General features: G+C 44.2%; 10 protein-coding genes, 1 long non-coding RNA gene and 1 other non-coding gene across 54 annotated transcripts; 9 read left to right on the top strand and 3 right to left on the bottom strand.

Moving 5' to 3' along the window:
- The first annotated feature begins 2,270 nt into the window (after positions 1–2,270).
- On the top strand, positions 2,271–4,337 carry LOC144389379 (uncharacterized). 3 transcript variants are annotated; one of them, XR_013453378.1, is made up of 6 exons: positions 2,271–2,340; positions 2,785–2,855; positions 3,048–3,134; positions 3,236–3,291; positions 3,588–3,635; positions 3,743–4,337. It is a non-coding gene; the product is annotated as an uncharacterized LOC144389379 (long non-coding RNA). The 3 variants fall into 3 exon arrangements; XR_013453380.1 differs by lacking the exon at positions 3,588–3,635; XR_013453379.1 differs by lacking the exon at positions 2,271–2,340 and having other exon boundaries at positions 2,438–2,855; positions 3,588–3,649.
- Positions 4,338–4,891: 554 nt separating this feature from the next.
- mtfr2 (mitochondrial fission regulator 2) lies at positions 4,892–8,667 on the bottom strand. 2 transcript variants are annotated; one of them, XM_040160624.2, is made up of 9 exons: positions 8,515–8,667; positions 7,758–7,891; positions 7,454–7,619; positions 7,213–7,317; positions 6,898–7,022; positions 6,348–6,544; positions 5,957–6,251; positions 5,505–5,688; positions 4,892–5,402 (listed from the first exon to the last, which is right to left on the bottom strand). In XM_040160624.2, the coding sequence occupies exons 3-9, from the start codon at positions 7,523–7,525 to the stop codon at positions 5,358–5,360; spliced, it is 1,023 nt and encodes a 340-aa protein (XP_040016558.2). In that variant the 5' UTR covers positions 7,526–7,619; positions 7,758–7,891; positions 8,515–8,667; the 3' UTR covers positions 4,892–5,357. The 2 variants fall into 2 exon arrangements, with proteins under 2 accessions (XP_040016558.2, XP_040016557.2); XM_040160623.2 differs by lacking the exon at positions 7,758–7,891 and having other exon boundaries at positions 8,515–8,653.
- On the top strand, positions 8,630–11,283 carry armc1l (armadillo repeat containing 1, like). The gene is made up of 7 exons (XM_040160625.2): positions 8,630–8,846; positions 9,159–9,337; positions 9,499–9,590; positions 9,976–10,150; positions 10,261–10,377; positions 10,564–10,638; positions 10,729–11,283. Exons 1-7 carry the CDS (start codon positions 8,750–8,752, stop codon positions 10,921–10,923), a joined length of 930 nt encoding a protein of 309 aa, XP_040016559.2. The 5' UTR covers positions 8,630–8,749; the 3' UTR covers positions 10,924–11,283.
- Positions 11,284–11,321: 38 nt separating this feature from the next.
- map7b (microtubule-associated protein 7b) lies at positions 11,322–30,453 on the bottom strand. Of its 36 annotated transcripts, none has more exons than XM_078093276.1 (20): positions 30,244–30,453; positions 20,652–20,810; positions 20,461–20,538; positions 19,701–19,864; positions 18,950–19,067; positions 18,480–18,581; positions 17,970–18,080; positions 17,466–17,561; positions 16,312–16,431; positions 15,223–15,395; positions 14,582–14,721; positions 14,197–14,426; positions 13,960–14,110; positions 13,698–13,878; positions 13,505–13,609; positions 13,376–13,426; positions 13,258–13,291; positions 13,066–13,180; positions 12,786–12,955; positions 11,322–12,653 (listed from the first exon to the last, which is right to left on the bottom strand). In XM_078093276.1, exons 1-20 carry the CDS (start codon positions 30,287–30,289, stop codon positions 12,643–12,645), a joined length of 2,355 nt encoding a protein of 784 aa, XP_077949402.1. In that variant the 5' UTR covers positions 30,290–30,453; the 3' UTR covers positions 11,322–12,642. The 36 variants fall into 36 exon arrangements, with proteins under 36 accessions (XP_077949402.1, XP_040016554.2, XP_040016548.2 ...); XM_040160620.2 differs by having other exon boundaries at positions 14,582–14,724; XM_040160614.2 differs by lacking the exon at positions 30,244–30,453 and adding an exon at positions 25,623–25,812 and having other exon boundaries at positions 15,223–15,371.
- A 5,854-nt stretch (positions 30,454–36,307) lies between these two features.
- On the bottom strand, positions 36,308–52,090 carry ppp1r14c (protein phosphatase 1, regulatory (inhibitor) subunit 14C). Its single transcript, XM_040160240.2, has 4 exons — positions 51,693–52,090; positions 39,570–39,653; positions 39,242–39,274; positions 36,308–38,465 (listed from the first exon to the last, which is right to left on the bottom strand). The coding sequence occupies exons 1-4, from the start codon at positions 51,927–51,929 to the stop codon at positions 38,391–38,393; spliced, it is 429 nt and encodes a 142-aa protein (XP_040016174.1). The 5' UTR covers positions 51,930–52,090; the 3' UTR covers positions 36,308–38,390.
- Positions 52,091–52,740: 650 nt separating this feature from the next.
- Positions 52,741–56,420, top strand: iyd (iodotyrosine deiodinase). Its single transcript, XM_040160239.2, has 5 exons — positions 52,741–53,549; positions 54,563–54,760; positions 54,899–55,058; positions 55,429–55,585; positions 55,720–56,420. The coding sequence occupies exons 1-5, from the start codon at positions 53,357–53,359 to the stop codon at positions 55,900–55,902; spliced, it is 891 nt and encodes a 296-aa protein (XP_040016173.1). The 5' UTR covers positions 52,741–53,356; the 3' UTR covers positions 55,903–56,420.
- Positions 56,421–56,567: 147 nt separating this feature from the next.
- sec63 (SEC63 homolog, protein translocation regulator) lies at positions 56,568–67,894 on the top strand. The gene is made up of 20 exons (XM_040160238.2): positions 56,568–56,885; positions 57,849–57,948; positions 59,131–59,245; positions 59,482–59,594; positions 59,876–59,937; positions 60,540–60,598; positions 60,700–60,750; positions 60,863–60,971; positions 61,295–61,389; positions 61,515–61,647; positions 62,180–62,272; positions 62,384–62,529; positions 62,602–62,749; positions 63,034–63,116; positions 63,317–63,385; positions 63,524–63,676; positions 63,775–63,966; positions 64,069–64,269; positions 65,170–65,274; positions 65,614–67,894. The coding sequence occupies exons 1-20, from the start codon at positions 56,762–56,764 to the stop codon at positions 65,749–65,751; spliced, it is 2,289 nt and encodes a 762-aa protein (XP_040016172.2). The 5' UTR covers positions 56,568–56,761; the 3' UTR covers positions 65,752–67,894.
- A 406-nt stretch (positions 67,895–68,300) lies between these two features.
- Positions 68,301–80,210, top strand: scml4 (Scm polycomb group protein like 4). Its single transcript, XM_078093302.1, has 7 exons — positions 68,301–68,602; positions 71,406–71,676; positions 75,284–75,477; positions 76,035–76,164; positions 77,946–78,158; positions 78,452–78,597; positions 78,704–80,210. The coding sequence occupies exons 2-7, from the start codon at positions 71,445–71,447 to the stop codon at positions 78,827–78,829; spliced, it is 1,041 nt and encodes a 346-aa protein (XP_077949428.1). The 5' UTR covers positions 68,301–68,602; positions 71,406–71,444; the 3' UTR covers positions 78,830–80,210.
- Positions 80,211–80,397: 187 nt separating this feature from the next.
- LOC120808054 (uncharacterized) lies at positions 80,398–81,276 on the top strand. The gene is made up of 2 exons (XR_013453381.1): positions 80,398–80,647; positions 80,989–81,276. It is a non-coding gene; the product is annotated as an uncharacterized LOC120808054 (transcript).
- A 4,123-nt stretch (positions 81,277–85,399) lies between these two features.
- LOC120808053 (NACHT, LRR and PYD domains-containing protein 3-like) lies at positions 85,400–87,295 on the top strand. Its single transcript, XM_040160633.2, has 3 exons — positions 85,400–85,704; positions 86,537–86,826; positions 87,149–87,295. The coding sequence occupies exons 2-3, from the start codon at positions 86,556–86,558 to the stop codon at positions 87,175–87,177; spliced, it is 300 nt and encodes a 99-aa protein (XP_040016567.2). The 5' UTR covers positions 85,400–85,704; positions 86,537–86,555; the 3' UTR covers positions 87,178–87,295.
- A 3,038-nt stretch (positions 87,296–90,333) lies between these two features.
- Positions 90,334–95,483, top strand: LOC120833978 (uncharacterized). 3 transcript variants are annotated; one of them, XM_078093305.1, is made up of 2 exons: positions 90,334–91,243; positions 94,666–95,483. In XM_078093305.1, exons 1-2 carry the CDS (start codon positions 90,407–90,409, stop codon positions 94,765–94,767), a joined length of 939 nt encoding a protein of 312 aa, XP_077949431.1. In that variant the 5' UTR covers positions 90,334–90,406; the 3' UTR covers positions 94,768–95,483. The 3 variants fall into 3 exon arrangements, 2 of the variants coding, with proteins under 2 accessions (XP_077949431.1, XP_077949430.1); XR_013453382.1 differs by lacking the exon at positions 90,334–91,243 and adding an exon at positions 91,264–94,508; XM_078093304.1 differs by lacking the exon at positions 90,334–91,243 and adding an exon at positions 91,965–94,508 and having other exon boundaries at positions 94,634–95,483.
- Positions 95,484–111,925: 16,442 nt separating this feature from the next.
- LOC144389380 (NACHT, LRR and PYD domains-containing protein 3-like) lies at positions 111,926–113,908 on the top strand. Of its 3 annotated transcripts, XM_078093306.1 has the most exons (4): positions 111,926–112,161; positions 112,728–112,817; positions 112,918–113,198; positions 113,512–113,908. In XM_078093306.1, exons 3-4 carry the CDS (start codon positions 112,937–112,939, stop codon positions 113,544–113,546), a joined length of 297 nt encoding a protein of 98 aa, XP_077949432.1. In that variant the 5' UTR covers positions 111,926–112,161; positions 112,728–112,817; positions 112,918–112,936; the 3' UTR covers positions 113,547–113,908. The 3 variants fall into 3 exon arrangements, with proteins under 3 accessions (XP_077949432.1, XP_077949433.1, XP_077949434.1); XM_078093307.1 differs by lacking the exon at positions 112,728–112,817 and having other exon boundaries at positions 111,991–112,161; XM_078093308.1 differs by having other exon boundaries at positions 112,006–112,161; positions 112,728–113,198.
- The last annotated feature ends 26,795 nt before the right edge of the window (positions 113,909–140,703 follow it).

Here is a 140,703-nt window from a genome sequence, read left to right on the forward strand (position 1 = left end):
ACATAATATTATGTGATATGAGAAATATGATGTTATGTTAGTGATAATGTGGATAATAGTGGAGATGGTTGCGGATTTCCGGCGGAACAGAGCCCCACCCTCCCCCATCACCCTGTGTGACTCCCCCGTCACTATTGTGGATTCCTTCCGTTTCCTGGGCTCCATCATCACCCAGGACCTCAAGTGGGAGCTGAACATCAGCTCCATCACCAAGAAGGCTCAGCAGAGGTTGTTCTTCCTGAGGCAGCTGAAGAAACTCAACCTGCCAAAGACGATGATGGTGCACTTCTACACGGCCATCATCGAGTCCATCCTCTGCTCCTCCATCACCGTCTGGTACGCTGCAGCCACAGCCAAGGACAAGGGCAGGCTGCAGCGTGTCATCCGCTCTGCAGAGAGGGTGATCGGCTGCAATCTGCCGTCCCTGCAGGACTTGTTCGCTTCCAGGTCTCTGAAGCGAGCTAAAAAGATCGTGGCCGACCCCTCTCACCCCGGACATAAACTGTTTGTGCCCCTTCCATCGGGGAGGAGGCTGAGGTCCATCAGGACTAAGACCTCCCGCCACACCAACAGTTTCTTCCCGTCGGCAGTCGGGCTCATCAACAGAGCCCGGTCTCCCACTGACTGACTATAACATTCCACCGGTCACTCCCCTTCACACTGCACATGCCACTTTAACTGTAATTTATCACTTTGTAGTCACTCGTCACTTTGTTACTTGTTCGCTATAGTGCACTTTATGCTTAATATTTTTTTTTAACTTTTTAAATATTTTAAATTTGAACTTAACTTGTTTAACTTTAACTTTATTCCCTTGTTTTACACTAACCCATAGCCTTATTCTACTAACCCATTGCATTAGCATTTCATTTTACTTTATTTTATTACCCGTGCACTGCTGTCTTGTTGTCTATTGCAGTGTTTTTCAACCAGTGTGCCGCGAGAGGCTGTCAGGTGTGCCGTGAAAAAAATCATTTTTTACATACTGTCACTTCATTGGTGACAAAAAAAGAGCCAACTTGTGTGTGTGTGTGTGTGTGTGTGTGTGTGTGTGTGTGTGTGTGTGTGTCGTCGCGCTGTTGGTGGTATGAAGGCTCAATACTCCCCTCTGCCTGCGGGTGGCGGTACGCAGCGTAATTAATGGGCAGATTTGCTGAGGCGACCATTTAAAAAAGTGAGATTTAAGGCTGGCGCATGCTTCTGCGTCTGCGTCTCTGTCGTTGCGTCGACGCACTCATTTCAATTCGTGGTTCTGCGTGTGTTGCAGAGTAATTCACCCCCAGAACAACGGGCGGAGTGACGTGTTTTTGTTGAAGACGACCTAGAGAGTCACGTCTATTTATTTATTTGTTTGTTTATTTATCATATATTTTATTGCCCCGTGCATCGCCACTGCTGCTTTTCATCGCGGACACATTTGTCCCGTATTTTCCTCCACAACTTGGCGCACCTCTCGACCGGCAAACCGGCGTTTGCGGCGATCTCGCTCCGTGAACCAAACCCGCTTCTACAAGCCGCCAATGACGGCTTGTAGAAGCGCTCATATTTACGCATTTCTTCCGACAAAAGTTCTTAAATCTGATCCGTTTCTCTCGTAAACATTCTTCGTTTTAATAATGGCGCTATCGGGCTGTGAAAGCGGAAACGCGAGACTCCGTAAAGGACGCAGTTAGCGGAACGATCGCAGCCCGGTGCGCTGCGGGAGGCTTGCGTCGCAGAAAAATGTCTCGACACACGCAAGGACGCAAGGAGGTGTGAAAAGCGGCGCAAGGGACAACGCAGAAGCATAAACTAGGCTTAAGAGATACGTGGGCATAAAGCCTGTGCCATCTTGGCATTAGGATGATGTTACGTTTAATAAAACACAACAAATAGAACACGCGTTTCCCTGATTTCTTAGAGTACATTATGCTCATGCTGAAACTATGTTTGGGATTGATTTTCATATCATTTCCGGTTGTTGGTGTGCCGTGAGATTTTTTCTGTGTCTTAAGTGTGCCTTGACGCAAAAAAGGTTGAAAAACACCTGGTGATAACAGTAATGTGTTGTTATGACACATGATGGTGGATGACACGTTATGATGGTTTTATATGATAAATGTTGATTGAAGAAGCTTTGAGCCGAAGGTATAATCACTGAACGTGTTATTGATGAGGTTAAGAACTCGATGGGACAGCGATGGGTTCCGGATTGGTTCACGGGGTGGGGCCAGGGGGCAACAGGTGCTGATGCAATGATGGACAAGGTGGACGTCCAATCTGCGCCGAGCTACGTCACATCCCCCATAACAAATCCATCCCGACAAGCGGCAGATTCAACCGGAGTTCCTGACCGGGGCGGTAGGCATGTTTTGTAATTCTACTCGCGTCTATTAGTTACTAAATCCTTTGACTTCAACTTTAGACGGTAGTTTTTTTGTTGTTGTTCCTGCTTCGCCGCAGAGTTACGCACAAAGTGAATGCGGGGTCTACTTTTGACGCATCAAATCCGCGAGGCGTTCGAGACGCTTCGCCACCGTCCCGAATGATGACAGCAGCGCGCGGGCGAACCCAGCTGTGTCCGATACACTGTTGCATGCGGTATCGGTATCGGTATCGGTCGAACTTTATTATAAACCACGTTAGTACAAAGTTCCATAAAGTTGGACCGTACTAAGCCACGCCCCCCTGTGTTACCCGGATGGGTAAGGTGGTTCCCGTTGTGTGAGAGCGGCGTGAGACGTCCCGAAATCCCCACGACTCAAGCCATTTGATTGCGTGACCACGCGTGTGTCTTTTTTTCAGGAATATAAGGAAGGACCGAAATGGCGTCGGGCGAAGAAACAAACACCTCTGCGAGTTCGGCCGAAATACAAGTATGTGGTAAACTCTGTCAAAGTGCTGCAGTTTCGGAGCTTATTATTGTATCAAAATCAAATGTCCGCGTATTTACGGTGTGAACAGCTTCTCCGTGCTAGTTATACATGTTTCATTGATGCTTTAAAAGCTTTTCATGGCATTCTGTGCACGACTCCACCCTGCGTGATACCTTTTTGGTGACATTGCAGACGTCCGTCCAGTGTGTGGACAACGCGGACGGAGTTAACGGTGTAGTCGTCTATGGTGGTGAAACATTTGCTATGACCTCGGAGCCGGTAAGGGATGCCGTTCGGTTTGAGGTGCACAGGCCTAAACTATTCAAATAGTTGGTGTTAAATCAAAAGAAAAAACGATCCTGTGTGTGTTCCTCTCTCAGCATGGCCTGGATTCCTTTATAGAATGGAGCTGTGCGGATGGACAAGGCCCCTACAGGTTAGTTCAGCTAAGTGCTATACATTAAGAGAATATACAAGGAAACACGAGGCACAATAGGACATAAAAGACATATACATATAAAAGGGTTCAAATGAGCCCAAACCGATTAAATCCAATGCTGTAGTTTGCCATTTTCTAGTTGATTGAAGGTTTGAACTCCCCCCGTAACACCTGGAATATGTCTCCCTTGGGTTTCTAATAAAGACATCTTTAACAACTGGTTCATGTGAACCAACTCGCTTGGTGGACTCTGGCCTAATCCACTAACCTCTGTGTGCACCTGTTGACTGTAGTTCTGTGAGACCGTTCCAATTCCCGAGGATCACGAGGATGAGGCAACTGTACGGATGAGCATGTAAATTAGAGGCGCCGAGCTACAAGAAGAGTGATTTCTTTATGGCATTAATATAAACACCGTGATCTTGTATTTTCTTTTGTGTTTCCACAGAAAGAAGAATGAAGGACGCAAACACCTTTAATGTACATATGAAGCTATTACGTTTACCTAATGCCTTTTCTTTGTAACAAACACCGCTTGTTCCTCCCTCACTGAGAGAAAAACACTCGACTAGATCACGACTCTTTGCCGTACGGCTCCGAAATGGTGGCCCGAGCTCTCCGGTGACACCAGGACCGCAGAGAGCCTTCACATCTTCCGCCGCAAACCAAAGACACACCTCTTCAGACTTATTAAGTCGCTTTGGATAAAAGCGTCAGCTGAATGTAATGTAATATTTAAGGAATCACAGACATTGAATCAGCTCTGGGAAAACTGGCCTTGGATACTTTTAAAGAAACATATGAAATGATCATTACACACAATGAGGTGACTGATGTGGGAATGTGAATATTGAGCTAGTTATTCTTTAGATAACCAAAATGTTGAATATAAATAATATAAGAGATGTTCTTAGTAGTCTAACTACTTATTTATTACAGATGTAGTTACAAACATCAAACTGACATCATTTATTTATCAGTATAAAATGATATTGTATTTATAGAACTGTTTAAATAACTGAAAAATAAAAGACAAAACATATATGGGATGTAGTATCAGTTATTTGGCGCTCACATTTTCCTTCAATGTTCAGCAGCAGCTCAGCTGTTTGAGCGGACAAATAGAAGTAATGGTTTGTAAGACAGGATACGGCTTTTTTAAAGATATGATACAAGTTCTGCTTTACGTTGTAAATTATTGTGCTCACTACGTCATCCACTGCAGCAGCAAAGGTAAGACAAGTGGTACGAGAAGTGGATAATAAATAACTTCATAAATATTAAATATTAAGTAAAATATGTATATAATATTAAAAGGTACTTCTTTCTCCAAGTCAAAAGCCATTTACTCAGCGGTTGGTACAAAATGGACGCCGCTCATGTGACTCAACTAATCGCCGCGTCAGCTGTTTTGCAGTTTCAGCCTTCGACAGTCAAGTTGCAGTTTGCATCCACGTCCGTCCAAAATGCCGTCATTCAATTCGTCTTGGTGGCAACGGTCAAATCAAACTCAAACCAGACTTTGAAATATGCCTAAATTTCCAATTTGGTAGAGGGGAAAAAAAACCAACAAGACAACGGCAAGAAAATTGATCAGTGCGCTTTAACACTTTAATATACAATTAAAACAGTCTGAAAAAAGCTGTTGCATAGAATAGAGCCGCGTGAATCTCAGCACCCACTGTTCATTTCACTTGGTTGAGGTAAGAATTAAGCCCTCAGCAAAGTTACTTTAAGCAGGATGACAAAGCTCCAGTGCATACCTGCTTTTAATACATTAAAAAAAGATATTAACATCGGAATAACACTGAAAACACAAGACTCCATTCAACAAAAACAACCGAACCAAAATGCCTTTTCCAGCAACCGCTGTAACACAAACACACGTTCGAGCCTCCCAACAATAAGATACGTAACAGACACAAAAACACTTCGCTCATCGCGAGACACACACGCTTTCAACAACAAAGGAAAATAAAAATGAAGTGGAAGTTAGCTGCAGTAGTAGTTGGTCTGAGAGGCACATCCATGGGAAGCTGTGATTGGCTGTCTGACCGTTGTGGTCAGAGGTGGCGGCGCCCCTGACTGCGTCTGATTTTGGGAGGAGCCTGAAACACAGGAACCAGATTAGCTCGCCGGGCGACAAGAGGTGTGTAGTTAAAAGTTGTGCGTCTCCACGGGGGGAGTAGAGGGGGGGGGGGGGCACAAACCTTGGGCGTTTCCGGACTGCCGAACGGCGAGACCTCGAGTGAGTTTTCTTTATCGGAGGAGTTGTTGTGGCGATGCTGCGCAAACTTCCTCTTTAGCGCCTCGGCGATGAGCGCCGCCGGGTCACTCAGCAACGCTGGACCCCCCTTGCTGCGTCTCCGCCCGACTGGCGTGCCCCCCGGGGATCTACAGGGACGAGAAGGGAAAGCGTTGAAGCGGGCCGGATTCTGGGGACGTCCCTCCGCTCAATCCTGCGCCTCCTACTGCAGGCGTCAGCGGGATGATGCACAATATTTAACAATTATATTTGACTCCTGCTAATACGCATTAACTCGCTTTCACTGAAAACGAGAGCATTGTGCACTAAAAAGGACACAACGCGGTATATTTTAGGATATTCCTGTTGGCAAAGCCGAAATAAACACAGCCATGTCCTTCCGTCCCCAATGCCCACCTCTCCACTGAACGCAGCTTCACTTGGTTCAAGTCCTTGAGCACATCCAGCATGGACGGGAACCCTTTTGCCTTCAGGTCCTGGGGCGGAGCCTTGACCAGGTTGCGTTCGTTCCTCCTGCGCAGGCGGATCAGCTCTATTATAGACGGAGCCTCGGTGGAGGAGTCAGAGCAGGGAGGAGGAGGTGGTGGTGGTGGTGGTGGGGGAGCAGCACAGCGAGGCGTGGAGGTGCGAGCCGCCGGAAGCGTGGAAGACGTCGTGGGCGAGCCCGGGGTGCTGCGGGTCTCCGTCAGACCTAACGAGACGATGAAAGAGAACACAGAGCGGTCGACTCGCCGTGCTTGTGTATTTTGTGCAAAGAGGCCGAGTCGGCATAAAATAGGCGTGCAACCTGCGGCGGGGGCGGCAGTGACGATCATGGCTATCTGAGCTCGCAGTTTGAGCAGCTCGCTCTCCAGCGCTGTGATCTTCTTCAGAGCGTCCGAATCAGCCGATCCGCCTCCCCTCTGGGCTTTACCCTGGGCCCGTCCGGGGCATCTCAGCACATCCCCATTCGCAGCGTCTCGCTTCACTGGAGGTAAATGGTTCCTACGGAGACAATACATTAACATTTCCCCATCTAAAACAAATATTATGTCTCTGTTAACTGCAGAAAGATGATCCGATTCAGTGCTTTCTTCCCTCTACAGAGATCAGAGTACTCCTGCTTCAACATACCCATGTATCTACATGACCGCTGAATGAACTACTTATTAAGATAAGATAAGCTACTGTGGACTAAGACTTAATCATGCAGTCTCAGACACATTGCATTTGGTCAAATCCAGCGTTTTGCGGATTGAAGAACTAAATATTTAGTCACAAACTAACTATTTAGTCTCAAACTGCAGTGGCCAACATTGACCTGGCCGTGTTTGCATCGTGCCCGCTTGAGTCATCACCTGGTCTTGGCGAAGCTTTCCCCCTCATCCTCAAACACCCAGAGGACGTCAGCAAACGAGGGGATGGCCGGCGTCTCCGCGGTGGTGTCCACGTAACCGTTGGGCCTGTAGCCCAGCAGAGGGACCTAAGGACAACGCATAGACACGGTTTGCACGACCATCAAATACGTGGATGTCTTTGACGCGAGCCAGTTGTCCTGGTTATAAGCGGTCCTAACAAAAAGCACATACTTCCAGCCAGCGGCCGTGTCGACTTTGGAGCGGTAAAAACAAAATGTATGGTTTCACGTACTCTGTCAGAAAGTGGGACAGTACCTGAAAGTGCACGCGTGGTGTCGGCGTCAGTGGGAGGTTGGTCCCGATCATGCGCACAATGCTGCGATACTGGCCGCACAGCTGACTGTCCCACACCGGAACCAGCTACGAGCGAGACAGCACCCGCACAAACACAGCCTTGGTTAAAAATTGCACTCAACGGGTTCACTATTAGGGAGAAAAGGCGACACTGCCGGTGATACTTGGCACCGATAACAACAAAGAGCGTCTTTGAACTCACCATGTCAGGAGGCACTCCAAAGTACTCCAGGACGATGTGCAGCACGTCCAGAAAGTCCTCCACTAAAGACATCGGAGGGACTTTTGTTTGCTCGCACCAGCTGATGACGGCAAAGATCCTCTTTCTACTGACTGACTTGAAAGGCACCAAGTCACATGCTTTACACCTGGAAACAAACAACACAACAAAGTCACAACTTGAATCCCCGAAGACGACAAACCAAGCCACAAAGCTCAGTGTGGTTACGCACATCCATTCATACACGAAGAAGACAACTACAACAAACTAATGTAAGTTCTTATACCTCTGGGAGACTTGAAAAGAACTGGCTTCTATGTTTCACCGGCTCCGCTGCTGTAATGTTGTCTCAACGGGCCGCTCTTAAAATCGGATGAGACCTCAGCAGCTCACGTGGGACTCTGCAGTTAAAAGTCTTCTCTAAGAAAGAGAAAGTAGATCAACATGACCATAATATGTAATATAACCGAATGGTTTATGGGGGGGGGGGGGGGGGGGGGGACGCCAATCGTGAACCATGCACACCTGCCAACTGCCGTGGGACATTTATTCATTTAAAGTGTTTATTATAATAATACTTTCTGATTCTTAACAATCTTAATGTCTCTCGTTCGAACCCATTCAAGTAGCCTCCTGTATACTGAATTAGCTCAAATAAATCTCCATAGGCATTCAACTTAAATTATAATCCCCACCAAAAAAAACGAACGACAGTCTCTAAAACAAGTTGAATGCCAGAGAAAATGCAATCGAAACCTTTTCGGACGTCCTTCATCCAACTTTAATTGCACGAGCCTCTGCAGAGCATCGCTGAAGTCAATTTGTCACCTGGTTACAAAGCAGCGCTGCGGGAGGCGGTTGTCTCCCGCTGGATGCTGACTTGGCTGTTAAATGGTATTAACCTTTAAACCTTAAAGGAGTTCGCGGTTACGCGCTCGGGGCCACGCAGCGTTTCCTCCCGCAGAGCTGCACGGCTCATCACGAGTAAACCGCCGCAGCGACGCGCAAACGTGCGCGATGAAATAAAACATGTGCGTACTTACTGTGGACTTTTTCTTGTCAAACTGAGCATCGGTAGCTACGTTAGTTCCGATATCTTCATATTAACTATTAGCGTGAGCTGTAACTGCAGATAAACACCAAGAACTCGCAGCTTTGCTCTCAGCTCACGCGAACGGGAAGGAAGTCCATGTGAAGTCAAATAAAGCCGCAGTAGCGTCAAGCCCTCTGATTGGCTGTAGATGCGGAACTAGTGTGAGGAGCCAATAGGAGTCGGCGATGGTTCAGCGGAGGCAACGGCCGCTCGACCAATCCCTCGCCACTAAAACCGAGCACCAAATTTGTATTTTTGTACACGAGCTGCCGCTTGTCCCGGGTAGGAATACATCTTATAAACTTGATTTCACCACATCCATCGATCTTTACGGGTGTTCTAATAATACTTGGTGTTTGAATCATAATTATGTGTTCAAACAGTGCAACGGAACAAAAGTGTTTCGCTTTTAGCCGGATAGCTTCTTCACGGTTCGAGAGTAGTAAGCTAACGTTAGCATGTTTAGCTAGCCACGACGTTAACGCTCGCGCTGCGACTTGTAGAGAGAACGCAATTTAGAGAGAACGTTCATCACCGCACTGATTTGTCTGTTGTTGTTTTCTTTTTTTAAACTAACGACGTTGCCGTTGTCAGTTTCAGACCCGGTGGAGGAAACGAAGATGATGGATGCACTGTCAGTAGTGAGTCAGCTGCGGGACCTGGCCTCCGAGCCGCAGAACCGAGAGGTGATCGTCCAGGATCAGGGCTGTCTCCCCGGCCTGGTTCTCTTCCTGGACCACCAGAACCCGGACGTGCTACTTGCAACTCTTCAGGTGGGGGATGGAGGCCGGCCGGGCATGTTCTGTTTGTTTTTGTTTATTTGTTAATCCACTGTCCTCTCCTGCTGAATAGACGTTGAATGACCAGGACGTGTCCAACGCTTTCATGTATGTGCTGCATGTTTGAATACGTTTTTGTCACAATCTGTCCTCAGACGCTGCGCTACTTGGCTGAGTTGACCCCCAACATCTCCACCATGGCTAATGAACTGGGTATGATGGTGAGCTTGGAAAATCTAATTGGGAGGTGAGGTGATCATTTTTGTCTCCCCACTCGCCATTTATAATAACACTGTATAACTTCAGCAGTGGATCCAAATGATGTGAGCTTTTAGATAGAGATAGATAGATACTTTATTGATCCCTCGAGAGGGAAATTTTGGTGTCACGGCAGCATGTACAGGGATGAAATAGAATTAAGATACACATTATATACAATATAATAAGATAAAACATTTTAGATTATTAAATAAAATAAAATAAAAGAATAACCTTCATGAGCAATAATAATAATAATTTGTAAAAGGGGAAGAGGTAGAGCAGCAACATCACAAATGTATACTATCTGTTTAGTCACCCTAGAATTAGACCCCAAACCAGGCTGTCTTAAATATATTTTTTTCTCCATATAGGGACAGCTTGTCTGTTGACATCACTTCCTTGGCCAAAGAGCTGTTTGACATTCTGAGCGCGCCCGTGCCGCGCGTACCTGAGCGGCAGAGTAGGAAGAAGACTCAGTTCTTCATCAACTCTGCCCAGAAGAAGGCCAAGTCTGTCACGCTTCACATCCATGGGCTGGACAGCACTGTGAGTACGCAGCCAGAATCACACTCACACACACATCAAAACATCTGTAGTCATTATTATAAAACTCCGCCAGTTGCTGCTAACTAATGAGTTCTCCATCTCGTGTCAAGGACCAGCGAGGTTTGTGTGAGGAGGCTCTTCTAAAGGTCAAAGGAGTGATCAGCTTTACCTTCCAGATGGCCTCCAAGAGATGCACGGTCCGCATCCGATCCGACCTGCCCACCGAGGTAAAACACAAACCTCTCCAATCAGTGTCTGCTTAGGAAGCAACTGACCTGGTAAAATACGAATGTGTAGCCCTGTGGTTATATTCAACATTAGTATTATGGCGTTATCAAATCTGCACAAATGTGATGTACAAAAACAGTTAATCTGAGTCTTTTAATACTCGTCATCTCGTTTTTCATTTCCAGAGTCTGGCATCCGCCATTGCTGCCACTAAGGTATTGTCCGCTCAGCAGGTGGTAAAGAATGAGGCAGGAGTAGAGGTGAGCGCTGGTCATAGAGCACACGTTTTGGGGCTAGGGAGTGTTTTCACACCTAACTCCTAATGACTTCTCTCCATTCGTTTTCCTCAGGTTTTTATCCCTCTAAACCCGTCCGAAGTGGAGGTGCAGCAGAACTTGGCTCTTCCGGACTACCTCCCCGAGGAAGAGGAGAGCCCAAAGAGGGAGGTCGACCGAGCAATTTCCCGCACCACAGCGAAGGAGGATTCCAGCGGAAGCTGGCTCGGCTCCGCCGCCAGTTTCCTCACCAAAACATTCTACTGGTGAAGCTGGAGCGGTTTGGTTCTCTGCGACGCAAAGTCGTGCTCAAAGACTCCAACTGCTGTTTGTTACAGAAGAGGACATAAATGGGTGTTAGCACTGGCTTTGTGCGCACGGCCAACTTCAACAACTTCTTGTAATTACTAAAGTTATCAACTTTATTTGAATGGAGACACTTGATATTTTGTCTCTGGACTTTTTTTCTATCCATTTGATTTTCATTACATGTACATATTTTCTTATCCGTCGAACTGTCCATTTTCTCTCGCATGTAAAGTAGCACGTATGACTGTTGCCGTCTATACAGTTGGAAAACTGCTTTGTAGTTTTGGTTTATGCTAAAATAAATTCTTATTCAATTCTGTATTTCGGACCACGGGGGAGAAAATGATTGAAACACCAAATTGGTTAATCAATTCAAAGTTTTATTCACTTGCCAAACAGTACAGCTCAAAGATCTCGTCCCACAGCCTCTCGTGAAGTAAAGGGCTTGTTTGTTTTTCGAGCCTTCGTGGTCAGTCTTAGTAAAATATATCTGCTCTCAAACAATTTATAGGATATGTATAATATTATTTACAAGCAATTTATTTTAATAAGTCAAGAATAGAATTGTATGTACTTCTGGAAGAAACCAGCACCACATAACCAAGTTTCTTTCTCTTTTTGGTGGTACAAACCGGTGATTTTGGTTTCAGTGTTTTATGCTATTCCCCTTGTCTTTCATTCACAAAAAGTTGCTTTGACAGTTTTCATAAACTTCAAGCTGCTGACCAGAGTGTGCTGGGAATGCATGGCTTCATTTCAGCAAGGAAGACAAGTCACCTCTTTCTCCCTGTGATGCGGTAAGGCAAAGGAGCGTCAAAACAAACACATCAGATTATTTAAGATTAAACATCACCAACAAATGATTTTGTTTTGAGAAAATAAATAGTCCACCTCCAACACCGGCCGAGTTAGACGTGGCCGCCCACGTCTAATTCGATGGAGTAAATCTAAACGGTAAACAAATTAAAGGAAAGGGCAGGACTTAACGTCAAAGCAGATTCTTTTTTTTCCTAAATTCCTAACAGACATTACCGAGGACGACAAAGAATTACATTTCATCTGTACAGAATTGAAATAAAACTAAACAAAAACAATCAGTAGTTTACACCATAATTCTCAGTTGACAGTATTTTCATTTAACTTAAAGCACATTACTCCAGTGCCCCTGCCTCACCCCAATAATAACCTCTAGTCTTAAACAATGGACACAGCAAAAGTACATTACACTTCATGCACCGACATTATTCCTTTATCCCATTCCTTCTGTAACATTTCAATGGAAACATTGAAGATGTTTAGTTATGAGGCTCCAGTTAAAGAGTGCAAACGCGTTGATGAAACCTGGTTATTCGGAGCCTGTTGCGCAAGTTCCAGTTCAAACGACGATTACAATGTGTTGTACAGCAACAACAAAAAAAAAATCTCTTCAAGTATTGTGGCTGATCTCATTTTAGCGCACGCGCACACACACGGCTAGTTGTGACGGAGTTATTTTGGGAGATCTTTAGGAAATGGCCGCGGTGCTCTTCTGTCGGGGGAGGAAGTGAACCTCTGCAAGGCTCCGACTGCTGCTGCGAGTCCTTCCTTTGATTCAGTGCAACAGCGTCGGGGGAAACCTCTCTGAGGCCGTCTCACTTCACGTCTCTGTGGGTGTGGAATCATCTCGATCCAACGGGCGCATCAGGCAACATCTAAACAAAACAAGGGCAACAAAGACAACGGCTATGACGTAAAGAAAACACCAACACAGTTGTGATAAATATTACAGGTTGTCCACTAAGGAGAGTTGGTGGAGAAGAAGTGGTTTACTAGATATTATTGACCTGGTCCCTGATGCAATGAGATATCCTCTATTCCACTCAGAGGCTTTGTGAGACCGTTCTCCCTGAAGGCTAAAACAGGAACTCGCTCCTCCTGCTCCTCCTCTCCCTCAGGAGGAGACCACCTGGAATCGGAAGGCAGTACAATCACCTCTTCAAACTCCCCGTTCTCCCTGGAAAAACAGGATTGAAGGAAAGTGTCAACGGAATCACAGCCACCAGGGGCACAACGTATAGAAGAACAGAAGGCTTCTCTTGTATATTGGGTCTGCTGCAGCACCACCTCTGGTCGGGGCGGCTCAGCGCTGTGGCGTTGGACTCAGGTCGGTGGCCGCTGCCGTTGCTGTTGAGTGTCGGTGACGCCGCCGCCGCAGACGGACTTGGAGCGGCGGGAGTCACTGATGGCGAGAGAAAGATCAAAGTCAAACACGACGTCATGGGAACGGATGAAGTTGTAAACCTCCAGAGACATTACCTGCGTCGTCCCCGTTCCTGTTGGGAACAGCTTTCTACGGATGGAAAAGGACAAAAGCAGAATGAACCCGCATGTTCTCCGTGGTTAGTTAGACAACACATGTCCGTTTGGCCTTTACCTTCTCTGCCGTGTCTGAACGTCTCGTTCTCTTCATGATCTCCTCCAGACGCTGAAAGAAATAAGCTTTTACGCGCACTGCACATGAGGAAGATTCCTTCACAGTTGTTACAGTTGTTTGTGTGTGAACCTTTTTACGCTCCAAGCGCTCGGCCTCCGCCTTCTGGAAGTGTTTCTCTCTCTCCAGTCTCACCCGCTCCGCCTCTTCTTTCTGCCGAGACTCTTCCTCCTCTTTCTAACAAACACAAACAGCCACAGAGTTTTATTTTATTGTTGCATCCACAGACGTGCACTCAAGAGTCCGCTCGGAGACGTTCTCTCACCTGCTTCTGGAGTCTCTCTGCCTCCTCTCTCTCTCGCTGAAGCCTCTCCTCCTCCACCTTTTTTTCCACCTTCCTCTCCTCCTCCTCTTTCCTTCTGGTCTCCTCCGCCTGAAGCTGAGCCTCCTCCTCTCGCTTCGCCCGCTCCTCGGCCTTACGGCGAGCCATCTCCTCTTGCGCCAACCTGCACAAACACCCGAGGGGGTCACATTCGAGGACGCGCGTGCACCTTCGGAGGTCGTAGCGAGATCAGCGGCCAGCTTACCTCCTCTGCTCCTCCTGTTGCTTTCGCTCCTCTTCCTCCCTCTCTCTCTGCTCGCGGGCCAGGCGCCGATTCTCGGCCAGGATCCGGCTCGCCTCCTCTGGGTCTGTGGTGCCTGCTGAGGGCTTGTGGGCTGGTGGACTGCAAGCGCTCTCTGGAAGGCATCGTAGATGAGAATTTGAACCTGGGAATCTGGTTAAAAAAAATGGTGAAGTGGATTTGAAAAGGGGGGCAACTGACCGCTGGCTGCTGTAGCGGCCTGTTCACTACTGGTCCTGTTCTGACCCAGCGGCTGAAGCCGAGGCTGAAGAGGACTGAGAACCTGCTCGGCTTCCTCCTCTTTAGGGGCTTTGGTGGGTTGGGGGCTCTCTGGCGTGGCCCTGAAAGGACGGAGATTTCCAGGGTCATCTGCCCCCGGAGACTTAAGCAGCTTGGGAGTTGGGGGTCGCCCAGGTGACTTTTGTGGAGGCCTGTGTGCAGGAACAAAAGCTCTTACATTTTTTTTTTTTGATGTTTACTTACAAAACCTTATTGTACACTCACCAGGCGGCTGCTAGTCGTCCACGAGTCCAATTTGTTCCGATTCAAACTCATTTTGTCATGCATCAATGTTGGGTTCTCCTACCTGCCAGGTGAGGGCGCTGTCCCTTTTCTGCTCTTCTTGCCTGGAGAAGAGGAGCGCTTTCTGGGGGGCAGAGTGAAAATAGGAGCCAAGGGTAGTGACAGGTTGCTCCATGACTTCCTGACGTGGTCACTGTCCTTCTGCTGCTGTTCCAGGAGATGGAGGGGAAAAAATGAGTTAAATAAATCCTTATTTAGTACGGCCAGGATATTAGAACCCAGGTGAGAGAGTGGATGAGTGGTATCACTCATACGTTGGATTGTGTCTGGATTATGAACATGTTTGGTGTACATGTATGAGGTTGTCTACAGGTCCCTGTGTGGAATAAATAGTACATAAGATGTCCTAAGACTGTAATGGTATAAGCTGCGACACAGCAGGAGACAGATGGACAGCGTGTACCGCATTATGTGTGTCTGTGTGTGTTTGTGTGTGTGTGTGAGGACCACAAACACACAGTGAGCGACTGAGCTGTGCATTCGTCGGAGTCAACATCACATTAACATTATCAGAGCAAACAGACTCTAATGAGAGCGTCACATTAGGAAAAATCGACCTTCACCCTAGGTTTGGTCAAAATTGCCACCCCTCACGACTCGTAGATGTTCAGTCCAAGACACGTGCAGGCCGATGACGCGACCCACCTGTGTGGTGCCGGCGGTCCTCCTGCGAGCGGTCGTGGTGGACGACGAGACGGCCCCCTTGCCGAGGCTCCTCTCCTGGCTGCGGCAGTGAGGAAGCGGCTGGGCCTGCAGGGCTTTGAAGGACATGGAGCCCATGGGGTGGCAGGACACTGAGCGAGGACAAACAGGCATGGCTACGGTGATGCACCGGTGGGGGGGCGTGAGTTTCGGAGCGTTACGGGGGAAGGCGCGGACGAAGCGGGGGCGGTGCCAGGGGTTTGATGGGCAAGAGTTTGATAAACGGGAGCAAGGCGATAGGAAGGAGAGGAAGGAACGAGAAGGATGTCACATAGAGACAAGGCAAGGGAGGACCAGGGGAGGAATGAAAAGAAGAGGTTTGGTTGAAACGGAGAAGAAGAGAAAGAAGGCATTAGCGCTGCTGGTAGGAAGCACAACTATGCTGTTAGGCTTTTAAAAGAAGCATTTAGTAAGACCAGGTTAGAGAGTGAGAAGAAGAGAGAATATGACAACTTGTAAAACCACAGCGCTGTAGGGAAAACGTTCCATTGACTCAGTCTACGGGTTAAGGTTAGGAGGAGTGTAAAATCTAGTTACTACAAAGTACCAGCAGCAAGTATGAATGCAGAGAAATGCACCTTCACACAGTGTAGGTAATGTCTATTGTATAAAAGTGTGCAGAGTAAAAGAAGATGCGTTGTGTGCGGGTCAATTCGAGGAGTTGTTGTGTGCGAGTGTTACCCACACAAACTGTCTAAAGCCACTGTCGCTATGGTAACAGTGGGAGAGAATGAATGGCATCAAGAGGAGAATACTTCTGAAACAGCTAACAGCTAATGTGTGTGTGTGTGTGTGTGTGTGTGTGTGAGAGCTCTGAGTGCCTTATACAGGCTGGTGTAGGACGTTTCAGACGGTATAATGCTTTAAGTCTCGCCAAATCTGATTAACATTCAAAACCGTTCGGTTCAAGATGCCAAAACAGAACGAGCGTAAATACTTCCAACACTAACAAATGCTTTCCCTCACTACGGACCATGAGGTCTGGGAGGGGGTCTCACATGCCGGATCCGTGTGTGTGTGTGTGTGTATTACCGGTTTGCTCTCCAGACAGACTCGTGGCACTGCGGCTCCGAGCCAAGTAGGAGTGCGTCGGCTGCTGCAGGCGGTTCACCACGTTGCTCTCCCATGGCGTCAACGGAAGACGGCGCAGGCCTGAGCGCACATAGAGATAAAACATGAGGCTTGATAACGACTTAAAGTATCAACCGCCCACTGATTAGCCTCAGCTATCAGTCAAAGCATATTATAAACTATGCATTTGCTGCTCATTTCTTCCTTCGCACTGCAGTGTAGGCGGGGGGCTTAAGTGAAGTTATATGCATGCACAGGCTGATACGTCACTCCTACACCTGCATGCACCAGTTTGTTAGTTGAGACGAGGCGGTAAACAACCTGGAGTGAAGCGCAGACCAAGAGCATTCATTTAAACAGCGGGGAACAAAGGACATCTGCATTTGAAGAAATGTTTTTAAATGTTTCAGGAAATAACTAATAACACAATTCAAGTTTATTTTTGTGCCATGCAGTCACTGATACTTCGGTAGGAGTGTTGGCATATTGTGCCTAATGTACAGCCTATTAAGCCAAAGTGGACAATTAAACGATTAATAGACCTCCACGATAATCTGATTTGCTACTTAAAGACAAAGGACAGTTCATCAGACAAAACATGCAGCACCGCTCGTCTTGGTAACGAAGCAGAGCACAAGGTAGCCGGTGTCAAGGTGAGGGGCAACGATACAGCTGGGCTGGAAACGGCGTAGAGGAACCAAAGTCTCTAATCTACACGTCATTGTAATCAAAACACGCGATGGTTTCAGAGTTCATAACATTTTTTGTTAATAATGTTTTCTCTAATTTTTGGTTGTTCATTTCTTCAGGGAAAAAACCCAGAAACCTTCCAACAAAAACAAAAGGATTATCCGACGGAGGATTAGAGAAAGGGGTCACGCTAAAACGAGAAGGGGGGGGAACTTGATCACAGAAGCGTTAACGCATGCACATGTATAATACATGCCATGTGATAATCGCATTGGAAATATTGCACATCGTACTATATCCAGGTTTAATTTTGCAGGGCATTCCTCAACAGTTTCCAGCCCATGATCTTTTTGCTTTGCAACATACAAGTAGTTTGTAACATATAGTAGGGAGGCACCAGGCTGCAAAAGGTTCCCAGAAAACACCTGTGTTTTTGTGTTGGGTGGTCTTTCCCTGGTGGAGTCGGGGTTTGGACTGAGATTTACTAATGACAGGAGACGAGGTGGTTCTCATCTGTAAACCTGTCAGCGACAGAGAATACAGGGTCCAAGGTTTGAATAAAAATAACTACATTGGATCAATACGTTCCCTTATCTGTCCGTTGACTATGAACACACAGCGAGCAGCGTGTTAGATTAACCCGGCATGAAGGAAACAAGCAAAAACCGCTACCGAAAGACAAGGAAAACAAATATAATCCACCAGACTGATTACATTATAGGTTTCTTTAAAGCCTTGTGTGTAAAGAACGTCAAACCAAAAGGATAACTTAAGAGTACAAATATGGGAGTGCTGCTACTCTTTTCATCCAATTCTCCATTCAAAAAAGTGCACCGGTCACCACAACACACGGCATAATTCACAGACAAAGGCAGAAGATACTGTGATAAATCATCTTGGTTTTGTGTGTTCATGATCGTTTGCGTTACCTCGGTCCGGTGAGTGTAGGAGTGTAGCAGAGGAGTAGGACAGGCGCTTGGTAAAAACGGGGTCTGGGTGTTTGGATAAATTCATTGTGGAAACTGACCGCCTGTCGGCATCTGGAAACAAAGAAAAACACGATAAAAGCAAATTCATTAGAGTTTGAAAAGGTGGGAAGAAAGGGAGAGCTGAAGCTACCAATCTCTCTATGAGGGGTCATTCTAGTCTATTCTAGTTAACCAGGTTAGACATGAAAACAAAAACTAAAAATGTCGCTAAAAGGGAATAAATGTTAGAAAATGAATTAATGCTATATGGGTCATATGTCATCTAAATATGGAGCTATAATGGTTTGAATGCACAACACAGTGTCCTGTTTAAAAACAAGATATCTACATGCAAATAAACCAACAAGCTACTCAATGCTATTCCCAACGGCCTACTTTCACACTAACGCCAGTGCTGGAGCCAGCGGTCCAACACTGGCTGCCTAACTGACGCGGTGCTTTAATATTCACATTGGGAGGTCATTCCGTATCTGCGGTAGGGACTGAAAGCACCCTGCATGTGCTCCAGTCCAGCAAGGTCGAGTGGACAGAGGAAAGCCGACTCGACAAAACCTGGACCAGGAGGGGAGAGGACAATGGCAGAGACACAAAAGAGCAGAGGAGGTAAATCAGAGAGCGAGGGTAAGAGAGAGAGAGAGTGAGAGAGGAAGTGAGAGAGCGTTTCAGAATGAGAGAATGAGAGAGTGAGAGGGGGAGAGGGAGGGGCAGAGCAGCGTGTGAGTCAGCGGTAACAACAGAGGCCAGCGGATCTGCAGAGTTCAAATATACACATGGCAGAACAATACTGACACGCAGAGCCAGGCAGACATATGCACGCAAGAGACATCGGACATCATGGAGACGAGATTACAAGAGTGTCCAATGAACCGGGGAACACGGAGCACCCTTCGTGTTGCGGGTAGTGTGTGGTGGGAAAGTACCGGCCGGCGCGCTGGGAGTGTTTGTCTGCAGCGCCCCTCCCCAGGACCAGCGGACGGGCTTCGGTCTGGTTCTCTGGCTCCTCTCCAGCGTGCGACGGATCACCGCCTCATGACGAGTCTTTGGTCACGAAAACAACAACAACAGCTTTTGATTAATACAAACAAACAAGAAACACACACCAACACCCTGACATGAAACCTGCTGCTGCACGAAGGAAGCAATGCTGCTGTGAATGGACACATGTGGCGTGTTATGTCTGAACTACAATTGTGTAGCGTGTTTTGGGCAACACAAGTTGCACAAATACCTGGAAGAGACAATCTTCTCCCTTTTCAAAGCAGCAGTGAGACAGTATTTTAAGGCGAGGCCTTTCGTCTTATCTCATCTCACCTCACCTGTTCTTCTCACATGTCATCTCCAGCCACACCTTAAATGTTTCATTCTAAAGCGCTTTTAGACTTCTGAAATCAAAACTTGACAGCATCCTTTAAGAAACCCAAGGGGGACATTGCAGCCAGCTACGTGTTTCCCCACAGTGCCGTAGGAGTAACACGTTGATATTAGCTACGGTTAGGAGATAGGAGTGAAGTTCAAACTCCAGATAACTAAAGAGGGAAGGGCCAAGCAGCGGGTAAATGGTTCACTAGAAACTGAAACGCATCTGCCGGTTTACGTGGAGCATGTTGTGTTTCATGTTGCGGTGAAGCCGATTGTGATGCACCGGTGTGTACAGAACCACGAGCGTCACACCTGGTCTTCCTCCAGTTTCTGCCGTCGCTTCTCCTCCACGGCAGCCCGCTTCCTGTCCTCCTTCACCCTCTGCTCCTCCAGCCTCCTCCGCCTCTCCTCCACCTGCTTCTCATAGTGCAGCCTGGCTCGCTCCTCTCGCCCCTGCCACTGGGCCTCCTTGGCAGCTGCGGCACACACAAGCAAACACGGACTCAGTTCATAGTGATTTGATGCGCCGCGCAGTAGCGTGTGGCTGGTACAAACACGCACGCACACACACGCGCGCACGTGCTTGCAGTGGGACGGGTCAGCTGGAGATCATGTGACAAGGCTTTAGCTCTCAACACAAAGAAAATCCCCGTGCCCCTCAGCCGGGGCCGGAGGCATAAACACTGTACAACACCATGAAAACAAACACTTCAGCGGCATGAAACATACACAGCCACTGGCCCTCCGACCCATCTGTTGTGATGCGTCACTCACACACGCTTACAAAAATCTCATTCAAAACACAGGCTTCCCCAAACCCCGCACCGTGGCACAGGGTTTGGGGAAGCTTGCGTTTTGAATGCGTGATGTAACATGGGTGCCACGGCAACAGCCTGGCTTCAGCCCTCGACTTTATGTAACACCCAGAGAAACGGGTGCTTCACCACGGCACCGGCCGAGGTCAGTCAGGAATCGTAGCGGGGAAACACCGAAAAGAAGGGGAGGGCCGCACTAATGTGCAGTCCACACACACACACACACACACACACACACACAGTGGAAGAATACACACCATTCTGCTTCTCACGCTCCTCCCGGCGCTCACGGGCTAACCTCTGTCTCTCGTCGATCTTGTTGAAGAGCAACGAGTCTGCAACGCAAACAACTGTTAAACATCAGAATTGAGAAAAGCAACCCTTTGATATCTCTCCATAACGGACTCAACGTGTGAAAAGGTTTCCTTCGCAGGCCTGCAGGACTTACCCGTTTTGGGGGCAGCATTGTTACTGGGGCTGGTGCTGGTGGTTGTGTGAGTCGGGGTGGGGGTCAAGGTGGGAGTGTAGGTCTGCCCGGAGCCCGAGGAGCCGGGCCGGGTGCCTGAAGACGATCGGCCATCCTCTGATATGTACTGTGAGTAAGACGCTGGGGAGGGAGAGAAACCAGACAAGTGTCGATAACCAAACCTCAGCACGACAGAGACACCGAGAGGGAAAAGAAGAGACGGAGGACGATATAACGTTAGGTAGATCCACCAGAGGAAAGGTTTTGTACATCCGCATTTCTCCAAAACTGTGATAGAGTTACATTTATCTCCATCCATCATCAAATCAAAGACAGGTTGCTCTAGTGTTTCCATAACAAACCGCTTTTAACACACGTCAGACATACAGAGCCCGGGAGTGACCAAGGACAAAAATACCTGCTTCACGTACATCCACGGCCGGTAACAACAAAGGTTTCCAGCGCCGTTAAATTGTCCAACAATGAATTCAACAGCAACCACCAAGTGAGCTTTATTTCCCCGACAATCTGCAAGCGCACAATAATCCCTTACAAATCAAGTGCTGTCAACACGTCCTTTATAAAGCTGTATCAAGACAATTGCCTAAGGTGGCGGCTGGCTTGAATCACACCGCTAGCATGCTTTAATTATAATTATTAGGTTGTGCTCACAAATTCATAAAAAAATGAGGGAACAATTTAATTACCTGCAGTGACAGCTTGCGTCTTGGATGTTTCCCGCCTTGTGAGTCTGTGTGTGCGTGTGTTGTGCTATCATGGTAAAATGTATGACACGATTCGCCACAGAAGCGACTTTCAGTATTCGACCAGGTGTTTATATTTCGGTCACTGTGGCAGCAGCATGAGAAGAAGCAGTCAGCGAACCTTACCGCTGCGTAGTTGAGATCAAAATGAAGACAGGAGCATCTATTCGATGGGTTTAATTTTATACGGTTTGACAGGGAAGATTAATGAAAACATTTCCGTAAATGCGCCAAATTTATCTTCTTCTATAGTCTCAAACAGGACAGAAAGGAAACTAAATGAACAAAACTGTCTCCCTGCACACAGTCAGGCTCAGGGTGACTCAGCACTTCCAGGTCAGGCCCCCCGGCCACAGACACCAGGCTTAACTGGGCCTTTCATACACAAACAGATGAGCCTGTCCCAAATGTTCAAACAAACACATTCGAGATAAAAAAAAAAAAAGGTGGGATACTAAAAGAACTAAGAACTTGAATTAGCGTACCGACAGACTGGGTGAACACACTAATCTTATTCTTCTCCACGTGGTTTCTTTATCTCTTTGCTTCAACGACCTGTTCAGTGGGGTAATTAATTCATAATGCCGGTGAAAAGGCAAGTCTCAGATCTCCCTGGTGAAGAGGCTTTATTGTATTTTCCATTTAAAATAACTTAAAAATTGAAAGTGCAACTACTCATAATTCAATAATTCTACCATTCACAAAGGACACGCTGGACAGAGGTGTGAGGTCATCGCTGCAGAAGCATTGTATTTTGCAGTCTATGAGGCTTCCACGCAGGTGTGTGCCCAAGTATGAACAGGTCTACACTGCCTCTGGTGCAGCACTATTTAAACTAGTTACATAATGGCTATTGTGACAGGAAAGGCTGTGCACGGCCCGGTTACAGCAATGTCTAGTCAATGAATGTATTCCTCCCACTTGAGGTCATTCGCCTTTAGCAAATGATTAGCGGAGAACAATGTCCTGGAGGCAAATACTACACCATGCACCATGAGCAATGTCCACCCAGAGGACACATGAATCGGGAAGACATGAAGGAGCTCTTTCTATTTGAGGAAGTTAACTTCTAGCGACTGCGTGAGTGGGACGCTACACAATAACCCGGTGGTGACAACCTCAGAGAAACTGTGCGTACACATGATTAACGGGGAGGAAAAGAAATGACGGGTCTTTATTAAAACACAATCCAGTACAGTAGGTCTGCGTGGCTCTTACCATCTCTTAATTTGACTAACATGTCCACTGGTGTGTTAGCACTGGCAAACGTGGCCTTCTTTGATGGAGCAGTACACAATACACACCAATGTGAGTCAACCTAAAACACTGTCAGGCCGGGCCCTTCTTTGACAAGTAATAAATGTCATTGGATGTGGTTTTGCATAGTTTACCAGTCAGAGCCAAATAAACAAATGTAAAACTATGAAATGGGATCATCCTCAGAGGTCCGGCGAGGTCAACGTTGCAGGGCAGCAGAGTTTCAACTTAAAACACATATTTTTAAGTGGTTGACTGGAAAAAAATAATGGTCATATATATCTATATATAGATCTATATAAGACATGAGCGCTGTGAATGCAAGCCACACATTCCAAATGAATCGCTTACATAACCGGACATTTCTACACTTCTCACTCATCTTCATTCACGTCCTACTGTTTTTTTTTTGCAGCAAAGGCAAAATGGCGTATTTATGACCAAACAACGCAGTAGTTCATTGTCTCGGATTACACCATGCCACGCAGTGCTCAGCTCAATATGCTTCACTTATTTACGGTGCAGTTTGATTCCGTCTGCTGCCTCTCCCAGCCTCGTTCCTCTGTTGCTGAGGTCACTAAAACGAACCTCATTAGCAGAAAGAACAACTGCTTGCATGCACCAGGCAGTAAACCCCCCCCTGAACTTCTTCTCGCTGCTGGAGGACCGAGTCATAACAAAACTGTCCCGTTGCTGACAGAACTCGGCGTACTCGTGTTCATTCTCAGCCTGCGCCCATTTGTCAGTGGAGCACAAGTCCATGACGTTACCTGGAGTTTGGTGCATGATGCCAGGATGTGACCTGCTGAAGCCCAAGCTAGAGCCACAGTCCTACAAGTCAGATCGGAGGGCCAGGAACAACGTTCCTGCTTCCTGTAAACATCCCACACAGTGGAAGATAAGCTCCGATCCGAAGTCCATGGCACGGCGAGTAGGTGGAAGGAAAAAGCAAAAAGAAGAAATTCCCAATAACTGAAAAGGGGACCAGGCAAAATATTATTTTTTCAAAATGAAAAAGAGAAAGCAGGGAGAGAGAATGAGAGAGAGGGGTCAGCTCTGGTCAGCGTGACTGTGATCGAGAGCCGGCTTTGACCACGAGACAGGTTGTGACTGTCCAACCCCCGTCCTTTTGTCCATGTGTGCAAAAGAGACAGAGAGTGAGACATAGGGAGAGTGTGACTGTTTAATCTGCCCCACCCTCACTCAGTGCTGGAGTGTGTGTGTGTGTGCGTAACTCTCCCCACCCCCAATCTATCTGCATCGGCAGCCGGATTAAACGGTCACAGATAGCGATTAATGTTGGGCTGAGCGGGCCAGCGGGTGGCAGGCGAGCACGCTGTGTGCCTCGAGCCTCCCCTGCAACCTGAGAGGATTAGCCCGCTGCTAACGCTAAGCTAAACGCTAAGCTCCAGCCGACAGACACCCCCCCTCTCCCCACCGCCCCCCAGGACAGGCCATCGGGCCTTTGGACACCAGGTGCCTTCAGAGGTTTGCTATGCATCCGCTGCACGTGGCAGGTACAGGTTTCCGCTCAGATGACAGGAAAGATGCAGTGATATGCTGTTGGTGTTTTCATTTTGTGGTTTCTTATTCTGTGATTGTTGTGATGTTATCACAAACTTTTCATTGGTGGATTCGTTTCCAGATGAAATGGGACGACCATGACATGTCATTAAGAATCACAAAAAAAAAAAAAAAAAGAAGACACTCAACATACCAAAACACACGTCAACTAACGTCCATCAAAACTCCATCTGCACAAACCTCCATAACACATCAACAGTTTGTATTGTTCATTTTTATGTAGGAGTACTAAAGGCTGCCCTATTGATAACTTAAAGGTCGGCTAAGCTTGGTCTTGCATGTCTTGATGAGTGAAGGCATGCGTAAATGTATGCTGACTTTTTGTACAAGCATAATAGCACTGGGCATATTTGAAAAGATCATATCAGAGCAGGTCTGTCATTGCACAATACAGAAAATACTCAAACTACTTGACAGTTACCGGACTTCACTTTGAGATTGTGCTCGCTGCACAATACTCTCTCGTCTCCTCTGCTCTATTATTTATGGTTTAAGTAGGATGCACACGCTTTCCCCAAGAGAACAGTAAAAGCCTCGGTAGGAGAATCATGTCTCACTAAAAGGAAATGCAATCAACTTACTGTGTGTGCGGGTTGTTTGTTTTATCCCATGTAGCCGTTACAAAGACAACCACTTTAATTCTGAGGATAATCACAATGGTGCATCTGCACACCTTTACAGCACTGCTGACTTAACCTTGTTTCCACGTTATTGGTTTCAAGGGTTGTATTGTGGTGCAGAATCAGTCTGTAATGCAACAATACCCATAAACACACTGGCCATAGCCTCTTTCGCTTTAGTTCACTACCAAAAATGGATTTCCTGAAACCAACATTTCCTGGAAATACGACACAACAGGTCTGTCAACAGTGACTGAAAACCTATGTAAGAAAATTAACAGCAAAGCAAATCTTCCGCGGTCACACGATTGAAGCTCTGGACTAAAGCCAGAGAGGAGAAGTTCCCTAACAAGTTTGCAGGCTCACAGACGCACGCTGTTCTGACTGATGCATTACAATGTACACGTATGAAGTAGACTGCGCTGTCACTCCCACCTGCTGCCCTTGTGTGGACTCACTATTGCCATGTCAGCTGGTTTACACACACACACGCACACACACGCACACACACACACACACACACACACACACACACACACGTCTCCAAATTGCTGAGAATGATGGGTGGGGAGGACTTTTCGTCTACGTGGTTAAACCACACAAACACACTTATCAAATACACTTGCTTTATACACTGAATTGAATTGCGCTCACGCTGTATAAAGTACCACAGCCTGTACGATCCATTACGTTGGCTACTTGAAACCCCCGTCAGTTTCCCTCCGTACCTCTTGTCTTCCTCCTGCAAGCATCTCTCCGTCTCTGTCCTTCCTCTTCCTCGGTGATGGTGAAAAGTGCCGGGATGGCGGAGCGGCTGCCTCCCTGCCTCAGCTTCCACTTGCCCCGCGTGCACCCACCTCCTCCTCCTCCTCCTCCTTTATCTCGCCCTTTACTATCTGGCATCGCTTGCTAACCCTTGAGCCCCTGGCTACCTCGCTGTGCCCCTGCCCATCCCACCCTGCAGTGGGGGAGGGAGGCAGGCTGGTGCTGGACGGGGGGGGGTCACCCCTAAAAGCGCTCTTCGTGGGGAAGACGTAGACGGCTAACAGCTACTGCTAACAGTTAGTTCCTCTGGATGTGCATTGCTGCTCTGAGCCAGAGACAACGAGGGAGACAGAAGAGAAGAAATGAAGAAATGTGACGGATGAGAGAAAAAACGCAGACGGTTCAAGAAGGTTTAAAGGACAAAGTTTGGTGAGATGATGAGGGAGAGCAGGAAAGAGAGACAAACAGCTGCCTACTGTGCCAAACAGAGAGACGGAGCGTGCAGCAGAGTCCGAGGATGGCTTAGAAAAGAAGACTTAATCCACAAGACCGGCTCGGTCGGAAGCTGGAAAGATTGCAATGCCCTCGACTCCTCAAGAGATGCTGCTGCTGTCACTACTCTTACTGCCGCCCCCTTGACTCTCTTGCTGGGCCTTTTCTGCAAAATGCAAACTTGTCAGAGGAATCACATCACATAGGTGAACACACACACGCACACACACACACACACACACACACACAGGTAACAGAGTGCAGCAGGGCCTTTAAAATATTCAGTGCAAATCCAGCAGTGGAAGGTGAGCCGGTACCGGTAAAGAGTTTCCCTGACAACCACCGCACATGGACCAACGATGCAGTGGTAGAGTGGAAGCGAGAGAGCAGTGCACACTTTACACTCACACACACAACTACGGATGCACGTCTATGCACACACCAAAGCAAATTATGCAGTGCTGGAGCGGCCTCTGTGGAAGGGGTGTGCTCATAGAGCACATGGTATGTGACCCCGCCCCGTTCTCAACCTTAAAGCGCCATCAACCATTCGACATTACGCAGTACAGTAAATATGCAAATCTTAGCTGGCTCGTTTCTGGAACAGATATACACAGAAGTAGGAATGTGCAGATCAAATGAAATATCTGAGCAGCAATAACAGACAGTATGTGGTTTCACTTTCATTCCATACACTGTCACTGATAATATTCTGGAAATTAAAGACGGCAAAGAGAAGATTTGCTGAGCATTTGGACGCTTGCACACACCCACCGTATAGCAGGTGCTGTGAAAGGGAGGGATGAATAAAAGGGCCATTGATAAAACATATTGCAGACCACTAACAGTGCAAACATCAGTCTAAGCATCATTGTGTCCTGTACTTACACAGGCTGAGCCCACATCCACCAAGGAAAATAGACACACACACACACATCCACACAGATTAAAGCAACCAGACGGCTTGAAATCCTCCTCAAAAATACTGTGCAGAGCAACAAAACGATTAGACACGAGCACTGACGCCCAGAGTGCAATTAAGTCCCGCCCACTTTTCACTGCTCTCCATTGACTTTATACTGTGGCTCCTGCCTTCTTGGCCGTTTCCTCTGCCAGCAAAAACACTGAAAAATGCAGGGAGGTGCACGGTAATTAACCCAGAACCAAGGTCTCATTAGTGGACGGCCCAATAAACTACAAATAATACATGAGGCATCAGCAGGAACAATGAGAGCTCCGGGCGATCCTGACAGGGTGCCAAAAGTAGGTGGAGAAAGAATGCTTTGACAGTACGCAATGTTACTATTGTAGTTACCTTAGCTGACCATATCTGCTCGCTAACTACCAACTTCCATGATCATCTTAGCCATAGTAGACATGCGGTGCTACAATCATAAAACTTGAAGATATCTAATGCATTTTGTTACGTTTCCAACCTTGGTTCCAGTGAGCGTACTTTTTGGAGTATCATTTGTTGCTCCCTTGGCCTTAATTAAATGACTCATTCAGAGTAGAGTATTTAGCAGACATACGGTTTAACATCTACGGCGAGCCTCTACAGTATCATATAAAGACATTCACTCGCTGCCTCATCGCCTTAGGGTGCACACTGCTGTGCAACTGCACATTCATGAGAAAGCAATCTGATCTTTGTCCCTGCAGGATACAGTAACGCGGTAATCCTACCCTGAGACATGAACCGGAGAGGCTCAGGCACACACCCTTCTCACACCTATTGAGTGTGTCTACAAGAGAAACACTGACACGGAAATTGATCAAATATTTTGACTGTTGTATGAAGAGGGATACGTTCATCAATGGATTTAATTGAAAGAGTAACAGCAAATTTAGCTGATATGCTTGTCAAGAAAAGGTATTTTATCTTCCATGTGAGGCATCTAAACTGTTACAAGTTAAATACATGACCTGTTGATTCCCTTTACATGTGACATGTTAATGTTAATGTCACATATAAAGGGCTTAATTTCATGTGGTGACCACATTCTCTTATTAGACAGATAAAGCTAAAAGCTTTATATATTTTGTTTACTGTTTTCACTACACGGGGGTCCCTCAGTGACATGAGGTGTGAGACAAAAAAAAGAATAAGAATTTTTGCAAATGTGGCAGAAAGCAGAAAAAATCTATTTGTCAGGTGATAAAGAAAACAATTGAAACTGGTCCTAGAAAAAAAAGAAAAAATATAAAATATATAAGCGGTAACACAGCGGATAATCACATAGGTCCCGACTTCACTGTTTTGGTGTAAGGGGGTCAAACAGTTCACAGCATCATGGGAATATTATATAAATAATGCTTCTAAAAAGGAATCACTGTGTTGCAGAAAATGAGAGTTTGCAAGACAAAGGGGGACAAAGCTATGGTGATGTTAATGCGTTTGGTCTTTTGTTGGCATCAGTTGTCGATAGAAGCTGCGCGCTCTTTGGTGGTTCTCCGATTAAACAGTTCGAAGCCAAGAAAGAGAATGGGGAGGTTTAAAAATGTGACATGGTAAGCTCATTATAGCGTGCCGTGAAGTCAAAGCGAGGAACAACCGAGACGTTAGGGCTTATCCCCGATTCCTCGATAGGTGTTGTCGACCTAACGACACAACCACCCAACACACAACATGTGGGTTGCTAATAGATGGAGATGGACTCTTGTGTCACAGTCTTGTACTTACAACAAAGTCTGTATTTCTGCCCTCTGTGTGACAATTTTTGTATAAATGAATCTTCCCCCACATCTCAACATGGTCAAGACTGCACGCACGTCATGCCTCTACAACGTCAGGCCGCTTTTCTCGCTTCAACTACGCACTTATTTGACAGAGATTACAAACAGTCTTAATCTTTCATCTGAGACTTTAATCCAGCCTGTTTTTAAATAGTTGAGCCACTGAAGTAAATCACATGATATTGGCTATAGCTCATATAAACTTTCTAACTTTCATTTATTATTTCCAGGGTTAAACTTCTTCTAAACGTTAAACATCTTTTTAGATGTCACTGATTTCAACCACTTCAATATGAAATAAGTCTTCCGAAACCATAAATTGAGCTTCGAAACAACAAAAGTAAAACACTTTCTGAAATCTAAAAGTACAACTGTGCAGACTCAAACCCCGGCCAAAGATTAGAGAGCATGTAATGGCGGCGCTTTAAGTGTCTGTGCGATTATTTACTGCCAACTGGACACCTAACACTGCTTTATGGGCCTCCAGCATGATCAGTAATCCAGGAAACCCTGCTCAGGTACAACAGGTATTCTGCGGCTAATTGAAAACACCTGTTGTGCGTCATTGTGCTTATAAAGGGTTCGCGTATAAAAACAGTATTGAAGCAGTATTGAATCAGACTAAAAAGGATTTACCCCCCCCAGTATTGTTCGGCCATTGCTCTGATGAATTGAACTGGATGTTATTATTGGATTGACAGCAGGTCACACGCTGCGAAGCACAACCATTTAGTTTTCGGATTTCTATATAACATTTATTTAACTATGCAGAGTAAATCCTGCTCTGCATAACACAAACGCACTGCACCGCAGCTATAGATGGTAGAATATTTTTTAATTATTAAACACGACAACCCACATTATGGACAAATGTTTGACAAAAACGGCCGGAAAACAAAGAAGAAGCGTTGCTGTAAGGAAACAGGCGTTCCGTCTTCTGAAGAAGCTCATTAAATTCACCTGTCGCGTAAACTGAAGCCGCATTACGACGACAGAAATGTCACCAACAGGTGTCCGTCCGCCGGCTCTAACGCGTCCTTCAGCGACGAACAGGCGAATCCGTAAGTGAAGCGTTTTTAAAAGCACGAGCAATGTCTTTAAAGACCACGTTAAGTAAAAACCGGTTTGACGGTTAATCCGGTTCCCGTGACCGACCGGGAGCCGCTTCTTCTGTAGTCCAGGGCGTCAGCGTTCAAACGTCGACCAAACTCACCTGAAGTTTCCCCCCCCCTCCCCCTTTATCTCAGCTGCGCGAGGTGCTTCAAATGCCAACTCGTCCTTCTTATGAAAACAACAAAAACAAGCTTCAGGGGGGAGACGCGGAAAAAAACAACTTTTCGGCCCGTCGGAACTCACCTTGGGACTCGGGAGGAGACGCGTCGCTGCCATCCTGCTCCGCCATTTCTCCTGACGTCAGCTGAGCGGGATCAGCGCGAGGATGCCGAGTCGGGCCAGGTCCCCTCCCACGGACAGGTGGGGGGACAAGGGGTCACACCTAATAGCGCAATACGCCTCTGCTAATGTGTTCTCCCACGTCACCGGGACGGGGGGGAAAAAACAAAAACTATTTGCCATCGCACGTTTGCTTTAACGCACCTTTTATGCGCTAATGTGGCCTCACGCGGATCATTTGTATTAGTATTATTGGCCGAGCGATTGAACATTTAGTCAATCTATGTCAATCTAAAAAAAAAGGATATTTGTAGGTCCACTTGGTTGAAAACGGACTGCTTGATAAACTTGAGATAGTTCATCAGGTCTGTGTAAAGTGTCATGCTGACATCTAGTGTCCGTGTCGGTAGAACAGAATGTCTCACCATTGTCAGGGATCTCGTGACCTATATTTTAGTGTCTGTTCAAGTTTAGCAAAGTGGTCACAAACGGGATGGGGAAGTAGAATGTTAATAGCATTAGCCTTGGTGTCTTAAACGGCAAATCTTGACAGCAATTGTCTTCCTAAGCATATTTAGATGCATGCTTTTAAATGAGATTACATATGAGACAGAACAACAAGACATCAAACTAAGTGGTCCTTATCTATATTCACATTTTGAGACCACCACAGCGCATGTCCACCACAAAATACAATTGCTGTCAACGTAACAGTAAAGCTGTAGTCTCTCTTATTCCCTTCACTTGCTTTCAATAAGTAAGATTAACATAAGATTAACATTCTAAACTGGGCTTTTCTGATTGTGATCTATCGGATCAATCTTCCAGGAAAATTACATTCTGTATGTAACAACGGTACGAATAGGCCCGTCCTGCCAGGGCCTCTGTTCAATCTGTTGCTACTAATATACACGACCAGCAGAGGGAGCTCTCGTCTTAAATAAACAATGCTTGACTCATCAAAACTACACTCAAGCCTCTACGGCCAATGCCTTTACAATTGTGTTGCGTTTATACATCAATGAGATGTTACAATAACAAGATGAAGCTAATGGCAGAGATATTAAAATGAATGTTGTCTAATATTCGGAATATATATTTATATATGCATGGATCCATTTTTTTTTAAATCCATTATGTCACATTTCTACAGGTTTATCAATTCACCAAATGTCAAAATCGGTCATCAATTGACAAAACATTGCATGGAAAATGCGTAAAATATTACACTTTGACAGTCGCCTCTTAAGAAAGAAGCCTTTCAATCCGACAAAATGACATTGGAGACTGAAATGAACCAGACCACTGTTGTTTCAACGAACCCACTGATATTTGATCAAGGATTCACCGTTCCCGGCTTGATGTATGCTAATCTCCGCTCACATCGCTGCCAGAATCAGCAGGCTTTCCCCCCTTCCCCCCACTTCAATCCCCAATAAAATGACTACTGGTTGGTGCAGGCACAGGCGATACCATGGCAACCAGCTGTTTGTCAATTCCTCTGTTGGTGTGCGAGTCAAACACACACTTTTGGCCACCTCGGTACCTGACGAGGGCAGAAAAGGACAGGGTGGGAGAATGATTGAAAACAGGGAATTTCAGCTTGTTTACGGTCATAATTACTTACTAACTTGAACCGTTGCCCTTTATTTGTCTATTTCAGACATAAACCCCTGCAGACAAAGCTACTCCCCCCCTCCCTCCCGGCTCCTCTTTAGTGTCTCTTTTTCTGTCTCCAAAGACAGGAGTGGCTAGTACAGGGTTCAGTGAGTGCACAGTGGTTGGGCCTGACGTGGCGTTCAATCTGCAGGAAAGTCACCACAAAACAGATTTTGTGTGTTTGCTTGACCTGAATGTGCGCAGGATTCCAAGGGAAAGGGACGTTGCTACTTTGGGATGCTGATCCTCTGGTTGATTAATGCTGCTCGCCCACGTGGAAGATATAAGCTAAGGGTGTCAGTGGGCTGCCGAGCACTAAGCAGATCGAGGAAACGATTGTTTTTTTTCCAGGACAAGTGGCCTCTTTGCTCCTCGCTGATTTATTTGGATTAACTTGTGTGTGTGGGCCAGCAAACATCAGTGCTGAGATCAGATATGTTTCTGCATGTCTTTATCTCTTGGGATATGTGGCATTTAAGCCCCCTAAAATCCTTTCTATAACACTTATGTATCCATGTTTAAATACGCTACGGCCAAAGTTCAAATCTGGGGAAAACGAAATTTAAGGTTTAATTCAACGGTTTAAGAAGTCACACCAATCTGCTTCGTAAAGAGTGTGTATTTGTGGTTCGATTGGATGGGATTAGATAAAAGCTTTCTTAAAGCCTGATTGGTGTATGGAAGAATATCACCTTTTTTTTTAAATTAAAACCAAACACTCTTTAAACCAGCGCGACCACCACCAAAAATACCTAGACAGACAAATCTTTAATTGTATTTAAAGTACTGATTATGAAGTGATAATTGAAGAGGCAATGAGGTAAACAATGCATACGGTGCAAAAAATGTATTTCAAACCAGCTTGCAGAGACATGCCGCTATGTTGGCAATTAGTAAACACACCGCCAACAAAATAAAAGCAAACAGATGTGATAACACCAGCGACGGATATTGGATTATGAATACATTTTCACGACTCTTATAATCTTTTTTTTTTTTTCTCAAATTATCTATTGCATTTTTCATCCATTCAGTTGAATGATGATCTCATCATGGTGATTTCACACATACATGCAATTAATTATAAAGCACTATGTCGTTATGCAGGTTCAGCTGCTGTCATCGAGTAGCCCACGTATACTCTATCAATGCTGCCTTTTTCACAGCAGACAAAAGCAGATGAACTATTTATTGTTATTGCCGTTATTGCTTATTCACTCCAGTGTTTTCTATTTGGTCACTTAGACTACACCTGCCTCTTCGTCTCTTTCATTATGTCTGCCTCTGTCGCCCTCGTCTCTCTATCCCTGTATTACCTTTCATGCAGCAGACAGACAGGACAACGTCTCCATAGAAACGCGCAACTTTTGTATTTTTTTTAAACATCACTTTTCATTTTGTGATCGCATTGAGGAAACAAATTTAACCCGCAAATTGCCGCATTCAGGATGCTTTAACTTGTCTTATTTTTTTCTTTGAGGAAATAATAGTTGAGAATCAAATAGGACCAACGTAATGGCCTGAGCATGCAGTCATGTTGGGATAATAGCCTCCTTAATTATTGCCTCTACATAATTCACTAGAAACAGATGGCATAATAGAGAATGATCTGAACTCACCCCCCGCAGATAAATAGATCCCCCCCCATGTTGTCCAAATAGACTTGCCCTGCCTATGTGTGTGCGTGTGTGTGTGTGCCCTTGAGCGCACACACACACACACACACTCAGCTGCTGCACGGTGCATGCTGTATCGAGGTATGAGACCTTTTACATCGGACTAATCTAATCCCACTGCACAGAGAGGGCCAATCACAAGAAAGAAAACAACCCTCAAAAACAAGCAGTTCCTACAGGCCAGCAGACATATGGCTACGTGAACCAAGTAAATAGTGCTATTAATTCTAAATCCCTGCCATTAATCCCTCACGAGGGTCAGAGTGCTATTGTCTGCACTGCAGGATTTGTGACAGCAGGATTTTATCTTATTCCAGGCATATATTGTGTGGTTTGGATCGCCATCCTACCTCTGTAAGCATCCATGATTGCTATACTACTTCTACTCCATTTCACAGTACCATAATGTGTTTTTGACTCTAATTTAAAAATGCTACTTTTATTTAATTTGTATGACCCATCATCCATGTTGGTGATGATGGACGATCTGCTGTGTGTATTCGCAGCAGTTGTAGTCAAAGTAGTGATGGTAAAGTCAAGGTTGGCAACCAAGTCAGTGTGTTCATGTGCCCACCGACATCTTTTTTATGATTAAAAAAAGATTAAGAGTGCTTGAAAATTGAATGGGCTCAGTGTAGTGAAATTAAATGGATTTCCCACAAGGTGCACTGCAGGAATTTACACACACATACACACACACAAGCATGCAGCGTAAGTGGAACACGTGCATGCGTGTTATATAGTATTTCTACTGAGTTGAGAAAGGAGGTTATTCCCAGGGATTCGGTATACTCAAATATTCAGTAGATGTCAAAGACACACAATCCTGCTGGAAAATTGCTCAATTTGACGTGAACTCGTCTGGCCCACTTTGCGAAGCCGTCTCTTTGTCTCTCGTAAACGCACCCGTCGTCCTGCCTCACATGGAGGTCACTCTCTACCGTCCCGGTAAGGCGGGAGTTGTGGTGGCGCAGATCAAGTGTGCGAGGTGAACAGAAGAATCTTACCCCCCCCTCCCCCCCCACACACACACACACTTCTCTTTCTCTCTGTCTGGGTTGATAAGTGATGCTGTACTACAGGCTGAACTGCTCGGCATGTGAATGAATTAGCAGAACCACAACGGCGTGACACATCGGCCCCGGCGTTTGTCTGATGCTGCAGTTGGCTTCCACAGCGGTGGAGAAGAGATGGGATCCATCTTCCAGCAGAAGGGAACTGGCGGGGAGGGGGGGGGGGGGGGGGGGTCCTGCTGGTGTCAAGCCTCTCTCATCTGTCTCTGTGCCGCCCGGGTCATGTTCAGTGTCTGCCTGTCTTTTTTCTCTCCTCAATCCGTCCTCCCCCCTACTCTCTTTCTGTCCTTCTGAGCTATCGGCGTGATAGATCACATCATCCACAAGGGAAGAAAATGAAGAAGAAGGGAGGAGGAGGTGGGCGGGGGGGCAGCAATGTCAAGAGAGAGAATGACAAAATGAGGAGGGGGATGGGAAGGCTTAAAATGTACAGTAAGGATCTCTTGGCTATTTAACATTAGCATATGCGCGGTGTTTTTTCTTTTTTGCATTCTTTGAAAAACGTACTCTGGCCGTGTAACCGTAACAGCTCGTGTAAATCGCCCTTCCTCACCCTTGCCAATCGAATTTCATACATCCACACAATTCGCCCTCCTTCTGACAAACAACTGTCTCCGTTCACATCAGTTTTAATGGCCCCGGAACGGCATGACCGACAGGGACTCGAGGACTCTGCTGGTGTGAGATCTGCTGGTGTGCAGCCAGCTGACTGAGCCATCGTTGGGGGGGATGCTCCCGTCCTCAGAGATTCTCCTCACATTCACCTTGCAGTCCCAATTATTCAAGGCAGGGCGCAGGAGTGCTCCCTGCCAGCCAGACCCAGCTGTGAAAAGTGGGTCATGGAATTTAAAGGCACACGCAGCCTTGTTGCACCGCACCGCTTGGGCTTTTCTGTCCCGCGCCCAACACGCAGTGAGCGTGTGCAATTCTGCCTCCTGCCTTGACGTCCACGAGGCGGTTTGGGAATGTATGTCAGTGAATCACAAGACATTCACGTTCTCTGCGGGAATGGAAAAAAAGAGTCTGGCACGTTCACCAAGTGTGTCTCTTCCTGTCTGTCTCTGTCTCTTAAATGCCCTATATTCCTATGATTAAAATGCATGAGCTTGGATTTTCAGGGCGATGGACTTGTTCTCTCAGCAATTTCTACCTAGCAACAGTGTACAGTAGGCCATATGTGGCTAGACATGCTGCAGAGAAAGGCTACTCATGCGCACATTGAGCAATAATGTCATACCCTGATGAGCTCTTTACAGAGCCAGACAGGGTTGTCCCACTAAACTACTCTCAGAAGGGAAGCATTTGGCAACCACAAAGGCCTAATACGGCCCTCGTGCATGGAACACAGACACGCCAAAGCACACACGTAGGCCAAGGACCACGCGCACGCACAGCGGCTGGTTAGCGCAGCTCAGCACTTATTTATGTTTATAGGCATTCGCTTTTTGATTGTGTTCATTAGTGTGATTTTGGTACCTTTTGAACAGAGCCTGGCTAGCTGTTTCTCCCTGTTTGCAGTCATTATGCTAAGCTAAGCTAGCCTGTTTTATATTTACCCGACAGGCATGAGAGTGTTCTTTGTCAAACAAATAAAATAAAACCACACAGGGAAGGCATCTATTTAACAGTACACAGTCGTTGCAGTTTTATTATAAGCAAAAACAAACCACACACCACATTACATTTTAAGAACAGGAACGCCTATTGTGGATGTACAGAAAAACAAAACTGCTGCTGCCAAACTAAATATTTTAGTCTTAATAATGCTAATGAAGGTATAAAAAGGAAAGTGTTTTATTTTGTGAAATAAAAAGCTTTGGGCCAACAAAATGTTCCCTTTAACATGCGACTTTAAAAAGACATGCAAACATAAAGCTTTCTAGTATGGACACTTTCAGAATCCTCTCCACGTGAGACTCCGTCAATGATCAAATATCAGCCTGAACACTTTCTTGACAGAGAACATCCTTCGACCTTTCTTTCCAATTCCCTGATCCAGAAAACATCATCGTTTTCAACCAAATCAACCAGGAAATGCAAGGAGGACTAAACGCGACCCATTTCTCTGGCATCGAGTTTGTGTTTATGTGTAATATCTTTTTTATAAAATAAACAGTTGGGAAGAACATCAAAAACAGCACCATTTAAAAATGTTTCCTGGATTCTCTCCGACGTGACCGTCATGTTTTTTTTTCCACACAAAAGGTTCTACAAAGTCAGACATGGTAGCTAAGTCAAAAAAGTATTTTTTGCTCGGTTATAAGTTCATAATATCTATACTCTTCATCAGTGTTTTTTTTCTTTTTTATATCTCTGTTGTTAGCATGCAAGACGGGTGGTTTGCAAGTGTTAAAATGAAACGTTGCCCTGCTTTTGTCTTTGGCAGCTGAGGATATTTTCGAATGGCAGATCGGTCGGAGTCACGAGTGTACCAGAGCTTACAGGTTTTAGAGTGTGTTGGTGCACATGGACCACAATAAACGATGAAATCCACCCCTTTAACCTCAGATTATGCCATTACAAAATATCACCTGCGACCAGGAAAAGTTTTCAGCATCTTAGCTTTTGAATGAATTTGACAAACAATCTCTGCTGGAAATGCCCCGTCACAATAATGCCGCCATGACGTATGACATTTGAGATGCAATACTCCTTGTTTTGGACCGGTTTTAAGCTTTCAAGGTTTCAAGTTGTCCTCAGATTTCTGACTCAACTATATCTGCCTGTAAGCCCGTCAGTGGTTAAGGTTCAACTGATCCTGAATGTCCGTTCAAAGGCAAGCAGAGTGATGTGAGAAACAGACGCACGGGGCCTTGGGCTCAAACCTAAACCGACAACTGATATGTATCCTGATGAGGGAGAACAACGGGCAACACCGCTGCCAATCATACAGGTCTCGTAGCCTCACGCGGAGAACTGCAACACCCATCATGCTTCCCTGTGGTGAAAAGTGGGTGAAATGCAACAAAACAAAAAAAATCACAATTTTAGCCACACCTGCTAAAATATCCCCACTCAGAGTTTACACGTCACAAAAGGACAGAATTGATGTATTAACGCCTTCCCTTACACCCGCGGGGTCTGCCGGCGTAGGGATGAGCAGGGCGACTTTAAGGTACAACAGAAAAAACGCTGAAGACCACATTTCAATCACATTAACAATAAATGGCGACATAGAGTACATTTTTGAAAGAAGTAACAGCAAAACACCTCAGTAAAAAAAAAAAAAAAGAAATGACAAGGTACTGAAGCACTGTGCTTACGTGGTGCTACGGCTAATTTCACACTTACTGCGGTACAGACATTTTTTAACCACCTCCTTTTTTTTTGTCTGCATTTTCTTCTGTATGGCTGTTTGGATCGCAGCTTGTCAGCTGCAGCATGGCTCGGGGGATGCGGCGTTAGGTGGCGTTCACGCGGCCCGTTTCTAGGGCGTGACATTTTATTGTGGCTGTTTGCTGTTCAATTAACCGCTATCGGCTGTTTTCTCTCCCGGTACCTTTCAACAGTCAAATACAATACACTCTACGTGATTGGGAAACAAGTGACTAGTGCTATACGCGTTTGTGGTGCCTGTTTGCAGGTTCGCTAATGCTGTTTACATAAGTTATTCTGTGCGATGGCGGTTCATGTCGAATGGGCTAAGTAGGTGGAGCTGAGATGCGGTGGTGTATGACTGATTGATGGTCGACATCACGGGCCATTATAGGCCCTTCTTAGTTGGCGCGCTGAGTTTTCTCATTCCCCTTATCCTGCCCAGCAACTCACGGACGAAGACCTGCAAGGAAGAGAGAAGAAACATCAGCGAGGACGGAAGAGAACCTGCATCTTGGGATTAGGCCGGAGGTACACGACAAATGTTGGAATATCATCCCACTTATATTAGGGGGTGACTCTGCTCGTGACCCAGTTACTGATGCCCCCCCCTGTTCTCTCCCCCCTGCATCTTTCCTCTTCCTCCCTCCCCTAAGCTCTAGTCTGTCTTTCTGCCTGTCGCTGTCTTTTCATATATTCATCTGCATCCCTCTGCTCCCTTCTCTCTGTAATACCTTTTATCTCTCACTTCATCTCCTGTTATTTTCCCAGTGTACCTTTTTTTTTCTTGTCCCTCCCTTCATGGCTTTCTTTCATCCTCCCTCCATCACTCCGTGCTTTTGCTTTTCTACGTTGGTTCTCTCTTTTACTGTTCTCCCCAATGGATGCCTTCTCTGTGGGATTGTGTGCAAAATGACTGTGCTAGTCCATTCTCTAGGGATTAAAGTGTGTGTGTGTGTGTGTGTGTGTGTGACACGTGTCAACGGCTGTCAACCTGGCTGAACCATTGTGTAGCTTTGGGCACCAATGACCTTGAAGTGAATGTCATTGAGTCCAGGCTGTGCAGGTAATGTAATCACCAAAATAGCTTAAGTCCACCTCACCACTAATACCACACACTAACGAATCGACACTGCAGATTGACAGGTGAGGGTCAATAACGTCAAACTACGCACACAAGCTGCCCGGTCGATTACGATGAGGGATTCATTGTTCGACCGACACACAAAACACACTCACCTCTGTTGGTTTGTAGCAGTCTGTTAATGATTCCTGTTTAAAGAGCAGAAATGAAAAAAAAGCAGATGTTGAGGGATTGGATGTTTTCAAACACTGTCTTCACCTGTCTAGGTTTTTTCATGTATTTATTTACTAAAAGCATTTATGTGCAATTCCACACACTCAGGCCCCCGGGCTGTGGGGGTTTGACTGCCGCGCCATCAACAGCAGTAAAAAGAGAAATCCAGCATACAGTGAGAAAAGGCAGCGATGCAGATTTCGAGAAAGTTTGACTGAAAAGCGAGGATTTTGCTTTATTTTTGTAATTGCTCCCGTAATGATGGTGTACCTGTAGTTTGCTGGCTCTTTCATCGTCACTGGTGACCTCCAACAGGTCATCGATGTCTATTTCTACCTCTGGCATCTCTTCCTCCTGAAACACAAAGGCGCTCTTGGTTAGTGAGTAGCTGAGTCGGATTCACAAGAGAGAAATTGAAATGGAAAACTAAACAATCATAAAACAGCGATGAAATGGCTTGTGGTGTTTTTTACAAGCACGTTTCTGTTTTTACTCAAATATTCCAAGGCAGAGCAATCGCAATCACACCTACACTCATTTCTTCTGCCTTTATTTCACCTCTGCCTTCAAAATACTGTTTTCACATTTCTGCACTCAAGGCTCCAAACACATATTTGCTTATTAGGAGCAGACATCGTATGGAAACGCCGCCGCGTCACGCCGTGCTGCCGGGGCCGGGCCGTTTAGTGGCTCGGCGGTTTAGAGGCGGTATTCTGCACAACACCACTTCAAAGGTCCCGCGTTCCTCTGGTTCGTCTTCTTTCACCACAGGGCTTGTGCAAAAGAGGCACACAGGGAGGATCAACCTTTTCCTCCCGGCTACGGCTTCATGAATCTTCAAAAATCTCCCTTCTGGAAAACGAGAGCTTAAAAAAAAAACCCACGCATCCGCAGGAGCAGCTTTTATGTCAAAATGGGGGCATTTACCAGCTGCTGGGTAACAACATACTGCGTGATGGTAGCAACACTGACTCTGCTATGAAATACGTCCACATTTGACAATTTAGGTCCAATGCAAACATTGATTGACAATGCAGGACAATCATAGGACTGTCCAAAATTAACCATCTTCTCTGTGGCCATTCAGCTTACGCTCCATTGTCCTTCTTGTTCTCACCACTAACTCGTGTAGTCCTCCATCAGTACAGTCCGGTTCAGGTAAAAAGTCATCAGTTTTTAAATCCCGCTGAGAATTATTGCCCGACTCTTTAGCTTTTGGTGGCATTTATCTCTCTCTGCTCGTTGATTGGGATGTTTGGTTTAACCATAATGACATACCCCAACAAATATATTAATAATATTCACACCAGTATAAAGTAAGTAACTGGCTGATGATAAGCCGATCATGTATGGAGCTTTTATTGTAGTTGGTGTGGTTCTCATTTGCTCGATGATGGTCAGCCATAACGTAAAAAATAAAAAAAGCACATGCACTTTTAGATTAATGAGCAGGAATGTAATCCCTTCTCTGCTGTGTGGTGGATGATCCCTGGTTCCCTTTGCACAGGACATAACACCGAAACTGCTTTGAGTTTTAAATGATGCCTGTGTGTGAGGGTGTATGTGTGTGTGAGTGTGTGTGTGTGCTCTCAGAGGACTCCTTTATGCTTTTGCCTGCAGCGTGCACTGGTATTCAGAGGCAGGAACAGGGAGGATGGAAGGACGATTAGATTTCAGCTCTCAGCAATAAAGCTCAGCCGTTGTTATTTCCCTCTTTACGTGTGTGGGTGGATGTGCACCGAATAGAATTAGCTCGCCATTGTACTTTTGAAATCACAATACCAAATGCAAGACGAGGGGTAAGTGTGGTGTTTGACAACATGACTAGAAATGAATTAACCATTACAGCTTTTATTACATTTACATTGAGGATGAATATGAGGTGTCTATTCTTAACACAAATAACAACCACCGACCAACCAGTCTAAAATCCTCCTGACATCAGAGAATCTCAAACCGTGTTTGCACATATCTCATTTGCATTGGTTCACACACACACACTGGACACGCATAGATGTACTTGCACAGAAGGCTACACCCCCCCCCCCCCGTCATCTGCGTAGCTGAGCCGTTCACACAACCTGCATTTCAAGCATCTCAGTCTCCCCGCAGACGAGCGTCCCCTTTGACCTCCTCCTCTGAAATCACAGCCCCCCCCCCCCCTCATTAAGGGAACAGAAAAGGACGGCGGAGAAATGAGGAAACGTGGCAGAAGATGTCAAAGTGTCAGCTATTAGAAGCGTGTGCTACGGAACCAGAGGACTGAGGTTATATGCAAATGAACAGAACTGGGGAGGTATTTCAAACTGAGACGACGGGTGAAAAGCGTGGATTATGTTCCTATTGAAAAGGGTCAAAATAAGGTATTTTTACATGTCAATGTGCTCCTTCCATACAAAGTGCATACTGTAGCTTAACTGTTGAGTGGCTAAGCTCACGGAACCTTTTAAATCACACATTGAATGTAAGCAGGTAAAGATAACACTTAGATTACACTAACACACAACAAAACTAAAGAACACACAACACACAACAAAACTAAAGAAACAAAAACACATTTCGTCCGTAGATTCTCACTTTATATTTTACATTCTTTTACAGTATCTAAATTGTTTCATGTTTTATGGACAGAACTTTTCTACCCTTTTCCTTTTAACTTCAATGACAGTGTGGATGGAGAACGTCCCACTCTGCTTGGGTGACACGTCAGAAGAACTCAACAAGTACCAAAATGCTCAAATTGTGGCTTTAAAATATTCAAAGCAAGTCTATTATTCCCTCAGGGCAGATGACACCCACTAGAGATCCAGACCCTCAGAGACTGCTGCTCCTTCTCTTATAAAAAGCAGCTAGTTTACACCTGACAGCGGCTTTAAAGTGTGAGCAGGTCACTGAGTTCACTGCCTCCGTCACGGACGCCAAAAGCAAGATACGAGGTATGAAAAAGAAAAGTGACCGGTCTCCTGCCTGCAGACTGGTTCTGGCTGGTTTCCATCGGCTACAAAATAAAATATTTAATCAAATAATACAGATGAAAACGTAAGTCTGTCTATCTATAGTAAGCTGGTTATTCTCCCAGTTTGACTGCTGTCTGTGCGTGTGTGTGTCTGCGTGTGTGTGTGTGTGTGTGTCCGTCTGAATATTCCACTTGTCAGCAGGCAGTCTGTCAACCTCTGTCACTGTGATGGGTGATGACCAGGGCAAGCGTGGCCTGTTTTCTGCGAGGCATGACTGCAGGCAATTGCCAATGACACACACACACACACACACACACACAGACACACACAGACACACACACACACACACACACAAACACACTTTTGCCACCAGCCTTCAGAGAAACTGTCTTGACAGTGGAGAGAGAAGAAAATGATTAATACAGCTCTTACAAAACCTCATTCTGAATGAATATTTCACGTAGGATCCAGCTTGGTATTCTTAAGATCATCATCATCGTGCCCGTAAGCTTACTGAAGATTTCAGTTGCAGACTGCATTAAATATGATGATGAAACATTTTCAACAGTAGAAAGACAGAAACCGAAATGAAACAAATGCATTAAAGATGATGAGGGAGATTATAATATCAGCAACCGTTACCGCTCTGTGCATATTATATTCTTAATATTGGGAGAAAAGTATGATCTATGTATTAAGTGTATCGCCTACAATGTGATAGTGTGAATGGGATTTAGAATCTGTGTGTGTGTGTTCGACAGACACAGTGATGGAAACAGGAAAAGAGTCGGCGTGTGTCTTGTATGTGGACGGTGGCGTGAGCGAGTGCAAGAAAGATAACAAGGAGCAAAGTGTTTGTTGCAATGAAGGCGCCTCTGAGTCGATTCTGTGCGAGAGCCAGCGAGCAGAAGAGAGGCGACACAGAGCCCGCCAGTGTGTTTGTTTTTGTTGTCGCTTTCACAGAAAGTGTGCGTCACACTTGTTTTCACCAACAGCGGAGCAGCCGGCAGCGTTTTTTTGCGGGCCGGTCCGTCTGCAACGAAGGTTAAGGCAAGCCGCCCGACCCCGTGACTCACCTCAAACTCCATTCAGACGCTCTGCGCCAACAAAGAGTGACGGGGAACCAGTCCACTCGGCCCAGTGATTCATGGTTATCATTCCTATTCACAGCCTCTGAACCCGAACTACCAGCTGTACTGAATAGTGGCAAATACCTCTTGATAATGGCTCAGGTCACAGAAATATAATTATGTCAAGTGGGTGAAATATTTTTATAATAGATCCATAATCTACCAATGATGATTAGATAATGACTTAGCAGGTAGGATAGTTATATGTTTAGATCGCAAAGACAAAAAGACAAGTGAAAGACGTAAGTGAAATATCAGGGCTTTTGTTGGACGCTACGTGCAGAGGGGAGATCGGGCCAATTAGTGGAGTACAGAAGGCCGTGACAGGGAAATGAAAAGAAATGGCGACAGCTATGTATGAGCATAATGATTAGAATACGTGAGAGGAAAATGAAGACGCTGGTGGGTAGTGAACAGATTTGGTCGCTGTGATGATGAGGCAGAATCTTTCCTCACAGTAAAAGCTCACAGCTCAGCTTTGTTGGCCCCTCTGCACCGCCTTTCTGTGTCACATCGAGGCGAGGAATTCATCTGAGGTGTCCGTGCGAGCAGGGAGAGAAACTACTGCCAGCTGGAAAATGAAGGATGGGACCAGTAGTTCATTGTTCTTGAAAATCAATGGAAAAAAAGTCTAATAATTGATGTGAAAACAAATAATCTACCAACTGATCTGTATTTTGAGTCTCTCTCTCTTCCACCTTCCTCCCTCCCTCGTCTTCAAGCCCCCCCCCCACTCCCCCCTCCGGCGGTGCAAATTGCTGAAACCATACGGCACGGATGATGATGACTTCATAGCTGCTGCAGCAAAGGCTCTTTCCCACGCTGATTCAGCTGTACTCTAGAGGACATTGTATATCAGAGAGGCGAACTGGGGGGGGATTAATCCTCAAACAAGAATCCCAGCAGAAAAATAACCGCAGAATTTTGCAAGTTAATCGCGATGCCAACGTCGAAATCCTTCATTCACTGCTCAATGGTGTGGGGCTAGTACGGATGTCCATCAATCGACAGGCTGAGCTGGCTTTTGGCATCAAACCATGTCCTTGTTTTGCACGCGCAATCCTTCTCTGGGGAGCGAGAGCCACAAACTCAGATTTATAGAGCCATGACGGCACGGGGGTCAAAGGCAGTCCCACCGTGGATAACAAGATAGATAACTGCCCACTTCACACCGAGGGTTGGGCAGCCGTGCCGAGGTGAGAAACTCATCTCTTTCTTTTTCTTCTTCTCCCCATTTGTTATACAACTATATCCGTCCCAAACGCAGTCAATATCATGCACGCGAGCCACACCGAGGACTCCCCCCCCCCCCCGGACCGCAGAGGCAGCTGGAAATGCATAAACAGAAGATCCGAGGCCTCCTTAATGCCTCCCACGTCCACTTTGAGCGATTCTTTGTGTGGCAGCAGCTGACGCACACGTGCTGTGTTACGCCACGGCCGCACAAGGTCAAAATCTCCCACATCACCTCGCCCTCCTTGCGTCAAACTCCTGATTTAAAGCACCCGATTGGATTCAACCATGAAACTGCCAGCATCCGTCTTGTGACCCTTTTGTAATTTGTGACTCATTTCACCGTGTTCGCCAGGCACACATCTCCTCCCTGGGGCCGACGCATCGACAGCCGGGGGGGGGTGGGGGGGGGTGGGGCCCATTTGGACCACCGTCTTGCCCCGAACCCGGACGCTAAAACGTCGATCGCACCGGGGTCAGACACGCTCCAACAGGCGAAGGAATGGACGTGTTCAATTTCAGAGGGCTATTGGAAAACCCAGCTGTTGCGAGGTCACGGCGCGGAAAGCAAAGTGACAAACCAAGTTATTCTGTAAGCGTTTGAAGGATTTCTTCCCCGCTGGTGGCCACGTTACGGTTGCTGCCGAATGTGCACAGTCATTCGGCGCATGCAAATGCAGACGTGCAAGTGAACGGCACACCTCCGCTGACTTTGAAAGCCAAAACTATCATCCGCCCCCGCTCCGTCGTTCCCTTCGGTCTGATGACGAGCGTGTTTTTGCTTCTGTTGGCGGTGCCAACCACAGAGAGTGAGTCAGTGTTTGTGCGCAGTCAGTTTATGAATTGCGTTGGCACAATGAAACCAGTGATTAACTGGAACGTCTTAGGAAGGGAGGGGAAAGACAAGGAAAGTCAGTGTGAAAAGTCCACTTTCACTAAACTTTCACTGTTTCGGCGGATTTCCCTTTTTGAAACTCTGGGTAAACAATTTTGCACCTGGCACGTGGCTCAAAAATGATTGCCGATTACACTTTTTTTTTTTTTTAGATTAATATTTTCGCCTCCTCGCTACGTCTACGGAGCCGGTGGCCATATTCAAGGCCTACAATTCAAGTTAACAGCCTGTTAACATTTCCCTCTTCTCTCCAGATCATTTCTCTTCTGTGCAGCAGGCGGACTGATATGCCAGAAACACCGCAAACCGCTCTGACAGCATTGTGTTATCACAGCTCACAACAAAAAAAACCCAGCATACAGGGTTAACAGAGTGGGAAACCACCAAAGGACGGGGAGGGAATGGAACAAGACAGGTGTAGGCTGAGTGAAGCCCAGCATTCTATTGTGTTTTGGGGTGATGTAGTACACTTGGAAGGCGTTACAGACATAAAATGACTAATGTGGACGTATGTGAAAGCCACCGGGATGACAGCTGAACAAAAGGCTCCAGGGAGAATCACTGAGCGGAGGAGGAGGAGGAGGAGGAGACGGAGGGGAGAATGGAAAACGGGTGGGTGGCTGTCCCGGTGGGTCGGGAGTTGAAACAAGAGAGGAAGATAACGGCGAAGATCGACAGCGCGATGAAGCCTGTTTAAAGAAACAAAAAGACAAATGGCACCAAACACATCGTAACCTTTGTAACAGATATTATTATATCTGCTGTTTGCCAGCGCTATCGGCGCGCGGAAAGGTCGTCTTTTCGACACCTCTGATTTGTTTGGCGGCAGATGCATGAAGCCGCAGGTGCTATACGTGAAATGTGTCGACGGGCGCTCGAACAGACGTTTGGGTAAGCGTCTATTTTTGTCCGTGCGGTTGAAATGGCGGGGAGGTAAATGTGTCTGTGCCCTCCCGAGCACAGACGACCGACTCACCAACCACCTTCCGTGCCAGATCCATAAACACATCAGGGTCACCATTAAAACACACGTTCAATGGATCGAATTCCACAGACAAAGTGGGCGGATCTTTCTGCCGGCCTGTAATTAAATTAATGGTGACGATTCGGGATGTTTTTTCGGCCCTCAACCGATGAACTGTAACGGGGAGACGCCCTTTTCAAAAGGAACGAGAAAATAAACCGATGGATGGAGTCACGTTTTAACGGACGAAATAATGAAGACATTGTGTGAACCTGCAGCACAACAGTAGCCTGTATCCCAAAGTAGTGTCTGCCTACACCTCCATGTCTACAGTGTGTGTGCAATACAATAACTTCAATGGAAACCCAATGCCGTTGAATGTCAATATGTGTGCGCGTTCCATTCCTAAACTTATTGACCACCGCTAATGCCCCGGCTTGAATTGCACTGCTTACTCCTCCTCTGCTGCCCGATGAGGTTCCCATGATGCACGGCAGCCCTCCGTCCCAGCGAGTAAAATTGACATGGTCACAGTAACAGCAGTGCGGGATGTGAGGGGGGAGGTCATCATAGAGACACAAAGAAATGAAGGGAGACATACCGCCTGGAGACGGCCCTCCTACACAAAAAGTGTGGAAACCCCGGAGATCCAGGGGGGGGGGGTGCTCCAAATCTTAGTCCCTCTTGCTTCATTTGATCCAAATACGCACATTGACCAATGTGTGTGTGTGTGTGTGTGTTTGTTACAGTAGGATGCAAGAGCTCCTGCTCATCCATTCATGGAAAAGTACCCCTGACTTATCGCCACGCCATATCTGCCAGAGACGCATCAAAGCCTCTGATATGAAAAAACCCGAAGACACAAACAAAAGTGCACAAAGTCCGAGGGGCACAGCGCTGTACGGCGGCAGTGTCTGTGCTCGCACACATGAATGCGCTTCATCGAGTGGGGCTCTATTGATGCGGGGCCATGAAAAAGTAGGGCATGTCAGAGTCCCTCATTCTGCAGCGTGCAGCCTAACAACACGAAACGGCAAAGTCAGATGTACCTCTGTGTTACTCTCTCTCTCTCACGCACACACGGACACACTGCAGGAGGAGGAGCTCTCGGACGGACATCACCGTGGTGACCAATATGCCTTTTAATAAAAAAAAACCTGACCTCAGCGTTAATCGGCCCTTCAATACGTCTAGACATGCATGGGATTCTGAATGTGAGGGGGGGTGGGGTGAGGGGGGGGGGGGGGGGGGGGGGGGTTGTCAACACAAAGAACAAGAGCTGGAAGCTTGAAGGATTTTACTCCTATCGTTGTTAAATTCTTTATGAACTCAGCAGTTGGCTTGATATAAATATTTTAAACCCGAAATGCCAATTATCCTTGTGAGAATCTGCTGCTTTTCTTTTTATTGAGTGATAGCTTAGGACTGCTGGAAAATTACATGAGATGTATAAAGGCATGTTGTGCTTTCCAAAAGCAATCGTGCCAGTAAGTGAAGGACAAAACTGCAGGAAATGCAAACTGCAATTTATGAAACACTACACACACATGACTATTACTCTAAATTATAATTTAGATCATTTAGCACCAACCGAGCAGAAAGCAAAGTGTACTTGGCGCACTCCGGTCTGTGACATCTGTCCTCTGTCCTTTGAACAGAAAAATGCACAGAGGCAACATGTCCCAGGGGAGCATAGGGCACCCATCACTAACAGAACTTCTGTTATACCGAGGACAAATTAAAACAGAACTCAAACTAAATGTTCAATAAAAGACATTTTCTTGCAGAGATGTTAATGTTTACTGTGATTCTTTTTACAGTATAATACCGCGATTTATTTTACAGTTAGTTACTTGTCACTAGCTGCCAGATACGGTGTAATTTAGACCAATGACTGGAAACTAGCTGGCTCTGGATCTGCACTTAAACAGAAAGCATATACTGTGTTAATTAGGTAGGCATAAATCTAATATCATTGACTTTTATATTAAATCAACCTAACCTAACATGTTAAATATGCCTGCAATTACCTCCTGGGGCTAAAGGCAAATTTTATTCTCGCTTTCGAAAATATCCATTCGTTGATGGAGTCTTTGAATTGGAATTTTGTGAAGCTTTGTTTTATTCATTACGGAGTTTTGTATATATTTGTTAATGCAAATAGTTTTTCATCTGACCATTGATTGATGTAAGCTTTTTGTGGGCATATTAGTGATGTTTGTGTTTTATCTCTGATTGCCATACAGTTTTATTCATACCTTCCTTTAGCATGTCAGGTATGGAATAGGTGATTGGTTGCAGCCTACATACATTGCATATAAATGTACTTTTATAAATTAAACTGTGTACAGCGTTGTGTCTGCAAGGCAAATTCATGCCGATGACATTAATCAGCCAGCCAGCCATTTTAGCAAGGCCTTCGCTTGTGCTGAAAAACATCAGCATAAACAACAGCATTGTTAACACTGTGATCTGACGGGGCACATTTGAACTTATTTGAAAATGAACATCAGTACAAAATATATTTTAGAGAGTGAAAAAAGTTATTTTGTTAAGTGGGTTCTTTCTTTTTTTATTTTGTACAGGACACCTTATTCCCTCCTTGTTAATAAAAGCCAAATCCAATTTCATCTGAGTTCACCCATCCTGCACACACAAACACACACACTCTGATACACTCTCTCGTATCAGGTGTTCTTATGAAACTGATACAGAGGCTGACCTTTATGCTGAACCAGCACGGCCAAAACAGCCTCCTCTCCTTCTCTCCCCCCCGCTTTCTCTCTCTCTCTCTCTCTCTCTCTCAAACACACATAGTCAACACACAGATAATCCACACCCACGTCTAATTTAGGTCTGGAAACGGGGGTGTTAACAGCCGGCAGGACGGTGTGACTTCCAGTGTTCAGTCACGTGACCAAACATCAAGAGTTAAGCCCCTAAAGTCCAGCTGCTAAAACACTTCCGTCATCTATCTACTCATGGACGGACAGATGAGAGCAAGCCACAGCAATGACACCACGGTGACAACGCTTCAAAATAATGATGTACTGGTTTCGTTCCCTTCATTGTCCTCTGAAATGCTGCCAGCTTCCTACCACCAGTCAGCACTGCAGCAGCCAGCATGATATCAGTCTGGCAGCAATGCCAGAGAGCCGGGGGACTATCAGGTGATATTATCCCATTTGCTGTGTGAAATTCATAAAATGAGGAGGTGTCATACTGGGAATATCTGTACTGAAATATCGGTTGAACTCCAGGGAAAAGGGACAAGTAGAGACAGGAGAGAATTCTTTTCAAAACATGAATACTACAAATCACAGCAGAGTGCAGCACTTTGCAGTTTTTGACTATGTGCATTTGCATTAAACAAATAAGCAGCCATCAGGAAAGGCAAAGTTTTCTCGGCTGAGATGCCATTGCGCATCTCAGTCCGGGTGCTCCCCGGCCCTTGTCCAAAAAATCAAATAGATCAGTCGATCCACGCGGGGAAGCATCGCACGACTCGTAGATCAAGCGCTCCTGCTGACGGGAGACTGACATGCCGCCAAAGAGCTCATCCGGCTTTGAAATGTAAACCAGTCCACACTCAGACGGGCTATGCAGCTCTTTGCAACTCAAGTCAGAACCGCGGCGGAGCTACGGAGAGAGGAGGAAGCTCAGACTCAAGATGACGGCGGTGAAAAAAGGGGCTCTGGGTTATAGGTGGCTCAAAGATTCCGCCTTGGTGACGTTTATGGAAGCAGTGTACGAGCTGCGAGAACCCATAAGGCCTTTGCACACACGCAGGCAGCCTATTTGCCTTCGGGATGGGGAGAATATAGTCTGTCGGCAGACAACCCAGACGGACAATGACGCTTTGATGTTGACATTCAGTGTCCTGCTGTGATTTGTGCAGGTGTTTCCCAACTGCACATGCGCACACACTGCAATTTACTGTGGGAGATTTCATCGAATAGACAAATAACCACATGCACCTTCTGCCTCACATTTAAAATGTATATTGAACGCTGGCCTTTTTTTCCATGTGGATGCACGTGCGGATGCGCGCTCACGTCGCCCGTTTCCTCCCTGATTGGCTGAGTCCGAGGCGACAGACTAACTGTGTGCCGGCGGTGGTGCGTTTGCGTGCGCTTGTGCAGACCCTCTGTTGCGAGGAAGGAGGTCAGAGCCAGAGGATGTGATTGGCTGGTGAGGAGAGTCACAGCATCAGCACATCCTTAACCCACTGCCCTTCTTTCCTCTCCTTCTCCCCCCCCCCCCGCTCACAGCATACTGTGGGTCAAAAACGCATGCATTTGCACGTCACCTATCCCACTCTGCGCACCCCATCGCCACCCCCCCCCCCCCCCCCCCCCCCTCTCTCCAAACTCTCCCCCTCTGTACGTGTCAAAGAGAGCTCGGATTAATGCTGTCGATGTCGTCTGGCGACAGGTCATCCCTCGAAAGGTGAAATGGGTTTAAAAGGTCAAAAAAAAGTGCCCCAGAAACGGCCGAGGAATTAATTCCAAACGGGGGACCTGAAATACTAACCTTGCCCTTTAACATTCCTTTCGCTCTCGAGGATTGCCCGATTTAGAGGTGAGCACCGGTGGCACCACGAGCCAAATATGAAACGTGGACACAATCCAAAAAGGCGACGTGGTGCGTAAAAGGCGCAACCGTGCGGTTTCTCCCTCCTCCTCCTCTCGACAGACGGCACACGGGCCGCGTGAGTACGTGGTGTCCAAGTCGCGGTGTTAAGAGCCACATTGTGAAACCAGACAGCTTTTGCGTCGCTCTGACGGCCCCGACATCCCCTCATTATCCACGGACCGGCAGGTCTCAGTGTTGCAGAGGACAAAGAGACATCAGTGAAAGACACGGGCCGTTTAATGGAGGCTGAGGGGGTTCGCAGTCAAATATGGGGGGCTTTTTTTAATCACTCCATTGCAAGGACGAGGGAAATGGGAGCATCGACAACCACAGATGAGCAGCGGGTTTAACTGATCTAGAAAAGCTCGCGTATACAGCATGAGAGACCCATACACCAATAAGTGGCATGCAGTGAGTTTAAATCGATTGGGTTTAAGCCATAAACTCGTCCCATTGATAAAGCAGGCGTCCCTGGACCATTGCCCCCTTGTGTCATTCTGTCTCCCGTGCGGTTTTGAAGGTGCCGGTGTTCAAGCGCGCCCGGCAACCTTTCCAATTGAAGATGCATTATCCGCTCACCTCACAGTCATACAACTCGCTGAGCTGCTCGATGATCCACTCCTCCAGGACGAGTCTTTTCCGCAGCTCCTTCCTGTCGTACTTGACCGTCACTTTGCCCTGTCTCCTCTGGACCGGGTCGTCGCCGGTGCTGATGGGGCCGGTCCCCACGCAGCCCACTCCGGGCGCGCCTTGGAAGAAGACGCGGCTGGCGACGGTCGGCAGCGGGGCGCTGGTCTCGGTGCTAGCGGCCGACATGTCTTTTTTTTGGGGGGGGGGGGGGGGGAGAGGGGGGCAGGGTGTGGGGGAAGGGGGTATTATTATTTAAGAAATATGTGAATGAGTTACGGAGGTTGTGGCGGGGGGGGAGCGCTGTGCTGATGGAGACCGCGGGCTGCACAGCAGACAGGAGAATGGTGGGCAGCTTTTAAACAGCTGCTATTTAAAGCGCAGCGCCGAGAAGGAGGAGCGTGCGCGCTGCAAGAAGTGAGCTTTCGAGGCGCTTGTCTGGCGTTAAAATTAAGATGCATTTCCTTAAAATGGAAAAGAAAAACCCCTCTTCTGTGGAGTTTCAGGCTGCGTGTTTCTAAAGTGAACAAACGTTCTAATTCAAAGGCACGGCAGGACATAACCGTCCATCCAAGAATCCAAAGAGCAATTGTTACATTGTTGTTGAATTTACTTCGAAAGATGGCATCAGACGTTTTTGATGCTTGTTTTAGAAAGTCTAAAAATATATTTTAGAAAATGACAAAATCATTTCTTAAAGTGGGTTCTTTCTTTTGTGCCAAATTCCCCCAATGCGCGCAGGAGCGCGAGCAGATGCTCCAAAGTCTTCCCCAATACAAGCTAAGCTCTTCTGCTCCCTTGAGTGTCATTCATTCATTGAATTACCTCTATTGTGTATGAAAGTGTGTGTGATTTTCATGTGGAAAAGGCTCACGTGTACACCTGAAACCTGATCACCAGCGTAGTGTTTTCCATTCGGTGCCCAAAGACTTCGGCCTGTCATGGGGAGAGTTCTTTGCGACACCTGCTGGATTTACAACATGAATACAGCATGTTCCGATCATATGGAGACAGTATTTATTACACAGTAATACTGGTTATTTCACGTGTCCTCACCTTAAAAGCGCCATTGTAATTGTTGATTGGTTAAAAATGTGTTTCATTATTAAAACTTTAAGGATAGTTTAACGATGGATGTTTCATAGATTGCTGAGTACTTTCTGTGGACATTCAGTCTAAATTGAATGACGTTCTGGTCATCATTTCCAGATATACACGTTATAAGGCAGACAACACCATTTCGGAGAAGCATATTTTCACTTTCTAATCACAAACAAGGATCTAATCACAAATGAAATCAAAATTAACAAAGAATTCTGCAGTAAAATATTTCTTTACAACAACCCTGCAAAGAAATGTAGTGAAAAAACATGACAGGGCTTTGTTTCCCATTACAACCTTATATACTCTATACTATCAAATGTGACCTTTAGACATTGTTTAACAGCCACTCAATGCAGGAAGAGGTGGAGATTTGTTGCAAAGAGCAGTAGTCTGTCACAGTTGGGCAGAGCTTCAAGTGCAGGGGGGCTTTCCAGCTCTGACGCAGCATAACAGTTTTTTTACCCAAAAGGAAACATTTGCACCCAGATCGTCTCGTCTCCCCTGCGGCTGTCATGGCTCTCCTGACGGTCCTCACGCCCGTCCTCGCAGTGGTCCTGTGCTTCTTGATAGGCCTCATGCTGCTGAGGTCACAGGACAAAGAGACCACCTCCCCTGGAAAAACTGAAGGGGCTCCAAAAGCGGACTTCAGACCGTGGGTGGACCAGGACCTGCAGGACGATACAGAAATCAAAGGAAAAGAGGAAGGTGAGAGCTGCACAGCTGTTTTATTGACGGGGTGGAACTTTTATTTGACATCAAAACTAAGCACATGTGGTCCACAAACTCAGCATAAAAATCTTTGAACGAATGTGATCAATCGGTAGGCCGATGTCTGCTGTATTCTCATACAGATTCATTCCGTTAATCAATGATGGAAGGGGTGTCAAAGCTCAGCACTAGACTTTTCAACCCAAGTCATGGCGATCTAACCCCCGCTCCCACTCGGGCAGTTTGCCCATCGAAAAAAAAACAAAAAAAACAGAACGAGCCTCTTGTCCTCTCGTCACCTGGCAGGATTTTTTCCCCCAATGGCAGGTGATCTACGACCTTGCCCCCCTGGTCCAACGCATGCGCTCACTCACAGAGCGCGACCCCCAGTGGACTTCATAGGAATAGCAGCTACTTGCAAAGAAATGCAATTTATGTCTTTTTGTAATTCTCACAACAGCAAATTCGTAAGGCCGCCCTTGAGTTTGACACCTGTGGATTATGGTATATGGCCTGGCCTAGACATAATAGAGAGTGACTTTTCTACATTTTAATTCATGAAATTTATGAAAGACTGCGCAAAAGAAAGGATTTCAACGCGTTTACCTGGTTTCCCAAAAGGTGACATTTTCTAAAAAAATGTATATAACAGACAACATACATATGGTAACTAATAACAAATATCATCAACAAATAAATGAATAAATTATACCTTCAACTTTATTCCTCTGGGACATTTGCAAGCTAAGCAGCAGTATGTAAAGTAATTTAAATGAGCTCTCTGCGACATTAGTGTGATGCAAACCCTAATAATATAATCACATTTTTCTAAAGTGGGTCTTGTGCATTATTTACTTTTGATATTTTAATTATCTTGATGCAAGCTCTTTTAGTCTTTTAGTTTTTGCTACTGCCGCAAAATATTTGACTTTTTCCTGATGATCAACATTATGCATATTATAATATAAAGCTGCTCAATGGTCCTGCTTCTATGCCTTTGACTCTTTTAGCGGATGGCGATTGGGTTGAAAGCAATGAAGAAGAAGAGATCCCACACGTGCCGCACTCGGCACCAGGTTACCCAGAGGGGACGATGCTGGAAAGATCCAAGGACTTTTACACCCTGATGAACCAGAGGAGGAGTGTTCGATTCATCAGTCCGGAGCCGGTCCCACGAGAGGTCATCAATAATGCCATCCTCACTGCAGGCATGTCCCAATTTAAAGAGGACAAACGGACCCCTCTAAACCCCCAATTAAAAACAAATAAATGAAATGCCAGAGAGCAGTTAATGTGGTGCTCTTTTTAATTACATTTTGACTCATCACCCTTGTTCTTTTGGACAGGTACTGCCCCCAGTGGAGCCCACACGGAGCCTTGGACGTTTGTTGTGGTGTCAGACCTGGGGACCAAGCACCAGATCAGACGCATTGTGGAAGAAGAGGAGGAGGTCAACTACCGTCAGAGGATGGGGGACAAGTGGGTTAATGATTTGTCCAAACTTAGGTGAGCAGCCATATTCATACTCCACACTCACACATCAATGTCCAAGTATTTGCACGAGAATCATAAAGCTCTGAGTTGTATCCCGTATCAGTTTAATGGAGCATCATTCCCTGCTTACTCCCTGCTTCTTTTTTTTTTCCTGCATGTGCCGATGGTGGGTTTTGGGACAGAGGATGTTGTATGTGTACAGACTGTAAAGCCCTCTGAGGAAAATTTGTAATTTGCGATTTTGGGCTATACAAAATAAAATGAATTGAATTGAATTGAATTACTCTTATTTGTTGCATGATTTAGGACCAAGATCACATGATGTGGAGCAGAAAAATGAACATATAACAAAATGACAAGGACGACTTCCTTTCTCGTGCAGGACAAACTGGATCAAGGAGTACTTGGACGTTGCGCCGTATCTAATCCTCGTCTTCAAACAGACCTACGGCATCCTTCCAAATGGCGAGAAAAGGACACATTACTACAACGAAATCAGTGTCTCCATATCGTGTGGCCTCCTGTTGGCTGCATTGCAGGTAAGGAATAACAACACAAAGCATCCAATCCCTGCTCTCTTGGTCATGAATGCCATATAGCTGTGGATTTTCTGGAAATGCCATGCAATTACCGATAAACCCCCATTTGTTCTCTCTGTCCCTGATGTGATCAGAACGTGGGTCTTGTCACCGTCACGACGACGCCTCTGAACTGCGGCCCCCAGCTCCGGCTCCTCCTGAAACGGCCAGCCACTGAGAAGCTGTTGATGTTGCTTCCTGTAGGGTATCCTGCTCGTGACGCCACAGTGCCTGACTTGAAACGAAAGCCTCTGGATGATATCATGGTGCACGTATAACAGAGTCAGTCTGTGGAGGAAATACTGTTTTCAAAATGTGCATAATTAGAATCCATAAAATCATATTTTAAAGTAAAATGTTGGTAATTGTCTTCATACAGAAATATATAACCATGTACGTCAATTTATGGGATGGGCTTTCACCGTAATATACAAATTTTAAATTGTTCAAACAAGTTTGATTGTGTTAAACAAATTGTTTCCAGCACTGCTGCCATAAAAATCTGTTTTCAGTTGTTTGTTCTGGGATTGCTTGTGTAATTTGTCTAATGACCACAGTACACAATTACTGAAAAAGCTATTTCTTTACTTATTATTTTACTTTTCTGAAGCCTCATCAATTATTATGATGGAGAAATCATTAACGTACATGCATTTATTTGTCTTGAGTGTCACCTCTCAATGATTTCTGGGTGAGTGGAGGATTTTACATGTTTATTCTTTTAGTGCATATTCAATAGAGCATTGCACTGGTGCACTGTGATTCAAAATAAATAAATAACAAAGTAGGCTACTCATACTGGGATTGTTGTGACCTTTCAGCCGGGATTTTCCTCTCGTCACCTCACCGTATTAATTTGACTGCTTTAATCGGGCTGAAAACCATTCGCACCGCCAGCCACACTTCATTTCCACCGCTGGGGGTCAGTAGCGCGCAGGAAAGGCGCCCAATCGCGAAGAAGAAGGCGAAGAAGAAGAAAGGCGTCATTGCGCAGGCGTACACCACGTACACCGATGCTCGGAGCTGTCTTGGTCGGATGCTAGCTGGCTAGCTAACGGTCTGTCAAGTCGCACACATTGGGCTAGACGGGGGAAGCGCAACGGTGGAGAAGAAGGGCGACCCGAGCGCCGCTACGAAATGGCCGGACAGCAGTTCCAGTACGATGACAGCGGCAACACCTTTTTCTATTTCCTCACGTCCTTCGTCGGACTTATTGTGATCCCGGCTACATATTACCTCTGGCCCCGGGATCAGAATGCTGGTAAGGCCCGATGTCTGGTTCAGTGCTAACTTAAGCTAACTCGTCAGCAGTGCTGGTGTAACGTCAAGTGATCACGCGAGCGGTTTGCGTTAGATCTCCTCCCCCGGTGCGAAGCTCTTTTGATCGGGCCAGCCTGCACCGCATGGACGCCGTGGCCGTGCGACCCAAACCCGACGCTTCATTACTTTGAAACGTGCCAATTGTAAGACACAGCAGGCGTTGTGGTGACGGCGCCCACGTCTGCTTCACCGGTTCGGAGTTGAGCACAAGTGTCGACTCGACTCGGTCACCCCGCCGGCTTTGACGTCTCCGAACCGGGCGTCCGGTTGATTATCGTTTCCCCCCCCGAACGTCTCATACGTGACGTTGACCTTCTTCTGTGACTTAACAAAAAAAAAAAAAAAAAAAAGGAATTAAACTGGCGGCCAGTCGAGATAATGCTCCCAACACAGAAAAAGCCAGCGTCACTCTCCCCGCAGGTGTGAAGCTTGTGGCTTTATCGTCTTTATCCCGATAAAGTCTTATCTATTTGTCAACAACAGTGCATATCTAACATAGGTTATGTTACAAACGCGAGCACACTCTACTCACTCTAATGGGACGTGTTGAGTGACAGGTCGCCGTAGATCGGAGATGTTGATTTACCTTTTTTAAGATTATTTCCATGTAAGATTCAATATTGATCGACACCATGCTTGAAGTGAATGCACATGAATTAATGCACATTTCTGAAGTCGTTTAGAGCTGCAGGAGGGGAGCCTGTGCCTCTCATAGCTTAGCTGACGTATCCACAAGTATCCTCTGTGAAAATGTCCCCTCACCCCTGATTCCGATTAACCGGTAATCCCACCCAAATTACCGCAACAGTCATTTCCCCGGCGGCCGACCTTGTGATTTGTGAGCGGTACGGTGGCACCAGTGTGTCGGTTTATATCTCTCTCTGTCTTCTCTTCCTCTTTCCAGAACAACTGCGGCTGAAGAGCCTGAGGAGGGTGCACGGCAGGTGCCTGTGGTACCGGCTCAGGCTGATGAAGTCGCAGCAGAGCATCGTCCCGACACTAAAGTGAGTCACGTTATTTGGCTTTGCAGTGTTCTTTGTGAATATGAATGTGATTTCCTCTTAATTCAGCATTCAGCATACTCCCCGTGATGGAAGTAGGCCCAAGACGACTTGAGTGTGTCATTCTTTTGAAGTATTGACTGTTGGTAGTTATTTATAGCACTGTTTAATGTGTTACACTTAATCCAGGCGCACCTCCGGTCTCATTTAAATGTCTCCACATATGAATGATTGGCCATAATCTGCTCGGCATTTTGATAAGTGGTTTGTTCCCCCTGGTTCACTTAATTCAGTGCGTGTCTGCAGCTGGACGGAGAGGCTGTAGCTGTTGTGCAATAGCGAAGGCAGACTTTAATGGAGACGCTTGTGTTTGGTGGTGTTTGCCTCAAGTTCGGCCCGTGTTGTTTTCCTTGTGCAAACCTCCTAAATGACGTGTGCCAGCGGTGTAAACACCGCCTTGCACCGTTTAACGTTTCTCTTCACATGGACCTTCTGAGTGGTGTTTATTCCTTCTGGGCGTGTGGGTTGACGGGAAGATGTGGTTTTCAAGTGCGGTTCAGCGTGTCACTCATTTTCTGCGACTGAAACTGGCCGAAGCCGTATCATAATGATGGTGTTTATTATGAGAGTCCATCAGGCATTTTTCTATCTGAGCCACCCGGACAACTCAGGCCAGTGAGCGGTTGTCATGGCAACAGATGCTGCAGAATAGGCCATAGGGTATTGCTGTTGTCATGGAAACAAGTTTAACTTCGATGCATAACCAAACAACAACAACAATGTCAGAACATGTCTCGCCCTTGTGCTTATGTGGAGAAAACCCCGTAGTCTTTTTGCGTTCCTTAATGTTCGTAGCTTTCTATACTGTAGGCTAGATGACAATGCAGAATCCTGCATCCCGCCTTGACTCCCAAACTCAAGTCTGGAGGAAAAATGAGACTGGCCTGATGTTTTCTCTTGCAAGCACAGACCTGTGTGTGTGTGTGTGTGTGTGTGTGTGTGTGTGTGTGTGTGTGTGTGTGTGTGTGTGTGTGTGTGTGTGTGTGTGTGTGTGTGTGTGTGTGTGTGTGTGTGTGTGTGTGTGTGTGTGTGTGTGTGTGTGTGTGTGTGTGTGTGTGTGTGTGTGTGTGTGTGTGTGTGTGTGTGTGTGACACGCATCTTTCCTCTTCGTTTTGCCATTTTCAGGAAAGGCGCCTTGTTGTTTGGCTGGTTCGTGTTCCTGTTGCTAGCCTACAAGGTGTCCAAGCTGGACAGAGAGTACCAGGAGTATAATCCATATGAAGTCCTCAACTTGGATCCGGTATGCACGCACACACACACACACAAAACACAGTGTGCTGTATTCTACAAAGCCTTGAAACTCCCCAAAGACCCGTTTTATTTAGTCTGCACGAGATATTAGACCCATAACTTCTAAAGATAGAACACACGATAAAAATATCATCTTTCATCCCATTTGCGGTGCCGCTGTATTGTATCTGTTCCTCACACTATGTGAGGTCTTGTCATGAATTGTGAGCGTAATTCTGTCTCCAGGGTGCATCGCTGTCAGAAATCAAGAAGCAATACCGTGTGCTGTCACTCAAGTTCCACCCGGACAAAGGTGGTGATGAGGCCACGTTCATGAGAATTGCCAAAGCCTATGCTGCGTAAGTAAGCCAGGCACCAAGACTACATCTGCATTCAATATTTATTTCACCAGGCTGCCACAAATTGTATTTTCCAAGAGAGAACAATACATTTTCACCAGAGTACAATAAAGTAGAAACAAAATAACTACACAATGAACCGGAATTAAAAACAATTCTAATGATATAGTTGATAAATTTAAAGGAGAAGAGATGTAAGGTATTTTGGACTTATATATGTATAATACATATTTGCATAATGACATTATTTTGAGGTGATTGCATGATTTACTTTTCCACAGTCTGACCAATGAACAGTCTCGACAGAACTGGGAACAATACGGTAACCCAGATGGTCCAGGAGGTGAGTGAAGCGACCCTAAATCCCACACATTTGCATTTGTATTCAGTCGGCCTCTTGTGGTCATGAATGTGTTGATCAATGGAAGATGAAGTGAAACCTGGCAGCACATTTATGAGCCTCGAAGGATAATGCCATATTATGTATTTTTTTGTGCCTCAATTATTGTAATTAAAAGAGACCTTTTTCATCAATTAATAAAATTCATTCATGTAATGCATATCTTATATTAATATGGTTATTTGGATCACAATATAGCATGATTCATGGCGGTTCAATTAATGAATAGTTAACATGATATAAACACATACTAAAGGCTATTTTTGTATGATTTTGTATCAATGATTTTCTTTATTTGACAAATACGTTTTCAAGTGAAATTAGAGAGAAATCAAATATTTCCATGCAAGCAGTTTGTTAATCCCATTTGAATTGAGTGGAAATGTGAATTGTGACATTAAAAACAAAACCACAATGTTAAAGGGACATTTCCTTAAGAACTATTTCACGACAGTTTGTGTGGAATTTGATTTGGCTGCTTGTCCCGATATTTCCGCTTCAATGCAGCGGGAGATTTTGCCTCTCACGCCTTCCTCTTTCTCTAGCGACCAGCTTCGGTATTGCTCTGCCCGCCTGGATCGTTGACCAAAAGAACTCTATGCTGGTATTTATTCATTGATTTGCTTAAAATGTCTTGTGTTATACGAGCGGAGAGCCATTCATCAATAACCCACTGAGTGCATTATGCTTTGCTTTTGCCACCAGGTGCTGTTGGTGTATGGACTGGCCTTCATGGTCATCCTTCCTGTGGTGGTGGTGAGTCCCGGCAACAGATTGTACGACACAGAGGCCCTCCCACAAATCCCACTTTTCTCACGTTTCTCTCTTTTTGTTGTTTTGTTTTGTTTTGTGTGCATCCGCGTCGTAGGGCACGTGGTGGTACCGCTCCATCAAGTACAGCGGAGACCAGATCCTCATCAACACCACCCAGCTCTTCATGCATTTCATGTACAAGACGCCCAACATGAACATGAAGCGTGAGTCTCCCTTCTTCTCATAATGTGCAACAAGACTTTGACCAGATGCAAACACAGGAAGAAGAACTGTGGTGAATTTATTCTTTGATGTTGGGAAACCGTTAGATAAGCAGTGGATTCCTCTGTCAATAATAAAACATTTGAATGTTAAATTGCTTCCATTTAATGCAAAACTACACCAAGTTACAGGATTTTCTCTCACTCATACAAATCTCCAGACTTTTTCATTTGTTGTGTGTCAGTGTAAATTGGTTGGTCAGTGTCCATTGACCATCAGCTGAACACCAGGTTTTGGTTCACAAGTTTTTTTTTTTCCCCTTCAGGGTTGGCGATGGTGTTGACGGCAGCGTTCGAGTTTGACCCTCGCAGCAATAAGGATGCTACCATACGGCCGACGGACAACATCGAAGTGCCGCAGGTGATGACAAACATCGCCGATGATGAACGATCTCTCCGGGCTTGCAAAGACTCGCGATCTAAAGTAGAAACACTGTAAAAAGGGGTTCTGCGTGCCGCGAACGGCCTCTCGTGTCTTTCTTGCAGTTGATCCGTGAGTTGGGAAACATCAATGTGAAGAAGAAGGAGCCCCCGTTCTGCTATCCCTACAGTTTGAAGGCCAGGGTCTTGGTGCTCGCCCACCTGGCCCGCATGGACGTCTCTGAGGAGTTGGAGGAAGGTAGGACACGACATTTCTGTTTTTTCTTTCAAAGGAATTCTGTGTTGTTCTACTGTATATATTCAAAGTACTCTTAAGAGGCTGTAATTCAACACATTGTGTTAGCTTATATGTCTGTTCAAAGCAACACTAGGCGGTCAGGAATTGGTTCTTTATTCTACCAAAAATGGTCTATAACGTAATCAAAGCAGTTTGGAGTTGTGAGGTCGCATTGTTTCACAACCCTCCCCTGGTTAAATGTTTATACTCCCGCGCCAGAGGTAATGTCGCTTACTGAAAGAGGGCGAGCTGTTTAGAGTAGTTTCAGGTTTGTTAGTTTGTGAGAACTCTCTTGGCCAGCTGTGTTGTCTTAGAACGGCAAGTTAGAGCTGCAGATGTAGTACATGATGTGAATACACATGTGGGATTCTATTACATGCCATGCAGACAGTGGAAAGGTTTCCAAATGAATCTTTTGGAGTGGTGGACACAAACCGCACTTTGAGGTCTTCTAATGATATCATGCAATGTGTGATGTATATTTTGGTTCCAGATCAGAGGTTTGTGGTGAGGAAGAGTCCAGCTCTCCTGCAGGAAATGGTCAACGTGGGCTGTCAGCTTACTATGATGGCCAACAGCAGAGGAGGTACACACACACACACACACAAACACATTTTAAAGGCAGCAGAGGTTATCACTTTGAATCATATTCACACAACCTGGAGGACGGTTTGATTATTTCTCCCGCTGCCTCCAGGTTTCCACGCTCCTCGACTGGTAACCATAGAGAACTGCATGAAGCTGACCCAAATGATAGTGCAAGGTCTGCAGGAGTCAAAGTCACCACTGTTGCAGCTGCCCCACTTTGAGGAGGAGCACCTCCGCTACTGCGTCTCTAAGAAGGTACGGTCTGAGCGTCTGTTGAGTAAGATGGAGAGGTTTGTGTCAGTGCGTAATTTGCCTCCTCTTCTCTAGTATAAAGTTCGGAGCCTGCAGGACCTGGTGAGTCTCAAGGACTCCGACAGACGCAGCATGCTGCGTTTCTTGGGGGACGAGAAGTACGATGAGGTCTTGTCAGTGCTGGGCAGCTTCCCTCACATCACCATGGACACCAAACTGCAGGGTCAGTCCTACCGGTGACGCCCGTGCAGCCGTAACCCCCCCCCTCCCCCAACTAAGTGTTAGAGGTGTATAACACATCAGGTCTTTAGAGCAACGCTTTAGCAGTAAGATCATAGTATTGAAATAGTTTGAACAGGTACCTTGAAATGAGTCACACAAACCCTTGCGTGCGGTTTGAATTAAGTACAGTTTTCCCAAACTACTAATTGCTGAGATTTAAAATAATTTTCTAAATAATACATTATAGTTTTGGTTGTTGAAAGTTGTATTTCTTTGTCTTTGCAGTCCTCGATGATGAAGACAGCAATAACATCACAGCAGGGTCTATCGTCACAGTAACTGTCACCTTAACCAGAAAACGGATGGCGGTGAGGATTTCTTTGCATTTGGTTCAACCCTGCCATCAATCCTACAACATAGTAATGACTGACTAGAAACCAACCATCTGTGATTATTTTTCAAATTTCGGCTTGGAGATGCATCTTCATAGATGACCACTAGGGTGCGCTCGTGACTAAGCATTGTTGAGGAAGCACGATGTGACTGTGGAGGGAACTGTGTTTTGCAGGAGGTGTTTGAAAAGGAACAGGATTCTGCACCGTGTCTAACGGAGGAGTCCGCTGCTACAGAGGAAGCAGTAAGGACAAAACACACACACACACACAATAATATCAACTCAGACCCAGTGAGACGGCACCTTCACTCTGACCGGGTCAGACGCTTCGTGGCATTGCAAAGAGTCCACTCAGCCTTATTCTCTATTTGTGTACAACAGGGCGACGCAAGTAAAGCCAAAACAAAAGTGTGGCAGAACAAGAATAAAGCTGCTAAGAAGACAGCCAAGTCAAAGAAGAAAAAATTAACCAAGAAGAAGGTCACTCCTGTACCTGCAAAAACCAAGCAGGCCAACGGCAATGTGGCCGGGAATGTACGTGTCTAATCCTACAATTAATTGTGTTGATTTTCTTATGATCCAAAAAAGAAGTATGTATCGTAAAATCCTGTTGTCAATGTCAAATGTCCCAGGAAGTTGTAGCGACAACAGCAGCAACAACAACAACAGCAGCAGTAGTAAAGGAGGAAGAGGAGGAGGCCTCGGACAAAGGCAGCGAGTCGGACGAGGGAGAAGCCAACAAGGACTCTCCCAGCGAGAGAGACGAAGACAGCGACAAGCAGAGCGACACGGAGGTGGACGAGATGGCAGGCGACGACGAGGAGGTCAGAATTTTTAACAACTCTACACATAAAGGGAACAAGAAACACTCGCCGGTACGTGTACCCCCCACCAAAAGCTAACTCTCCCTCCTCTCCGCCGGTCAGGAGTGGGAGGCGTTGCAGCAAAGCATCCAGAGGCGGGAGCGCGCCCTGCTTGAGACCAAGTCGAAGGTGACGCACCCCGTCTACAGCCTCTACTTCCCCGAGGAGAAGCACGAGTGGTGGTGGCTCTACATCGCCGACCGCCGAGACCAGACCCTCGTCTCCATGCCGTACCACGTCTGCACGCTGAAAGACACGGAAGAGGTGGGTCAACCAACTTCTGGGTTCTGGCAGCACGTAGGTGGCGAGCTACTGGCCTCGCGGGATGAATCCCTCTCTGTGGGGTCCGTAGTCACATTTCAAATCACTTGTTACAGCAAACGGACTAAAACCCAAATATATTCAATCTTCAATATTAAACTGATTAGAGGCATAAAATCCTCACATTTGAGAAGCTCACAAACATCTGCCATTTGTTCTTTATTCATCAATTAAACCGTTGAAATACACCGCATTAAAACATACCGGTGTATGCATCATATTAAAATACGTCAAGGTTGTTTTGTGGCTTCTGCTTTAATCCGTCTGAGGTAGAAGGTTCTTAATAAGTTGCGTGAGTGATTTCACGTCTCATGTTTCCAGTGCTCCGTGGTCCCTCACATCCTGTTGCTAGGCAACCCTTTGCACTTTTTATCGTCATTTCCTCAGAGGAAGGTGTGTGTGTATATACGTGTGCGGGGTTCATTGTGCACCTCTGATCCTGGCAAACGGTGATCACTGACCGCGAGGTTTGTTCACAACTCCCCCGCTGAGTAATAAGTAACCTCACGCTACGTGATTGCACAGCAGAGTTCGCAGGGATTCCATCCAGCATGGGACTTCTTTCCTGAGATGGTCCATTGGTGATCCCTCCCCCCCCACACCCAGTGTTCAAGGGGTTTGTCCTTTTCAGGTTTGCCTCCTTCTGATAAACTCCCCTTGCTTCTTTACCAGGTGGATGTTTTAGTTCGACATCAACGGTAACCACGGAGACACGATGTAGCATCGGCTACGTGCTTTACGCTAACCCATAAAGCAATCGTGCCCCCGTTACCAGAGCTTTGTGACTGCACTTCCAGTGCTCCTGGGATGAGACTTGACGTGTGTGTGTGTTTGGTTCCCCAGGTGGAGCTGAAGTTTCCAGCCCCCTCAAAGACGGGCAACTACCAATATTCTGTCATCCTTCGCTCTGATTCCTACCTCGGACTGGACCAGATAAAACCACTCAAGGTAAAAGGAACGGTGTGTGTGTGTGTGTTGTGTGTGCACACTTGTGTGTCTTTTAGGGCGTGAGGGATTGCTCAGAGGAAGTTGGCTGAGACGATACAGACGAAATATATAGGGGAGTAAAAAGCTGCCGACGCCAGAGAACTCAAATAAAAGCTTTCTGTCACTAGAATTGGATCTCCCCGGGTGTGTGGTTGCTAAAGCGTTGACACTTAAGTCCTTAAGTGACTTCCTGTTTCACAGCGCTCAGAACCAGAACTAATGTTTAAGGACTAGACGCTCTGCTGCTGTAAACTGACGCACCTTTTTAAATGTGTGTGTCCCCCGTCCCCCCGTCCCTAGCTGGAGGTCCACGAGGCCAAGGCCATGCCGGACAACCACCCTCAGTGGGACATCCCCGACACGGAGGAGGAGGACGAGGAGCAGGAGGACAGCGATGGCATCGAGGAGAGTGAGGACGACGACGAGGACAACGACTAAAAGCGAAAATACACACACGCTCACCTCCCCCCCCACCCCCCAACCCCCCTTACACACACACACACACACACACACACACCCTGATCGACTGGCCGACCACCCACTCCTCACCCCAAAGCAGCACTCAAGAACAGCGAACGAGGAGCAGCAGAGCTGCGTCCACCATACACACTAACACACACATTTATATAAATATGATAACCGGGGACAGTTTATACACACAGATCCCTCCTTCTTCTCTTCCATTTTATCTTTACACGGACCCCCCCCCCCACCTTTTCTACAGAGACTTGTTAACTTTCCGTTGCTGGCGGAGGGAATCCTGTGAATACTTATCCAGGCTCGTGTGAGTGGATGGTGTGTGTGTGTGTGTGTGTGTGTTTGTATGTGTTTGTTAAGGTATGATAGATTGACACACTGTGGACTGGAGGACCTAATATTATCTGGGCTTTTTTTTCTTTTCTTCTTCTTTGCGGGGGGGGGGGGGGGGTGACGACGGGGGGGAGGAAACGTACAACCGCTATTTCCGTTTGCAAAATTAACAGAAACTCCCGACCTGCGTGTGGACTTTGTGGCATCGCTCTCGCTCCTGTTTTTTAAAGTAAAATGGCACTAATGTTTTCCACACCAATGCTACTTTCTATTGTAAAAATTACAAACTGCAGAAGCGCGAGTTTTGGCCCCATTTGTCGGGGGTCCCTTCCCTTCATTTCCTCGTTTTACTGTCCCTTGTATGTTCTGCTCGCTGTGTTTAGGGAGCCGTCTACAGATGAGAGCTGATCCCCAGTCAGTTCTGTTGATGATGCTTGTTCTGCTCCTGTGATCCGCGTCCGACTGTGTTTTTCAGAACCAACTGTTGAAAGCAGGTGATAATCAAAATGAATTAGCCTCAAAATATGATGGGGGGGGCATAACTTTCAGTGTTCAAATTTTAGAAAGTATCCAGTACTTCTTCTTGTCCATTTATACAACTTAAAAGCTTCAGTCTTTTGAAGGGGTTCAGATACCGATGTATAGATATCTATCAATTCATTCTTGTGGCTTTTCAGAGAAGTGATTTTTCTTTTCTTTCTTTTTTTCTTTCATCCTTTTTTCCTTTTTAACAATTGTAGCACATTCCAGTGTATACTCTGTCCAAAAAAAGGCCTTATGAATACAACTGAAGTACCACAACAAACATGCCCTCGGGTGCTATGGTGGTTCTTTGGACAGCGGAAAAAAAGTCTGTTTTGCACCTGCGTGAGAATGTGTATTCAAAGGTCTCTTTAAGGTAAACGATGCTCCAGTCGGGGAGCACATAGCACAGATGTTTGCCAGGACATCACCGCTCAGATGTCCAGTTTTGTCTCAGTCCCACAAAGACAGACTAACGGGATTAGAGCCCGAGATCCCCGACCAAAACAGTGCGCGTGATCTGAAAAGTGTGCGTCCAACAAAGGAACCGGTTGAAAGTACCCTTGTTTCTGTAGTCATTAAAGCAGAACAAGCTTCATTTTGTAATGACTACTGCCATTCAGATGTAAGGCTTTTTTCCCTCCATAATCTCATCTCAAAAGTTTTCCACTTTAAAGTGTCTTTTCTTTCTAACAAATGTTACTCATGTCATGTTTCGTTCCAATTTATCCGTTGTTTTTTTTGTTTTTTTTAATTCGTTAGATTCCAGTGCAAACACACACACACACACACACAAAATAGCCTCGTTGTGCTCTGGGCTTACTGTGTGTGTGTGTGTGTGTGTGTGTCGACTTTATTCAGACAGGGGTGCGAATATTTGTGGGCTCGCGCTCCTGATGTCACATGACCCACACGCGCTCACTACGCCCTCCTGTAATTGCGTTCAAAGCAGCAGGTAATATTGTACTCTGGGTATTTATCGCTCTGCAATAGAATGTAGCATCAGCGATTTGTTTCGCTGTGTGGAAGAAAAAAATGAATAAATATACAAAGAAAGGAAAAAAAAAACTGCAGCGAGGTTAAAAATCACACAACCCCATTTCTCCCTCGCTGACCTTTTCCAGGCGGCCGGCGAAACTACCCGACGACTATGTATCTGCCACTTTTGTTTACAAAGGAGCTGTCATTGTAAATGGAAAAATATATTATTTGTATTTAAAATCATTTCAAATAAAAACTTTTTAAATGAGATGATGTCATCATTTTCCAAAGACGTTCCCGTTAATGTTTTCTTCTATTACATATTCTTACAATATGGTCTACTTTATGGAGCCCAGGCAGTGCGTGTTCCTATGGTGGCTAAGCCTTGCAGACTAGTTCCTTTCTATGTAAACTGGTGTGGGATTCCCCTATTACTTGTGGTCAGCTTTTTAAGAGACCACAATCCGTCCAGGATGTATTAATACGGTACAGCAAGAGGATTGATCAAATGCAAAAAAAGATAAGTGCTAATGCAAGGAAATAGCTGACATAACTAAAATGCAATATACAAAAAAGATGTGTGAAGTAGTTTCTGGGTCATCAGAAAGGGGCTGAGCCTGTTTAAAGTAGCGCGCCGTCGCTCCCTAAATGAGACGCAGCCTCACGGCGGGTGATCCACCCGGACCGATGCACGATCACGTCCCACTGCAACGTGCGCCTCTGGGGATCTTACAACTCCTGCTACCCCACCCCCCAAAAAAACAAACAATCCATCAGACAGCGTTGGGAAAGCAAACTGCATCCTTGCATCTCCTCCCAGATCAGCCCGCGGCGCTCACTCGCCTCCTCCGGCGCATCTGCGAGGGTGGAACCCGGACTGACCCATACAAGGAGTTCCCTCCCCGGTGCTCCCGGTGCTCACAGCCTGCTGTGGAGAAACGGATCCCCGCCGTCGAATCGAGCCGTCGAGTCACAGGTAACGAACGCGAGTAGGGAAAAAAAAAATCCGGAAACATTTATTGCCATAATTTGTCAGACATACAAGGAATTTGACGGTTGGTGCGTAACAGCAGACAGTACGACGATGGACGACAAGACAGCATGCAAGAGGAATAAAATAAAATATAATGCTATGGGTTAGTTTATAAAAGGAATAAAAGTTAAAGTTAAAAATATTTAAAAATTAAAAATAAAGTGCACCAGCCAACAGAAAGTTGTGAAAGTGACGTTAATAACTTTAATAAGGAATCTCTTCATCCTTTTTTGGACACATTCCTCTTTTAGTATTAAAATGAGACAACGAGGTCACTCACCTCAGTTGCTATTGAGAAAGAAAATGATAACATGTTTCCTTTGATTTAATCTGCACCTTTGTGGTATTGTTATTGTTTTTTTCTGTCATGGTCAATTTCCTCATTTTCTCACGACACACAAAAAAAGTCAAACGCTTTTAATAAATCCTCATTTGCACTGAAGTATACCGGTTATTCGCATACAAGAGCTTTGAAAAACAAATTGCTGCTCTGCTCAAGTTGTATATGGTTCAGAGAGTTAACCATTGACAACCATCCATCGCGCACACCTTTGCACAGTGAGGTGAAAGTGTGATTTCTTTTTTTTTGATCCCTTGTTTTCACATTTCCAGGGATGAGAAGACACATGGGGGGAGGCAGCAGAGCGTAAAGGCCTGAGATTAAAGTTGTATCACAGATATATCACCTTTTCACCCACCAAGTCCTCACTTTGTTTTTGTTTCAGATAGTTCCGTGCGCTCTAACGTATTCTATACTTACGTAATGGCTTTTTCCCCCAATGCAGTTCTGTAGACTGTTGTGATAATTGCAGAAGAGCACACAGGGACATTGCACATTTTGTGCTGAGCCTCGTTCCTCTTCACAAGGCAGTTTTTTAGAGAGATTTTCTTTTTTCCCACGGTAAATAAAGAAAGTCAGACTGGACTGAATTGTAAAGGGAAATAAGTGAGCCCATTATTGTTCCTTTTGCAAGGAATCTAAGCGAAGAGGCTTTCGCACCTACAAGCGCTGTGCAAGAGAAGGTCAGTGTTCACGATGAGAAAGTAGACAGTCTCATGGCTGCAGAACTGATATCACAATGCTGGTATATTGTGTGCCAGGAATTCTGCTTTTTGATCCCCAAATATGTCCCGTGGAGGCATTTATTGCTGTTTTTTCAGTCCCACCAAGATCATAGCAGAATTTATCGGCTCAATAATCCCATGTGATCCGCTGACTTGTTTACCCCACATTCTAATTTAAATAAGGCCCCAATCAGCTTTTTAGAGAAGCCTTGAAATCGTCAGTATCTATTACATTTACAAATTAAATATAATATGGCTTTTGCAGAGTAACATAACCTTTGTCGCTGAAGGGAAGGCCCACTGAGAGCTCTCTGTTTAATTGACGTAGGTCGTTTCGTACTGAAATCAAGAAATCACTCCAACAACTGCACTCGTGGCAAGACTCCAAGCCACAAGTGCTTTAACTGAGTGTCAAAATGAAGTAGTTTTCTGCTCTCATTGGGCATCAAGCCTTTAAAAAGACACGGAAGCATTCCCCCGTGTGTGTGACTGGGGACGGTGCTGCTATGTCTTCATTATTGCAATCTGTTTCGTCAAACAAAACAGTGCTCCAGATAGCAATTTGTTGTGTGCGTGTGTGTGTGTGTGCGTTTGTGTGTGTGTGAGAACAACCATCTTTTGAGTTTTTAGGTGGCGTTTGACGTATTTGATTTCTTTCTTGGTAAATGAAATATTGGGGTTAAGGGCTGATTTATTTCGTCTCCAACCTGACTGAAGCTGACAGGTTGGCTCTGGAAATAGTTTTGTCTCTTCTTTTGTTTTCCACTTTATTTATTCAATCTCACAATAGATGGAGAAATGTTTTATAATATATAGTAATAATACATTTTAGATTAACACTTGTCTTGTTTATGTATATCTTGTTGCACTCCTTCCATCGCTTTCAAGTGGCATCAAGTCTTTGTTTTAACTATATATTCTCTGTTCTTCATCAACATGTTGTCTAATAGTAACCCCCAACTCTAACATGCAAGTAGACAAGAAAGGCTACTTAGTCGCACACATTAAATGCACTTCGCCTGGCGGTGGTTAATAAAGCCCTGAGGGTATCCTCTCCAAGTTTAATTACTGTAGGACTAACAGCCACTAAGGAAAATACGATCTGCTTACAGAATAGTGTAATGGGTGATAATTTGAACATTTCCATCAGCTTTCAAAAGTCTCCCAGCTGTCCTCTCGCTGCTCTCCCGCTGCCTTTGTTCCCATCCAATGCAGCGGAGACTGAAAACCTACTTAGTCGACGTTAATCAGTAAATCCAGCACCCTGGAGGCCAAATTGCATCCACTTTACAGCACAATAGACACATTGTCCCCAATACTTTTGTAATTATCAGAGTCATATTCTCCCGTTAGCCACCGGTGCATTTCTTTGACCTCTGGACTCACACCGGTGTAATTGCACATCACCTCCCCCAATATATTTTTTCTCCTTCAAGGCTCTTTCCCATCTCCATCTTTCCTTCAGGCTGCCTATGTATTCCATCCCAACTCTCCTTGTCGTGGATTGAAAGCTCTGGAATTAAATGATCACGAACAGGTTTGATGTTGACAAAATGTAATATTAAAGCACATTTTCACAAGCGAAGGGTGACTAGAATTCCAATAGATGCCATTTTATTACGGACGGCCTGTGGACCCTTCCAGCTTTTCGATCCATATACTTTTTGATTTCTTTCTCCAGTGTGATGTGTCTCACCTTCCCTTGGCGGTCTGCGAGGGCATGAGACTGCAAGGCCGGAGGGATTTCTACCCTGACTCCTACCTGGAACTGGCCCCTCCTCCACCTGGTCCTGTTGCCTGGTTGCCCGGGGTCCTCAGCAAGGGAGTACGCCTTCGCCTGCGCTTGGATCGCCTTGACAACCGTGGGCGGGGCTGCTGGCAGCTGGTGGAGTCGAAGGAGGAGTCTGAGCCTGTTGGGCCGAGGGGCCGGGCCCACGACACCTGCGCTCAAAGTAAGGGGCCGGTTCTCATAGAGTGATTCTCGGCACTTTACTTTGAAGATGTGAATTGGCCAGACTTCTGAGAGAGGTAATGGAAATGTATCAGCTAGAGGTATGCATGCATTTCTAGTACAACATTATGGTGGATTTTTAAAATTTAAAATAAAATAATTTACCGTATTTGTAAGGTATACTTTTATGTATCATGTGAAAGACAAATCTGGACCTACAGCTGTAAGAGACATTCTCTCCATCACATAAAATACCTAAAGAAAATGAACTGAAGTTCAGTACCTGACTAAATGTAACTTTCCACCACTGCTAAACATCTTTAAAGGAAAAGAGAACTAATCATTTTCAAGTGTGTGTCTGTGTGTGTGCGTGTGAAAAGAGAGAATTCACATTTTGGATGTAATTTATCAAATCCCCCCCCTTCCCCCCCTTGTGACCGTGATGAAAAGCAAAATACTCTCCACCCTCCTCTTCTTCCAGTGTGTTATGTTATGAAGGAGCTCAGTGGAGATAAGGAGGGGCTGTGTGTGTGTGTGGGCGTGCTTGTGTGTGGGCGTCTTATTTACACACAACCACACTATTTATGTGTTTATTTATTTGAATTTTATCATATGAGTTTGGTGCAGGATCCGATTTCACCGTCTGTTACCATGGCGACACCCTGCCTGAGCTGTAAATAAATTCAAGGGGTTTGTTACATTGATTAGAGAGCGAACATGCGCACACACAGACACACACACCAACACATTAATATATTCTAAACAACCAGGCGAGGTTATATGGGCTTCTAGTTAAAATGCAATTATTGTATATAGGCATTTCTGTGTGTGTGTGTGTGTGTGTGTTACAGTGTTTACATTTGTTTGTTTCTATGTGCATGGTGTGCAGGTTAGTGAGGCATTAGCATAATTCGCTTCATTGCAGTTTCCCTTCAGTATAAGTGAAAACAGATACAAATCTCCATCGCCTGAAGCTGGTGATTGCATTATGCTAATCATGGCTGATCATTGCTGCATTACTGTGGCCATAACAGTGCTGCTCCAGCAGCTTTCCAATGCCTCCCTCTGACATTCAGCCCCCCCACCCTCCCCCAAAAATAAAAGAATTGTTGCAAAATGAAATTGGGCGTGAGTATTCACTGGTCTCCTAATTACCTAATTAGCCATAAACAAACGAGGCTGCGGTCCCAAATGTGCCGTGTTTGGATGCAGCGGTGCCTGTCTCTCCCCCCCGCCTGCTAATGAATGGTGTTGCTGCCTCGTATTGTCAGCCATTGTCAGCCGACACCCGCCCCCTCCCTCATATCCAATTCTTAAAAGTAAAAGATGATTATCTGTCCTCCGTCAGTCTGTCTCTGCCTGTAATGTGATGCGCTGTAATGAGAAAGGACTGATTGAGTAGGGACATAAGGATTAATCTAACTGTGTAATTACTTATATGATTTATGGGTTCCTCCCTTCACACACACACACACCCATGGCCTCCTACCATCGTGGTCGCTGTGTTCCAGCACTATCGCAGCCTTATTGTCTGCTGTGTATTTACCCCTTTTTTTATCATCTTGTATGGGCTTCGAGTAATGAAATACTGAAATTTTCTTGGCCTGTCACATTCAGCGTTAACACAGCGTGTGAGCGGCCCCCTTTGCAGCAGACTCCTGACGCGTCCTCTTACACGCCAGCAGCGGCTCTGCTTGCTGGCGGCGCTTGATCCTTCCTGCGAAAGGTTAAACTGATTTTCATTGAGCATTAAAATCCACCGGTGTAGCCTCTCTGACCGCAAACTGGAGTCGGCATAGCAACCTGTGTGTAACCAATCGATATGTTGTGTTGTAGACTTTTAGACCATGAGGGCAAATAAGCCCCCCTGGAGCCTGCTTCTTATTTTAATACCTCAACCTCAGTGTAAAACTTGCTGCACCTTGCTTTTGGCTGGTTGCTTTTTTTTTTTTACATGTGTAGATTTATTATAGATAGATAAAAAAAACAAGGCAGCATACATGAGCTGAAACGGAGGTAGTCTATAAATAAAAGGAAGCCTGTAAGCTTTGACAGAAATATGGTCTGCAGAGCAGTGGAGTAATCCTGGAGGGTTTCTGCGAGAGCCTTTTGGTGTTTACTAAGAAATGCTCTTCAACTGGACGTATATGAAAGGTCCAAGCAGGTGAGCGTGACCAGAAGATTGAATCCGTGAGCATTTTTGGTGCATTTCTCAGGACACGTTCGACGCCGCTCCCTGTGAAGCAATTTCAATTTATTCAGAAATAATTTGAGCACACATTACAATGTGTAACCCGAGCGCTTGCAGCACAAAACAACTGCACAGCGTGAATCCCTTGTCATCCGCTCGAAGCCTTTTTTTCTGACGACAGAAAAGAAAAACTCAGAGCTGTGGTAACTGTAATTACATTAAAGTACCCCCCCCCCCCGCACACACACACACACACACACACACACACACACACACACACACACACACACAGTTTTAAGCTCAGCACGTCTGCCGGCTGCCGCGGGATGTTAGAGGCGTGTTGCTATGACAACTGAAAGGGGACACAGAAAGGGGGTGAGGGTAGAAGGGAACGCGGGTAGGAGGGGGGTTGGAGGAAGGTGGTCGAGAACAGAGAGAGAGGGAGAGAGAGAGACAGGGGGAGAGAGAGAGAGAGAGAGAGAGAGACGCATGCAGGGTTGCCGGCGTCTCGACAGTGTGCGGCTGCAGAGAACAGTGGAGCAGAAGCATCCTGTCGAGGAGCCATCAGGCGGATTTATTCAGGGACCTGCCCCCCCCCCCCCCGGAGCGTCAAACAGACAGAGAATACCAGGCGGCCGCATGGTAGGCAAATTCTGGGCTCATTTTTGGAGATTTCTGTCTGACTGGGTCTGAGAGGCGTCATGCATGTGCACACGCTGTTCCTGTTCCTGTTTTTCTTCTCATGACACATTGTGACATTCGGTGTTTTATTTTCCTACCAGTTGCCAGTCTCGCTGCACTGAATTCAAGCCGGTCCTGTTTGATACCATTAAATGATCATTGCCGTGCGACAGCATGGCAGCAAATTTGTAGAACATCAGCACAGAGCAACTTAGCTTCGGATTGAAAGGCCGTTTCAGGTGAGCTATTGTTTTGCATGAATGAAATGATTGAAGAAGGGGATGCATTGTGAAAGTCGTGGTCATGTGGTACACACACATGCACTTGAGGCACTGCTATGTGTGTGTGAGTGTGTGAGAATGTGCTTCTTTGATTGTTTGATCGTGTGGGTGTTGTAGGTTTATGTCCTTTGCTTTCACTTCCTCATTATGTGTGTGTGTGTGTGTCTTTGTCTCTCTGTGCAGTAATGATATTTATTGCAATCTTCTCAGTCAGAGAGGGGGAGGGGTGTGATGGAGTACAAAGCTGTACCAGGCTTTGTTTCTACTATTTCCTATAGTTTGTGTGTTTGTATGTGTGTGTGTCTGTGTGTGTGTCTGTGCGTGGGCGTGCAGGGGCCACACACACACACACGTGCATCTAAGTTTCCGCTCCGGTTTGAAGCGGAGGCAGCGGCGCGTGCAGTTTCCTGTTACTTTGAAAAATCCCCATGGAACGAGCTCTGCGTCTCCCTCAGGTCCGATGAGTTCGCTGTACGCCGGCTCAGAGATGCAGACTCCCGCTCTCGGCCCCCAGTTCACGGCGGGGCCCCAGGGAAAGGTGCCCGGCAGGAAGAGGGGACGGCCTCCCATCCGTAAGCTGGAGTTCCAGGGTCACTACGTTGAGGCCCTCAAGGTGCCAAAGAAGAGAGGCAGAAAACCCGGCTTTAAGGTCGGTCGCTCATACGTATACCTCTGCATACCTCTTAATTATTGACTCTTCCCCGTGTTTAAAGTTCAGTATTAATGTTACTTGTGTCATTAATATTGGTATTGATAATGGCCCGGTTATTGTTATTGTTTGTTTTTGCTATGGTTCTTTTTGCCTTCGTTTATCATCACAGACAGGACAAAAGGGGTATGACATGCAACACATGTTCTTAATTCCAAGATTTATACTTTAATAGATATTGGTGGTGCTGATTTCTTTATTAGGTAGAACTGATAGTAACAGAAGGGGTTTTAAATGAACGTGCCACTAAAAGGTCAACGTTTACACCCTTTTTATAACTTCAGTAGTCGAATGTTTATAAAACTAACAACAAAATGATTTTTATTTTTAGGATTGATTAATATTAAATGCAGTTGTATACAACATTTTATTACCTAACCAGCAGTAAGGATGTATGAGATTTTGGTTACTGATGTGTAATGTAATGTTAATATAGCAACCTCAATGAGTTGTTTGCATGTGTGTGTGTGTGTGTGTGTGTGTGTGTGTGTCTGTAGCTGAAGCCCAGGATGGTGATGTCCCCACTAGCTAACTCTCCTCCCAGCAGCACACCAGGACCCGAGATGGGCTCCATCCCTCAGGATGCTGCCATCGTCCCCCACTCTGCCACACCTCAGGTCCTGACAGGTAACACCTCGGCCGCAGACAGTGTGAAGCTTGTCTAACCGGTAACGGGCTCCAGATGATAATGGGTCTGCGCCGAGTGAAATACAAATGGTAGCAATTAAAGAAGCAAGTTTTTTTTTTCTTCTATAGGTCTGATGCTTTTTTTTTTTTTTTACGCCACGAGATCTGGAGCCTTTTTCGAATGAGGAAGCAGAACTTATTAACATTTTTACAGTTATTAAACACTCACAGCCTGGTGGTGAGATGTTTTGGTTCCCCTTCTTCTGTCTTATTTCAGTTTCATATCTTTTCCATCCATTCCACCGCTCTGTGTCTTAAATTTGGTTCTAGACTACACACGTGTCAGTGTGGGGCCTTTCTTCTCTGTTCTCTAAAATACACAAATGACTTATTTGTGCAGAGATGTGCTTTTATGTGCATGTGTGCATATTGAGTTAGAAACAACCGTGTCTATGGGTTTAGTGACTATGTTTACATGCCCTAAAATGAGAAATACACGCCTTCAAGCTGAAACAAAGCATGTTATTTCTTATTCTCTTTCAATCTTCGCGACTAGCTTTCCTTTTCTTTTTTAGGCTCTGGAGAAAATCTGCCTTTTTAAAAAATTCTTCTTCTCAGTCTTTTCATTTTTTTCCTCCCCAGAGTCCGTCCTACTCTGAATAAGCAAATATGTAAAGATTGCCTCAGTGTATTTGAGGTGTGAATGGGAACCTCACGTGTCGAAGACCAGCGCTTTGCTCTTTGTTCGTGAAAAGCGTTTGATGTCAAACTGTAGACATTCAAAAGCGAAGCTCGCGCACACACACACACACACACACACACACACACACACACACACACACACACACACATATATATGTATATATACACACATCACAAACCAGTGGGCTCCCCGTGGTGCCATCCAAACATATATGTAAATCATTTCTCGAGTGAAATGGAGAAGCCTTTCACAAATATCCCCCCCGCCTTGAAGGGGTATGTTTTAGCACATGCTCTAAGCAGAGGGAACTTTCCTTAAAATATCCGTTATTTTCTCACATAAAATAATTTTTCTAATTGACATATTTAAAAAAAAATATTATGTCATATTTTCACATATTTACATACATACATACAATAATATTTGAGGATGTAAAGGTATAAGAAGACTGATGTAGTAGGACACAGATAGTATTTATATTGACAACATTGACAATCAAATATATCTATCTCAATATTAATATCAAGCTTATACTGCAGGATATCAGGGCAATTCTGCAACATGTCTGTGTGTGTTCCTCCAAACTCACATGCGCAGATCTTATCACATAACTAATTTTTTTTTAGAAAACAATACATTTGACCTTTTGAGTGAGCACAAAGTAGAGGCATTTCAGAATCATCATGCACTATTTCCATCTCCTAAAGCTGTCATCGGGTAAATCCATAGATGGCCAGCCCGGGCATAACCAGCAGCCATTTACATTATCGACTTACTGAAAAAACGCTTGGCTCAAAAGGGGACCACAATCAGAGAAACCACTGATCACCTTTTGTCCGTATCAGTACAGTTACAGGCCGAGTGGGGCTTTGACAGATTTGACTTCACATTTAAAGGATAGGACAAATGTAACCGCTGCTTGATATAGTAAATAATGCTGCATGTGATTTGCTTTGATGGAAAAAGTAAAATCCTTGATGTTGATGTAAACAGACCCGAGATCGCCACGCTAAAAACACCACCTTCCCCTAAGCGGGCTTGGCTCTAATGGTGCCTCTTCCCGTCTTTCCTCCGCCAGCAGAGACGTCGATGCCCGATGACTTCTTGTGTGACCCACCGGTGGACTCCAAGCGCTACGCCGTAGACCCCAGCGACTCCGCCTTCAACGTCATGACATCGCAGTACCCACCAAAGCACTCCTACGGGCACCGTGGCAGCAGCTGCTCCACCCCAATGGGCCTGTGCAGACAAGCATCGAGCCCGGGGAGCTTCCAGGATGCAAACAGGAATGGTGAGGCTTTGCTGCGAGATTCTGTTGAGACATTTTTCTTTTCTGGCGTCTTTTGGACAGCTTTGACCCAAGTCCTTTGGGGGTCGTGTACCCTGTTATATACTCTACATTGAATCGTGTAACACTTTTATAGTTTACTACACCTGTTTTTTAATATTGTTTTCATGACGTTCTATACTGTGTCCTTTTGTACGTCATGGAATATAGCGGCTTGGGCCGTACTATGTTTTGTAACATATTAGAATGTCGGTGTTTTTTGCCTAAACCCGGTCTGTTCCCCGTCCTACTACTAGCCTACAGTCCGATGCCGGACTCGGCCGACTGCAAGCGCCCTGCCGGCAAGGACCCGTCCGGCTGGAATGTTGAGGAGGTCGTTCGGTTCATCAAAGATGCCGACCCCCAAGCCCTGGGACCCCACGCTGAGGCGTTCAGGAAGCACGTGAGTTCAGGGCACTACGTGACGTAGCCAAAGCTACTGAGGCTGAATGTATTGTGACAGAGCCTGAGATGCTGGTGAGTTCACACGGCTCCGTTGTTTGTTTCAGGAGATAGACGGAGACGCTCTGCTCTTGCTGAAGAGTGAGATGATGATGAAGTACCTGGGGCTGAAGCTGGGACCTGCACTTAAACTCTGTTACCACATTGAGAGGCTTAAACAGAACCGGTTGTGATTGTCTGCAGAGGAGCCGAACCGCTGATCAACCTTTCACTGAAACTGCATCGCTGCTGGTTGTATGAAACATTTCCAGCCAACAGCAATGCACCATGAATGCCTTTTGGATCCGGATTCGTTGACAAATTGGACTTATTTTGACTATTTGCAGCAGACGCAATTATTTCTTTATCATCTTTGTTCACTGGTTATCTATATGGCTTTAGATTGTAAATAGCTTAACTCCACGAGGATGGCAGCTGCTGAATATTGGAATGGAACCTGCCCACTCCTCAATCCTAAACACGGACGCTGTGCCAACACCTCCGAGGGCCGACGGGGAGCTGAACAAACACGTATGGTGCTTTACCCAGACATAATATTTAAACTTAAAGTTTTTCTGCTGCAATTTTGAAATAATGGTTTTGTTAGTTAGTTTTGTTGCGTTTTAAATGTATAATAATGTTGCCCCAGGTAGCACGCCTAGACACAAACTTTAACTTATTACCGATCTTGTCAACTTCAAGTATGGAAACCATTTGAGTGGTTTTGAAACATTAGAATATGAAAAACTGTAACTGCCGCAGACCACTGCACAGTACGAGGGTGTCGCATCAATCACAGGCGCATATAGTCACGCAGTGCTGATAGGAACAAGAAGGAAATGAGACGTATACATTGTTTTTGTGTTTTTTAATATGTTCTCATGATTTTATTACAACATGGTGCTCACTGAAACCGTTACTGCCACTACAATCAAAATACTTAACCAGTCTCCCACACTTACCACCATGGTAAACAAACTGTTTACATTCTTCTCATGCAATAGTTTTTAGTCATTTTGAATTAAAAAAATATGCAGTATTTCATCTCTAAACTGTAAAAAGTTAAAAACCATTAAGTGAGATATCTTGAGCATTATCCTGTATACAAATGAATGATCAGTTACATGCAGAATATGAAAAACTTGTGCAACTTTTGGTTAATCTAACTGTACAGGGACCTACTTATTAATCACTTTAATTGTCTGTGTTGTGTGTGCTTTGGCTCTGTGTTTTCATATCAGTCTGCAACACTTTTGTCAATACTAAGTATGTCTATGAATGATGTATTTCATAACTGTCTTGAGCCTGAGGGAGCTTTCAGCATTAAACTTTAGCATTACCCGTTCCTATTTTACAACTCGATTCAAGTCACTTGCAGGAAATGAGGCTAGGTGTTACAGCTACCCCAAACTAGAAATTTCCAAATATTTTCCATGTTTCCATTTCCATTTTTTTGCATCAAACTTGTAACCTGTATTAAATCAATTTGGACTTACGACCTTCCTTTCCTCTTCAATGTGATGTTTTTAAAAGAACCCTTTTTTCCAGAAAAAATAAACTTTCATGTTCAATGAAGTGTAATTAATTAGTTGTATTATTATAAGTGTATACAAGTTATATCCATTAATTCAAATAATAATAATAACTTTATTTTAACAATTTTTTGCATCTTTTTGCAGAACAAAACCGACAAGAACGCCTTTATTTTGAAGAGCGCGAGATTCACGTTGCTATTATATCGCGAGAGTTGCATCGATTCACTTCCCGTATGAGTGTAACGTGACTTTCATGCCGCTCCGTCTCACACAAATGTGTGCGTCTGCCAGCCAGAGGTGAACATGGCCGAAATTTCGGAGAGGACCCTACAAGTCGCCGTCGCGGTCTCCTTCGCCGCCGGCTTTGTGGCGGGGTGGCAGGCGAACAGAATGAGGAGACAGTTTCTGGACTGGAGGAAGAAGCGGCTGCAAGCCAAACTGTCAGAAACTCAGAAGAAGCTGGATTTGGCTTGAATGGTAACGTGAAGGATGTTTTGCTTTATAGAGGGTCATTGTTCAGTTGCGTGTGATTACTTGACTGTTAAGTCTTCTTTTAGGTTGGTAACACACAGACATTGGCCAGAGAATCGTGTCCATAAAGTAGAATTTAACTGCTGCTTCCACGCGCATGTGGAGGCCTGACAATGCGAGGCAATACTACTCACAAGGATTACAAATAACTTGTAAAACTTGTTTTTGTGAGTGTGCCGCTTCCATCGTGCACGTACCTTGCGTCATTTCCGTAGAGCGCAGTGATGTCTGGTGGTATTTCTCAGGTGCTGTCGGGTCTAATTGAATGCTGGTCTTCTCTGCAGAAGGTGCTGGATGCGCTGCACGTCTGCCCCTTGAGGAGTGACCTCAGAATGACGTCACGTTACTGGGCGATCTGCACTCTGCCTGCTTCCGGTTCCTTCAACACTTTGTGGAAATCCTGATCAGACTTCATTGCATCGGTCAACCGATTTGAAATGCAAAACTGACCTTCTCACGACAGCTTCCGTTGTGTCCTAAGTCACTACCTTTGGAAGAACTTCATCATGCTTTAGTGTTTTTTTCCCCCCCGTCTTGTCTGTAACATACCCGGTGAAATAAATTGTCTTTTTTAATGTTTCTGTAACTTTTTTTTTTGTTGCTTTCATTCAGGTTTGTAGGTCATGTGTTCTACCTTTTTGCTTTTTCATTATTTGATTTTCCTCATCACCGATACACATTGGAGGTGACTCAAAGGGCTACACGCCAAAATAATCATTTGTAGTAGATCAAATCTTGTAAATACTTGCTTTACCTAAATATCTTGACTTATTCCTCGTAAATGGTGTTTTCCTCCACGACAATATGCCCGGAGTTGTGGCTCCCATCTGCTGAATCACATTGGGAATCACAACTTAGACGTGAAGTAAGTAAGTAAGTTTATATTATGACTTTTTTTTTACAATTTATTCTTGACATACTAAATGATGGCTTATGAAACTTTATGGGCTGTAATACTACCACATTTTGGATATCTTATGGAATCATTTTTAATATAAGAAATTTTGGGCTATGATTATTTTCAGTAAATAGCTGTGATGAGCTATTTTATCATTTTTAATCACTTCTTATGGCTACTTTTACTCTTTATTGGACATTTATGGCATAACGTTCAATTAATTTATTGCATGACACGGTGTACCCTGCCATTTCATTATTTTTATGATACCGTTTGATACGTTTTTTTTTTTAATCACTGATGTCATTCTTGCCTACAAAACTGACTTTCAATGAATTCAATACTATTATTTTATTAAAAATAGATTATATACAATACAACCCATGTACTAATGCATTATCAGGCCAATACATGTATTTGCTTTTGTTTATTTATGTTTCCACCTCATTAAACTGCTAATGAAGACTGTGAGGCTGTTGCTGATTATTTTGGTAAACTACGGCTTCCAATGTCCCGGAAAAAATCCCACTTTCAATATTTGAATATTTTCAAAATATTGAGTATGGGTATTAATGTAATAGGTTATGCATACATATGCACACTGTAGGTATTTATTCACATTTAAATTGATGGCTGAAGCTTTACAGGTACACGGCTTGTCGATGGGTGGTGCTAGTGCACTTCAAAACTTTAAGCACACAAAGTATTTGCCTTTCTGGTCGCTAGCTGTGAAATGAAATCTTATGAGCAGATCTCTTTTTCATCATCTCCAGTCTAGCAGGCCTTTTACCTCCCCTCAACAGGCTTTTGACAAAAGCTTTAGACGTCCCTTTTTCTGTGGAAATAAGATGGGGAGGGTACTGGAGGAGAGGTATACTCGACGTGCAAATACAAAAAAACCTTCACTGAGCTCCATCCCACCCAATCAAATCGTCTCATAAAAAATATTAGTAGTTACATTATTAGTAGTAAATGTTATTTCAAGTATGATTGAATTAGTCTTACTATGATGAAAGGAACTTACTTGAATGCAGGAGGTGTGGGGTTGAACATTTCTATTTAGGTGCAAGAATAAACATTCACAATTTTTTATTCACAATAAAACACGTCCTTAACATTTTGTAGGGTGTATTTTGTTTATTACCAGTTTAAAAAAGATAAGCAGACTTTGGTAACGTACCGGTCTGCGAGCTGGACGAGTCACATTGGTCTTAATGTGCGCAGTCAGCAAAGTGAAATCTGGAAAAAACACATTAAAGAAATATTCAATAACTTCACTACTATGAATAGTACCACGGTCAACATTATTGTATGCAAAAGGGGGCTCATTATTGTTCTACTACAGTGGTACTAAGTGCACCGGGATATGTGACTTTATGAAGGACGTTTCCTAAAATTCCTAAAATGCATCTCGAGGGGGCTTCATCAGTATTTAAGATGATTACCGGTAAATGCGCTACTGAAGATAGTATGAAGTCTTTACAAAAGACAGTGCAATATACAAAGTACCAGTTGTTGTACTTTGTTCTCGCTGAGGAAACATCACAGAAATGGAATTTTGTGTTAGAACAGTTTGTGTACTACATTCAGTCACATTTCACAGTATGCATGCAGGCTTCTTTACTGGCTATTCTTAGCCACAATCCCGTCCAACAGGTTCAACTAGATCATCAAGGTGGAGAGAAGAATAAAAACACTCTCAGGTCAGACTCTGTAGTCTTAGTGAATGTTTTTATTCAATATAAACTCTTCACAACATTTGTTAAAAAGGTTTCTGCTTCATCACGTGTTCCCCACCATGACCAGGAAGCTTCCATCCGAGCAGTTACCCTCCCAAACCATAATTACATTACATTACATTACATGTCATTTAGCTGACGCTTTTATCCAAAGCGACGTACAATAAGTGCATTCAACCATAGGGTACAAACTCAGGAGAACAAGAAACAAGAAAGTGCAATTTCCTCAAATAAGCGAATTTACAATTTGCTGTAGATGAGTGACGTCACAAGTACAATTTAAGTGCTGCAATTTGTTAGTCTTTAGTCGAGGTAGAGTCTGAAGAGGTGTGTCTTTAGTTTGCGGCGGAAGATGTGAAGGCTCTCTGCGGTCCTGATGTCTTCAGAGAGCGCGTTCCACCATTTCGGCGCAAGGACAGCGAAGAGTCGAGACCTAGTCGAGTGTTTTGCTCTCAGTGAGGGAGGGACGAGTAGTTTTGCAGATGCAGAGCGGAGAGTGCGGGGTGGGATGTAGGGTTTGACCATGTCCTGGATGTAAGCTGGACCCGATCCATTCACAGCATGGTACGTGAGCACCAGTGTTTTGAACTGGATGCGGGCGGCCACCGGTAGCCAGTGAAGAGAGCGGAGGAGTGGAGTAGTGTGGGAGAATTTCGGAAGGTTGAAGACCAGTCGAGCTGCTGCATTCTGAATGAGCTGCAGAGGTCGAATGGCGGTGGCAGGGAGACCTGCCAGGAGGGAGTTGCAGTAGTCCAGGCGGGAGATGACAAGAGCCTGAATCAGTACCTGCGCTGCCTTCTGAGTGAGAAGGGGACGTATTCTCCTGATGTTGTAGAGCGTGTATCTACAGGATCGCGTTGTCGCAGTGATGTTGGGAGTCAGGGAGAGTTGGTTGTCGAGTGTGACGCCGAGGTTCTTAGCAGTCGAAGTGGGCGTTAGCACAGAGTTTCCAAAGTTGACTGTCAGGTCCTGGGTAAGCGAATCTTTTCCGGGAAAGAGAAGTAGTTCAGTCTTGTCGGGGTTGATTTTCAGATGGTGGGCGGACATCCACTGAGAGATGTCAGTTAGACAGGCAGAGATCCGAGCCGCCACCTGGGTGTCCGAGCGAGGGAAGGAGAGAATTAGTTGGGTGTCATCGGCATAGCTGTGGTAAGAGAAGCCATGCGAGCGAATGACAGCGCCGAGAGAGTTGGTGTAAAGCGAAAACAGGAGGGGACCCAGCACGGAACCCTGAGGAACTCCAGTAGTAAGAGGACACGGTTCCGACACAGATCCTCGCCAGGTTACCCGGTAGGTGCGGCCATCGAGGTAGGACGAGAGAAGGGAGAGAGCAGAGCCTGTGACACCAAGTTCTTGAAGGGAGGAAATAAGGATCTGGTGGTTGACCGTGTCAAATGCAGCAGAGAGGTCCAGAAGGATGAGGACAGAGGAGAGAGAGGCGGCTCTAGCAGTGTGGAGTTGCTCAGAGACAGCAAGGAGAGCATTAATTAATTATCCCTATAGAGGCAGTGTCTGCCCCACGGCTACTTCAGTTATTTCTATCAGGAGAGACTTATGAACTTTTAACAATGATTTATTAAAACAAGTATTAAAAGTGCAGTTTTTTGGGGCTTGGCCTCCTTTCCGATGTACGATAGACCAGGGGCCTGGATACCGAGATGAGATGAGGCAAATGATGGTGATGGTGGCGGTAGAGAATAAATTGCTACAATCTATTGATTTGCCAGATTTTCCACTTGCAGTAACCGGCTAGCCTGAAGCATCAGGCCATATACCTGCTATGAGAATACAGGTATATGAAAAGATCAATAACATGTGGGAAATTTCTTTTAGCAGGAGTTTCTAAAAAACACTCTCAGGTCACACTCTGTCTTTATTTAATATAAACTCTTCACAACATTTGTTACAAAGTTTTCTGCTTCATCACGTGTTCCCTATTGGCCTACATGTAGAAGAAGACCAGGTGACAAAAAGGGGCGTGCACCCGTCCTCTAAAACATCTGGTCCCAGCAACAGCATTCAGTCGGTTGTCATAGCAACTTTTTACAAGGTGAAAGGATTGTTCCACAGATGCTGGTTTTGATCCTGAAATACTCGTGTTTGAGCAGTGGGCAGGATTCTATTCACAAGGACCTTTGACCCTGTGAGCACAGCTCAGACTGAGACTCAGTCGACCAGTCAGACTTTGTCTTTGATGGTGACGTGAGGACACACCCTCTCTGATGAAGAACAACGAGCTAACGGAGTGAAATCCACTTCACTCCGTCTGATGCAAGCTGAAGTGAAGCACGGAGCTCCTTTTCTACACGGACCTGCTGAGGACAGAAGAGAGCTGCACACTGAGGAAGTTCATGTCTACAAGCTCAGTAAGTGGAGCTGTGATTGGATGAATGACATCATTGATGGTTGTGAACGTGTGATTGTGTAAAGCTGGGAAACAAGATGGCGCCTGTGTGAGCAGGAGGAGAGGAGCTGCTGTTAGTCTGAATGATGACACTGTGATGAAGAAGAGGATCTCAGTCTGATCTGGGGTCTGTGAAGATTGTTACTGATGAGGAGGGGAAGGTAACAGCCGGAGGGGCACTAGGACCCAGCAGGGACCAGAGAGCTCACCTGGGCCTTTCTTCCTGCACTGAAACGCACCTGAGAGACGCTCTGTTTGCTCTCACCTGCTGCTTCAGTCCTTTAAGTCCACACAGCTGCATGTATATTCATTTCGTCATCTGCTTTAAACACATTTAGTCACTTTATAGAGTGTTTGAATGTGTTTGTTTTCTTTAGGGTCCAGTTTTTCTCTCTTTGATCACCAGGTTGTGGTCGACGAGCTGCTACAACTCAGTTAAGGAGAAAAACATCTTGTAGATTTGTCAACGTGATTCATGAACTCTGTTCATTCACTTATTTTGATTTTGATTACATTGTTGTATTCAAAACCCAAACTCAAACTTTCAGGTTCGATTTTCTTTCTCAAAAGATCAAAATCTTTGTCCTGGATTTGGCTTCATATAATTCCTGCTTCACATTTTTGATTATGAATTGATTTGGTTTGATAAATGCAAATGACAGGGCGTTACTGTTGTTGCAGGTGAAGCTGTGCTTAGAAAGAATTATTTTTAATTGTGTATCAAAACTAATTAATCTATAAAACACGCTGCTTTTAGTTTTTTTAATGCAGAGCTATAATTGTTGTTTATTTAGGCGTCTTTAAAAAGGACATATGGATAAAGTCAAGAAGTACCTCATCAACATTTTAGTGGAGCTCAAGGAGGAGGAGTTTAAAGAGTTCAAGTGGCACCTGCGGGACCCTCCAAGCCCGGAAGACTTCCGAGCAATCCCAGCCTGTCCCCTGCAGAACGCAGACAGGAGGAAAACCGTGGACCTGATGGTGCGGTACCACGGCTCAGACGCTGTCGACTTGGCCAAAGAGGTTTTGGAAACGATTCCAAGGATGGATCTAATCCAAAAATTTGACAAAACTGCCTCTTCGAGTAAGTTGTTAAAAAGAGGAACAAAGACCGATGCGTATAATAAAGATACTTAAAGATGAGGAATGTGCTTCATGTGCGGTTTCATTCATTGTCTCCTCTCTGTCGGCTTTGTAATGTTGTGAGTCCCATTAGAAGTTGTTTGGTCACATGCAAGTGTGAGCACTAAATGACTGACATCAGATTATTAACGCCAATACCATTCCTAATAAATGTTAACAACAGAAGGGCATTATATGGTATTATTTTATTATTTATTGATTTATTGATTTATCTATATGAGTGTAGTGATTGTAAACTAACTATACATTTGGTTTTGTTTTAGGGAGCAAGGAGGAACATGAAGGAGAATGATGTGTGCGATAACATTCATTTACTGTAGCTTGGACATATTCTGTAAAATAAAAAGTCCTTGCATACAACTTAATAAATGTGTTCGCTGTTGTGGTTTTTATTGACAACATTGATGGAATATCCTTTACCTTAAGATTGCAATATTACTTTTTGCTGAAAGGCCATCGCTTAACTGCTATATTTTGAATTTAAAATGAGCGTAAAATGTTTTTCTCTCAGTCTTCTATAATGTTCCCCAGGTGAAGCATATCCTCCTAAACTAAATCAAAGAAGAAAAAGATGACCTTCTCTAAGTTTGGGGGCTTTTAAGGCAACAGGAGCAGTGGAGGGAAAGCTGCGTAGACATATAAAAAAATTGTTATGCCACGTGTCTCCCCCGGTTTGTTTATTAGTTGGAATGCATTGAGATGCATTCCAAGTATTGTTCTTCGAATCTTTATTGTTGGAATGCATTAACGATGCATTCCAAGTATTGTTCTTCGAATCTTTATTGTTGGAATGCATTAACGATGCATTCCAAGTATTGTTCTTCGAATCTTTATTTCCGACTTATTGTTGGAATGCATTAACGATGCATTCCAAGTATTGTTCTTCGAATCTTTATTTCCGACTTATTATTATTATTCTATTTCTTCCGCGCGACCTTTCAACTCCTTCACATTTTCAGCTATTTAAACCGTTCAAATATTAAAATGTTCAGCTCCTTTCTGGCTTTAAGGCTATGACTTTTCAGCTTTCTACCACTTATGCTTGAATTTATATAAATCAATAATCATAAATATTTTAACATGGTTTTCCAATGGAAATTGTTTTCAAATCCTCCTTAAACTTCTTCAACTTTCAGACTTTTCAGCTTCCCCAATCTTTCAGCTACAGACACCATTTAAACTTTCAAATGTTGACACAAGTCTGAACTATTTTAGGAAAAAAACTGCTTGTTGATATCTATTGTACTTTTTTTATAATCACTGATTATGTTTCACTAGTTCTTCGCTCCGTTTCTGACTTTTACATGAGTGTGTATTGCGTCTGCTAGAGTGGAGAGCTCGAGGCTAGAGTGTGGGGCATCGCAGGAATCTGGTTAAAAAAATATGGAACTTTTGTCCTTGCAGCCAAAGTATACACTCTAGAGGCTTCATTTCTTCAGATTAATGAGGGTATGGTTGTGCTGATTGGATTAATGTGTTCATGGAATCCCAGAGTTCTTTAGTTTTGGCGCAAGGAGTGTTTGAGTGACACAACCTCTGCCAAAAGCCCCATAGGCTCCAATACAAATCTGCCGACATATTTCTCACAAAAATCCACAAGGTACACGTTTTGTCAACGGCCATAGGAGCCGTATTTATTACCGGACAGACATAAAAACACATCCACGCGTTCGGTAGAGTCTTGGGTCTCATACAAACGCCGTATTTTTTTAGATAGCTGTTATAGTTTTGCGCTGGTTCTCATTTGTTTGAGGTGTGGATTCTGTGTAACTCGCTGCCATGTCTCTGCATTTTGCAGCCGCACAGGTGCGTCGTTGTCGTGGTTACGAGCACTCACATGCTGCAGGATCTGTCTGTGGCTCACAGCTGCTCGCTCCTATGACCTGATTAGTGGAGTCACATGACGCAGCTATGCTTTCTGTCAACAGACCAATATGATAAAGACACTAGCCCCCCTCCCCCCTCCACCCTGACCTCTACTTACTGTTAATCACTCTCAGTCAGTCAGTCAGTCTAATTCTCCTCCCCTCTCCCTCTCTTCCTCACCACCATTCCCTTCCTCACCCTCTCACCCTCCCTCCCTCTATCTACACCCCCCCACCCCACCCAATCCAATAGGTGCGCCGTTGCCGTGGTTACTCGTAAACACGCTGCAGTATGTCTGTGTGTGACTCACAGCTGCTCCAATGACGTGATTAGTGGAGTCACATGACGCAGCTATGCTTTCTGTCAACAGACCAATATGATAAAGACACTAGCCCCCCCTCCCCCCTCCCCCCTGACCTCTACTTACTGTTAATCACTCTCAGTCAGTCTAATTCTCCTCCCCTCTCCCTCTCTTCCTCACCACCATTCCCTTCCTCACCCTCTCACCCTCCCTCCCTCTATCTACACCCCCCCACCCCACCCAATGCAATAGGTGCGCCGTTGCCGTGGTTACTCGTAAACACGCTGCAGTATCTCTGTGTGTGACTCACAGCTGCTCCAATGACCTGATTAGTGGAGTCACATGACGCAGCTATGCTTTCTGTCAACAGACCAATATGATAAAGACACTCGCCCCCCCTCCCCCCTCCACCCTGACCTCTTCTTACTGTTAATCACTCAGTCAGTCAGTATGTCTGTCTATTTCTCCTTGTTACGGCCACAGCCTTCTGAGTTTGTTTTTGTGATTATTAATTGGTTTGGCCCTTCTGAGTGCAGGCTCCGCCCCTGCGCACCTGAGAGCGGTTGCGGTGATGGCTCAGGCTGAGCATATAGAGGGGAGAGCGACTGAGCGCCGGGAGAAGGAGGAGACCTGCGAGAGCGCCAGGCCCCGGCCTCAACACCAGGAGACCAGTGTTTTGTGTTCGAGCTACTATTGTGATATATTAATGTGTGAAACGGAGAGGCTGGAGGTTGGAAAACTATAAAAAGAACTTTGCATCGCTTCCTGCCTATCGCGTTTCTTTATGTGGCTGACCCCTCGGCTGAACGAGCCGTCACCTTATCGAGGGGTCCGTAACATAAATGGGGGCTCGTCCGGGATCTCTGTGTCCGGATAGTAGCTAAGGAATTCGAGTGATCTAATTTAATTCGGGTGATCCACGTTCTCTGGTTAGACAGAGTAAGCCAGCGGGGCTGTGCTTAGCGCCAGTCCTGACAACGGTTTACTGTTTATTATTTTGCCTTTCTTATTTTAGTTTGTTATTTTTGGAGGTACTCCGGGGGAGAGAGCGATCTCTTAATCGGTACCCTCTGAAGACTAGAGAGGAAAAGTTAGCTTTATGGGTTAGGTAAGTAGGCCCAGAGAATGTTGGATTATCCTGATTATTTCTGCATATTGTTGTTTAAAAATGGCAACGTTTGAGTTAAGCCGATTTATAGATCAACCAAATGTTGAAGTTTTAGGGACATGTCGAAAAAGTGATTTGTCTCTTATTGCTCAACATTATGGGATTCCTTTTTCAAGAACACTAAGAAAAGCAGAGTTAAAAGATTGTTTAGTGGCTGGCTTGGTTAATAAAGGTGTTTTTTCGGCCATGGAGTCTAGTCCCACTGTAGCGGCGGAGTTGGAGGCACCAGCTGCTGCGGGAACTTCGCCTTTACGCGTATCGCGTGGTGGTCCAGTAACTCCCTTGGTGGGGGTTGGTGCGGAGGAAGGTTTAGCCTACTCGATGCCTAAATTTGAGCCTCTTTCTCTTTCCACAGAATCAACAGGGAGTCGCTCAGATGCACGTCTAAAACTACGTTTAGCACGGCTGCAGTTGGAGACCCAGGACCGAGCTCAGGCAAGGCAAGATGACTTGAAGCGTCAGATCGAAATGTATCGAATTGATGCTGATACCAAAGTACGACTGCGGGAGTTGGAGTTACAGGCTGCGCCCGAGGTACCAAAGAAATCTACTGTCAAAACATCTCTGGTCGAAGGTGATCCCGTTACGTCGCCTGGTCCATCACCGTCGGGAGGCGTTGACGAACCAGTTGGTACTGGTGGTGATTCGGTAGCGCCGTTTTCAACACATTTTGACGTGGCTAAAAACATCTCGATCGTTCCACCCTTCCGGGAAAAGGAAGTGGAAGCTTATTTTCAAGCTTTTGAACGAGTGGCGTTAGCTTTAGGATGGCCAAACGCGGTTTGGGCACTAATGTTGCAATGTAAACTCTCAGGTAAGGCGCAGGAGGTATGTGCATCTCTCTCGTTAGAGGAAAGCGTACAGTATGAAGCCGTGAAAGCTGCAATTTTACGGGCATACGAACTTGTTCCTGAGCATTACCGACAACGGTTCCGTACCTCGAAAAGGGGCACGTCGCAAACGTATGTTGAATTCGCTCGGGAAAAAGGCATCTTATTCGATCGCTGGACCAAGGCGTGCAAGGTAACTGACTATAGCTCTTTGCGAGAGCTGTTGCTGATCGAAGAATTTAAGAACTGTGTTCCTGAACGTACTGCATTGTATCTGAACGAACAAAAAGTCAGCACTGTTCAGCAGGCTGCGGTGTTAGCTGACGAGTATGCTTTAATGCACAAAACGGTGTTTTATAAGCGTCCGTCTGATTCTGGGGGTTCCGCCGTGAAGGAGAACGAAAATCTTTCCGACTCGAGAAGTAAATGGAGTCCTCCCAGTCCGAAATCTAATCGAGAATGCAGTTACTGTCACAAAATGGGTCATAGTATGGCTGAGTGTCGTACGTTGAAACGTAAACAAGAACGACAAGATTCTTCATCTTTTCAACCGCGAGGCTCGGTGTTGGTGAAAACTTTGTCTCCGGCGGTTGCAGTGTCCCCCACGACCCCAGACAGCTGTTTCAAGCCGTTCATATTCCGCGGTTTTGTTTCAGTAGGTGAGAGGGGCGAGGATCGAAAACCGGTAAGAATTCTCCGGGATACAGGGGGGTCTCAGTCCTTCATATTAGCAGATGTTCTGGATTTTGGTGTTGATTCCGCGTGTAATACCAGCACGGTGGTGCAGGGTATTGAAATGGGTTTTGTGACTGTCCCGTTGCATCGGGTGCACGTTTCGTCTGAGTTGGCGTCTGGATGTTTTGAGGTGGCAGTGCGTCCCTCGCTACCGGTGAGAGGCGTTGACTTTATCATGGGTAACGATATAGCTGGGGGTAAAGTCATGCCGGTGGTGCAAGTGGTCGATGTCCCGCACAACGACTCTCAGGCGGATGTGCTTGCTAGAAACCTGCCAGGGGTGTTTAGCGCCGTGGTGACACGAGCCCAAGCAAAACATGACCTTCAGGAAAGTAATATACTCTGCGATTCTGTGTTTCCCAAGATTCTGGGAACTGACGTGCTGGCTGATCCTCCAGAGCCGCCCAAAACGACTCCAGGGTCAGCTAGGAGCTTTGATCTCATTACTAATTTGCTTGTTTCGCGCGAAACTCTGATTGAAGCGCAGCGAGAAGATTTATCTTTAACTCCATGTCGGGCGAGTGCTGAAAAGGGGAAAATATCGCTGCGTAATCACCAGTTTTACTGGCACGATAAGGTGCTAATGCGTCACTGGAGTCGATCGCTAAATCCTGGGCAGCAAGACGATTGGAATGTGGTGCATCAAATTGTGGTGCCCTCGAAGTTTCGATCACAGGTCTTAGAACTGGCCCATGACCATCCTTGGTCCGGACACCTCGGTATCACTAAAACCTATAACCGGGTGCTCCAGCATTTCTTTTGGCCAGGTTTAAAAACTGATGTTGCACAATACTGCAAAACCTGTCACATCTGTCAGGTCAATGGGAAGCCTAATCAAGTTGTGCCGCCGGCTCCCCTCTGTCCTATTCCTGCCGTCGGCGAACCATTCGAGCGCGTGCTAGTTGATTGTGTCGGTCCACTCCCTCGTGCTAAGTCCGGGTGCCAATACTTGTTAACAATCATGTGCGTCGCGACACGCTTTCCGGAAGCCATCCCGTTACGTAACATCACGGCCAAGACGGTAACTAAGGCACTAACAAAATTCTTTACCACCTTTGGGTTGCCGAAAACGGTCCAAACCGATCAGGGTTCAAACTTTATGTCTCGCGTTTTCCGTACGTCCTTAAAGGCTCTTGGAGTGGCTCATGTCGTCGCAAGTGCCTACCACCCTGAGTCGCAAGGAGCTTTAGAACGGTGGCATCAGACGTTAAAATCCGCACTTCGCAAGTATTGCACCGAGACTGGAAAGGAATGGGATGATGGGGTCCCGCTAGTTTTATTTGCAGTGCGTGAGGCAAGACAGGACTCTCTCGGGTTCAGTCCGGCTGAGCTCGTGTTCGGGCATGATGTCCGGGGTCCTTTAAAAATGCTAAAGGAAGAGTTTCTCGATAGAGGTTTGTCCGCGAAAACAAACGTTCTCGAGTTGGTCTCACGTACTCGGGAACGTTTGCGAGACGCCTGTAATACGGCGAAGGAAGCGCTTTCATTGTCGCAAAAGAAGATGAAGAAACGCTTTGATACAAAAGCGGTGGTGCGTCGTTTCCTGCCTGGAGATAAAGTTCTCGTGTTGTTCCCCATTCATGGGACCACTCTCTCGGCCCGTTTTTCGGGTCCGTACGTGATCAAGGGTAAGTTGAATGAAACTAACTATATCTTGTACACTCCAGAACGGAGGCGAAAAACACGTGTATGTCACATAAATATGTTGAAACCCTATTTATGTCGTGTTGAACCGAAAGCGACCACCCCTGACGATCCGGTAGCTAAGGTACCCACCGAGCAGGTCTCATTGGTAACTTATGCTTTACCTGCCGACACTGAGGATGATGGGTTGCATGTCTCTATGGAAGTTTTAAACGGGGGGTGTTTCAAAAATTCGGAAGTCTTAACTTCACTCCCTTCTCAACTGGCCTATTTATCTCGCGAACAGCAACGGTACGTAATGGACCTGATAAAGGAGTTCCCAAATCTGTTCAATGACGTACCTCCCGGAACTAATGTCATCCAGCATGACATCGAAGTTGGCCGTGCAGGACCTTTCAAGCAACATGCTTACCGCTGTCCATTAACTAAGAGAGAGGCAATGAAAGCTGAGGTGCAATATTTACTAGAGAATGGGTTCGCTGTTCCGAGCAGTAGCCCCTGGAGCTCGCCGTGCATTCTGGTGCCGAAGGCTGATGGGTCCCTTCGTTTTTGTACCGATTTCCGAAAGGTCAATTCCGTCACCGTGGCGGATGCTTTTCCCTTACCACGTGTGGACGATTGTGTGGATAGTCTTGGGGGTGCAAACTACATCACCAAATTGGACCTATTGAAAGGTTATTGGCAGGTGCCCCTCACCGAGCGGGCTTCTAAAATCTCTGCGTTTGTAACCCCCGACGCTTTTCTGCAGTATACGCGTATGGCCTTCGGTCTCCGAAACGCGCCCGCAACATTTCAGCGGTTAATGTCCACAGTCTTAGGGGGGGTTCCTAACTGTACTGTTTATTTAGACGATGTTGTCGTTTACTCGTCTACGTGGGAGGAACACACGTTAACGTTGCATGACGTGTTTGGCCGATTGTCCGCTGCTTCCTTAACGTTAAATCTAAAAAAATGTGAATTTGTAAAAGCTTCTGTAACGTATCTAGGGAAGCAGGTGGGAAATGGTCAAGTGCGACCACGGGACGGAAAGGTGGCTGCTGTGCTCAACTACCCAACACCTACTACGAGGAGAGAACTACGTAGGTTCCTGGGAATGGTGGGGTACTATCGTTGTTTTTGCAAGAACTTCTCGACTGTTGTTGCGCCGTTAACAACACTGTGTAGTCCAAAAGTGGGTTTTCTTTGGACTAACGAATGCGAGCAGGCATTCCTGTCGGCAAAATCTCTCCTTTGCAGTGCACCGGTGCTGTCCGCCCCAGACCTGACTCGTCCGTTCCAGCTGGAGGTGGACGCCAGCGCGGTTGGAGTGGGAGCTGTCCTTCTCCAGGAGGGTGCTGACAACCTAGGCCACCCCGTATCATACTTCTCAGCTAAGTTCAACAGTCATCAGTTGAATTATTCAACCATTGAAAAAGAGACCTTAGCTCTGTTGCTAGCATTACAACAGTTTAACGTTTACGTGGGGGCTAGTGCGTCTCCTGTCGTTGTTTATACAGATCATAATCCACTTGTTTTTCTGAGCAAAATGTATAACCAAAATCAACGACTCATGCGTTGGGCCTTAATGGTTCAGCCGTACAATCTTGAGATCCGTCATAAAAGAGGCTCTGACAACGTAGTTGCAGATGCGTTGTCTCGCGGATTAATTTAGGAACAGGATTTTCTGTATGAACCCATGCAGAATCAGTTTTTCTTTTTCCCTCTAAGGAAGGAGGAAAAGAAAAAAAAAAAAAAAAATGATTCTTCCTCTAGGGGGGGAAGTGTTACGGCCACAGCCTTCTGAGTTTGTTTTTGTGATTATTAATTGGTTTGGCCCTTCTGAGTGCAGGCTCCGCCCCTGCGCACCTGAGAGCGGTTGCGGTGATGGCTCAGGCTGAGCATATAGAGGGGAGAGCGACTGAGCGCCGGGAGAAGGAGGAGACCTGCGAGAGCGCCAGGCCCCGGCCTCAACACCAGGAGACCAGTGTTTTGTGTTCGAGCTACTATTGTGATATATTAATGTGTGAAACGGAGAGGCTGGAGGTTGGAAAACTATAAAAAGAACTTTGCATCGCTTCCTGCCTATCGCGTTTCTTTATGTGGCTGACCCCTCGGCTGAACGAGCCGTCACCTTATCGAGGGGTCCGTAACACTCCTCCTCTCTCTCTCCCTCTATCTCTTCCTCACCACCCCTCCCTTCCTCACCCTCTCACCCTCCCTCCCTCTATCTACACCCCCCCAACCCACCCAATCCAATAATTTCAAAATAAAAGCCACATGGAGGGAATTTTTACTGTAATGTTTGTGATGAGGCCTATTAATTAAAAACTTCTTAGTTTGAATAACAAACATTCTGTCTCCCACTACGAATATTACTCGTACTTCTAGTACTACAACTGATACTTCTACTACCATACTACTAGTATTTCTACTGCTATTAATACTACAACTACTACTAATGTTATTACAAATACGACTATGGCTAATAGTATTCCAGCTGTTTCTACTGCTATTGATACTAAACCTACTATTACTGCTTATACTGCTAGTACTACTAATACCACGATTATAACTAATACTACTACTAATATTACTACAAACAATTTTAAACAAATTTAAGCTCCTGCAACTTCTGTTTTTAGAAAATCTATTGAAATTCAGCTTCCCCACTTCCTGTATTTTCAGCAGTTCTTTAAAATAATTTCAGCTATTCTTATGCCTCTATCAACAGCAATTTTTTAATATTCATTTCTGTATTTTTTTGCAATATTTCAAATTTATTTCAGCTGTTTTCATTTCTGCTTTTTCAGCAAATCTATTGATTCCTTTCAGCTTCTCCCATTTCTGTATTTTCAGCAATTTCAAATTCATTTCAGCTTTTCAGCAAATGTATTCAAATTCCCTTCAACTTTCTGTATTTTCAGCTATTTTCAAATATTCAGTGCAGCTTTCAGCTTTTTGCATTCCAACGCATTTTCAGCAGGAAATGCCTTTTCTAGTTGTTGGAATGCATTAACGATGCATTCCAAGTATTGTTCTTCGAATCTTTATTGTTGGAATGCATTAACGATGCATTCCAAGTATTGTTCTTCGAATCTTTATTCTTCAGCTTCTTCTTCTATTTCTTCCGCGGCACCTTTCAACTCCTTCACACTTTCAGCTATTTAAACCGTTCAAATATTAAAATGTTCAGCTCCTTTCTGGCTTGAGGGCTATGACTTTTCAGCTTTCTACCTCTTATGCTTGAATTTATATAAATCAATAATCATTAATATTTTAACATGGTTTTCAAATGGAGTTTGCTTTCAAATCCTCCTAAACTTCTTCAACTTTCAGATTTTTCAGCTTTGCAAATCTTTCAGCTACAGACACCATTTAAACTTTCAAATGTTGACACAGGTCTAAACTATTTTATGAAAAAAACTGCTTGTGGATATCTATTGTACTTTTTTCATAATCACTGATTATGTTTCACTAGTTCTTCGCTCCGTTTCTGACTTTTACATGAGTGTGTATTGCGTCTGCTACAGTGGAGAGCTCGAGGCTAGAGTGTGGGGCATCGCAGGAATCTGGTTAAAAAAATATGGAACTTCTGTCCTTGCAGCCAAAGTATACACTCTAGAGGCTTCATTTCTTCAGATTAATGAGGGTATGGTTGTGCTGATTGGATTAATGTGTTCATGGAATCCCAGAGTTTTTTAGTTTTGGCGCAAGGAGTGTTTGAGTGACACAACCTCTGCCAAAAGCCCCATAGGCTCCAATACAAATCTGCCGACATATTTCTCACAAAAATCCACAAGGTACACGTTCTGTCAACGGCCATAGGAGCCGTATTCATTACCGGACAGACATAAAAGCACATCCACGCGTTCGGTAGAGTCTTGGGTCTCATACAAACGCCGTATTTTTTAGATAGCTGTTATAGTTTTGCGCTGGTTCTCATTTGTTTGAGGTGTGGATTCTGTGTAACTCGCTGTCCTGTGTCTGCACTTTTGCAGCCGCACAGGTGCGTCGTTGTCGTGGTTACGAGCACTCACACGCTGCAGGATCTGTCTGTGGCTCACAGCTGCTCCTTGTGACCTGATTAGTGGAGTCACATGACGCAGCTATGCTTTCTGTCAACAGACCAATATAATAAAGACACTCGCCCCCCCTCCCCCCTCCACCCTGACCTCTACTTACTGTTAATCACTGTCAGTCAGTCAGTCAGTCTAATTCTCCTCCCCTCTCCCTCTCTTCCTCACCACCATTCCCTTCCTCACCCTCTCACCCTCCCTCCCTCTATCTACACCCCCCCACCCCACCCAATCCAATAGGTGCGCCGTTGCCGTGGTTACTCGTAAACACGCTGCAGTATCTCTGTGTGACTCACAGCTGCTCCAATGACGTAATTAGTGGAGTCACATGACGCAGCTATGCTTTCTGTCAACAGACCAATATGATAAAGACACTAGCCCCCCCTCCCCCCTCCCCCCTGACCTCTACTTACTGTTAATCACTCTCAGTCAGTCAGTCAGTCTAATTCTCCTCCCCTCTCCCTCTCTTCCTCACCACCATTCCCTTCCTCACCCTCTCACCCTCCCTCCCTCTATCTACACCCCCCCACCCCACCCAATCCAATAGGTGCGCCGTTGCCGTGGTTACTCGTAAACACGCTGCAGTATCTCTGTGTGTGACTCACAGCTGCTCCAATGACGTGATTAGTGGAGTCACATGACGCAGCTATGCTTTCTGTCAACAGACCAATATGATAAAGACACTCGCCCCCCCTCCCCCCTCCACCCTGACCTCTTCTCACTGTTAATCACTCAGTCAGTCAGTATGTCTGTCTATTTCTCCTCCTCTCTCTCTCCCTCTATCTCTTCCTCACCACCCCTCCCTTCCTCACCCTCTCACCCTCCCTCCCTCTATCTACACCCCCCCAACCCACCCAATCCAATCATTTCAAAATAAAAGCCACATGGAGGGAATTTTTACTGTAATGTTTGTGATGAGGCCTATTAATTAAAAACTTCTTAGTTTGAATAACAAACATTCTGTCTCCCACTACGAATATTACTCGTACTTCTAGTACTACAACTGATACTTCTACTACCATACTACTAGTATTTCTACTGCTATTAATACTACAACTACTACTAATGTTATTACAAATACGACTATGGCTAATAGTATTACAGCTGTTTCTACTGCTATTGATACTAAACCTACTATTACTGCTAGTACTACTAATACCACAATTATAACTAATACTACTACTAATATTACTACAAACAATTTTAAACAAATTTAAGCTCCTGCAACTTCTGTTTTTAGAAAATCTATTGAAATTCAGCTTCCCCACTTCCTGTATTTTCAGCAGTTCTTTAAAATAATTTCAGCTATTCTTATGCCTCTATCAACAGCAATTTTTCACTATTCATTTCTGTATTTTTTTGCAATATTTCAAATTTATTTCAGCTGTTTTCATTTCTGCTTTTTCAGCAAATCTATTGAAATTCCTTTCAGCTTCTCCCATTTCTGTATTTTCAGCAATTTCAAATTCATTTCAGCTTTTCTAATATCTATAATTTCAGCAAATGTATTCAAATTCCCTTCAACTTTCTGTATTTTCAGCTATTTTAAAAAGTTCATTTCAGCTTTCAGCTTTTTGCATTCCAACGCATTTTCAGCAGGAAATGCATTTTCTAGTTCTTCAGCTTCTTCTTCTATTTCTTCCGCGGCACCTTTCAACTCCTTCACACTTTCAGCTATTTAAACCGTTCAAATATTAAAATGTTCAGCTCCTTTCTGGCTTGAGGGCTATGACTTTTCAGCTTTCTACCTCTTATGCTTGAATTTATATAAATCAATAATCATTAATATTTTAACATGGTTTTCAAATGGAGTTTGCTTTCAAATCCTCCTAAACTTCTTCAACTTTCAGATTTTTCAGCTTCGCGAATCTTTCAGCTACAGACACCATTTCAACTCTCAAATGTTCACACAAGTCTCAACTATTTTATGAAAAAAACTGCTTCTTGATATCTATTGTACTTTTTTCATAATCACTGATTATGTTTCACTAGTTTTTCGCTCCGTTTCTGACTTTTACATGAGTGTGTATTGCGTCTGCTAGAGGCGGGGCCTCGCAGGCTAGAGTGTGGGGCATCGCAGAAATCTGGTTTAAAAAGTATGGAACTTCTGTCCTTGCAGCCAAAGTATACACTCTAGAGGCTTCATTTCTTCAGATTAATGAGGGTATGGTTGTGCTGATTGGATTAATGTGTTCATGGAATCCCAGAGTTTTTTAGTTTTGGCGCAAGGAGTGTTTGAGTGACACAACCTCTGCCAAAAGCCCCATAGGCTCCAATACAAATCTGTCGACATATTTCTCACAAAAATCCACAAGGTACACGTTTTGTAAACGGCCATAGGAGCCGTATTTATTACCGGACAGACATAAAAAGCACATCCACGCGTTCGGTAGAGTCTTGGGTCTCATACAAACGCCGTATTTTTTAGATAGCTGTTATAGTTTTTCGCTGGTTCCCATTTGTCTGAGGTGTGGATTCTGTGTAACTTGCTGCCATGTCTCCCCTTTTGCAGCCGCACAGGTGCGGCGTTGTCGTGGTTACGAGCACTCACACGCTGCAGGATCTGTCTGTGGCTCACAGCTGCTCCTTGTGACCTGATTAGTGGAGTCACATGACGCAGCTATGCTTTCTGTCAACAGACCAATATGATAAAGACACTTGCCCCCCTCCCCCCTCCACCCTGACCTCTACTTACTGTTAATCACTCTCAGTCAGTCAGTCTGTCTAATTCTCCTCCCCTCTCCCTCTCTATCTCTTCCTCACCACCCCTCCATTCCTCACCCTCTCACCCTCCCTCCCTCTATCTACACCCCCCCACCCCACCCAATCCAATAGGTGCGCCGTTGTCGTGGTTACTCGCTCACACGCTGCAGGATCTGTCTGTGGCTCACAGCTGCTCCTATGACCTGATTAGTGGAGTCACATGACGCAGCTATGCTTTCTGTCAACAGACCAATATGATAAAGACACTCGCCCCCCCTCCCCCCTCCACCCTGACCTCTTCTCACTGTTAATCACTCAGTCAGTCAGTATGTCTAATTCTCCTCCCCTCTCCCTCTCTTCCTCACCACCATTCCCTTCCTCACCCTCTCACCCTCCCTCCCTCTATCTACACCCCCCCACCCCACCCAATCCAATAGGTGCGCCGTTGCCGTGGTTACTCGTAAACACGCTGCAGTATCTCTGTGTGTGACTCACAGCTGCTCCAATGACGTGATTAGTGGAGTCACATGACGCAGCTATGCTTTCTGTCACCAGACCAATATGATAAAGACACTAGCCCCCCCTCCCCCCTCCCCCCTGACCTCTACTTACTGTTAATCACTCTCAGTCAGTCTAATTCTCCTCCCCTCTCCCTCTCTTCCTCACCACCATTCCCTTCCTCACCCTCTCACCCTCCCTCCCTCTATCTACACCCCCCCACCCCACCCAATCCAATAGGTGCGCCGTTGCCGTGGTTACTCGTAAACACGCTGCAGTATCTCTGTGTGTGACTCACAGCTGCTCCAATGACCTGATTAGTGGAGTCACATGACGCAGCTATGCTTTCTGTCAACAGACCAATATGATAAAGACACTCGCCCCCCCTCCCCCCTCCACCCTGACCTCTTCTCACTGTTAATCACTCAGTCAGTCAGTATGTCTGTCTATTTCTCCTCCTCTCTCTCTCCCTCTATCTCTTCCTCACCACCCCTCCCTTCCTCACCCTCTCACCCTCCCTCCCTCTATCTACACCCCCCCAACCCACCCAATCCAATAATTTCAAAATAAAAGCCACATGGAGGGAATTTTTACTGTAATGTTTGTGATGAGGCCTATTAATTAAAAACTTCTTAGTTTGAATAACAAACATTCTGTCTCCCAACCCCCCCTCACCCAATTCCATCATTACAAACTAAAAGCCTGAATGATTAACTGTACCTTAACCATGAAGCGGTTTCGTTGAAATACGCATTGCTCTTTCAAATACTACTATAACCACTACGAATATTACTAGTACTTCTAGTAGAACTACAACTGATACTTCTACTACCATACTACTAGTATTTCTACTGCTATTAATACAACTACTACTAATGTTATTAAAAATACTACTATGGCTAATAGTATCAGTATTCCAGCTGTTTCTACTGCTATTGATACTAAACCGACTTCTACTGCTAGTACTAATACCCAAATTACAACTAACATTACTACAAACAATTTTAAACCTCTTTTTATTCATCTCAGCTTTTGTTATTTCTGTACTTTTTAAAATTCATTTAAGCTCCTGCAACTTCTGTTTTGCAATATTTCACATTTATTTCAGCTGTTTTCATTTCTGCTTTTTCAGCAAATCTATTGAAATTCCTTTCAGCTTCTCCCATTTCTGTATTTTCAACTATTTCAAATTAATTTCAGCTTTTCTAATATCTTTTATTTCAGCAAATGTATTCAAATTCCCTTCAACTTTCTGTATTTTCAGCTATTTTCAAATATTCAGCAAATGTACTCAAATTCCATTCAACTTTCTGTATTTTCAGCTATTTTTAAATATTCAGCAAATGTATTCAAATTCCCTTCAACTTTCTGTATTTTCAGCTATTTTCAAATATTCAGCAAATGTACTCAAATTCCCTTCAACTTTCTGTATTTTCAGCTATTTTTAAATATTCAGCAAATGTATTCAAATTCCCTTCAACTTTCTGTATTTTCAGCTATTTTCAAATATTCAGCAAATGTACTCAAATTCCCTTCAACTTTCTGTATTTTCAGCTATTTTTAAATATTCAGCAAATGTATTCAAATTCCCTTCAACTTTCTGTATTTTCAGCTATTTTTAAATATTCAGTGCAGCTTTCAGCTTTTTGCATTCCAACGCATTTTCAGCAGGAAATGCTTTTTCTAGTTATTGTTGGAATGCATTGAGATGCATTCCAAGTATTGTTCTTCGAATCTTTATTCCGACTTATTATTCTATTTCTTCCGCGCCCCCTTTCAACTCCTTCACATTTTCAGCTATTAAAATCCTTCAAATATTAAAATGTTCAGCTCCTTTCTGGCTTGAGGGCTATGACTTTTCAGCTTTCTACCTCTTATGCTTGAATTTATATAAATCAATAATCATTAATATTTTAACATGGTTTTCAAATGGAGTTTGCTTTCAAATCCTCCTAAACTTCTTCAACTTTCAGATTTTTCAGCTTTGCAAATCTTTCAGCTACAGACACCATTTCAACTCTCAAATGTTCACACAAGTCTCAACTATTTTATGAAAAAACTGCTTCTTGATATCTATTGTACTTTTTTCATAATCACTGATTAAGTTTCACTAGTTTTTCGCTCCGTTTCTGACTTTTACATGAGTGTGTATTGCGTCTGCTAGAGGCGGGGCCTCGCAGGCTAGAGTGTGGGGCATCGCAGAAATCTGGTTTAAAAAGTATGGAACTTCTGTCCTTGCAGCCAAAGTATACACTCTAGAGGCTTCATTTCTTCAGATTAATGAGGGTATGGTTGTGCTGATTGGATTAATGTGTTCATGGAATCCCAGAGTTCTTTAGTTTTGGCGCAAGGTGTGTTTGAGTGACACAACCTCTGCCAAAAGCCCCATAGGCTCCAATACAAATCTGCCGACATATTTCTCACAAAAATCCACAAGGTACACGTTCTGTCAACGGCCATAGGAGCCGTATTTATTACCGGACAGACATAAAACGCACATCCACGCGTTCGGTAGAGTCTTGGGTCTCATACAAACGCCGTATTTTTTAGATAGCTGTTATAGTTTTGCGCTGGTTCTCATTTGTTTGAGGTGTGGATTCTGTGTAACTCGCTGTCCTGTGTCTGCCCCTTTGCAGCCGCACAGGTGCGGCGTTGTCGTGGTTACGAGCACTCACATGCTGCAGGATCTGTCTGTGGCTCACAGCTGCTCCTTGTGACCTGATTAGTGGAGTCACATGACGCAGCTATGCTTTCTGTCAACAGACCAATATGATAAAGACACTCGCCCCCCCTCCCCCCTCCACCCTGACCTCTACTTACTGTTAATCACTCTCAGTCAGTCAGTCAGTCTAATTCTCCTCCCCTCTCCCTCTCTTCCTCACCACCATTCCCTTCCTCACCCTCTCACCCTCCCTCCCTCTATCTACACCCCCCCACCCCACCCAATGCAATAGGTGCGCCGTTGCCGTGGTTACTCGTAAACACGCTGCAGTATCTCTGTGTGTGACTCACAGCTGCTTCTATGACGTGATTAGTGGAGTCACATGACGCAGCTATGCTTTCTGTCAACAGACCAATATGATAAAGACACTCGCCCCCCCTCCCCCCTCCCCCCTCCACCCTGACCTCTTCTCACTGTTAATCACTCAGTCAGTCAGTATGTCTATTTCTCCTCCTCTCCCTCTATCTCTTCCTCACCACCCCTCCCTTCCTCACCCTCTCACCCTCCCTCCCTCTATCTACACCCCCCCAACCCACCCAATCCAATAATTTCAAAATAAAAGCCACATGGAGGGAATTTTTACTGTAATGTTTGTGATGAGGCCTATTAATTAAAAACTTCTTAGTTTGAATAACAAACATTCTGTCTCCCACTACGAATATTACTCGTACTTCTAGTACTACAACTGATACTTCTACTACCATACTACTAGTATTTCTACTGCTATTAATACTACAACTACTACTAATGTTATTACAAATACGACTATGGCTAATAGTATTACAGCTGTTTCTACTGCTATTGATACTAAACCTACTATTACTGCTAGTACTACTAATACCACAATTATAACTAATACTACTACTAATATTACTACAAACAATTTTAAACAAATTTAAGCTCCTGCAACTTCTGTTTTTAGAAAATCTATTGAAATTCAGCTTCCCCACTTCCTGTATTTTCAGCAGTTCTTTAAAATAATTTCAGCTATTATGCCTCTATCAACAGCAATTTTTCAATATTCATTTCTGTATTTTTTTGCAATATTTCAAATTTATTTCAGCTGTTTTCATTTCTGCTTTTTCAGCAAATCTATTGAAATTCCTTTCAGCTTCTCCCATTTCTGTATTTTCAGCAATTTCAAATTCATTTCAGCTTTTCTAATATCTATAATTTCAGCAAATGTATTCAAATTCCCTTCAACTTTCTGTATTTTCAGCTATTTTAAAAAGTTCATTTCAGCTTTCAGCTTTTTGCATTCCAACGCATTTTCAGCAGGAAATGCATTTTCTAGTTATTCTATTTCTTCCGCGCGACCTTTCAACTCCTTCACATTTTCAGCTATTTAAACCGTTCAAATATTAAAATGTTCAGCTCCTTTCTGGCTTTAAGGCTATGACTTTTCAGCTTTCTACCACTTATGCTTGAATTTATATAAATCAATAATCATAAATATTTTAACATGGTTTTCCAATGGAAATTGTTTTCAAATCCTCCTTAAACTTCTTCAACTTTCAGACTTTTCAGCTTCCCCAATCTTTCAGCTACAGACACCATTTAAACTTTCAAATGTTGACACAAGTCTCAACTATTTTATGAAAAAAACTGCTTCTTGATATCTATTGTACTTTTTTCATAATCACTGATTATGTTTCACTAGTTCTTCGCTCCGTTTCTGACTTTTACATGAGTGTGTATTGCGTCTGCTAGAGTGGAGAGCTCGACGGCTAGAGTGTGGGGCATCGCAGGAATCTGGTTAAAAAAATATGGAACTTTTGTCCTTGCAGCCAAAGTATACACTCTAGAGGCTTCATTTCTTCAGATTAATGAGGGTATGGTTGTGCTGATTGGATTAATGTGTTCATGGAATCCCAGAGTTCTTTAGTTTTGGCGCAAGGTGTGTTTGAGTGACACAACCTCTGCCAAAAGCCCCATAGGCTCCAATACAAATCTGCCGACATATTTCTCACAAAAATCCACAAGGTACACGTTTTGTAAACGGCCATAGGAGCCGTATTTATTACCGGACAGACATAAAAACACATCCACGCGTTCGGTAGAGTCTTGGGTCTCATACAAACGCCGTATTTTTTAGATAGCTGTTATAGTTTTGCGCTGGTTCCCATTTGTTTGAGGTGTGGATTCTGTGTAACTTGCTGCCATGTCTCTGTCTTTTGCAGCCGCTCGTTAATGATCACAGGTGCGTCGTTGTCGTGGTTACGAGCACTCACACGCTGCAGGATCTGTCTGTGACTCACAGCTGCTCCTATGACCTGATTAGTGGAGTCACATGACGCAGCTATGCTTTCTGTCAACAGACCAATATGATAAAGACACTCGCCCCCCCTCCCCCCTCCACCCTGACCTCTGCTCACTGTTAATCACTCTCAGTCAGTATGTCTGTCTATTTCTCCTCCTCTCTCTCTCTCCCTCTATCTCTTCCTCACCACCCCTCCCTTCCTCACCCTCTCACCCTCCCTCCCTCTATCTACTCCCCCCCACCCCACCCAATCCAATAATTTCAAAATAAAAGCCCCATGAAGGGAATTTTTACTGTAATGTCTGTGATGAGGCCTATTAATTAAAAACTTTTAAGTGTGAATAACAAACATTCTGTCTCCCACTACGAATATTACTCGTACTTCTAGTACTACAACTGATACTTCTACTACCATACTACTAGTATTTCTACTGCTATTGATACTACAACTACTACTAATGTTATTACAAATACTACTATGGCTAATAGTATTCCAGCTGTTTCTACTGCTATTGATACTAAACCTACTATTACTGCTTATACTGCTAGTACTACTAATACCACAATTATAACTAATACTACTACTATTATTACTACAAACAATTTTAAACAAATTTAAGCTCCTGCAACTTCTGTTTTTAGAAAATCTATTGAAATTCAGCTTCCCCACTTCCTGTATTTTCAGCAGTTCTTTAAAATAATTTCAGCTATTCTTATGCCTCTATCAACAGCAATTTTTTAATTTTCATTTCTGTATTTTTTTGCAATATTTCAAATTTATTTCAGCTGTTTTCATTTCTGCTTTTTCAGCAAATCTATTGAAATTCCTTTCAGCTTCTCCCATTTCTGTATTTTCAGCAATTTCAAATTCATTTCAGCTTTTCTAATATCTATAATTTCAGCAAATGTATTCAAATTCCCTTCAACTTTCTGTATTTTCAGCTATTTTAAAAAGTTCATTTCAGCTTTCAGCTTTTTGCATTCCAACGCATTTTCAGCAGGAAATGCATTTTCTAGTTTCTTCATCTTCAACTTCTTCTATTTCTTCCGCGCCACCTTTCAACTCCTTCACACTTTCAGCTATTAAAACCGTTCAAATATTAAAATGTTCAGCTCCTTTCTGGCTTGAGGGCTATGACTTTTCAGCTTTCTACCTCTTATGCTTGAATTTATATAAATCAATAATCATTAATATTTTAACATGGTTTTCAAATGGAGTTTGCTTTTCAAATCCTCTTCAACTTCTTCAACTTTCAGATTTTTCAGCTTCGCCAATCTTTCAGCTACAGACACCATTTCAACTCTCAAATGTTGACACAAGTCTCAACTATTTTATGAAAAAAACTGCTTCTTGATATCTATTGTACTTTTTTCATAATCACTGATTATGTTTCACTAGTTCTTCGCTCCGTTTCTGACTTTTACATGAGTGTGTATTGCGTCTGCTAGAGTGGAGAGCTCGAGGCTAGAGTGTGGGGCATCGCAGGAATCTGGTTAAAAAAATATGGAACTTTTGTCCTTGCAGCCAAAGTATACACTCTAGAGGCTTCATTTCTTCAGATTAATGAGGGTATGGTTGTGCTGATTGGATTAATGTGTTCATGGAATCCCAGAGTTCTTTAGTTTTGGCGCAAGGTGTGTTTGAGTGACACAACCTCTGCCAAAAGCCCCATAGGCTCCAATACAAATCTGCCGACATATTTCTCACAAAAATCCACAAGGTACACGTTTTGTCAACGGCCATAGGAGCCGTATTTATTACCGGACAGACATAAAAACACATCCACGCGTTCGGTAGAGTCTTGGGTCTCATACAAACGCCGTATTTTTTAGATAGCTGTTATAGTTTTGCGCTGGTTCCCATTTGTTTGAGGTGTGGATTCTGTGTAACTTGCTGCCATGTCTCTGTCTTTTGCAGCCGCTCGTTAATGATCACAGGTGCGCCGTTGTCGTGGTTACGAGCACTCACATGCTGCAGGATCTGTGTGTGACTCACAGCTGCTCCTATGACCTGATTAGTGGAGTCACATGACGCAGCTATGCTTTCTGTCAACAGACCAATATAATAAAGACACTCGCCCCCCCTCCCCCCTCCACCCTGACCTCTGCTCACTGTTAATCACTCTCAGTCAGTATGTCTGTCTATTTCTCCTCTCTCTCTCTCTCCCTCTATCTCTTCCTCACCACCCCTCCCTTCCTCACCCTCTCACCCTCCCTCCCTCTATCTACTCCCCCCCACCCCACCCAATCCAATAATTTCAAAATAAAAGCCCCATGGAGGGAATTTTTACTGTAATGTCTGTGATGAGGCCTATTAATTAAAAACTTTTAAGTGTGAATAACAAACATTCTGTCTCCCACTACGAATATTACTCGTACTTCTAGTACTACAACTGATACTTCTACTACCATACTACTAGTATTTCTACTGCTATTAATACTACAACTACTACTAATGTTATTACAAATACTATTATGGCTAATAGTATTCCAGCTGTTTCTACTGCTATTGATACTAAACCTACTATTACTGCTTATACTGCTAGTACTACTAATACCACAATTATAACTAATACTACTACTAATATTACTACAAACAATTTTAAACAAATTTAAGCTCCTGCAACTTCTGTTTTTAGAAAATCTATTGAAATTCAGCTTCCCCACTTCCTGTATTTTCAGCAGTTCTTTAAAATAATTTCAGCTATTCTTATGCCTCTATCAACAGCAATTTTTTAATATTCATTTCTGTATTTTTTTGCAATATTTCAAATTTATTTCAGCTGTTTTCATTTCTGCTTTTTCAGCAAATCTATTGAAATTCCTTTCAGCTTCTCCCATTTCTGTATTTTCAGCAATTTCAAATTAATTTCAGCTTTTCTAATATCTGTAAGTTCAGATGTATTCAAATTCCCTTCAACTTTCTGTATTTTCAGCTATTTTTAAATATTCATTTCAGCTTTCAGCTTTTTGCATTCCAACGCATTTTCAGCAGGAAATGCATTTTCTATTTTTAAATATTCATTTCAGCTTTCAGCTTTTTGCATTCCAACGCATTTTCAGCAGGAAATGCATTTTCTAGTTTCGTCATGTGTTTGTCTTATTGTCATTGTCCGCCTCTGCTGCATCCCGGCCTGTTGTCACTCAACTGTCCCCTGATTGGGTAACACTTTACTTGAATGGGTGTTCATAAGGCTGACATAACATTGTCAAAAGCATGACATGACAGCTGTCATACATATCAATGAATACTTATGACAGTTGTCGTTAAGTGTCATTCGGTAAGTTATGTCACTTTTGATGCAAAGGTGACATTGTTTGAGATGTCCTTGTTATGACAACTTGACATAAAACAAGACAACAAAACCTGTCATTAACATGTCAATAACATGCCATAACAGACCTAACTGTCAAACTTAAGCAAAACGTTCAGTCTTTGATTTGCTCAATGCACTGGCACAGAAGATCTATGGGGCGATGGTCGTTTGGTGATAGCGCTACATAGATTTGGGTGTCATCAGCGTAGCAATGGTGGTCAATTTTATTTTTTAGCATGATTTGTCCTAGTGGGAGCATGTAGATGTTGAATAAAGTCGGCCCTAAGATCGAACCTTGGGGGACTCCACACGTTACGTCGGTTGTTTCTGATACAAAGTCACCAATGGAAACAAAATAGTTCCTGTCTTGTAGATATGACCTGAACCAGCTTAAGACTGTGCCTGAGAGCCCCACCCAGTTTTCCAACCTGTCCAAAAGTATTGAGTGGTCGACAGTATCAAATGCAGCACTGAGGTATAATAGCGTTAATATTGAAGTTTTGCCAGAGTCTGTGTTAAGACGGATGTCATTTACAGCTTCAATAAGGGCCGTCTCGGTGCTATGAAGAGGTCGAAATCCTGACTGGAAGTTGTCGTGGCAGCCAGTTGAAGCCAGGAAGTGATTAAGTTGTTGTAGGACAACTTTCTCAATTATTTTACTTATGAAAGGTAGATTTTTGTTTGAGATATTAATGGCGCTGATGCCTTCAATTTTATCAGTATAAAAGAACGCAAACTCGTTGCATTTCTTTGTGGAATGGAGTTCAGGTGGTATTTGTGTTGGGGGGTTGGTCAGTCTGTCAACAGTTTCAAATAGGTTTTTTGCCTTATTAGTGTTGTTTTTAATGATGTTGGAGAAGAATGTTTCCCTAGCACTTTCTAAGTCTAAATTGTAGGCCCGGAGGCGCTCTTTATAGATGTCGTGGTGAATATGAAGTTTTGTATTCCGCCAGATTCGTTCAGCCTTCCTGCACTCTCTCCTCTGGGCTGTTACAACAGCAGCTTTTCTCCAGGGTGCCTTTTGCTTACTAGAACTGGTTTTAACCGTAACAGGTGCAATGTCAGCTAATTAAAGTTGTTTACAAGATTATCAGCATGACATGGGATTAGAGGTGGTAACGAGGAGATGACATTTTTAAAGAGTACATTAGTATGTTCATTGATGTACCGTTTTTTGACAGTATTTGATTTTGATTGTGTGTCAGGAATGAAAGAAATATTAAAGAAAACACAGAAGTGGTCAGACAATGAGGGATCAGTCACAAAAACATCCGAAACAATGAGACCTTTTGTGATAATCAGGTCCAGGGTGTCACGGTGTGGTTCACTTCATGTTATATTTTGTAGTTTTCTGCCACTCGTGTCCCCGGGTAACTTCACTTCCTGCCTTGTCATGTCATCCCCTGTGATCGTCTTAATAGTTTCCACCTGTGTCCAATCACCTGCACCTCCCTAGTGTATTTAAACCATGTGTGTCTGTTGTCACTTGTCGCGTCATTGTCTTTCGCCACGCTTGTGCTTGTCTTTCGCCACGCTTGTTCTTGTCTTTCGTCTTTGATGTCCGTAGTTTCTTGCCTGTGTGCTTTTGCCCCCGGTTCCTGTGTTTTTTGACCTTTTGACTATTAAAGTCTTTTGTTTCGGAGAAGTCTGCATTTGAGTCCTGCCTTCCACCCGCACCCCTGACACAGGGTGTGTCCCTTAGTAGTCACGTTAGACCAGGAATGCAGAAGTAGAAACGTTGACTGGTAGCGGCATGCGGTAAGCAGAGAATAGCCCAAGATCAATAACATCTGTAAAATATCTTTTAGCAGTGGCCGTGGGGTGGGGAAAATTTCCGAGGAAGCCAAGTGAGACACAACCTCTACGCTGGAAATGGGTGACAGAAAATTGCTTGTTATCTAACCGACACCTTGAGCACCGAGGCTCTCTCTCTCTCTCTCTCTCGCACACTCACTCATCTTATTAATTTATGCAACCCCCCCAAAAACAAAACAGAACCAGCTACTTAAAGCACAGCACACATTTGATATGGGAAAGATGCAAATTCATTCACACACTCAATCAGAAGCCATTAAGTTTTATGTCCATGTCAAACACGACTTGTGCGCTCTATGTGAGACAAATGCTTTTCACTTTTCCCTATTGTTTATATATATAATAATAAATGTAACTTCATTATACGGCAAGACAACAACCCAGTACCAGCGGCTATAACCAGCACACCTGACATGTATTCAGACCGCCCCGGCCCCTCACATAAACAACTTCAGTGGACTCACTTGCTGCTTAATCAAAGCAAGCAAGACACAATAAGCACTATACTCTGATCAAAATCAACACACATGGTTAATCATTCTTTGTCTTTTATCAAGGGAGGCAAACTCAGCTTGTCTGAGACCACAGAGTGAAGTACCATGTTCTCAACGCTCATTCACCACGTAACATTTAGAGGGGCGCTGTTACACACGTCATAAAACGCTCGATAAGCGAGACGAGGAGGAGACGACAGAGAAGCAACACAGGGGGATTACGTGAACTGTTAAAAAGTATTTTTTATTAAATGGCTAATCATTAATGATGATGGAATCCGTTATATTCTGAGTAGTGGTAACCAAACGGAAAACAACAGCGCTGCATACCGGGAGCGAAAAACGAATTGATGTAAAAAAAAACACAACGAGACACACATTCTTGGTCGTCATTACTTGCACTGATTGGAGTCAGTCAGGGTCGGTTTTGAATGAAATAAAATGTGTCACTAATTAGCACTGCCCAGTTTTCTGCTAGTTGACTTTTTAGGAATAGCAGCTACTTTTATAGAAATGCAATTTATGTATTCTCACAATTGCAAAGTCATTCGGCGGGCCACACATGCTTTACAAGGTGAAAGGATTGTTCCACAGATGCTGGTTTTGATCCTGAAACACTCTTGTTTGAGCAGTGAAGAGGATTTTGTTCACGAGGACCTTTGACCCTGCGAACGCAGCTCATACTGCATACTCTGATGGTGACGTGAGGACACACCCTCTCTGATGAAGTATAAAACGCTTTAACAAGCTGCAACGCTTCACTCCGTCTGATGGAAGCTGAAGTGAAGCAAGGAACCTCCTTTTCTACGCCGACCTGCTGAGGACAGAAGAGAGCTGCACACTGAGGAAGTTCAAGTCTACAAGCTCAGTAAGTGCAGCTGCGATTGGTTGAATGACATCGGTTGATGGTTGTGAACGTGTGAATGTTTAACGCTGGAATACAAGATGCCTCCTGTGTGAACCGGTAGAGAGAAGCTGCTGTTAAACTGCTTCATATTTCTAATTCTAAACAAGCTTAAAAATGGTGATGTGCCCCAAAAGCGATGCACGTTGAGAGTGTTTAATCTCAAACAACCAAGAGACATTATGGCACGAAAGAATACCATCTATAAGTGAAAATAAGATTTGAATCTAAAAATCTCCAACTGAAAAATATAAAATATAGAACCTAAATATAAAATATTTGTGTAAGTGAAGAATAAGAATGGAAATACATATTCAATTCAAAAATATTTTTGAGCCCAAACTCTGTACATTCATTTATTTTTATTTTGAATACATTGTTGTATTTCCCTATGTTCCAAACTCAAACTTTCAGGTTCAATTTTCTTTCTCAAAAAATCAAATCGTTTGTCCTGGATTGGGTTCCATGTACTTCCTGCTTCACAAATATTTGATTATGAATTCATGTTGTTTGATAAATGCAAATGACAGGGCGTTACTGTTGGAGGTGAAGCTGTGAACCGCCTTTGCACTTCTCAAATATACCTTGTGTCCACGAAGAGGACGCTGACTTCATCAGAGGTGCTTGGAAAGAATTATTTTTAATTGTGTATCAAAACCAATGAACTGATATAACTCCATCTGTAAAACACACTGCTTTTATTTTTTTTTTTTTATTCAGGTGTCTTTAAAAAGGACAGATGGATGTAATCAAGGGGGACCTCCTCAGGATCTTTGACATGCTCGAAGATGATGACTTCACATCGTTCAAGTGGTACCTGCGGGACCCTCCAAGCCCGGAAGACTTCCGAGCAATCCCAGCCTGTCCCCTGGAGAACGCAGACAGGAGGAAAACCGTGGACCTGATGGTGCGGTACCACGGCTCAGACTCTGTCGACTTGGCCAAAGAGATTTTGGAAAAGATTCCAAGGATGGATCTAATTGAAGAATTTGACTCTTCGGGTAAGTTGTTAAAAAGAGGAACAAAGACAGATACGTATAATAAAGATACTTAAAGATGAGGAATGTGCTTCATGTGCCGTTTCAGTCATTGTCTCCTCTCTGTCGGCTTCGTAATGCTGTGAGTCCCATTAGAAGTTGTTTGCTCACATGAAGTGTGAGCACTAAATGACTGACATTAGATTATTAACGCCCATACCATTCCTAATAAATGTTTTTAATAGCAGGGTATTATATGGTATTATTTTATTATTTATTGATTTGTCTATATGTGCGTGGGGATTATAAACTAACTATACATTTTGTTTTGTTTTAGGGGACGAGGAGGAAGAGGAAGTTAAAGAACAATGATGTGTGTGACGACAATCATCTACTCCAGCTTGGACATATTCTGTAAAATCATAATATACTGTCAAAATAGCTTGTATCCAATGCAAGAAAAAATAAAAAGTCCTTGCATACAACTTAATAAATGTGTTCGCTGTTTTGGGTTTTATTGACAACATTGATGGAATATCCTTTACCTTATGATTGCAATATTACTTTTAGCTGTTTGGGGGGTTTAAGGCAACAGGAGCAGTGGAGGTAAAGCTGATGACGCAAGAAGGAAGTTCCCTCGTAGACATATAAAAAAAAAAAAACGTATGAAGAAATACATTGTAAAATGGCATTGTAAACTGTAATTCTCAAAATAAAACCTTTTTTACATGAAATTGTGCATTATTTGGTTTGTAAAAACTGATATAGTAATCAATTTGGAAAAAGAATCACGAAATCACTTTCACAATAACTTTAAATAGTCACAATTCCATCTAACAGGTTCAACCAGATAATCAAAGTGGAGTGAAAAATAAAAACACTCTCAGGTCAGACTCTGTTGTCTTAGTGAATGTTTTTTTAAAATATAAACTCTGAACGGAGAAGATCCTGTTCCTCACTCACAGAGATTCCAAGTCTTTTTGTTTTCTTTGGGTGAAGTTCCCGTTTATTAGTTTTATACTTCATAAAACAACTGCATCAACATTTGGATCGTGATCTTGCTGCGCATCTTGGTAGCGGTAAAAATCGTGCAATCTCCCTGTCACCCATGCATCATTACCCCGTGTCAATTGCACCTGTGCCCCCCTCAAGACTCCCTGTCACAATAATACACACTGCCACCTGTGTCCAACCTGAGATTGGCTCCCAGTAGAGTGTTGTACACAAATATCATGAATGGCTCCTACACACCGGCCCCTAATTGGGGAAAGTATGCACAATTACATTCATTAAAAAAGGAGTCTTAAAAATAAAAGGTATTGCAGCATGCTTCAGGTCTTCGGGTAAAGCTGCACGACTGAGTCTTCCACCCACTTTTACCAAATCATATGTCAACACAGGATCCAATCCGGAGATATTACTGGTTTGCCTTACACCAGGTGCTCCACTTTCCAATGAACAGCTTCCTTCCTTGAATGATGCTTGCTGACTGAAGCAAATAATGGCAGATTCTGCTATGGTGATGTCCCTGTTGTTTGGAATTGTGTTGTCATCCACTGTGACGGGTAATTCCATGCAGTAATGACATTCCTGCTTCTCCTCCAGTAATCTTTCATTGAAATTCTGATTGTACTGGGAGACAAACAGCTCTTCCTGTCTGACGATTGATATCCTATTGGTATATATTGTCGAGCAGGTTCTCTGACAACAACCACTATTGCCCTTCACAGGTCCGTTAACAACCCACTCTAATAGGGTCCTCGCAGCATGAGGTCCATCATCTTGGCTGTTGATTATTTCCCAGGGCTCCATTAGTTTTGGTGCGTTAGTCCTGATCAAGATTTCCACGTCAGCATTCAATTCTGGGATACAGATTTTCTTTAGATATTCCCACCTTACAATGTCACGTTGAGTAGGGACGTTGACTTTTGAGACTAGGGTGGTTTCCTGTGTAAATGTTTCTGGGAGCTCAAAGAAATTATTATCATCCAATTTTGACACTTCCAGTCCGGTCAGTATTTGGCTTTCCACAACCTTTTCTTGGCCCATTGTGCGTAACATAATGTTGGTCTTGGTGCCCTCTACATTCAGACTCTTCATGAAACGGTTGGTACAGAATGTTGCTGTACTTCCAGGGTCCATGAAGGCGTAGGTCTGCAGTGCCCTGTCTCCTTTCTTAGATTTCAACTGGAGAGAGTAGTCCAGCCCCTGTACAACCACATGCCTGAAGAGATACAAGTACACTATTTACTGGGATTTCTTATGGTTTGTTAATTTTGTCCTTGTCCTGGATATGTAAAATAGTTGGATGTTTAAGATTGCATTGCTCACAGGTCAAACGACTTTTGCATTCCTTGCTCATGTGGCCGGCCTTTAAACATCCGAAACCGATTCCTTTCTCTTTTAAGAATTCAATTTTCTCTCATTGAGAAACTTTGGTCAGCTTTGAACACCTGAATAATGGATGTGACTCTTCGCAATAAAGGCAGGATTCTGAGGATGACTCCTTAGCTGTTAGAGGCAGCTTTGGCACCTCGTGCACTGTGGTGATAGTTGCAAAGCTACTTCCTTTGACGTTATTCCTGGGTAGCAGTTTGCTCCTATTTATAGCTACTGTTAAGAAATTCGTCAGAGATATCATTAAAAAAGTGGATGAGCCAAGAATTTGACTTGCTTTTCCAGAAAGTCCACCATGTCTGGAAACCTATGGCCCCGCCTTTCTTCTACCTTGTGAGCTGCAGACCTCCATCTTTCTGAAAACTTAAATGGCCACTTCCTTATGACGTGCCTCATATTTGATGGAATGTTCATCTCCTCCATGTATTTTATTGCTGTGATAGCGTTGCAGCAACCTCTTAGAAACAGCGCAAATTCCTGCAGTGTCTGAACATCCTCAGTCTTAACAACAGGCCATCGAAATGCATTATCCATGTATGCTGTTGCTATTTTGTGTTCGTTGCCAAAGTGTTCTTTCAAGTACTTTTGCTCTTTGATATCCTTGTTGTGGTGACATATGTAGGCAGCTCAAGAAAATACACACAACCTTGATAACTGCTGGTTCTTTCTTCAATACAATGTTCAAAAGTTCTGATGAAGGAAATATACTTTAATGGATCACCGTCAAAAACGATTATGTCCCTTTGTGGTAAAGAAGCTGACAGTTGCTGTTGTACAAGCATTGTGGTGATTTCATTCTGCCTTAGCATGATTTCACAAAGTGAATCCTGGTCAAACGCTTGTTGCCCCAGTGAAGTGTTCTGTGCAGATTAAAGCCTGTGTAGATCGTGTTCTTGCGTAGCTACAGTCCTGAGGGCTGCAGCTGCTGAGGGTGTGTGCACATTCTGCGACTCATGCCTTAGAGTGGTTGTATGAGACAATCCGGTATTTGGCTGCACCTGTAGCCTGAAATTCTTTGTTTCTGCCTTTTCACGTTGTTGTCCCTGTTAGCAGAATATCGTTCACATATTGTAGTAATACGACTCCTTCTGGTAGTTCTAACTTGGCCAAAAGGGTTTTCAGGATGATGTTGGTCAAGACAGAGCGATTTCCATCTACACGGGACTCAATCAGAAAGTGGTCACTCCCCGAAAATCCGAACTGGCACAGTATTCCTTGATGGTGGCAGTAGCGTGTTTATTGTGGAACACCTAGCACCCGAGTCCACCATACATTTGTAATCTCTTTCCATCTCCATTGATACTCAGAGTCCCCGTGGGACCTGGAAACAGGTAACCGTCAGCCATCGGATCTGGGCACCCCTATGGCATTTGTTGATAACCCGGGGCCTAATGCAGCAGGCAAGACCTTGTTGTGGTGTGTATGGTGCCTGTGGTGGATAGACATCATGAGGGTGTTGAGCTGGGTCGGACTGAGGCCTCTGGCCCTGACGTGATTGGGGGCATTCATCGGACCAATGTCCAGGCCGCCCACAGTTGAAACAGTTATTATTTTGTTGTCTAAACTGCTCCCCATTCATTTTACCTCGACCTCGGTTGCCCCCTCCCCACTGTCTTCTCGGGTTCGGGTTAGGGTTAACGTTGAACCCGGTTGTTGTGAATCTTGCTGCGGATGGGGGGCAGGGTTATTATACAGTTATATAGAATTATGTTGTGATTTTAGGATCAGTTTCTGCCATGACTTAATGTGATGTGATTCAACAACATTGTGATCATTACCAGATAACAGCTGATCAATTTCACTGCAGTACCCAGGGTTCATCGGGTGAAGAAGGCAACTGCTATCCAGCTCAGTGCTGTAGCAGAAATGCATTATGAGTAAAGCTTCCTCTTGGTGTGGCATCATGGGCATAGAGATGTGGAATCTCTTTGTCTGCTTGGGAGAGGGGCGAAAGAACAACAAAGGCCAACATCTACATGTGAGATGACTTGTGATACGACCAACGGATTCATTTATTCATTGTTTACACACTACTAAAGAAAATGTGTATGAGAGTACACTTATTTCAACATTGGCCTCATGATCCTGCTCTCAACTTACACAAGACTACTAGCCCAAATGTGTCTCTTAGAGGCAAGGGTGTAACCACGCATCCTTTGGGGGGGTCGTGTCCGCCCCAACATTGAGAAAATGTAAATCTGTCCCCCACAATACACAGCAGAAAATATGTAAAATATATGTTTCCTTCTTCTTATGAAGGGGATGGTACATAAAATGAGTTTGACACCCCTGCTCTATAACAAGAGCAAATTCATTCGAACTTGCCAGCTTGTCTTGCATGACTGGTGTGAATTACCGTAAATATTGTAACGTTCAGTCATCAAGTCTGACATGTAGAGTGACCATTTAACATTTCCATTGCCATTTCCATTTCCATTTCCATTTATATTTATATTTAACATTTACATTCAACATTTATATTTACATTTAACATTTATATTATTTAACAACTTTTTGTTACTGCCAAATATTATCCTTGAAAAAGTTATTGCATGAATTTACATGAATTTCTTTCTAAATGTTTGAAAAAGTGACATATGAATATTGTTGTTTATTTTTTCATATGATAATGCTAAATGTACCAAAATTGCGCAGGATTTTAGAATGTGCAACGTTTTACAAACGGCGCCCAATAGTACCAAATGCCAACTTTTCTCTTTTGGGCCACCTAAACCTCGCCCTACGTATCATCCCTCAAGCAAGATCATTCAGCTTTCACGTCTTAGCATTAGCCGCATCCGTCCCATCCCGCCTAGATTTCCTTCCCCTGGACAGTTCAAGCTGCGCCAAACTCCGTCTATGGCAGAATCTTCTCTCCAATTAGAATGGGATCACCTTTTTCTACGACAACATAATAACACATGCACACAATCTATATATCTACATTCGTATACGGACGGTGCTCCTCCTGTTGGTTTTGGGGGCTTCTACAATGTAACATGGTTTGCAGAAAAATGGCCCCGCGAGCTTGCAAGAGACTGCCTAACAACCTCCTCCGCACCTCGCCCTAACCTTGGAAGCCATGTTCTTCCTGGCCTTTGTCGGGTTCCTCCGATGCTCAGAGTTACCGCCTCAACCCTCTTCAAAGTTGAAATATTTCGCTTTTGGTGTGAACGTACCATTAGACTAGGAATGCAGAAGTAGTCACATTAGACCAGAAATGCAGATGTAGTCACGTTAGACCAGGAATGCAGATGTAGTCACGTTAGACCAGGAATGCAGATGTAGTCACGTTAGACCAGGAATGTCAAACTCATTTTAGGCTCGGGCCAGATACTGCCGCTTTGAGCTCAAGTCACTACCTTTAGAAGAAGTTCATCATGCTTTAGTGGGTGGGCGGGTTGCTTTTGTTCAGCTTTGTGTTCTTTCATGTGTTTTACCATATTTTTGCTTTTCCATTTTTTCAGGCTGCTTTTTGCTTTTTCATCATTTGCTTTTCCTCATCACCATCACTGATGCATATGTGAGGTGACTCGTAGGGGTACGCGACAAAATAATAATTTGTGGTGGATCAAATTTTGTAAAAACTATCTATGCAAAACATCTATCAGGGTGGTAGTTGAATTACCTAAATATCTTTAGGTATTCCTCGTAAATGTAGTTTTGCTCCACGACCATATGCCTGGAGTTGTGGCTCCATCTGCTGAATCAAAGTGGGAATCACAACACAGACGTGAAGTAAACTCTGTTTATACAATCTTTAATATTGCTCTAACTGCTAGTGACATACAATTCTATAACTTTGTCATAGTCATTGTCATTTGCAGTTTATATTATGACTTACATACAATTTATTCTTGACATACTAAATGATGACTTATGAAACTTTATGGGCTGTAATGCTAACACTTTTTGGATATCCTATGGAATCATTTTTAATATAAGATTCTGGCCTATAATTCTTTTCATTAAATATCTGGTGAGCTATCATTTTTAATCACTTTATATATATACTTTTACTCTTTATTGGACATTTATGGCATAACATTCAATTAATTTATTTCATGACACAGTATACCCTGCCATTTTCATTTTTTCTATGATACCATACCATGTTTTTTTTTAAATCACAACAAAACTGACTTTTTGAAATCTGAATTTTGTATACAATACATTCCATGTACTAATGATGCCCAATACATGTATTTGCTTTTGTTTATTTATGTATTTGAATGGATTTTTCCCAAAGGTAGGTATTTATTCACACTAACATTGATGGCTTAAGCTTTACAGGTACACGGCTTGTCGATGGGTGGTGCTAGTGCACTTCAAAACTTTAAGCACACAAAGTATTTGCCTTTCTGGTCGCTAGCTGTGAAATGAAATCTTGTGAGCAGATCTCTTTTTCATCATCCCCAGTCTAGCAGGCCTTTTACCTCCCCTCAACAGGCTTTTGACAAAAGCTTTAGAAGTCCCTTTTTCTGTGGCCTGATGAGAAATAAGGTTGGGAGGGTACTGGAGGGGAATTATGTGAAGTATAATCGATAGACAAATACAAAAAAACCTTCACTGAGCTCCATCTCACCCAATCGAATCGTCTCATAGAAAATATTAGTAGTCTGAACGGTGGCATTAAACGCTATTTCAAGTTTTATTAGTCTTAATATGATGAAAGGGACTTACTTGAATGCAGAAGTGCGGTTGAATATTTCTGTTTATGTGCAAGAATAATCACCTCCTTCACATTTCTTGGGGTTTATTTTGTTTATTACCATTTTAAAAAAGCTAAGCAGGCTTTTGTAACGTATTACACTCAACATGAAAGTTATGAAAAGTTTCAATGTGATGTTTCCTCAGCGAGAACCTTTGTCTAATAGTGCAATATACAAAGTACAACGACTGGTACTTTGTATATTGCACTCTCTTTTGTAAAGAGTCATTTTTAATAACTACGGATGAAACCCCCTCAAGATGCATTTTAGGAATTCGAACGTCCTTCATGAAGTCATATATCCCGTTACACGTAGTATTACAAGTAGAGTTCAGCTCCCTCTGTGAATATGGCGAGCACTTTATTTCAATTAATGATTGGAAATCGACAAGGTATTAATGGAAAAGTGTTAAAAATAAGCAATAAAGAGAGCTAATCAGCAATATATAACTTCCCAACAAAGTATTAAAAAGAACATTTTATATAAATAGACCATACTAGGTCTAGGTCTAATAGACCAAACTAGTTATAGCTACATAATCTATTCACATGACACAAAGAACACAGTTAGTAAACAATGTTCTCTGGCACTTTTTCAGTTACATCTTTCTTAATTTACTCTAACGGCACAGCCTGGTTTTCAAGGCAAAAAAAGAGCCGACAGACAGTTTAGCGGGAATTAAAACGCGTGTAGCTGTTTGTGTTCCGGATGGTATGCGAGAGAGGGCGTTATGTCCCTCAATGTCTGATGCCGTGGCCAAATTGTGATGAATAGCATGCTGGAGTGCGGTGTGTGTTTGTGCGTGTGTGTGTGTGAGACGGCAAATGTCTTTTTTTTTTAGAGATGTTAACGAGAGAAGGTAACGCGCGAGAGAGGCGCCAAAAGAGATGAAGAGGAGGGAAAGCAGAGCGGGAGAGTTGACATTGACTGCCGTGATTGATCGGATTTTCCTAATTGGCACGCAGACCTCGGGCACTGTGTCCTTCGCCTGCATTCAGCGCGCAGGCCGGGTGTCATGTTTAATAAGCTTCCTGATTGGCTTTCTAGTTGTGTGATTGTGCCCTCTGGCTGGATTGTCTGCAAAACAGGGAGGGTGGGAGGATGCAAGAAGAGAAAGAATACAAAAGGAGAAAAAGTCTTTTATAAAGTCAGAAATCATCGTAGGGCCCAACTAAGACGCCCGGAAGCCGTGCCACAGGCTATGTAACATGAAAAAGTCTACGTGTTTAAAAGCATTAAGGAAAATAGCCTGTTTTGCAGAACTTTCTCACTTTGGGAAAAGTTTCTCACCCTTCAATGTGACGTACTCTGTAGAAGCCATTCCACTACATTTGTATCGTGCATAATGAAACTGCCTTTTCTGTTGATTTATTCGTGATGATGTAATGATGACGTCAGGGGGCGTCGGCTATTTAAATGTCACCTGAGTAAGGCCAGGTGTGTTTTTTCTATTTCGAGAGCGGAAGAAGGTACTATTTTTGACCGCATTACGCATTACGCATTGAATTCTCCTTTTATTTTGAGTGTGATTGAGGTTGTTTTTGCCGAACATTGAATAAAGAATATTGAAGTGACAATATGAGCAAATGCGCGTTGATTTTACCGACCGCTCCTACATACTCTGACAAAGAAACAGCAAAAGAGTTTAGTCATCTTTAATTGTATCTTTGCTGCTTTTCCTGTTCCGGAGAATGTTTGTCCGTGAAGTAAACCTACTTGCACAAAATATAATACATTTGGGCTAAAGACAGGAGCAATCTCAGTAACGGTGTTGGGTGTATATTTCTCAGTATGAAGGAACAGAGGAAACTGCTGAGTGTGCATTTATGTGCAAAAGGGCAAAGAAAACGTATTATTTTCTAATGCTTCTCATACTCATATAAATATACTGTAAAGTACTCACAGCTGTGGGCGCGCGCACACACACACACACACAAACCTGAGCTTTACTGAGCTTCAGTACACTGCACACAGTTTACATGTTGATAGAGAATGAGACCGTGAATTGGAATTATCGGAAGCAAAGATTTACATCTAAATGGTGATGTGACACAACGTCTCTTCATTTCTATTGATCCTTCATTTTTCACTTCCGCGCCAAGAGGATTTCATTGTAAGAGGAAATAGACGTTTGATAAACATCACAGTAGATATTTTCATCAATATGCACTGTAAAAGAAGCGTCACGCTGGCAAATCGATCCAATAACGCATTCTTCACAGAGGCTGCAAATATCAGCTGCAAATTGTTTTATTACAAATGTAATAATACGTGACATACACCCGTATGAACAATGTTACATGTTGCCGGCATACTGGAGCAAAAAGATACTTCGACGTGCTTTATAGATCATTAATACGTTTACAAAAATCTTTTTTTAACCTACCTAGAAATCCACACATGGTTCTTAATAGTAGTTTATTACTGATTAAGAAAGCCTTAAAATAGAGAATCCCCCCCAAAATAATCTATGGGGGTGCAATTAAGTAAAATCTTTGTATAAGTATAAATATTTATACATTAAATAACAAACTGGATGTTGTCTGATCAATAAATATATTTCTTCAGCTGGTTTTCCACCTGCACGATAATTCAGACCAAAGTTACTTTTCTAAGCTGTGTAGGGTTTTTTTGCTTTCCTTTAAAGCGGCTGTTTTCACAGTGTGTTCAGTGGTGCGATGGGTAAAGTGTGGCACAGGGAGCACCGCAGGTTTAAAGCTTCATTTCGCACTGGGAACCAAATGAAGGACAGATGTGGAATTAAGCCGCATGCCGTACCGGCACCGGATTTCTGGCCCGCTTAAATACGCTCATCTCTCTGTTTTTGTTTTAGTTTTTAGTACACATGAACAATGTGGACACACTCAAGGGAGTGTTTGTTGTCTGTGCTCTTCAGTAAGAACACAGACCAGATGCTCTCCCTGTTCTCTGTGATTCACTCACATTACTGTCCTACCGACGACCTAATGTCCAGTGCTCTTAACGTGCGTCCCTCAATCGTTCACGGAAGGAACAGTGTGTGAGACACAATGGCGTCTAGTGGTGGAGTTCCAGATTGCAGCAATCGTTTTAAACAAACTGATAAACAGAGTTATTGCAGAAACAAGCGTAGTTGTCAACTAAAGAAACGCTCCCGGCTGCGTTAAATTCAATTACGCCGAAACATTCAAACACATCCGATGTTGCGTGTTGCACAAAGACCTGACTATGCAACTATGCATTCTTGAGAAAGACACAGACGGACACAAGAGTTTTGAAGTTAACTTCAGAAGAGCCATGTAAGTAAACTGGAACAAACTGACGACTAGACCAAATTATGCTCATTAGGGAACTGCTTCTCAAATCACAGCAAACACAAAACAGGACTAAAGGCCTGAAGCTGATCTGCTGGCCTGGTGAGGCTTCAGTGCTCCTTTCACGCCGACAATAAAACTGCTGAATGGATAAAAGTTGGAGACACTTGTTCTTTGGTTAAATCCTCACCACTAAGGGCGGAAATGTAACAATTGGCCTGAGAGGATTTTGTTATTATGCTGTTTTCTAATTTTAGTTGGACTGATAGCCTTCTCATTTGTATTCCTTACAAAGCTGCCGCCTGCAGCTGGTTAGCTTATCATAGCGCAGACTGGAAACATTAAACCCTGTCTTTTTGCTTTAATCTGTGTGTTTGCAGGATCTAGCTGTTAATTATTATCAGTCTACGCACAGGAAGGCAATTGTCTATCTATGATTGATAATCAATTGTATGCACAGGCGAAAACGGGCCATTTATACAGAAATGGAGTGGGTTTTTTTTATACGTTATTACTCTTTTAGTTCATGTTGTTCCACATGTGTTGACCATCAATGTATTGTATCCACAGTCTTTGATGCAACAGTATCATATCATGTCACCACGGCCCATCAAAAATGAAAGGAAATGTGACCTAGTAATATTGACTGTATAAATAACCTACTTTCTTTTATCTAAGTAGATTCAAAAACAACTACCTCTGCTCACATCCAATATAGAACACTTCTGATAGTGCTACGTCTTTCTACATCACTGCAGAATAGTGACATATTACACGACAGTTGGTCAAAAATGTTGAATTTGTCTTTAAAATTGGGGTAACATAGTTATCTTAAAACTAATGTTTTGCTGCAGCAAGTCGCTGTCGGGCCAGCTCCTTTTTCAAGAATTTATGGAATAGATTCTAAGGAATTATGACACAATCCTAACTTGCAAATACTCCTTTTTTGAGAAAGTTGCACTTTTAGACACAGACCAATAGTTGGTATATTTGCTGCGGGCCTGAAGAATTTACCTTTTTATGTGATAAAGTTTGCATGACAGACAGAACTCGCTTTTCCTCATAGACATGCAACACACACACACACACACACACACACACACACACACTCTGCAAGGGCAATATGCACACACAAAGTCAGTGTGCTGGTGAAAACTGCTTATTCCAGCTGATGGAGTGTATAATTTCAACATTGGAATAATAATGATGCCATTGTAATTCCAAAGGAGAGAGTAGAAATTAGATTCTGGGGCTTTTTTGCATATTGTCATTATTGAGTTCTGCACCATTCTCTTCGTAAAAGCCAAATGAATTCAGAGATGGGATAAGTTTACATTCATGACTTACTGAGGCGACCCAAAAGCCACACCTTGCAGCCACTTGGGAGTTAGAAGTTAATCTAACTTGCATCTTAATTACATCCCCAAATAAGACAGTAACACGCACATGCAAACACGCTCAGATTGATGTGCATGCAGACACGCTGAGCCCCCCCCCCCCCACACCCCCCTGTCAGCATGCCACCCAAAAGTCAATTGCTGCGATCACATTAAAAACCCCGGCGATTACAGCAAGAAACAAACAGCATTTCTAGGCAATACTTCCCATAATGGCACTTCACGGAGCGCCCTAATTGAGCTCCGTTTGCCCCAGAAAATAATCTATGTCACTTCTCGCTTTTGCGTCACACGAGCACAAAGCTAATCAGAGAGCCACGTTTCCTTTTTCTCTGCCGCACTCCAGCTGTCAAGTACCTTCGAAAGACTGTCGAGCGTCTTAGGGTCGTCGGAGGCCTTATGCGGGACGGAAAACGTCCCTCCTTCTCATTAGCTCGTCTTTCACTCAAGGCTGGGCGCTGGCCTGTGGCGAGGACTTAGTTAAAAGAGAATTTCCCATCCCGGATCAATAAAGTAATGTGCTGTTATTGTTATTACACAAAGGATCCCGGCGCTGTTTTATTTTGATCGCGTGAGAGGAGGGAAAGACATAAAAAGACATGTTCCCGTCAACAAGAAACGCTTCTTGTGATTTGCGCCTGTTACTTGTTTAATCAGAGTTTACCCAAACAATGGAAGCAAGAAACGATCAATAGACTCACCAATAAACTATGGTGAGGTGCCCTGTGTGACCCTGCGCTGTTGTCCTCGATACACTTCCTAACCGGTAATTGAAGTACAGTGTTAACTATTGTGTTGTGGAACGGGGCAATCACAAGTCGGGGGTCCCACCGAACACACCCCGTCCCCCGTGTCCACCCCCCACCCCTCCAGCGGTCCGCCGTGTTCTGGTCTTTAGGGATTACCGTCTTTTTAAAAGGGCGGCGTGTGTCATTTGCAACGTGTATGAAACCTGCATCATGCATTTTAAAAAGTCTGTTTGCCGTCGTACATAAAACACTGTATTTAAAACAAACGTCCACGTACTTGAATACCTGTCAGAAACCTGTAAATAATATTAAATGATTATTTAAACTAAGAAGATATAATAACCTTGGGATGGTACGGCTCTCTGCTTCTTTGACTTTTGTTGCTACATTCACCGTCTTTGTCTCCTGGTCTTAATCCTGAGACTTGTTTTTAACACTATTTAGTCGAGCTGGCGGTCATTATAGAAGGAAAAATAGAATGAATTAGCCTCGGGTAAACGAATGGATTTTGGCATTCAGCTCCCTCCTTTTCTTTCTGTCCGTTTCACAGTACTGACAGTTTAATCAGTTCTTCATTTAAGGATTTAATCAAGCTTTAAGAAAAAGCATTTTTTCTTCTCAAACCGCTTCACTAAGCCTTCTGATTGTCCAGATCATAATAAAATAAAGCACTCTCAGCTCTGCTTATCGAGAAATTAGACCTAAATGACTTTGTGCCAGGATATATTTCAGCAAATGATGAATACTGTAATTCAATTTAAATCTTTACAAAACAATTGTATGTCCCTCGGGTGGTTACCGGGGCGACAAAGTTCCCTTACCTCAGGTGAACGTGAAGCAAAACAACCCTTAACTTGGACCGTTTGGGGGATAACAATAACAATCTGCCCATGCATATTTATCTACAGCTTTGACAGTGTTGCAGTTTAATCGAATGTGAAATCGTACTGTGTTTGATAGATGGATGAACACACTTTGCAGCCACATTGGCCGTTGTAAGAGATAGAACTCTTAATTAAAGGTGTTTTTTGCAGGAAATCTGAATATATTGCCATCACAGCTGTGCTGCTGTAAGAGCCAGAGGTTGATAATGCTTCCCCGCAGTGGCAAAAAAAAAGCAATGCTGAAACCCACTCATTCCAACAGCTGCCAACCTTATTGCCCTCTTTCATCTTCTGTCCCTCATTACTTCACCCTTGATCTGACATTTCTGACTCGTTTCTTCCAATCGTGCTCCACCGCGGCACTTACAACTGTAGACAAGGATGGAAGAGGCCGCGAGGCTCTTTAGTAAGAAGTTGCACACGCGCACACAGACACGAGGAGTCTACATTATCTGCAGAACATCTGCCTGCCATCAAATGTGGAAAGAAAGGCTGCTTGTTACTCAAAAAGCATTAGCCTCCTGACGCTTCAGCTTTGATATGGCGCAGCATTAAGTGAGTGGCGCGTCCAAGTCCCTGCGAGCCTTTCATGTCCCAACAATACGAGCATCTCTCCGGCTGCCTGGATAATCCAACGAAGACGGATGATAGGCCGCAAGTCACCGCTGTATCGCGGCGTTCAGCGCTGCGGCCTATTACGGTTTGTCCTGAGTTTCGTGAGAGAGTAGTTCAGTTTAGGCTCGCTCATCAATACCGAGCGACAGCCTCCTCACTCAAGCAGCTTAAAGGTGTTTGCGTGAGATAGCTGTATTTTCTTTTCTTTTTTTACCTCATTGAATATTGCATCATGTGTCTTTATGTAAAGCACATCAGTAATTTGTTGCCGTTTTCACACGGACACCATTATGTGAATTAATTAGGTGGTTCTGTATTTTATAAGAAATCAGAAACTGATACCTCCTTCATTATTCTGAATGGCAATTAGGGGCCATTAAACTGCAATAAATCCTTCATAATTTCTATCCTCGTGGATGATACACACGCTCAGTCTGTGTGCATCCGCGGCGTAGGCTACTTATTTTCGGTAATCTCAAGTGAGGAAATTGATCCGTGTTCCACACGCGCTGATCCCACTTAAATACACACTTGAATATTTCCGTGATTTCCCTCTGTTTTAAAGTCCTCACTTTTGGTTGGTGTGCAATGACTCTGCTGGGCCTCTAATTCACATGCTCTGATCTCCATTATATATTTCCACTTAAATATAAAATAGTTGTGCAGATTCATTCCTGAGATGAAAGAGGGTTGACTTATTTTTTTTAAGGGCTCCTACTAAAGTTTTATTGAAGCCGAGTTATATTGTTGGACACGGCAGTAACTCTGTCACGACGAGACAGTTTGAAAACGTCCTGGGTGCGTTTCATTATGGGCTTTACTAAAAAGTCACGGTGCATTCAAATCTCTGTTGTAAAACCAGAATACGGGGGTCACCCTGACTTAAAGTTAAATATCCTTGTGAAAAGAGTGGAAGTCAGGGGCAGCAGTTTGGGATTATCCAAAGGTTAAAAATAAATAAGCGGACCAGCCTCTCCCAGGCTCACTGTTCAACATGCCGTTAGATTCCTTAGAACAATTGGACAGGATGTAACGTGAACTTTAGAGATGCTGTTTGACGGATTAAGACTGAGCCATCTAGCCTTTTTCCTTTTTAAATCGTCGTGCTAACCTTAGATAACCAGCTTCTGTCGCTCCGCTTCATATGTACAGTGGCATGGATCCATCATCTAATTCAGAAGTAAGCTTGACTGTGTTGTCCAACTGTTCACTTAGTTTTTCTAAAGACAAGGATTTGTTCACTTTTTAATTTACTTTAAATGTGGTACGCGCGACGTAATCTATTTAATCTTAGAAGGCTTCTTTTTTTCATTTCCTCACTACTTCCGTTTGTATTGTGCTGTGAGAAAGGAAAAGGCTCATTGATAAAGCTGGTGGACCCGCTCAGTGAATGAAGATGGCAGCGTTTTGGTTATCAGACACAGCGGATCAATACCTGTGGAGTCATGCGTCATAACAACACGTGTCCGTTTGAATTCAGCCTTCTAGAAGGTGTCACGTTGAAGCGGTTTGTTCTGTCACGTCAGACAACAACCGCTCACTACATATTTATTCGCATTGATGTGTCAAGTGTGAAATAATACGCTGCCAGACAGACAGTTTATTCCCTCCATAATGAACAAACTACGCCTCCATTTGCACTTCATGACTCAATTTCACAAGTTATATACATACATACATATATATATATATATATATATATATATATATATATATATATATATATATATATATATATATATTTATAATTACATGCGTTTACATTTTTTGTCGTGTCTGTTCTTTTTATTTTCTTGTTAATTTGTAAAAAAAAACTACACGGAAAACAAAGAAAATGAAATTCCCTGAACGCGTCGTGGGCGTGAAATCAAGCTGCCGTGAATCGTTCATAAGTGAACATCAACATCAATGCCTTCATACGTTCTGGCCATTTGGGCTCCTGTACGTAAGGTTAAAAAAAAATAGTTTTGTTGCCATCTCCAAAAGTTACCCTTTAACTGCTCCGGTAATTTCTGAATTTAAAAATAACAAACTGCAAAACTGTTCCACTCAAATGGTTTTGATGCCGAGGCCCAATCATTATTCCAGACAGTTCCTAACACCCGTTTTACTGTTCAGATACTTGGAGTATTTTTCTCCTAAAATATGCAGTATTTAAGCAGACTCTTTTCAACTTTCCACAAACAGTCTGCACTGATGAAGCAGAACGAGATATTCACCAACACACTGCTGACTGTTGCTCTCCCTGGAGGTGGGAGGGAGGCGTCTGCCATATCAGTCTGTGGAGCTGCACCCAAAACAGACAGACGGAATTAAAGATGAGGAATGCGTCGCAGAAATGAAGGTCTAATTTTCCCAGCATGCAGTGTGTTCGCCTAATTAATCTGCTTTGGATCAGGAAGCTGCCCAAATGTAGTTAGAGAGACAGAAGAGAGAGAGAGAGAGAGAGAACTTTATTGGTTTTCTGATCGTTTATAAATTGGGCATGTGTGTCTGTCTGGGTGTCACTATGTTGGCGACTTCTTTCTCATCCAGTAATAACAATAATAAAACATGGACTCGATAACAAACTTTTGGTCCAGGCTTTTGTGAGTTAATAAATGAGTGTTTAAGACTGTAAAAATGGTCTGAACAACTCAATAAATCAGCTAAATTCAAACCACATTATGCCAAAAACAAGTTTTTTTATAATGGTTCTTCACACAGGCAGTAAAATGTAGAATTATTTGTCATCAACCCCTTAAAAGATTGTATAAACATTATTATACTATTACTGTGGTGATTTACTGTGGTGATTCAGCTCACATGGTTTTAAATGAGCAGTTTTGTTGTGACTTTGCACGACATTCTACTGTGTTTTTTTCAGCTTTCGACCATCACATTTTCTTTATACCACGAAGACCAAATGAGTTATAATCACAGACCAAAAAATGTAACCGGCCACTTCCCTCCAAGAGAGTCCCAAGTTGAATATCGGTCCCACTGAGTCGCCGCTCACTGGGATACTTAAATAGAACAGAACCCTCGTCCCTGTTATTAGTAACAGATGTGCCGTCACCGCCATGAAACGTCTGGGAAAAAGGCCAATTGATGTGAGCATCAAAACAGAACAATTAGTCACATATTTATTTAGATAACTGTGAAGCATCTGATATGTAGTCGCACAAGGTGCTTCAAATAAAGTGTAATTAAAATGAATGCATTTGAAAATGGATCTAGACCAAAAAAATCTGATATCAAGCCACAGCCAATTAAGAATGTCACAATCAGGGTGTGGAATGGACATTTAGGACCTGCGCAAGCTGTTATAATTACAATTGTATGATATTAAAAGAAAAACAATATTTCAAAGCAATGTTTCACAGCGTTTGAAGCGTACCGGAGTCTTCCCATGCCTGTCCAATCCTGCCATTGACAGAAAAAGCAGGACACTGAAACTGAAGACACGGAATGTCCGAACACACCAACAAATGGAACAACATCTTTAACTAATGGACGTAAACATCAAAATCCTCTGCAGCCTATGTCTCTTCAACCACAACTTGTCGTACACACTATTTATGCTCTCCTCTCTCTGCTTTCTCGTCTCCCTCCCGCCCCTCTCCCACTGAATCGCGCCGGCTATTGATTCTCCCGCAGGGCATGATTAGCCCGAACCTGTGTCATAGTGCCAAGCCGGGGCAGTGATAATGCCTCCACTCAATACACAATAACAACTCGTGGGCCCCGGGAGCAAGCGCTAGCTGCCGGGCGCGTGCTAGCATGCTAATTTGCAGGGGACTTGTGATAAATGCATGCTGTCAGTGCCGCCCGAAACAAAGTCCGCCTCTCAGCGGCGCAGAAGCAAGGCCGATCCGATGAGCCACATCACACAGATAGGTGGGAGTGGGGTTGCTTATGCAGCACTGCAACAGCGCACCGAGCAACCCGGCTGCAAACGATGCACAACACAAACATCGCTTTTTCCCGGCTCTCGCAATCCTTAGCAGCCAGTGTGCCGCCCGCCATACTTTTGACACCTCATTAGTCTTCATGTACCCCCATGAGAGTCACTCTCACACTGGCTCAAAATTTCAGCTCCGGGGCCTCCGGCCTCCCCCGTCCCGGTCTGTGCAAACCCGAGCTCGGCTGAACCTGAACACAAGCTCAAAGCTGATGTTGCTCTGGTTTCACTTTTCAATCATGTTTTCATTCATTAAATCCAACTCATACATTTTCCGTGTTTTATATATTAAACAGAATGCACATATTTATTGAAACCTGAATCCTGGCATGAATGTCCCTTCCTGTCAGTTGCTTAGCTGGAGTCACCCTCGCAGTTTTTTCATGCTGTTGCCGCCTCTTTATGTGCCTGCTTCCTCACTTACAAGGAACAGTCTCCTTGACTACCCATGAGTCAACGGATGATGAGTTAAAGGGAAAAAAAATACTCAATAAATGAATGCAGAAGCTTCCTCGGTGGGCTCGAGGCATCACTGGCTTGTTTGGTGAATATGATTTGAGTCACAGGGTCTGTGCAGCAACACGTCTTGAGTTTCTGGGCTGAAGTGTTGCACAAAACTCTCCAACGTCATCATCAAAATTCTAAACGAGGGAATAGGTTTTAGATGTTTTCATAGCTCCAGTACATTTGGAGGATCTACCCTTAAGCAGACACCTATTGTTGTTGCCTTCTTTTAATTTGTCTAAACCCTGAGGTGATGGCTGCGAGCCGCCAGCAAAACACAGAGTTCCTTATTTATTAAATACGAACAAATGTGTTACACGCGGTGCATTGAAGTTGTTGTGTAATGGGGTAAACGCAGGTTGTGGGTTTCTACAAGAAGACATACAATGCAACACAAAGGCCATCCGTTGGCAGCGCTTGCACTCGGCGTCAAGACCGTGAAGAAGCAGAAAGAGAGCAGAGCTTTTGAGGGGAATTTGTGATCCTCTTGCTCTTAGAAATCACCAAAAATACCCACGCAAACGCACACAGACAACGGCTCGTATGAGGGCTTTATTCGCTCGGGCTGAACGCCACGTGTACACACAAAGAGCTCGGCGCGCAGGCAGAAACACACACCTGTTTCCCATGCCTACACAAACACATGCGCGTGCTCCGCTGCTGCACGTACACAAACCCACACACACAAATCAGTGATCCTCACTTGGGGTGCATCTGAATTGAGACAAAGAGGAAGAGCGGCTGGAGGAATAAAAGCAGATTTTCAAGGCCTGTTCCAGCAGCAGTCAGCAACTTCATCCCCAGCCTCAGTGATGCAGTTACACACACATACACACACACGCACAAGGTTTGATGTCTTTTTCAGATGTAAAGAAACATTGTTGGCCTTGGCTTCACATTTCTGTTGGTGAGGATTTCTCCGAGCCTCTGATTGACACAGCGAGGACATAGAAAGACATCCGGAGAGGCATCAACGCGGAGAACGGTGCCGAGAAATAAAACCAAGTGATTTCATTCCAGGCCTTTGTGATGCTTGGTTATTATTCAAATGTACAAGACGGATACACAACGTGGGACCATATTGGTTTAAATATCTCCCGCAGCATCTCTTGATCCTTGACAAACTAGTTTTTGATCGTATCACAATGTTGACCTTTTCCGCTTCACTCGCAGCAGAAACCAAGATGTATTTTTAATTCGTTGCATAGCGGATGGTCCCCCAGCTGCAACAAAGAGATGCTAATGAAGAACTTTTCTAAATGTTTTCATTAATTCCAAAAGTTGACATGGGAGGGTATGCAGCTCAATATTTAAATGCGGCTCATTGCTCTTACAGATACAAAGAAAGAATGAACACATTTTTTTTAAATATTCATTCGTGAGGCCGAGCGTACTTTTTAGTCTGATCTTCGCGGCCCTCAGAGATACAGGGATAAGACTGTTTAATTATATGTGTGGGATTACTAGGCAGTTTCATTTTGAAATGAACCATTTAATTACTTTCTTCAAAATTACAAAAAGACATTCACAAGAAGATAATTGATGTTTATTATAGTATTTTCATAATGCAATATATATGGAACATATTCTTGTTTTGAAAATCCTTTGAATAACTTTATTGATTCAAATGTAAATATTTGGCTCAATTCAACCCTCATCTCGTGGAAATATAATCTTATCACGGCAGCTGAGGCCGGCTGTCGAGAATTCTTCTTTATACGATTATCACTGCGGGCTCACGCGTGCAGAGAGGGTCCGAGCTCAGGAAGCGTCTCAGAGGGATCACAAATATAAAAAGACATTACTACTGCATTCAGGCAAGCATTTCTATACATAAAGGAGATCTAAGAACACGTATTCCTGTCATACCTGCGGTGGGCCGGTATACTGTTACAGCAAGAAAAATGCGCACTTCTGATTGAAAGAAAGTAATTTTACAAGGGAAACATTTCGTGTTTAAATGAAGGATGTGATTAATAATAGTGGATTTAGCTCAAGGCTTTTTCTTTCCAATTCAAGCACAGAATCTAATGATGGATGTCGGCATTGACTGTAGAGATTTTACTAATATCAGAACCAAAAATACTGTAAATAGTGCAATAGATTCGCAATGTGTTCAGCAGGCCTATCCTCATTTGTCATCTCTCTTGATATCAGCTGGCTTTGCACCAGGTGGACCATACGAACCCTTCCAACCCATCACCCCATCTTTTCTAGCCTTCTAGCCTGGTCCTTATTTCAGCTTGTTAGAAACAAACGTTAGGAAATTAGAGAAGGTACAAGCGAGCTATTTAGTCAGTACAGCTCCTTTTAAGATCAGGTCCACTTGTTCTATGGTATACAAACAGATGGCCTCTTCCTGGGATTAAAACCATTACTTTCTCCAGAGTATTATTTAGATCACTGTAAATATAACTGGATTTCTTCTCCCACTGCCTCTCCATCTCTGGCTCGCGCAGTGTCTCTTCTCCCCAACTGATTTGGCCTGAAGTTGTTGCATGCCGGCGCGAGTGAACAGACCCTCGCCTCGCCAATAAAGCAATCATTAGCGGCAGATTGAGTTTGTGCTTGTGTACCGACTGCTCATTGGTCGGGGGGGAGGTGGACGAAGAGGAGAGGAGCAAGGTTGAGAGTGACGCTGCTGGTGAGATTCGATATTTCGATGCGTGTCGGCGGAATCTGCCTCACCCAATTTCAATGGAATGGAACCCTCGTAATTGTTTTTTTTTTTTAGCACAGACAAGCTGAAGCATTTTACATGCTCATATATAATCGCAGATGTGCACACGCCTAAATACAAATGACGACTTTTCTTCCTGGTCTTTTGGCCAAGAACAAGACATCTCCAGCAGCCGGTTACGAATAAACCCCGCGGTGTCAGACAATCCTGAGACTCTGCAGCAGAAACATTATTTTTCCCCCGCTGGCAGGAGCCTCTTCAACCGGCTCCCATCCTTCTTTGAGCCTCTGCCTCGGCTGTGATTACCGGAGGCCCGGCCCGGGCCAGTGCTCCGTTGTGATTCTGCTCTCTTTGAAATGCAATCAGTCGCTCTTCTTCTATGCTCTCTCACACCGTTAGCCCTCTAACAGGAAGCCAGCATCACACTTTCTACCGGAGCCCAGAGTTTAAGGACAGCCGAGCAGACCGAAGCAAACGGGGAGCGAAGAAAAAGTTTGCCGTGTTTGTGCGGCTGCCTCGATCTGCAGAACCGTCATGCTTGAAAGAAACGTTTGGGAAGACAAACACAACCCGTTTGTTTGGAATTTGCAATTGCTTTGAACATCTTGAATATTCCTTCTCTATTTACTCATTTGTGGTCTATAACAAGTCAAATTCAAACATGGTTAATGTGGGAAATATCGGAAGGATCTAAATATGCTTGAAGTGTCGATTTGTTCGTACAAACACCCACATTGTGAAACATACATGACCTTTTGGCAGCTTCTGTATTGCCCTGAAAACACCAAAGCAAACACATTCTAATTGCATCGGTGTAGCAGAAAAACACGAAGGCTTTACATGTTGATAAGTGAAACTGCACAGTTGGATTTCTGTGCGTGTATCACTCCGAGCGACACCTTTCCTGCTATGTGATCTCCTGTTAATTTAAGAATATTGATCATGGCAGCTTCTTAAGCTCCTCTAAGGCTTTCTGGAGAAAAGGTTTCATCATGCAGGGCAATAAAATTCACCAAACACATTGCAATACCAGCACATGTAGCATGATAATGAAGCTTTAATAAAAATGTTAGACACCGTAGCAGAGTGGTGCAGACTCCCAGTCAGCGGGTATTTAACCGCGTTCAGGTGGATGAAACAGCCTTTAGAGGAAAGTTGTAACAGCTGTAATGTATTATTCACGAACATACCTCATAACAAGTTGTTATGTTTCATACGGAGGACAGCTGTATTTCTTCTTTCCTCTGTATGTGCATCTGCCATGTTAAACCACAAGAAAGGAATACTTCATATATACGCCTGGTAAATCCTGGTTGACTTTTATTATGTCTCTAAGGAAGACCTCCTATCTCATCGTTTGGCCTCCTTTTCTGCTTTGTTAATGCCAACAAAAGCATATTATGCAGGAGAGAAAGTGTACACAATGCAAGAGTGTAACGTGTCCCTCTCTAACACAACCCAGCACGTCTCAGTCAATGATATGTATCCAATTGCAGTGCGGCGTCCTTTCTCCCCATCGCCTCTTTTTCATGTTCCATTTAACGTGAATCCAATTTTCGCACTTGTGCACAGCTATCTTGTGCATATGAGTAATGTGTCCCCCTCAAACTAAGCGGTACGTCTTTGTGGACGTAATGTGCTTTAGGGGAGAACACGTCCCCCACACAGCATTGATCCTCGGAGGACACGTACGTTTGACATGTTCGTTTATTACCTTTGCGAGTCGCGCTATTCGTTCCGCGCAGCGAGCAAGGGAATCTGGGAACATCTGTTTGTTTTGGAATTCGAACAACTAGCCTGCGGGCGTGTTTTGCTTTATCTCTCGTGTTTGCGACCGCAGGGGGCCGTGGGACGCAGGAACCCGGGATTTGACATGAATACCGGGGAAGATGAAGTTGGAGAATGGGAGCAAGGAAGAAGACAGACATGATGAATTTCATTCCTGCATTACCTTTTTTTTCTTCCTTTTGACATCACGCAACAATCCCCGTCCTCCATCGTACGCTTAGAAGCTACAAAGAACCTTTTTCAGAATGATGCACAATCCTAAGCAAGGTGGTTATGGAGCCGGACGACTAAGTTGATACGGATCTACAAGACCGCCACACAATCTGAAAAAGCTGGCTGGACGGGGTGCATTTGTCCAACGCTTTATCATGTCCACACGTTCCCTTAACAATATTTCATTGAGACATGACCAGGACAGCAAAAGCAGACTCAGTTAACACATTGTGGCCCTCCAAGAAAAACACCCCCTTTCTTTAGTAATCACTGCACGTTGCCTCACACTTTCAGTTAAAGCTCTTTTCACACAAAACTCAACGATGTCTGATGTCACTGCTGGTCTCGACATCGGGCTAATTGGTTGGCTGACCCTGTGATTAAAAAAAAAATAAAAAAAGCCAACTCAGCAGTTTAAAAACAATTTCTATCAGCGAGTACAAAGCTTAACTCACAGCTGCCAGCTGTCAGTAATTCATGGTGTGTAATTCTTAAAAGGGTAAAACTGCTATAGTGTGGCTCTTTGCCATTTAATCAACATTTCTGGAACTGTATGAGCAGCATTTTCTTTATAGTCTTTCTCTTAAAGTGTTTTTGTTAACCACACTGTTGCAGTGAGCACAATACGATACGATAGATTGCGGTTACTTTTTAATGTGTTTTCACTGGAATTAAAGACCAAACCTGCTTCAAAGGAACAGGCCGCATTGATTAGGCTTCTGCCTGTGACGCGTAGTCTTCTGCCGCCATCTTTCTCTTTTGAATGTGTTTTGTGCCACCGAGTCAGTTTAACCTCGATACATCCTTCAAATGCATATTGTGAAGCCGTCTCTCTGCCGTGCTTTGAAAACAACCTTCTCCTTTTGTTTTCCGAAAGAAAAAAAAAGAGTTGCAGCCTCGTGTCTGTCCGTGTTTCCTGAAGGTCTCTCTGTTATCCGCGTGTCCTACACACTCTCGCACTCCGGCTCTAAATCAGCCTCGTTAGTCCCGACCCGTTTCCAGTGTCTCCCCTGCCAATCAGCTGCCTGCCTGTTCTCCAGCCTAATCACCTCATTACCCTCGCCCGAGCTTCTCCGCCCGTCATCTGCACCTGCACTCCATCCCCTTGTCAGACAACTTTGTATTCAAGTCCTAACACCGTTCGGTTTTTCTTGGATCCTTGGTTTTGTTCTCTTGTAATCAGTTTGGCCGAGGATGCACAAACCTTGAATAACAATCTATTTCTTCAAGTTCTCCCGGAATAGGAATAACTTAACTTACAGTCATCACCGTGCAATTGCTTCGACGATTCACTGCACAGCCGATTCAGGCTTGATTAAAGACAGTTGTGTGGTTCTTGTACATTTTTGCTTCGTTTTTTTTATAAAAACCCAAATAGGGCAAATTTCCAAACAACTTGGACTGAGAGAGACTCGATAGGCATTTGTGCACCGGTCAACTGTCTGACATCTGTTCTTTTCAGTGCGTTGGCTGCTGAATAGCGTTGCTGCGACCCTTTATGTTGCTTCCCCCCATCTGGAAAAGTCTGACACATGTCAAATGATGGCACCATTCGCGCTCAGTGCTTCGTGTAACAGGGCGTCAGCAGTGGCCGTTATGTCCGTTTAGTTGGCAGGGATGCCCTGCGCTGTGCGTTTTTGCCCTTATTCCGGTACCCCTCTAACCTGCTGTCAGGAAGCGGGGAGTCTCATATCACCAACTGCAGGGGTAATTACAATAATAAGAGGAAATAACTACACAAACTGCCACCTTTCCACACTTGCACACTTTCTAAGGTCATGCAGTGACCCTCCTACGTGACATCCTGCTGCTCCACTATAGCTGCTGATCTTATTTATTTCATGGCCATTTGATTTGTCAAAGTTTGCTGCATACAAAGCTTAACCCTTTTCCCATTCTCTAATGACTAGTGTCCTTCAAACATGCCCGTGAGTGACTGCACCCACAAACACTTTAAAGAGCCTTGAGATTGCGTGAGCTTCCAAGTTACAATAGTATTGCAAGATTCTCTCATTTTTGGAAAGATAAACCTTCCTTGTCATTTCCCCCTACGAGAAGCTCTTGGATTTACTCAGCGTGATATTCTTTGAAGCCAAAACAAGGTCATCAAATCAGAAAAAGTCTTTAGTGACTCCAGATGCAACAGTCACATTGTCTACACGACACTCTTTGTTTGGAGCAGCTGTCGCTGCAGGCTTTCTCCCCCGTCAATGCCATCAAATTAGTATAATGGCTGAATGATGACTTCTAGTACAATGGGGAAAGCGTGAGGGGGGGTATTGTGCACCCTGCTGTGATGCTACTACACTGTATGAAGCCCCTTTGATTAAGCTCCAGCACACTCTCTTAGGATGCTGGGAAACGCCTCGACTCAATGTTATTTGGAATTGCACTGGATGCATTAGCAGGGCCTTGAAGTACATTTCTCCTGCTGTGCTGACTTACTTTTGAGAAGAATCGTGTGGTTGCACTCAAAGCAACGGGAACAACGTCATAGCTTTTTGTGTGAATGAATTCCTTTTGACAGCCACTGCAACACAATGCTAAACATAGTCCCCTTTATGCAAAGGTGAGCAGAAATGTTTCCAAAAACCTGAAAACATTTCTGCTCTTAACTCCTAATGTGTTGTTTGCCCATTTATATGTGTAAGGATTTATTGTGGTGGTCTATAACTCCAAATATCCAGAAGATGTAAAGGATCTTTTCAGTTGTGGTGTTCAAAGAAATTCTACCGTCTCAATCAATGTTACTCCGTACTCATACGAGTACAAAGTGTGTGTGTGTGTGTGTGTGTGTGTGTGTGTGTGTGCGCGGCACAAAGCAGCAGGTAATTTCCAACAAATAACAGGAGCTGAAGGAAGATGTTGGAGGGCAGCGCACACGCACACACGCACACACACACACGCACACACACACACACAGGTTAGACTGGATCTATACCAGCTGCTCGACAGTTACCCGACACCGAGGGAAGACCATCGCCTCCTTTGCTGAACTGAGAACAATCACACACAGGTGCTGATTAAGCGCTTTGTGATGTGACATGTCACGATGTTTAGGCACCTGAACACACCTGAAGACTGCTGCCCGAAGGTCAGTTTATTCCTTCATTTTGTTGATGTCATTAGTCTATAGTAGTAATCACAAAAAAGTTGATAGCTGCCGGATGTGTGTGGAATAGATCGGCCGACGTTGGCCCAGAAATGCTCAACGATTTGTGGCCAGATTGCTGAGTGCCGAGGTCGCCCCCCCCCCCCACCCCCTTCAATTGCTCGGGTCGATAGGCCAAGTCTCACCCTATTAATAACCCAGGTGATGGAGATAGAGAAAGTGATTATTCTCACCCTGTCACCTCTCAGACTGGGAGAGCAGAGAAACAAAGAAACAGCTACAAAATAAATACTCTGAAATTAACATAAGTCATGTTTACAGTAAAAATAAGACTTCACCAAATGGTACTGAAACCGAAATAAGAAACTGACTGAGGAGCTCTGACTATATATGTAATTTATTCGTACCTCTGACTACAGCGCACCACACTTTCAGGTTTTGGGATTGACTGCAGTCCACAACCTGAATCCAGCACAGCAGGGAGGATGTATTTCTGTCTGTGCCTTTGTGTGTGTGTGTGTGTGTTTTTTATACTTTAATCCAACCAGTGGTTCCCTCAGCTTTCCTCATGGACGGAGCAGGAATATGTGATGAGCTTACAATGTGGGAGCCAGAGAAAACGTTCATTTGTAATCTATGGGACGTATTGGTGTGGAACCCCACCCGACTGACAATATTGCACTTCTGCGGGTCTGAGATTAGACGCGATGGGCGCAGTATAAAACTGAAATTCTGGATTTTTTTTTTTTTTTGCGCACCGATAACCCCATTTGAAATGTATTGCCGGCTGTGAGTGTGTCTGTGTGCGTGAGTGTGAAGGAAAAAGGCCGACCGATAGAAACAGATAGAGGAAGAGAGATGCTGCACTGGTGCGTGGCCAGCGGGTTATTACAATAATGAGGATGGATGTGTTTATCGGGAGGTGGGAATCCCATTCCGATCCTCCCCTCCTTCCCTTTCCTCCCTCGCCACCTCTTTCCCGCTTTTGCTCACTTGAGTACCTCCGTCTGCATCCCGACATCTGGCGGACCGGGACCCCATCTCAACGCTTCAGCCTCGTCCGTTACAGCTTGTGTGGAGAGGAAAGTGTGTGTTTGTGTGTGTGTGTGTGTCACCTTCTTCCGCCTCAATGGAGGCCAGGCCCCCACCTTTGTGGCTAAGGGCAGGTGTAGCCGTGAGGGGAGGGTTAATGGGGTGTGGAATTTAAGAGAAAAAGAGGCACTCCTCGATTCAGCGCCTTCT

The sequence above is a fragment of the Gasterosteus aculeatus genome, chromosome 18 (assembly GCF_964276395.1).
Source record: "Gasterosteus aculeatus chromosome 18, fGasAcu3.hap1.1, whole genome shotgun sequence".
Taxonomy (NCBI): Eukaryota; Metazoa; Chordata; class Actinopteri; order Perciformes; family Gasterosteidae; genus Gasterosteus; species Gasterosteus aculeatus.

Bases quoted from the DNA above. Each gene is read 5' to 3' on its own strand.
- LOC120833978 (XM_078093304.1), top strand. From the start codon at position 91,991: ATGCCGGTGGTGCAAGTGGTCGATGTCCCGCACAACGACTCTCAGGCG. The intron at 94,509-94,633 runs GTAGGTTCCTGG...GAATGCGAGCAG, and splicing joins TACTACGAGGAGAGAACTAC to GCATTCCTGTCGGCAAAATC.
- ppp1r14c (XM_040160240.2), bottom strand. From the start codon at position 51,929: ATGTCGGCCGCTAGCACCGAGACCAGCGCCCCGCTGCCGACCGTCGCC. The intron at 39,275-39,569 runs GTACACCATCAT...CTCTTTAAACAG, and splicing joins AAAGAGCCAGCAAACTACAG to GAATCATTAACAGACTGCTA. The intron at 38,466-39,241 runs GTGAGTGTGTTT...TCTTCCTTGCAG, and splicing joins ACTGCTACAAACCAACAGAG to GTCTTCGTCCGTGAGTTGCT.
- map7b (XM_040160611.2), bottom strand. From the start codon at position 25,797: ATGCCAGATAGTAAAGGGCGAGATAAAGGAGGAGGAGGAGGAGGAGGT. The intron at 20,811-25,622 runs GTACGGAGGGAA...CTCCCTCCCCAG, and splicing joins TTGCAGGAGGAAGACAAGAG to CGTCTTACTCACAGTACATA. The intron at 14,725-15,222 runs GTGGGTCGCGTC...CTCCTGGAACAG, and splicing joins GGACCGCCGGCACCACACAG to CAGCAGAAGGACAGTGACCA.
- LOC144389380 (XM_078093306.1), top strand. From the start codon at position 112,937: ATGGATGTAATCAAGGGGGACCTCCTCAGGATCTTTGACATGCTCGAA. The intron at 113,199-113,511 runs GTAAGTTGTTAA...GTTTTGTTTTAG, and splicing joins TGAAGAATTTGACTCTTCGG to GGGACGAGGAGGAAGAGGAA.
- iyd (XM_040160239.2), top strand. From the start codon at position 53,357: ATGGCTCTCCTGACGGTCCTCACGCCCGTCCTCGCAGTGGTCCTGTGC. The intron at 54,761-54,898 runs GCATGTCCCAAT...TCTTTTGGACAG, and splicing joins TAATGCCATCCTCACTGCAG to GTACTGCCCCCAGTGGAGCC. The intron at 55,586-55,719 runs GTAAGGAATAAC...TGATGTGATCAG, and splicing joins TCCTGTTGGCTGCATTGCAG to AACGTGGGTCTTGTCACCGT.
- LOC120808053 (XM_040160633.2), top strand. From the start codon at position 86,556: ATGGATAAAGTCAAGAAGTACCTCATCAACATTTTAGTGGAGCTCAAG. The intron at 86,827-87,148 runs GTAAGTTGTTAA...GTTTTGTTTTAG, and splicing joins TGACAAAACTGCCTCTTCGA to GGAGCAAGGAGGAACATGAA.
- sec63 (XM_040160238.2), top strand. From the start codon at position 56,762: ATGGCCGGACAGCAGTTCCAGTACGATGACAGCGGCAACACCTTTTTC. The intron at 60,751-60,862 runs GTGAGTCCCGGC...TCCGCGTCGTAG, and splicing joins TCATCCTTCCTGTGGTGGTG to GGCACGTGGTGGTACCGCTC. The intron at 65,275-65,613 runs GTAAAAGGAACG...CCCCGTCCCTAG, and splicing joins ACCAGATAAAACCACTCAAG to CTGGAGGTCCACGAGGCCAA.
- mtfr2 (XM_040160623.2), bottom strand. From the start codon at position 8,543: ATGCTCAGTTTGACAAGAAAAAGTCCACA. The intron at 6,252-6,347 runs GTTGCACGCCTA...TCGTCTCGTTAG, and splicing joins CACTGCCGCCCCCGCCGCAG to GTCTGACGGAGACCCGCAGC. The intron at 5,403-5,504 runs GTTTGTGCCCCC...CCTGTGTTTCAG, and splicing joins GCAGTCCGGAAACGCCCAAG to GCTCCTCCCAAAATCAGACG.
- scml4 (XM_078093302.1), top strand. From the start codon at position 71,445: ATGAGACTGCAAGGCCGGAGGGATTTCTACCCTGACTCCTACCTGGAA. The intron at 71,677-75,283 runs GTAAGGGGCCGG...CGTCTCCCTCAG, and splicing joins CCACGACACCTGCGCTCAAA to GTCCGATGAGTTCGCTGTAC. The intron at 75,478-76,034 runs GTCGGTCGCTCA...GTGTGTCTGTAG, and splicing joins GCAGAAAACCCGGCTTTAAG to CTGAAGCCCAGGATGGTGAT.
- armc1l (XM_040160625.2), top strand. From the start codon at position 8,750: ATGGTTCAGCGGAGGCAACGGCCGCTCGACCAATCCCTCGCCACTAAA. The intron at 8,847-9,158 runs GTAGGAATACAT...TGCCGTTGTCAG, and splicing joins CGAGCTGCCGCTTGTCCCGG to TTTCAGACCCGGTGGAGGAA. The intron at 9,591-9,975 runs GTGAGGTGATCA...TTCTCCATATAG, and splicing joins TTGGAAAATCTAATTGGGAG to GGACAGCTTGTCTGTTGACA.